At 48.0% G+C, this 137,706-nt stretch overlaps 2 protein-coding genes across 3 annotated transcripts; one reads left to right on the plus strand and one right to left on the minus strand.

Annotated features, from left to right (window-relative positions):
- Nucleotides 1-422: 422 nt before the first annotated feature.
- Nucleotides 423-46,843, minus strand: CIAO1 (cytosolic iron-sulfur assembly component 1). Of its 2 annotated transcripts, none has more exons than XM_063932026.1 (8): nucleotides 46,736-46,843; nucleotides 43,908-44,058; nucleotides 12,270-12,418; nucleotides 12,026-12,137; nucleotides 11,622-11,710; nucleotides 1,234-1,435; nucleotides 1,029-1,110; nucleotides 423-928 (listed from the first exon to the last, which is right to left on the minus strand). In XM_063932026.1, the coding sequence occupies exons 2-8, from the start codon at nucleotides 44,044-44,046 to the stop codon at nucleotides 694-696; spliced, it is 1,008 nt and encodes a 335-aa protein (XP_063788096.1). In that variant the 5' UTR covers nucleotides 44,047-44,058; nucleotides 46,736-46,843; the 3' UTR covers nucleotides 423-693. The 2 variants fall into 2 exon arrangements, with proteins under 2 accessions (XP_063788096.1, XP_063788095.1); XM_063932025.1 differs by lacking the exon at nucleotides 46,736-46,843 and adding an exon at nucleotides 44,171-44,246.
- Nucleotides 46,844-46,977: 134 nt separating this feature from the next.
- On the plus strand, nucleotides 46,978-65,084 carry TMEM127 (transmembrane protein 127). The gene is made up of 4 exons (XM_063932027.1): nucleotides 46,978-47,086; nucleotides 54,336-54,605; nucleotides 56,321-56,485; nucleotides 63,014-65,084. The coding sequence occupies exons 2-4, from the start codon at nucleotides 54,362-54,364 to the stop codon at nucleotides 63,316-63,318; spliced, it is 714 nt and encodes a 237-aa protein (XP_063788097.1). The 5' UTR covers nucleotides 46,978-47,086; nucleotides 54,336-54,361; the 3' UTR covers nucleotides 63,319-65,084.
- The last annotated feature ends 72,622 nt before the right edge of the window (nucleotides 65,085-137,706 follow it).

Below are 137,706 nucleotides of genomic sequence, written 5' to 3' on the forward strand. Positions count from 1 at the left end.
CTCTCCTATTGTACAATACAAAGCAAGTAACTAACAAGTTGGTCGTTCCCCAGATATGGCCATCATATGTGGGAGAGAGTAAAGGACAATAGGATGTCTGAGTAGAGCAAGCCCAAGTAGTACTCTTAGAGAACCATGTTTGGGGCCCATCTAATGAAGTTCACCTAGATTGGGTAGATGGGCCTACATATTTGGCCAAATTTGTTCTAAGAATTTTACTTATGCTCCTTCTTAGTGCTTAGAGTGTGCACCAGCATTTTTCTTATTCCTATGTGTTAATAGTAGCCTCAGCATGACAACTCTTATGTTTAAATATAGGGTATGCAGTCCTGAGAAGCAGGCTCCTTGTTTGGGATATACTGCTTACACAAGTCGCTTTCTTAAGTCAACAGCTACATATACACCATATAAAAAAGTGACAATTAGTCAAACAATTCCCATTTATTCCCATCAGAACAGAGCATATAATTTTGCAAATTCTCAGAGCACATTTATCAATTATATATTTTCAGAACATAAATACAGTGCTACAGACACATTGCTAATGTCTGCTACATTTTATGTTATTTTTGTCAGCACTACTCCTTAACGCACTTTATGGTGTGCAGAAGTGAGCTGGACTCTATAATTTTGTCTTAGAATACCCCAATAAGTCACAGTGTGAATTATAATGAAAATAGGTTATCTAATGAATTATTCTGGGCGCTGGTATTGCCAGAAAGCCATCTCTCCATCATCACTACAAGACGCCAACAGACCAGGCTCCTTGGGGTGCCATGCCACACAGTTGACGTCCTGGGAGTGAGCCCGTGGCATGTGGGCCGTTAACGAGAATGTCGACTGCATAGGGTCCGAGCATGGGTCTTCTTCAAATATCCTGATGGCATCGTCTCCACAGGCCGTAGCAATGGAGCCTGTCAGATGGCTCCTACATTGAACAGGGAAAGAAATGTAGTCAGTGACCAGGTTAGAGTTAAAATCTGATCAAAACTACTGAACGACATAAGAGAAAATGCTGTAAAGCTTACCAGTTAACATCATAGATGGTCCTAGTGTGGTATCCTGTCAGGGTGCATACACATGTCCAGTTGGGGTCTTTTTTACTTACCCCTAAAGACAGTTAAGTTGTTTTTAAAGGTCAGCTCTGAAAATGCTAACAATGAACGTATAAATTTAATGAAACAACTGAACTGCTTTAAAATATCTTAGCGTGCGATTTGACCCCCTGCTTACCTTGCTCTTTTCCAGAGCTAATCTCTTTCCAGATGCGCACCGTCCTATCATCACTGCAGGTAGCTAACTGGTCCCCACTCTGATTAAAAGACAGACTCCATACCGTAGATGTGTGTCCTTCCAAGGTAGCGCAGCACACCCAGTCATCCTCCTCCTCGCGGTACAACTTCACTGTGTCATCATAGCTGGCTGAGGCCAACAGCTGGATGAGTAGAGGAAATTACTGGGAATCATTGTAATGTAGGGATAATGCGGTATTGTTAGGGTGACAAATATATGTTCTGACATTGTATCACTGATATCTACAGAATTGAATGCTTCTTTGCCCACTAAGTTGATTTTTAATCCCAGATTGATATATATCAGAAATATCCAATTCTGAGTGTTACGAACCAACATGACATTACCACTGGCACAAAAAACTATTCGTGTTCCCTAAAGCACACTGAGTGAATAATAATACTACATAATAATCAGATAATACGGAGATATTAGTTGCGTATATCTGCAGATATAGGGTTAAGCCCCCAGGCCGATCGGCATGGCTTCTCCGTCACTGGGGGTCCCTAATACTAGGTATGGGTCCGGGGTGCAGGACCCCATCACGTCGGCACACAGGTGAAAATGAATAAGGGTTAATAAGAAGCACAGAAGTGCTATGTAAGTGAAGTGTGATTAAAATAATACAAAAATATATACAAAGTGATAGGGTGTGCCAACCTGAAGCCGCCCAGCCATACCGACACAGGGGCCACCGCACCCCACACCCACCCCATAAATAATTACACATATGTCTGGGGTGGGGTTGCCCCTGTGTCGGTATAGCTTGGCGGCTTCAGGTCGGCACACCCTAACACTTATGATTTTCCCTATCACTTTGTACACTACTCAAAAAAATAAAGGGAACACTTCAACAACACAATGTAACTCCAAGTCAATCACACTTCTGTGAAATCAAACTGTCCACTCAGGAAGCAACACTGATTGACAATCAATTTCACATGCTGTTGTGCAAATGGAATAGACAACAGGTGGAAATTATAGGCAATTAGCAAGACACCCCCAATAAAGGAGTTGTTCTGCAGGTGGTGACCACAGACCACTTCTCAGCTCCTATGCTTTCTGGCTGATGTTTTGGACACTTTTGAAAGCTGGCAGTGCTTTCACTCTAGTGGTAGCATGAGACAGAGTCTATAACCCACACAAGTGGCTCAGGTAGTGTAGCTCATCCAGGATGGCACATCAATGCGAGCTGTGTCTGTCAGCGTAGTGTCCAGAGCATGGAGGCGCTACCAGGAGACAGGCCAGTACATCAGGAGATGTGGAGGAGGCCGTAGGAGGGCAACAACCCAGCAGCAAGACCGCTACCTCCGCCTTTGTGCAAGGAGGAACACTGCCAGAGCCCTGCAAAATGACCTCCAGCAAGCCACAAATGTGCATGTGTCTACTCAAACGATCAGAAACAGACTCCATGAGGGTGGTATGAGGGCCAGACGTCCACAGGTGGGGGTTGTGCTTGCAGCCCAACACCGTGCAGGACGTTTGGCATTTGCCAGAGAACACCAAGATTGGCAAATTTGCCACTGGCGCCCTGTGCTCTTCACAGATGAAAGCAGGTTCTCACTGAGCACGTGACAGAGTCTGGAGATGCCAAGGAGAACGTTCTGCTGCCTGCAACATCCTTCAGCATGACCGGTTTGGCAGTGGGTCAGTTATGGTGTGGGGTGGCATTTCTTTGGGGGGGCCGCACAGCCCTCCGTGTGCTCGCCAGAGGTAGCCTGGCTGCCATTAGGTACCGAGATGAGATCCTCAGACCCCTTGTGAGACCATATGCTGGTGCGGTTGGACCTGGGTTCCTCCTAATGCAAGACAATGCTAGACCTCATGTGGCTGGAGTGTGTCAGTAGTTCCTGCAAGACGAAGGCATTGATGCTATGGACAGGCCCGCCCGTTCCCCAGACCTGAATCCAATTGAGCACATCTGGGACATCATGTCTCGCTACATCTACCAACGCCACGTTGCACCACAGACTGTCCAGGAGTTGGCGGATGCTTTAGCCAAGGTCTGGGAGGAGATCCCTCAGGAGACCATCCGCCACCTCATCAGGAGCATGCCCAGGCATTGTAGGGAGGTCCTACAGGCACGTGGAGGCCACACACACTACTGAGCCTCATTTTGACTTGTTTTAAGGACATTACATCAAAGTTGGATCAGCCTGTAGTTTGTTTTTTCAATTTAATTTTGAGTGCGACTCCAAATCCAGACCTCCATGGGTTAATAAATTTGATTTCCATGGATCATTTTTGTGTGATTTTGTTGTCAGCACATTCAACTATGTGAAGAACAAAGTATTTAATAAGAATATTTCATTCATTCAGATCTAGGATGTGTTATTTTAGTGTTCCCTTTATTTTTTTGAGCAGTGTATATATTTTTGTATTATTTGAATCACACATCACTTACATAGCACTTCTGTGCTTCTTATTAACCCTTATTAATTTTCACCTGTGTGCTGACCTGGGGTAGCCGACGTGATGGTGCCTGCACCCCGGACCCATACCTAGTATTAGGGACCCCCAGTGACGGAGAAGCCTTGCCGATCGGCCTGGGGGATTAACCCTATATCTGCAGATATACGCAACTGATATCTCCGTATTATCTGATTATTATGTAGTATTATTATTCACTCAATGTGCATTAGGGAACACATTGTTTTTTCTTACACAGAATTACCCCTCCCTTTTAGCACCTGAGTGACATCACAATCTGATTGAGCAGCTTACCACAAAAATTAAAGGTAGTCAACGCATCGGTTAGAACACAGGTTCTCAAACTCGGTCCTCAGGACCCCACACAGTGCATGTTTTGCAGGTAACCTAGCAGGTGCGCAGATGTACTTATTACTCACTGACACATTTTGAAAAGTCCACAGGTGAAGTCAATTATTTCACTTGCAATTCTGTGAGGAGACCTGCAAAACATAATCTGTGTGGGGTCCTGAGGATCGAGTTTGAGAACCTATGGGTTAGAACAATATTACTTTATGAATCAGAATCATGGACCATCCTTAAAAGCGACCTAACAAGGCTGGAACGTTTTCAAATTGAGGCGTTTATGAAAACTAACAGACCGCTGGTGAAATGAAAACATCTGAAACCTCTGTCAAGAGCAATCCTATATTAAAAACACATTGTTTAAAGTGGTTCGGACATGTCTGGAGAATGGAGCCTAAAAGAATACCATACCAGTGCCTAAACAACACACGCCCTTATGGATAGAAAATCGCACGTGATGCACTTAAGAAAACATGGCTTAAGCAGATTGCCCAAGACCTTCAACCATTGCACTTCCCCATTGATGATGCCAAGCAAGCCACCCTAAACTGATCCCAGTGGCGTGCGATTATTAGAGCTTTCCTGACAAATAACGAGTTTTATGGTAAGAACTTACCTTTATTAAAACTCTTTCTGCGAGGTACACTGGGCTCCACAAGGATTGGACAATGGGGTGTAGAGTAGGATCTTGATCCGAGGCACCAATAGGCTCAAAGCTTTGACTGTTCCCAGAATGCACAGCGCCACCTCCTATATCACCCCGCCTCCCAGCACAGGAGCTCAGTTTTTAGTTAACCAGCCCAATGCAGTAACAAGAAAAGAGACGACAACAGTTAGTAGCCACATACACCACACTCACGACCAGAGAAGTGTCAGCGGCTAATGCCATACCAACCCAAAGAAGCTAAGTGCGTCAGGGTGGGCGCCTTGTGGAGCCCAGTGTACCTCGCAGAAAGTTTTAACAAAGGTAAGTTCTTACCATAAAACTCATTTTCTGCTGCAGGGTACACTGGGCTCCACAAGGATTGGACAATGGGGATGTCCTAAAGCAGTTCCTTATGGGAGGGGACGCACTGTAGCGGGCACAAGAACCTGGCGTCCAAAGGAAGCATCCTGGGAAGCGGCAGTATCGAAGGCATAGAACCTTATGAACGTTTTCCTGGAAGACCACGTAGCCGCCGTGCACAATTGTTCAAGGGTCGCACCACGTTGGGCCGCCCAAGAAGGTCCAACAGACCGAGTAGAATGGGCCTTAATGTGAACAGGAGCAGAGAGACCAGCTTTCGCATAAGCATGTGCAATCACCATTCTAATCCATCTGGCCAGGGTCTGCTTGTGAGCAGGCCAGCCACGTTTGTGAAATCCAAACAAAACAAAGAGAGAATCAGATTTTCGGATAGAAGCAGTTCTCTTCACATAGATACGGAGAGCCTGTACCACATCCAAAGACCGCTCTTTGGGAGACAAATCAGGAGAGACAAAGGCCGGAACCACAATCTCCTGATTAAGGTGAAACGAAGAAACCACCTTAGGTAAATATATCCGGGACGAGTCCGAAGAACCACCCGATCACGGTGAAAAATCAGATATGGGGAACTACAAGACAAGGCACCCAGATCCGACACTCTTCTAGCAGAGGCAATAGCCAGCAAGAACACCACCTTAAGGGAAAGCCACTTAAGGTCAGCTGAACCAAGGGGTTCAAACGGAGGCTCCTGCAACGCCTCCAAAACCACCGACAAGTCCCGAGGAGCCACAGGCGGGACATAGGGAGGTTGGATACGCAACACACCCTGAGTGAAAGTATGAACATCAGGCAAAGTCGCAATTTTTCTCTGAAACCACACCGACAAGGCAGAAATATGAACCTTTAGGGAAGCCAGACGCAGGCCCAACTCTAGGCCTTGCTGCAGAAAAGCCAAAAGCTTTGCTGTACTAAACTTGGAAGCGTCATAATTGTCAGATGCGCACCAAACAAAGTAGGAATGCCAGACCCTATGGTAAATCCGAGTAGAAGCCGGTTTCCGGGCCCGCAACATAGTTTTAATGACCTCTTCAGAAAAACCCTTAGCCCTTAAGACGGAAGATTCAAGAGCCACGCCGTCAAAGACAGCCGGGCTAGGTCCTGGTAGACACAGGGGCCCTAAACGAGGAGGTCTGGGCGTTGTGGAAGTAGAATTGGACGCTCTGACGATAGGCCCTGCAGGTCTGAGAACCAGACCGTCTGGGCCACGCTGGAGCTATGAGAAGCAGATTTCCTTTTTCTTGCTTGAACTTCCGAATTACCCTGGGCAGGAGTGACACCGGAGGCAACACATACGGCAGCCGAAACCTCCACGGTACCGCCAGCGCATCCACGAATGCTGCTTGAGGATCCCTTGTCCTTGCTCCGAAGACCGGAACCTTGTGATTGTGTCGAGACGCCATCAGATCCACGTCTGGAAGACCCCACTTTTCTACGAGGAGTTGAAACACTTCTGGACGGAAGCCCCACTCGCCGGCATGCACGTCCTGACGACTGAGAAAGTCCCTTTCCCAATTTAGGACTCCCGGAATGAATATTGCCGATATAGCCGGTAGATGGCGTTCCGCCCAACGTAGAATCCGTGAGATTTCCTTCATTGCCAAACAGCTTCGAGTGCCGCCTTGATGATTTATGTAAGCCACTGTGGTGGCGTTGTCCGACTGTACTTGAACAGGACGGTTCTGAATTAAATGCTGGGCCAGGTTCAACGCATTGAAGACCGCCCGCAATTCCAGAATGTTGATCGAGAGGAGAGATTCCTCCTTGGTCCACCGACCCTGAAGGGAGTGTTGCTCCAGCACCGCACCCCAACCTCTTAGACTGGCATCTGTCGTCAACAGGACCCAGTTGTATATCCAGAAGGGACGAACCCTGCACAATTGTTGGTCCCGGAGCCACCAGTGTAGCGACAGACGGACCTCCGGAGTCAAGGAGATCATTTGAGATCTGATCCGGTGAGGCAGGCCGTCCCACCTGGCAAGAATCAGCCTCTGGAGGGGGCGAGAATGGAATTGAGCATACTCCACCATGTCGAATGCTGATACCATTAGGCCCAGCACCTGCATTGCCGAATGTATCGACACTTGCGGACGAGAAAGGAAGCAACGAATCCGGTCCTGAATCTTCAGGACTTTCTCCTGAGACAAGAACAACCTCTGGTTGTGAGTGTCCAACAATGCTCCCAGGTGCACCATGCTCTGAGCAGGGACCAGGGAGGATTTCTTCCAGTTGATGAGCCACCCGTGGGCTTGTAGAAACCGGACCGTCATATCCAGATGACGCAGGAGAAGATCTGGGGAATTTGCCAGGATTAACAAGTCGTCCAGATACGGCAGTATCCTGACCCCTTGACGGCGGAGTACCACCGTCATCACAGCCATAACTTTGGTGAAGACTCCCGGAGCCGTTGTTAAACCAAAAGGTAACGCCCGAAACTGGTAATGTAGGTTGCCAATAGCGAACCTCAGGTATTGTTGATGTGACACTGCTATAGGAATATGCAGGTAAGCATCCTGTATGTCCAGGGAGACCATGTAGTCCCCAGGTTCCAAGGCCAGTACTATAGAGCGAAGGGTTTCCATACGGAACTTGGAAACCTTCACAAACCTGTTCAATGCCTTGAGGTTGAGAATGGGCCGGGAGGACCCATTCGGTTTCGGGACTAGAAACAGCGGAGAATAGTACCCCCGGCCCCTCTGAGCAAGAGGCACCTGTACGACGACTCCTGTATCCAGGAGGGTCTGTACCACCGAGTGTAGAGTTTTTGCCTTTGTCTGGTCCATAGGGACGTCTGCCTGGCAAAATCGATGAGGGGGTCGGTTTTTGAAGGCTATGGCGTAACCTCGAGTGACGACTTCCTCTACCCAGGCATCTGAAGTGATCCCCCAGGGGGAGGCCCGCCCCGTCATGCGGCTGGCTTATCGGTTTTGGCAGCTGGCTGACGGGCAGCCCAGGCTCTTTTGGGCTTCGGCTTACCAGGCTTGGAAGTGCGGGCCTGCTTATGGTACGCCTGACCTTTCGCTTTACCTGAAGGACGAAAGGGGCGAAAGGACATACCTTTAGCCTTCGACACAGAAGGAGCGGTATTAGGCAGACAGGCAGTTTTGGCAGTAGCCAAGTCAGCCACAATCTTATTTAAGTCCTCCCCAAACAGAATATCTCCCTTGAAAGGGAGCACCTCCAGGGTTTTTCTAGAGTCCAGATCCACAGACCAGGATCTTAGCCACAATATCCGGTGAGCCAGGACTGACGTAGTAGAGGCCTTGGCTGCTAGGATACCGGCATCAGAAGCCGCCTCTTTAATATATCGAGAAGCTGTGACAATATATGACAAGCATTGTCTAGCATGGTCAGAAGAGATTTCAGCTTCTAACTCCAAGGCCCATGCTTCAATAGCCTCTGCAGCCCATGTAGCTGCAATAGTGGGCCTTTGTGCAGCACCCGTGAGGGTGTAAATCGCTTTCAGACAACCCTCCACACGTTTATCCGTAGACTCTTTTAGAGACGTGACGGTAGTGACAGGTAGAGCTGAGGAAACCACCATCCTAGCCACATGTGAGTCCACTGGAGGAGGCGTTTCCCATTTTTTAGACAGCTCTGGCGTGAGGGGATAGCGAGCCAGCATCTTCTTTTCAGGCACAAACTTCGTACCCGGGTTTTCCCAGGGTTCCTGACGTATATCCACTAGGTGGTCAGAGTGAGGTAAAACTTGCTTAACCACCTTCTGACGCTTGAACCTATCTGTTTTTTTTAGGAGGGACGGATGGCTCGGGATCATCCGTAATCTGCAGAATTAACTTTATAGCCTCCAAAAGATCAGGAACATCCACATGTGAACTACCCTCCCCATCAGCCGTATCTGAGTCAGAACCTGAGGGGTCAGTATATGTGCCGTCTTCATCAGACGAGGTGTCAGTGACAGCAGTGGATTGTGAGGAGATAAGCGCTCGCTTAGAGGACCACCTTGGACTTAGGCGAGCGTTGGTCAGGCTTTTTAGTAGTCAAGGACTGGTTCAGCTTCTTTAATTGAGCAGATAAATCGTCCGCCCACGGCGGGTTAGCTGCAGGGACCACATACGGTTGTACCAGCATTGGGGGTCCCATAGGGGGAGTCAGTTTATGAACTAGCGTACGCAGAAGCGTGGAAAAAGCGGCCCACGGTGGGTCAGTATGTGCCTCCGTTGCCACAGTCCCACTGTGGGGCAAGGAGCCCTCAGAACCAGAGCCCACAGCTGTTATATTCTCCTTAAATGGCTCCGTGGCGTCAGCAACACCGGCAGTGTGTTCAGCCCCAGAACCGTTACCCTCTGAAGCAGACATGATATAACGTGCAGTAGGAGGTTAACACAGTGCAATTATCAGCAGCACTATACCTCTAAACCCAAACCCCTGCGCAGTGTAGTCAGCACTAGCAGAGATAAAGGAGAGATATGGTGACTAAATCACAGAGAAAAATACGTAATACAGTATATCTTTGTGAAAATCCTATATTAGATAACACCTGACGCACCAAGCCCCCTCAGGTTATAGAATATAGGGATAGCAGGTTGAGTGAAGACACGAAATGGACACCACTCAGCTATCAAATGCACACACAGAAAGTCACAGTTTGTACAATGCAGAGGTTATTACTGACAATAATACTGCACTGGACTAGCTTACACAGCTATATAACAATAGATATAACAGTACACAGTAAGAACTGGATGTATATCACAGGGTAATTGTACTATAAAACCCTGACTAAGTGCACTCTTTCTTAACTATCGCTGTCTAAAAAGGCAGGTAGAATACTTAAGTGTCATGTAAAGGCACAGCGCTGACAACCAGGTGGCTTTACATAGGAGGATTTGCCCAAGCAGTCCCAGGAACAGTGAGCTGAGGGATAATGGCGCCGCAGACACTGACAGGGAGTGAGGAAAAGACAGATATGCAGCTCCAGGGCGGGAACACTTGCTAGAAATGGCGCCCTGGGGCTGGGGGAGGGGCTTCAGGTCTAAGCCTTATCCCCTCTGCTGGCAAAACCACCGGGTACTGTGGGCGATATAAGAATTGGTTTGGAGAGAAAACCTGACCTGCGCCCATGCCCTGGTGATCTAGTGGGATCGCCTGTACTGCCACAGTGTCCACCGCCAGCGCGCGCGGCCCGCCTCCCACTGACCGAGCCGGATTGCGATAAAGACCGGGTCCCGCAAGCGGGACCCACTTACCACCTCCCGAAGCACGGCCACACGATCCTGGAGAGCCCCAGCCGTGTGTGTCTAACGTGCAGAAAACCGGAGCCTCCGCTGTAGGTACCCGGCAACCAGGGCTCGGGAGTGTACAGCGCCGCTGGGGAGAGCTGGAGCTGCAGCAGTGAATGTCACAAGACATTTACCACCGCTGCTGCCCTTGAAGTCTTCACTTTTTACCTCATAAAAAGCTTTTCTTAGGGCTGCTTGGAGCAGCCCCTCTGTTCAGTGCCTGCTTACTGCAGCACCAACTTACAAAACTGAGCTCCTGTGCTGGGAGGCGGGGTGATATAGGAGGCGGTGTTGTGCATTCTGGGAACAGTCAAAGCTTTGAGCCTGTTGGTGCCTCGGATCAAGATCCTACTCTACACCCCATTGTCCAATCCTTGTGGAGCCCAGTGTACCCCGCAGCAGAAAAGTCTATGTAATACCGCTTTCAGACTGCCAGCTTTGAACATGGGTTATTGGCACACAAGCGCGCATAACCTGTGTTCCTGTGCGGTCTGAAGAGTGCCAGGGGAAATATACCGGGTCGAGCGACGTGGTATTAAAACCCTAGTAGTGACCAGAGTTGAACTCGTGTTCAACCCGGGTCGCTGTGCGGTGTGAACAGGAGCTGGGTCGTTGCTAAACATTTCCCATTCACACTGTGTGAATAGGCGGTGCTTGGAGATCATGTGATCGTCAAGCGCTACATCATCGCTGACGTCACCAACCTGGCAGACAGCGGTGGCAGGGCGCCTGAGGTGGGTCGCACCCTGGGAGCTCCCATGTGAGGCTCCCAGGTGCGACACGCCTCAGGCGGTCTGAAAGGGGTGTAAATCTATATAATGCAAATGCATTTCTGGATGCCCGCTGACAGCAGATTGTGTATGGTATGATATGCTAATGCAACTATACGCCTGTATTCCGAGTCACACTCATCTTTGAGAATGTACCATTCCCACTGCTCAATTTGCAAATACCAGCTGTCATCACCTATCAACGGCACTTACACCTTCCCAGCGTGCAGGGGGACAGTCTGAATTTGGCATCCAGTGTGTACGCATGACTCAGACTAGTGCATAAGCCTGGCAGCACGCCCATAACATGCCCGCAAACAGTTCTTTGCATTGCTATCACCCAGAAACCCATTTAGCGTCTATAGAGAAATGCTTGCAATCCATTTGCAAAGATGGGTGTACAGTGTGTTATTAAAAAAAAAGTTCCACAGTTCTATGAGACTCAGAATCCTGTCCACAGCGTGCAGTGGCAACTTGTAAAAGATTAGAGTAAGTTTGGATTTGCTCATCGCTCACCTCCTGGTTAGGGTGCCAGGCGACATGCTTCACATCCTGTGTGTGCGAGTTCAGTACACTGACACATTCATACTCTTCTTCTTCATCCACTGGGGCAAAAACACACAAAGTTGACTTACATTTTACCAAATGAATTACCCTAACGTCTTGGCAGCTAATTTGTAAACTGAACCAGTATTCACAATTACATAGCCTTTCAAACCACAACTGATTGCAATTAGACTTACATCTGTCTAGTGCAAGTTACCCAATGAATGGCTGTTACTTAATAAATAATGCTCAGTGACGTGACTGAGGGTCTTCATGGCTGTATTATCATGAAACTATGTTCAGCTGTACTGGCTGCCTCCATAGTTCTGTCCACAGGAGCTGTACGTAGGGCAGCTGTCGGTTAGCAACCTCACCTTCCCATACCCAGACACTCTTGTCACGACTGCACGTGGCCAGGAGATTTCCAGACGGTGCCCAGGCCACAGATTTCACCTCATTCTCATGTCCCTCAAGGGTGGTGACACACTGAAACAAGAAAATAAAACCAAACTAAATTAAAAAAAAAAAAAAAAAAAACCACAGCACCTGTGCACCAGATTTAGAGTTATTGGTTGTCCATTATTTTAAATATAAATTCCTAACTCCTAACAGTTCTACCTCAAATTCCTCCTTCTTTTTCATCCAGATACAAGTGGTGGCATCAAAGCTGACAGAGGCTAAGTAGTTACCACAAGGTGACCATGCAACTTTTCGGACGGTTCGCTGGTGCCCTTCGCCAAGCACTGACTTGCATACCCAGGTATCATCTGCAGGAAGGGAGATACTTAATCAGGCAGGCAGCAGACAAAACACAGCTTCATGTAAAATGACATTTATGTTCTGTACAACAAGTTTCATTAAATAGAAAATTAAATAGAAAAAACTAAGAAGGTAAAAAAAAGTCAAGTGTAACTCTGTACATCATCCATGCATTTGTCTACCAGGGTCATAGAGATGGATCCAGTAAGTACAGGAGCAGCAGTCTTTGCCTGTTCTCCTTACACAAAAACAGGTTAAACTCATTAAACACCCGCTTTGTCGGTTTAATGCAGGAACACTGTTCAAACTGAAATCTAATGAAGGAAAAAACAGGATTTTAATAACCTACCGGTAAATCCTTTTCTCGTAGTCCGTAGAGGATGTTGGTGTGCATCAAAGAACCATGGGGTATAGACGGGTCCTGTGGAGCATGGGCACTATAAAATTTGAATAGTGTGGGTTGGCTCCTCCCTCTATGCCCCTCGTCCAGACCTCAGCTTAGGAACTGTGCCCAAGGAGACGGACAACCTCGAAAGAGGATACTACATTTTTGTGTGGTGAGATTCACACCAACTCACACTGAACTTATAACATGTAACCACATGCAACTCAACGAAAACATGTCAATATACATGAACCAAAAAGTGGCAGCAACAGCTGCCATTACTTAACAAGTAATAACTGTGCAGGGAACAGAAGCACTGGGTGCTTCTTTTTAGGCCTTTTAGTGCCAAGAGGTTTGTCAGATTTGGATATACTTGAATTGGATGGTTTATCTCCAGTGACCCTTACGCTAGAACTAGCTCCAGGATCACTCCCACTATTCGTGGGAATAACCACTTGGAATAACGTATCCCAACCATTATCATTCGGCAAAGGTGCCTTACGACTCTTTGAAGAAGCAATTAAAGGTCTTTTACATTTCTGTGAACCAATCGAAGTGGACACCTTCTTTTGAGATGTAGTCTCAGGCTGCACTTTCTCAGCCACCATATGAGGAGAAAACATTTTTTTCTTTTACAATCTTCCTTGGAAGCTTGTCACATTTCTGATGTCCTTCAGCGGAAGAGGATCCTGGTCTGATTCTTGCACCTGTGTCCCTGTAGTAAAGGAGGTTTTCTCTTCGTAAGAAACAACCTCTTTTTGAACGGATATCAATTTAATTCCTATTTCTTCAGAAGATTCTTCTGGAAGATTATTTTGTGGAACAGTCAGTTCCGTCGGCATAATCCTGCTAGTCCTACAGATTGCCTTTTGGATTCTCTGTAATTGTACGTGACAATTTTTCCAGGAGGGAGTTTTTAACTTCATACGGCAATCCAACTCAGTGGTTGATCTTATTTTCCCTCCTGACTGGACTCCCACGTGGAAGCCCCAACGTCATTGTGGGTTAGCTGGTGGAACAGAAGTTGCCTTCTGATCCTGAACCCCTGCTGCTGCAGGTTTCCCACCTCGTCCCTGACCCCTTCCTCTACCAAAGAATGGTGTGGAACCTCTGGGTTTCCCTGCTTTACCACCTCGGAAAGGTTGGTGCGGATGGACCAAAATATGGTTTCTTCGCAGGAGGAGGTGCGGAAGGAAGAAAAGCTGACTTACCCGCTGTAGTTTTAGATATCCATGCTATTAAAAATAAGAATTTACTCACCGGTAATTCTATTTCTCGTAGTCCGTAGTGGATGCTGGGGACTCCGTAAGGACCATGGGGAATAGACGGCTCCGCAGGAGACTGGGCACACTAAAAGAAAGATTTGGTACTACCTGGTGTGCACTGGCTCCTCCCTCTATGCCCCTCCTCCAGACCTCAGTTAGGATACTGTGCCCGGAAGAGCTGACACAATAAGGAAGGATTTTGAATCCCGGGTAAGACTCATACCAGCCACACCAATCACACCGTATAACTCGTGATATTTAACCCAGTTAACAGTATGAAATACAACTGAGCCTCTCAACAGATGGCTCAACAATAACCCTTTAGTTAGGCAATAACTATATACAAGTATTGCAGACAATCCGCACTTGGGATGGGCGCCCAGCATCCACTACGGACTACGAGAAATAGAATTACCGGTGAGTAAATTCTTATTTTCTCTGACGTCCTAGTGGATGCTGGGGACTCCGTAAGGACCATGGGGATTATACCAAAGCTCCCAAACGGGCGGGAGAGTGCGGATGACTCTGCAGCACCGAATGAGAGAACTCAAGGTCCTCCTCAGCCAGGGTATCAAATTTGTAAAATTTAGCAAACGTGTTTGCCCCTGACCAAGTAGCAGCTCGGCAAAGTTGTAAAGCCGAGACCCCTCGGGCAGCCGCCCAAGATGAGCCCACCTTCCTCGTGGAATGGGCTTTTACTGATTTAGGATGCGGCAATCCAGCCGCAGAATGCGCCAGCTGAATTGTGCTACAAATCCAGCGAGCAATAGTCTGCTTAGAAGCAGGAGCACCTATTTTGTTGGGTGCATACAGGATAAAAAGCGAGTCAGTTTTCCTGACTCCAGCCGTCCTGGAAACATAAATTTTCAAGGCCCTGACTACGTCCAGTAACTTGGAATCCTCCAAGTCCTTAGTAGCCGCAGGCACCACAATAGGTTGGTTCAAGTGAAAAGCTGATACCACCTTAGGGAGAAATTGGGGACGAGTCCTCAATTCTGCCCTATCCATATGGAAAATCAGATAAGGGCTTTTACATGACAAAGCCGCCAATTCTGACACACGCCTGGCCGAAGCCAAGGCCAATAACATGACCACTTTCCACGTGAGATATTTGAGATCCACGGTTTTAAGTGGTTCAAACCAATGTGATTTTAGGAAACTCAACACCACATTGAGATCCCAAGGTGCCACAGAAGGCACAAAAGGGGGCTGAATATGAAGCACTCCCTTTACAAAAGTCTGAACTTCAGGTAGTGAAGCCAGTTCTTTCTGGAAGAAAATCGACAGAGCCGAAATCTGGACCTTAATGGAACCCAATTTTAGGCCCATACTCACTCCCGACTGTAGGAAGTGCAGAAAACGACCCAGCTGAAATTCCTCTGTAGGGGCCTTCCTGGCCTCACACCACGCAACATATTTTCGCCAAATGCGGTGATAATGGTTTGCGGTTACTTCTTTCCTGGCTTTTATCAGCGTAGGAATGACTTCCTCCGGAATGCCCTTTTCCTTTAGGATCCGGAATTCAACCGCCATGCCGTCAAACGCAGCCGCGGTAAGTCTTGGAACAGACAGGGTCCCTGCTGTAGCAGATCCTGTCTGAGCGGTAGAGGCCATGGGTCCTCTGATAACATTTCTTGAAGTTCCGGGTACCAAGCTCTTCTTGGCCAATCCGGAACCACGAGTATCGTTCTTACTGCTCGCCTTCTTATTATTCTCAGTACCTTTGGTATGAGGGGCAGAGGAGGGAACACATAGACCGACTGGTACACCCACGGTGTCACTAGAGCGTCCACAGCTATCGCCTGAGGGTCCCTTGACCTGGCGCAATATCTAGTTTTTTCTTTAGGCGGGACGCCATCATGTCCACCTGTGGCCTTTCCCAACGGTTTACCAACAGTTGGAAGACTTCTGGATGAAGTCCCCACTCTCCCGGGTGTCGGTCGTGTCTGCCGAGGAAGTCTGCTTCCCAGTTGTCCACTCCCGGAATGAACACTGCTGACAGTGCTAAGACGTGATTTTCCGCCCATCGGAGAATCCTTGTGGCTTCTGCCATCGCCATCCTGCTTCTTGTGCCGCCCTGTCGGTTTACATGGGCGACTGCCGTGATGTCGGATTGGATCAGTACCGGCTGGTTTTGAAGCAGAGGCCTTGCCAGACTTAGGGCATTGTAAATGGCCCTCAGTTCCAGAATATTTATGTGTAGGGACGACTCCTGACTTGACCAAAGTCCTTGGAAATTTCTTCCCTGTGTGACTGCCCCCCAGCCTCGAAGGCTGGCATCCGTGGTTACCAGGACCCAGTCCTGTATGCCGAATCTGCGGCCCTCTTGAAGATGAGCACTCTGCAGCCACCACAGTAGAGATACCCTGGTCCTCGGAGACAGGGTTATCAGCCGATGCATCTGAAAATGCGATTCCGACCACTTGTCCAAGAGGTCCCACTGAAAGGTTCTTGCATGGAACCTGCCGAATGGAATTTTGCTTCGTAAGAAGCTACCAATTTTCCCAGGACTCGTGTGCAGTGATGCACCGATACCTGTTTTGGTTTCAGGAGGTCTCTGACTAGAGATGACAGCTCCTTGGCTTTCTCCTGCGGGAGAAACACTTTTTTCTGTTCTGTGTCCAGAACCATCCCCAGGAACAGCAGGCGTGTGGTAGGAACCAGCGGTGACTTTGGAATGTATAGAATCCATCCGTGCTGTTGTAGCACTTCCCGAGATAGTGCTACTCCGACCAACAACTGCTCCATGGACCTCGCCTTTATAAGGAGATCGTCCAAATACGGGATAATTAAAAACTCCCTTTTTTCGAAGGAGTATCATCATTTCTGCCATTACCTTGGTAAAGACCCTCGGTGCCGTGGACAGTCCAAACGGCAGTGTTTGGAATTGGTAATGGCAATCCTATACCACAAATCTGAGGTACACCTGGTGAGGATGGTAAATGGGGACATGTAGGTAAGCATCCTTGATGTCCAGGGATACCATGTAATCCCCCTCCTCCAGGCTTGCAATAACCGCCCTGAGCGATTCCATGTTGAACCTGAATTTTTTTATGTATGTGTTCAAGGACTTCAAATTTAAAATGAGTCTCACCGAACCGTCCGGTTTCGGTACCACAAACAGTGTGGAATAGTAACCCCGTCCTTGTTGAAGTAGGGGCACCTTGACTATCACCTGCTGGGAATACAGCTTGTGAATTGCCTCTAGCACAGCCTCCCTGCCTGAGGGAGTTGTTGGCAAGGCAGATTTGAGGAAACGGCGGGGGGGAGACGCCTCGAATTCCAGCTTGTACCCCTGAGATACTACTTGAAGGATCCAGGGATCCACCTGTGAGCGAGCCCCACTGATCGCTGAAATTTTGAGGCGGCCCCCCACCGGTACGCCTGTGGAGCCCCCGCGTCATGCGGTGGACTCAGAGGAAGCGGGGGAAGAATTTTGATTCTGGGAACTGGCTGACTGGTGCAGCTTTTCCCCTCTTCCCTCGTCTCTGTGCAGAAAGGAAGCGCCTTTCTGAAGCCGAAAGGACTGTACCTGATAATACAGTGCTTTCTTAGGCTGTGAGGAAACCTGAGGTAAACATTTTTCTTCCCAGCTGTTGCTGTGGATACGAGGTCCCAGAGACCATACCCAAACAATTCCTCACCCTTATAAGGCTCTATGTGCCTTTTAAAGTCAGCATCACCTGTCCAGTGTCGGGTCTCTAATACCCTCCTGACAAAATGGACATTGCATTAATTCAGGATGCCAGCCGGCAAAATATCCCTCTGTGCATCCCTCATATATAAGACGACGTCTTATGTTCGCAAAATAGTATCCCTGTTTGACAGGGTTACAGACCACGCTGCAGCAGCACTATCTGCAGGTCTCAGTCTAGTACCTGAGTGTGTAAATACAGACTTCAGGATAGCCTCCTGCTTTTTATCAGCAGGTACCTTCAAAGTGGCCGTATCCTAAGACGGCAGTGCCACCTTTTTTGACAAACGTGTGAGCGCCTTATCCACCCTAGGGGATATCTCCCAGCGTAACTTATCCTCTGGCGGGAAAAGGTACGCCATCAGTAACTTTTTAGAAATTATCAGTTTCTTATCGGGGGAACCCACGCTTTTTCACACTTCATTCACTCATTGGATAGGGGAACAAAACACTGCCTGCTTTTTCTCCCCAAACATAAAACCCTTTTTTAGTGGTACTTGGGTTAATGTCAGAAATGTGTAACACATTTTTTATTGCCGGGATCATGTAACGGATGTTCCTAGTGGATTGTGTATATGTCTCCACCTCGTCGACACTGGAGTCAGACTCCGTGTCGACATCTGTGTCTGCCATCTGAGGGAGCGGGCGTTTTTGAGCCCCTGATGGCCTTTGAGACGCCTGGGCAGGCGCGGGCTGAGAAGCCGGCTGTCCCATAGCTGTTACGTCATCCAGCCTTTTATGTAAGGAGTTGACACTGTCGGTTAATACCTTCCACCTATCCATCCACTCTGGTGTCGGCCCACAGGGGGCGACATCCCATTTATCGGCAACTGCTCCGCCTCCACATAAGCCTCCTCATCAAACATGTCGACGCAGCCGTACCGACACACCGCACACACACAGGGAATGCTCTGACTGAGGACAGGACCCCACACAGCCCTTTGGGGAGACAGAGAGAGAGTATGCCAGCACACACCAGAGCGCTATATAATGTAGGGATAAACACTATGAGTGAATTTTCCCCAATAGCTGCTTGTATAAACAATATTGCGCCTAAATTTAGTGCCCCCCCTCTCTTTTTAACCTTTTGAGCCTGAAAACTACAGGGGAGAGCCTGGGGAGCTGTCTTCCAGCTACACTGTGAAGAGAAAATGGCGCCAGTGTGCCGAGGGAGATAGCTCCGCCCCTTTTTCGCTGACTTTTCTCCCGCTTTTTTATGGATTCTGTCAGGGTTAATTATCACATATATAGCCTCTGGGGCTATATATTGTGATTATTTTGCCAGCCAAGGTGTTTTTATTGCTGCTCAGGGCGGGCCGCCCCCCCTCAGCGCCCTGCACCCTCAGTGACCGGAGTGTGAAGTGTGTATGAGGAGCAATGGCGCACAGCTGCAGTGCTGTGCGCTACCTTGGTGAAGACTGAAGTCTTCTGACGCCGATTTTCCGGACCATCTTCATGCTTCTGGCTCTGTAAGGGGGACGGCGGCGCGGCTCCGGGAACGAACACCAAGGACGGGTCCTGCGGTCGATCCCTCTGGAGCTAATGGTGTCCAGTAGCCTAAGAAGCCCAAGCTAGCTGCAAGCAGGTAGGTTCGCTTCTTCTCCCCTTAGTCCCTCGTTGCAGTGAGCCTGTTGCCAGCAGGTCTCACTGTAAAATAAAAAACCTAACATATACTTTCTTTCTAGGAGCTCAGGAGAGCCCCTAGTGTGCATCCAGCTCGGCCGGGCACAGAAATCTAACTGAGGTCTGGAGGAGGGGCATAGAGGGAGGAGCCAGTGCACACCAGGTAGTACCAAATCTTTCTTTTAGTGTGCCCAGTCTCCTGCGGAGCCGTCTATTCCCCATGGTCCTTACGGAGTCCCCAGCATCCACTAGGACGTCAGAGAAATAATGTTTTACTAATTGGCCTTGGGCCTCTTGTTTGGGTGACTATTTGGTGAGGGGTGTCTGTTACAGGTCCCCAGATATAAACATTCTCCAGTATACAATCTATACCTATAAAAAAAACACTGGAAGAACTTTCGTAAAATACGCCATTATCTAGCGCACCTGGGAATTATATATATATCTTATAGGTCTTTATAATCAACCAATGTGCTCCCCCCCCCCTTTCTATAACACCCTGGTACCACCGAGAGTTAGAAGGAGGTCAGCGTCGTCTGCAGCGTGCGGGTCGATGCAGCTTGTCAAAATGGCGCTGGTGGGCTGGAGCTGAAAGAAAAGAAGTCTGCCCCTAAAATGGCTCGGAATATCCCGCGTTACAGGGATTTGTAAACAGGGAGGTCGGCCCCGCCGGTTTACCCGTGACCAGTCTTTTAGGGACAATATTACCAGCTCAGAGCGCCCCCCCCCTTGCGCTCTGTACCCAGCAGAGTACCTCAGTGAGCGAGCGGTGCCGCCACTGAACGCCAGTTATCCCTTATGGATACCTGGCATTTTTCTACTCACCACTCAACGTCTTCTGGCTGATTTCAGGGGGTGGCGGCTGGCGCTGTGGGAGTGAGCGTTCGCCATCTGGGGCTATGCGTTCAACACCCGCAAGATCTAATGGTGTCCTGTCAGCGGGAGCAGGAGCTATGAAGTCTTCAGGTACTTGGTTCCTGCTCCCCTCCCTGAGTCCCATGAAGCAGGGAAGCAATTGCCAGCAGCTTCCCTGTAAGCAAAACTTAAAATATCTATTCCTTTTTCACTCCTCTCAGGAGCTCACTGGAAGTGCTGCCGGCTCTCTCGGGCACAATTTCTAAACTGAGGTCTGGAGGAGGGGCATAGAGGGAGGAGCCAACCCACACTATTCAAATTTTATAGTGCCCAAGGCTCCACAGGACCCATCTATACCCCATGGTTCTTTGATGCACCCCAACATCCTCTAGGACGTAAGAGAAATGTCCTTAGTTATAATCATGCAGCTTCTCTGCGATACCTGGTGGACTGGCCACAGGGCCATGACAGTTCTGCTAATAAATCTCTAGAAGAACAATTTTTGCTTAACATGAATATATTTTTACATATATATGATCCCCTTTGAAATCGGAGACCTCCATCTTTTATGGATATCCATTACACTGTGGAATATCCTCCACCATAAGGCTGGATTAAACATAAATCTACTGATCTGCCTTTTATACAAAATCAGGAATTCTGAGGTGGCATTGCTTCCTATTGCTTTACACTATGGAAGAAGGGTGTGTTACAGTCTGTCCATCATTTCGTTAAGCTCCCAACAAAAAAGCCCGACTCTTGGAGGTCCAGGAGTGATTTGTAAGTAGACATGCATTTCCGTTAGCCTTACAGACATTACATTAGCTAACTGGTGAGAGTGTCTTTTGCTGATTGCCAAATGCAACAGGTCACAGTAATAAGCATAAAAAGGGGGCTACTTAGCAGCAATAGGAGATTGTGTAAGGAATAGTGAACAAAGCAGTAAGCCACAAAAGAGGGCAGTATATTATCAAATAAGAGCTGAGTGCAGCGGGAAGAAATATATTGGATGGAACAATAACTGTAGATAGCAGAGAGTAATAAAATGGTCAGACTTGCATGTATATTAGTGTGGATGTGCTCTGTATGCCTTTGCAGCTGGGTAGTCTATGACGTCATTGATTCTGTGCACTGTTGAGATAAGGGTCTTGTATACAGACAGAGGTGCTGATATTGATTTGGGCATACACCCATTTACATAGCGTAAATCTGTACTACTCATGCTCACCCCAAAAACACATGCATACATCCATAAGCAAATCTAGTACTTGCGCCCCCTTATGCTTAAAGACTGGGTACATTAAGAAGATATATGCCTGTTAATAACTATAACAATTGTGGGATCCTCACAGCTAGTGTAAATACACAAGAATGATGAGGATGGATTTAAGCATCTGCTTCGGATTGGCTGCTTGCGGATTCCGCACTAAAGCAGATTGCACTTTATTGATTGTACCTATATATACATTTCTGAGCATATTTTAACATTCATTTTCTGCAACCATCATTTGTACATGAGAAGAGTCTGCTATGTGGAGGGAATACATATGATTCCTCGGCAGACGGGATGCCGGCTGTCACGATCCCGACAGCGGAATCCCGTCCGCAAGCGGGGCGAGCGCTAGAAAAGCCCCTTGCTCGCCACGCTGCAGGCACGGTGGCTCGCTGCGCTCACCACAGGTTAAAGTACTCCCTCTGTGGTGTCATGGACACACACAGAGGGAGAACAGTCTGTGTCGCCGGTATTCCGGTGGCAGCATTTCACCGCCTGTCGGGTTTCCACTGTCGGTACTCTAACCGGTGGGATATCGACTGGCTGTATTTTAACCGCTTCTTACGTGGAGTCTTCTTTTTAATTTACACCAAACCCAATAGTGAATCCTTTTTTTTATTTAATTTTTTTTATATTGCATTGAAACTGTTAGGGTCTCCTGCCCTGTGCTGCCACGTCGTCATGGCAACCGGGAGACAAGTGCTAGCGGAGTAACCTGAGCGCAGCTGATACTCCGGTTCGGGTCTTTTGCTGTGCAGTGGTTACAGGCAGGGGATCCGGTGCTGGTTTTTGTGCTCACAGTCTGTGAGGTCTGAGGGGGGCGTGGACAGCACCTGCTTTATAAGGCCTCTTCTCAGGTTAAGCAGATGCTGCTGAATCTTTGTTGGTTGGTTAGTTAGTTCCTGAAAGTTAGCCAGTACTGTGTAGCTTTGTATTTGTTGTTGCTTACTGCAAATAGGCCTGGGGATTTGGTACTACACTCTGCCAATCCAGACCTAGCAGTAAGACTGGAGTCAGTCGTTTAGCCTGCTGAGGTTCTTTTGCTATTCTGTGAACCCAGCAGGTTTGTGGCTGTACTTTCAGATCTGCCTGCTTAATCCTCTCTCACTGTGCAGGGCGTCCATGTGTCAGTTTAGTGGCAGTAAACTGAACCTGGGCCCTGCAAGTGAGAATTAGGATTGTGGAGACTCTCCTTGTGTCTATTATTCCATCTCTGACCAAGGAGTTTACTGCCACACCCGTTGGTAACCCTTTAGGGTTTTGCTGTTGCCCTTAGCAACAGCATTTCGGGTTCTCTACGTATTAAAACACAACATCTTGCTTTTTCCATCTGAGCATTTCTAATACTAGGGAGACACCCAGTTTCTTAGCCTCTGGGCTTCTCTGTTCACTTTGTGTTGGTTTTGTTACCCTATCACCTTCTGTGTACGTAATGTCATATTTCCCAGTCTGTCTGTGAGTTCATTTGTTTTGCATCCCTCTCTGTTCAGACACCAGTACATTCCTGCAGGCACTGGTGTGCATAACAGTTCAAACACCAGTACATTCCTGCAGGCACTGGTGTGCATAACATATTCAGCAGCCCAATACTCCTGTTGAAATTTTGTGGGAATATGGAGCATACCCCTCAAAATACGTTGCAACAGGTGGTCGATCAGGTGCAGGTCCTGACTCGTCAATTTAATGATTTGTCCATTAAAATGCACACCTCCCAGGCCGCTGGCGGAGTTCCCGCAGCAGCAGCACCTTCAGGGGTTAAGGAGCCGAAAGTAAATCTTCTGGATCGTTTTTCTGGAGATCGCTCGCAGTTCTTTTGTTTCAAGGAGAGCTGCAAGTTATATTTCCAGCTTAGGCCTCAGTCTTCTGGGTCAGAGATTCAGCGGGTGGGCATAGTGATTTCCTTGCTACAAGGAGACCCACAGGTCTGGGCATATGGGTTGCAGCCTGACTGTCCGTCGCTTAAAAGTGTTGATGCTTTTTTTAAGGCACTGGGCATGTTGTATGATGACCCTGACAAGACGGCCTCAGCCGAGGCTCAGATTTCGATCCTTAAGCAAGGGCGAAGGCCAGTTGAGGTTTACTGTACGGAGTTTCGGAGGTTGGCCCATGATACCCAGTGGAATGACCCAGCCCTGAGACACCAGTACCGAAGAGGTCTTTCTAACCACATAAAAGACCAACTGGTACAATATCCCTTGCCTGATAGCTTGGATCAGCTCATGCAGTTATCCATCCGGGTGGATAGACGGCTGAGAGAGCGTAGGCTTGAAAGGGAGACCGAGGTTTCCTTCTTTCCCAAGGGAACCTCAGACTCTGAGGAATTTTCCGAGGAGCCTATGCAGATTGGGGCTACCCGCCTCTCCTCGCGTGAGAAGACGCGGAGGAGACAGCAGGGGTTGTGTTTGTACTGTGGGAATAAGGGTCATGTGGTAGTATCATGCCCAGAAAAGCCGGAAAACTTCAGGGCTTAAGGGTGATGGGAAATATCCTGTCAGGCCAGAAGTCAGAATTTCCCAAGAAGACTTTTATCATTCCGGTGACCTTGAAGATCCTCGGTCAAACTGTCAAGACTGAGGCCTTTGTGGACAGTGGGGCCGACGGGGTTTTTATGGACCGCCAATTCGCCCTGAAACACTCTGTTCCCTTAGTACCCTTGGCGTCGGAAATTGAGATTTGTGGGTTAAACGGGGAACCATTATCCCAGGGTAAAATTACCTCTTGCACTAGCCAGATTTCTTTGTTTATTGGAGCCACACACTCTGAAAAATTGTCCTTTTATGTGACTGTCTGTACTTTTGCCCCATTGGTGTTGGGGTTACCCTGGTTAAGGGCCCACAATCCTCAATTTGACTGGGTCTCTGGGGAGATTCTTAGTTGGGGTACTGATTGTTTCAGGAGTTGCTTGAGCCTTCCAGTCAGGCTCTCGCAGCTAAGTTTGCCAGGATTGCCAGGGTGTTATGCAGATTTTGCGGACGTGTTCTCCAAAAAAGTTGCAGAGGTACTACCTCCCCATCGCCCCTATGACTGTGCCATTGATTTGTTGCCGAATGCTAAGCTTCCCAAGAGCAGGTTGTACTCCCTGTCACGTCCTGAGACTCAGGCTATGGCAGAGTACATTCAGGAGAACTTGGCTAAAGGATTTATCAGACCTTCACAGTCTCCAGTTGGGTCGGGGTTCTTCTTTGTGGGTAAAAAGGACGGTTCATTGCGACCCTGCATCGACTTCAGGGAATTGAACCGTATCACGATTAAAAACTCAAACCCACTGCCTCTCATTTCGGTCTTGTTTGACCAGCTTCGTACTGCCACCATTTTTTCTAAGATTGACCTACGCGGTGCGTACAATCTAATCCGAATAAGAGAGGGGGATGAATGGAAGACTGCCTTTAATACCCACTCAGGGCATTATGAATATTTGGTGATGCCTTTTGGGCTCTGTAATGCCCCGGCAGTCTTCCAGGATTTCATGAACGATGTGCTCAGGGAATATTTGGATAGATTCTTAGTTGTATACTTAGATGACATCCTAATCTTCTCCCATTCCCTGGAGGAACATCGGAAGCATGTACGCTTAGTCCTCCAGAAACTCAGAGACCACCGGCTTGGGGCGAAGTTGGAGAAGTGCGAATTTGAAGTTCAGCAAATCGCATTTCTAGGATATATTATCTCCCCAGAAGGTTTCCAAATGGAGGGTTCCAAGGTACAGGCAGTCCTGGATTGGGTGCAGCCCACTAGTTTGAAGGCGCTTCAGCGTTTCCTGGGCTTTGCAAATTTTTATAGACGATTTATCGCTGGATTTTCGCCTATAGTGGCGCCCTTGGCGGCACTCACTAAGAAAGGGGCGGATGTTGCTCACTGGTCTCGTGAGGCCAAAGCGGCTTTTGCCCGTCTCAAAAGGGCATTTGTCTCGGCCAAGGTGCTGCGACACCCAGATCCAGAGCGTCCTTTTGTGGTGGAGGTGGATGCCTCTGAGATGGGTATTGGGGCAGTGCTCTCTCAGATGGGAGTGTCTGATAATCGCCTTCATCCCTGTGCTTACTTTTCCCGTAAATTTTCGCCTGCCGAGATGAATTATGACGTGGGTAACCGGGAATTGTTGGCTATTAAGGATGCACTCGAGGAGTGGAGACACTGGCTTGAGGGGGCTAAGTTTGTGGTCTCAATTCTCACCGACCATAAGAATTTGGCATATTTAGAGTCAGCGAAGCGTCTCAATGCCAGGCAGGCACGATGGGCTTTGTTTTTTGCTCGCTTTAATTTTTTGATAACATATCGCCCTGGGTCAAAAAACATCAAGGCTGATGCACTCTCGCGGAGTTTTGCTCCAATCCAGGAGACCACCGAGGAGCCGTTGCCCATTGTGTCCCCATCATGTATTAAAGTGGGCATTACCCAGGACCTCTTGTCATTAGTCCTTAGAGCACAGGAGCAGGCTCCTCCAGACCTTCCGGTAGGTCTTTTGTTTGTGCCTCCTAGGTTAAGACAGCGAGTGTTCCTGGAATTCCATGCCAAGAAGTCGGCAGGTCACCCGGGTATTGCCAGAACTCGGGAGTTGCTATCTAGGGCGGTGTGGTGGCCCTCGGTGGCTAAGGATGTGGATCAGTGGGTTCGGGCATGTGACATCTGTGCCCGAAATAAGACTCCTAGAGGGGTTCCTGTTGGCCCATTACATCCACTCTCTATTCCATCTAAGCCATGGACCCACATTTCAATGGATTTTGTTGTGGACTTGCCCAAATCCTCGGGGATGACAGCCATCTGGGTTGTCGTTGACAGGTTTTCGAAGATGGCGCACTTCGTTCCACTGGTTGGGCTGCCATCGGCCAGACGCCTGTCTGAATTATTTATGCTGCATGTTGTGCGTCTCCACGGGTTGCCACTTGATGTGGTCTCTGACCGCGGATCCCAGTTTGTGGCCAAATTCTGGAGGGCATTTTGTTCCGATCTCCAGATTTCTGTCAGCTTGTCGTCAGGCTACCATCCGCAGTCTAATGGGCAGACTGAAAGGGTGAACCAGTCCTTGGAGCAGTTCCTCAGGTGTTATGTCTCCAAGTGTCAGACTGACTGGGTTGCTCATCTGTCAATGGCGGAGTTTGCCTATAACAACGCGGCTCACTCTGCTACAGGAATCTCTCCCTTCCTTTGTGTGTATGGGCATCATCCTAAGGCCAATTCTTTTGACCCCCTGGACTCCACGCCTGGTGGTTCCTCTGTCGTTTCGGTCCTTAGAGGTATTTGGAGGAAAGTGAAGAAAGCCCTTGTGTCTGTGTCATTAGTGACCAAAAGGGTTTTTGATAAGCGGAAAAGACCCTGCAGCTTCAAATTAGGAGACTTCGTCTGGTTGTCTACCAAGAATTTGAAGTTGAGACAGCCATCTCATAAGTTAGGCCCCCGGTTCATCGGCCCTTATAAGATCACCAGGGTTATCAATCCGGTGGCATTTCAGTTAGATCTGCCCGTTCTTTGGGTATCAATAAAACATTTCATTGTTCCCTTTTAAAACGGGCGATTAGTAATCCTTCTTCCAGAGGAAGACCTTCCCCTCTTCTGATACGTGGCCAGAGTGAGTTTGTTGTTGAAAGGATTCTTGACTCCAAGATGGTTCGGGGTCGGCTGTCATTTTTGGTGCACTGGAAGGGGTATGGCCCGGAGGAGCGGTCGTGGGTGCGCAGTTGTGATCTTCATGCCCCCAGACTGATACGCTCTTTCTTCTCGCAGTTCCCCGATAAACCCGGTGGTAGGGGTTCTTTGACCCCTCGTCAGAGGGGGGGTACTGTTAGGGTCTCCTGCCCTGTGCTGCCACGTCGTCATGGCAACCGGGAGACAAGTGCTAGCGGAGTAACCTGAGCGCAGCTGATACTCCGGTTCGGGTCTTTTGCTGTGCAGTGGTTACAGGCAGGGGATCCGGTGCTGGTTTTTGTGCTCACAGTCTGTGAGGTCTGAGGGGGGCGTGGACAGCACCTGCTTTATAAGGCCTCTTCTCAGGTTAAGCAGATGCTGCTGAATCTTTGTTGGTTAGTTAGTTCCTGAAAGTTAGCCAGTACTGTGTAGCTTTGTATTTGTTGTTGCTTACTGCAAATAGGCCTGGGGATTTGGTACTACACTCTGCCAATCCAGACCTAGCAGTAAGACTGGAGTCAGTCGTTTAGCCTGCGGAGGTTCTTTTGCTATTCTGTGAACCCAGCAGGTTTGTGGCTGTACTTTCAGATCTGCCTGCTTAATCCTCTCTCACTGTGCAGGGCGTCCATGTGTCAGTTTAGTGGCAGTAAACTGAACCTGGGCCCTGCAAGTGAGAATTAGGATTGTGGAGACTCTCCTTGTGTCTATTATTCCATCTCTGACCAAGGAGTTTACTGCCACACCCGTTGGTAACCCTTTAGGGTTTTGCTGTTGCCCTTAGCAACAGCATTTCGGGTTCTCTACGTTTTAAAACACAACATCTTGCTTTTTCCATCTGAGCATTTCTAATACTAGGGAGACACCCAGTTTCTTAGCCTCTGGGCTTCTCTGTTCACTTTGTGTTGGTTTTGTTACCCTATCACCTTCTGTGTACGTAATGTCATATTTCCCAGTCTGTCTGTGAGTTCATTTGTTTTGCATCCCTCTCTGTTCAGACACCAGTACATTCCTGCAGGCACTGGTGTGCATAACAGAAACAAGTGTTAGCAAATGTTTCTTGTGCTTACGACTTGGATGACAGTGTACCTGGGTGTAAGTACACCTGGATTCATGTTGTAGAGGTGCCGAGCTGTACGTAGCGTGCAATGCTTCTTACATCACTAGGGAATAAATGCACTATTACACAGCTTTTTAAAGTTTTCCAATGCCCATGTGTCAAACTATCATCAGACCCAATGAGTACGTGACCAGGTAAGATCATACTTCCTGTGAATATCCTTTAAAAAGAATGACTTATCCTACGGGCAAAGCCCCAAGCCACGACGGCTTTATTAATGATTTTTATGCCACTTTTCAGGGGTATCCGTTCACATGGTCGACCATGTTATGATCGACAGTCATTAGGTTGACCACTATTGGTCGACATTGACATGGTCGACATGGACACATGGTCGACACATGAAAATGGTCGACACATGAAAGGCCGACACATGAAAAGGTCGACATGAGTTTAACTTTTTTTTCTTTTGGGGAACTTTTCCATACTTTACGATCCACGTGGACTACGATTGGAACGGTAATCTGTGCCGAGCGAAGCGGTAGCGGAGCGAAGGCACCATGCCCGAAGCATGGCGAGCGAAGCGAGCCATGCGAGGGGACGCGGTGCACTAATTGGGGTTCCCAGTCACTTTACGCAAAAAACGACACCAAAAAAAAGTTAAAAAACTCATGTCGACCTTTTCATGTGTCGACCTTTCATGTGTCGACCATGTGTCCATGTCGACCAATAGTGGTCGACCTAATGACTGTCGACCATAACATGGTCGACCATTCATACCGGAACCCTTTTCAGGACCTTCTAACTCCCCCTGTAGTGACGGTCTTTAATGATATAACTGCTTGTGGTACTCTTCTGGCAGAAATGCTGGAGGCCCAGATTGTCTCAATCCCTAAACCCGATAAGGATTCAGCTCTTTCTCAGAGCTACCGTCCTATTGCGCTATTAAGTGGTGATATTAAAATGTATGCTAAATTAATAGCGACCAGTTTAAACGCTTTTCTCCCTACCTTGGTTCACCCGGATCAGGTCGGGTTTGTGCCTAGCAGGCAAGCGTCTGATAATACACGCAGAGTGTTTAATCTGGTAGACACTTTGCCTGAAGGTAAAGGCCTTCTTTTGCTCTCCCTAGATGCAGAGAAGGCATTTGACCGTCTAAACTGGCTATATATGTGTGAAGTTTTAGTGAAATTCGGTTTTTGGGACCAAATTTTATCGTCTATTTTGGCTTTATACAGCTCCCAGTCGGCCTAAGTTCTCAGTAATGGCTTCTTGTCTGAGTCCTTCTCTATCTCTAACGGTACTCGTCAGGGTTGTCCTGTCTCTCCCTTCATGTTTGTTTTAGCTATAGAGCCACTAGCACCTACGATCCGTGCTGACCCCCTTTTTCCAGGATTACAAGTTGGCCCATCTTCTCACAAATTCTGCTTATTTGCAGATGTTTTATTGTTTGTAACTAAATATCCCTGCACCACCCTTCCCCATTTACATAATATTCTAGATAAATTCTCTGCAGTGTCTATTATAAATTAAATACCACCAAAACAGATACCCTTCCTATCAATCTCTCTCACTATGTTGCTTCTCTTCGTACTCTTTACCCTTATAACTGGCAGACTCCCTCAATACGCTATCTAGGCATTCACATTCCCTCTTTATTGTCTTCTGTTTTTGAGGTTAATCTTCCCAAACTAATGTATCTTTTCAGAACTAGTCCCTACACTTTTCCAAAAAAAATATCTAGATAAATTTAATTCTATATTGGTTCACTACGTATGGTGATCTCGTCCGCCCAAATTACAGTAGCTCGCTCACGAATGTGCCTGCCAAAACGTAAGGGTGGTCTGAATATGCTCGGTTTAGTAATTTATCGGGAAGCCTGCCTCTTGGCCCATATTAAAGCCTTCTGCAGTGTACATGTGAGATTAGAGTGGACGTGTCTGGAGGACTGAGCTTGCCCACGTTTCCCCTTAAGAGACTTGTTCTGGTTACCTAAACATCTCCGCCCAAAGTCTTTAAATCTCGTCCTCTCCACTCGTGCCACCTTACAGACATGGGATAGGTTGACCTCTAAATTGTCCCCTACTTTTCATAACTTGCCACTGATCTCCCTACGTACAGTGGCCAACCTTATTCCCAACCTTAATCTTGCAAAGTGGCATTCCAGGGGGATTACTCTGTTAGGAGACCTGTTAGATGGGTTTAACTTAGTTCCTTTTCAAGTCTCCAAGAAGCTTTCTTTTTGCCTAGATCGGAGAGTCTACAGTACTATCAAATTCAACATTGATAGAATAGCATTCCCTTCAAGACTTCTTCCTCAAATCCCCTTATCGCCTCCGTGCTAGGCTGACTTTTTACTAATGACAGTAGAGGGGACATTTCCTTTTGGTACAAAATAGAAGGCTTCATTACTTCCCTGTAACGTTCCTGCTCCACCACAGCTTACAAACAAACAAGCAAGGAGAACACAAAAGGAGGAGAGTAGAATAGAGACCTTGTATTCACGGGTAGCTTGACCTGCTTCCCCCTACAGCTTAGGAGAAATAAGTCTAACAGTAAGCACAAAAATCCCCTCGTCTCCTTCAGGAGTAAGGGGACATACAGGGCCTGATTCAGAGATGTACACAACCCTGATTATTACTCAGCTGAGCGTCCCACTGTGCATGTGCCGCAATGGTCTTGCAATGGCATTTGCACAGGGGATTTATTCACAAACTGATTGACAGTCAAGGACCGCTTGGGGGCAGTTACTGGGAGTGGCAGCAAAAACAAAGGCTTGTTGCGATTATTCTCAGGATGTTTCTCAGCCTGCAACTGCGATCCTGTACGCAACTGCAATAGTTACAGATTTACAGTTGGATAACTGAGTGATCTGCGACCAACGCTGCCTCTTTGTACACAGCCACTGGGACTCACAAATGTGTCTCCATATAAATCCAGACAGTATTTTCATATTTTCGTATAGTCACTGTGTACACATTCCCAGCTGCGGTGGCATTAGTGCACATTGTTGAATCACGCCCAAAGTTGGGATGTACAAAAGCCGCCAACAGGAAAGATGAATGAAAAATTGGATGGAGTACTCTCCTACCACAGTTAGTCTCCACAGGGACAGTAATGTCTATGTTGCATAATTTTCAAAAAGTATATGGAATGATAAGGTGGGCATTGTGCGCGTACCTGGCTCAAAGTCCAATAACATATGAGGGGCGTGCGACAAGTTTCCAGATGTGCAGTGCATAGGTAGACACAATCTGACTGTCTGGTTGTGAACTGTAATCTCTGACTAAAGTTGTTGTGAAATGCCAAGGCACAGAACTGTAAATAAGCAACACTGCACACTGTAGAAGTCAGCATGTTCACTTCCTTCACAAACTCATTATAAAGCTCAACAGAAACCACTAGATAGCCATTATCTTCTAAGACTATAAGAGTGGTCTGCAACAGAAGGAGGGTACTGACTGACTGCAAGCTGCTTTTGGGGAGAAAGCACTCTCCAAACCACTGTGGTTGAGTGGTTTACAGAATTTCGGCACAGGAAACAGTCCTTGGAAAATGAGGAGCGCTGCAGCCAACCTGTGTCCAAGGACAATGTTGCTGCCCTGCATGCCATAGTTAAGGTGAAAGCCAGGGTGACCGTGGCCCAGTTAGAGAAGGAGATAGGCATCTCATCAGGATCCATCATCCACTTGATACTCCATGAAAAGCTTGGATTGAGCAAGGTTTACACACGCTGGGTGCCCCATCAGCTGACTCAAGAGAAGGAGGCTCTGGTGACTTGATGCTGCAACATGTTGACCAGGTTTGATGGCGGTTGCTCAATTGTCTAGAAGATCAATCACCAATGGCGACGAATCCTTAATATACAGTTTTGACCCCGAGACCTTAAAACAGTCTGCCAGTGGACCTCAGTTGGAAGTGCACAGCAACAGAAGTTCCGATGTGAGCGCAGCGTGGCCAAGCTAAAGGTGGCTGTTTTTTTGGCCAAGTCTGGTCATGTAGCTACTTTACCACTCGTACAGAAGTGTACTGTCACTAGGGACTAGTGCGTTAACCTATTCCTGCCGCAAGTGCTGAAAGCCATTTTCAGACACCATCCAAAAACTTGCTCTCTTAGTGCCCTTCTCCATTACGACAATGCACCTGCCCACAAGTCCAGGAAAGTGGTGGATTTTCTGGCCCATGACCGTATCCAGGAGCTTGGTCATCAGTCGTACAGTCCAGACCTGCTGTCACGATCCAGGTAATTCCCTATCAGTATTTACCTTCCAAATGCCTCCTGAGACTGTCCCGGTGTTCCAAGCCTGGATTCCATCTGCACTGTCTGCACGCAGCATCTCATTGTCTCAATTCTCTTTACTGTGATTCTGGCAGCTTCATGGTTAAAGCTCACATTCAAGTTGCAAACAATCTTTCCCTCCAAAAGCTAACATGGGCGCAGCCATGTTTTCCTAGTCACAGGTTACCTTTCAGCCTATCAGCTGCACTCTGGTTTCTACCTAATTATCCAGCAGCTGCACTCTAGACTCTGCTTAATCAGCCAGCCAATCCCTGCTTCCCAGCAGGTATAAATATCCTGTTCCTGGGGTGGAAAGATGTCAGTGCTTCAATTGTCTTCAGTGATTCCAGTGTGCTGTTCTCCCATAGACTTTCTCTGCAGTACAGCCTGACTCTGCAGTGTCTCATCATTGCACCCTGTGACTGGCAGTTACCCGACACCGGCTTCCAGCTTCCAGTGGTGCTCTGCCCTGCCAGTAACCATCGGTGTTCCGCCATCGATCCCAAGTCACCATCGGTGTTCCGCCATCGATCCCAACTCACCATCGGTGCTCCGTCATCGATCCCAACTCACCATCGGTTTCCTATCATAAGTATTCCTCTGAACTGTGTTTCCTATTACCAATACCAAGTCATCAGTATTCCTCTGAACTGTGTTTAATAAACTCTTTATACTTTTTACAAAGTTGTCTTGGTCACGCCTTCGGGCATTTGTTCTAAAGGTTCCCTGCATGTCCAAGAACCCTGTACTGCCTCCCAGGTACACATATACCTCAGCCCCTACAACTGAGGCTTCCCCCTGGTCAGCACCAGCCCTCAGTTGTGACAATAAGCACTGACCAAATGGATCCGGCCGGAGACCGGGTCCAAGCGACCAGGCCGATACAAGAAATTGCTGCCCGCCTTGAACGTCAGGAGGCTGCACAGGGCCATGTGATTCGCTGTCTCCAGGACCTCTCCTCTCGGCTGGATGGAACCCTCCGTGGTTCAGGGGCGTCTGTGTCTACAGCCCAAGGAGGGGCGTCTGTGTCTACAGCCCAAGGAGGGGCGTCTGTGTCTACAGCCCAAGGAGGCCAATCCCGGGCCGTTTTTTCAATCCCGGAAATCGGGATTGAAAAACGGTCAATCCCGGGATTACAGTAGGGACCAGTGAAGGTTGTAGGGAGCAGTGCTGGAGGGAGGGTGTAGGTAGTGGTGCGGGAGGTAGGGAGGGTGTAGGTAGTGGTGCGGGAGGTAGGGAGGGTGTAGGTAGCGGTGCGGGAGGTAGGGAGGGTGTAGGTAGCAGTGCGGGTGGGTGTAGGTAGCGGTGCGGGAGGGAGGATGTAGGTAGCGGCGCGGAAGGGTTGGTAGCGGCGCGAGAGGGAGGGTGGGTGTAAGTAATGACACTTACTATTAGGCAGGGGCGGCCGCGGCAGCCATGGACTCACTGAACGCGGGAGCATTTCAAATGAAGCGCCGGTCGCCAGCCAACCAGAGCTGGCGGACCGGCAGCCAATCAGGGAAGCAGTCGCAGCAGTGGCTCCTGATTGGCTGCCGAGCCGCCAGCTCTGATTGGCTGGCGGCCGGCGCTACATTTGAAGTGCTGCCGCGTTCAGCTTGTCCATGGCTGCCGCGGCCGCCCGCCTGATAGTAAGTTTCATTACGTACACCCACCCTCCCGCACATGCGCACTGTAATCCCTTGAATCCCGGGATTGGAAGCTCTAATCCCGGGATTCAAATCCTGGCATTTTTGGGCCCAAATCCCGGGATCCCGCCGATCCCGATCCCGGGATTGGCCTCCCTATCTACAGCCCAAGCAGGGGCGTCTGTGTCTACAGCCCAAGGAGGGGTATCCAATGTTCAAGCTCTAGTAGGGGCATACGAGTCTTCTCAAAAAGGAGTTTCTGATCCGTCAACCCCAGGAGGGGTGCTGGAGAAAACAACCCTGAGAGAGGTGTCTGATTCGTCAACCCCAGGAGGGGTCACCAAAGTTTCAGCCCCAAGGGAAGTATCCAGAGCCAAGTTCCCAGATGGAAATTTTTGTGCTACAGATGCAGTTATGAACTCCTGTTTGCCGTTTTCAGAGAGCACCACCCTGTTGGCATCCAGCATGGACCAGGTTCAGGATGGTCTAACTGAACACTCGGATACCACTCATTCCGGTTCTAACCGGATTCTGACTCCTTCAGTTCCAGCTGATTCAACTGTCTCCAGACTCAATCCGGTTCCATCCGTCTGTCTGAAGATTCCTTCGGTTCCAGCCGATTCCAATATCTCTGGACCCAATCCGGTTCCATCCGTAGGTCCAAAGACTCCTTCAGTTCCAGCTGATTCAACTGTCTCCAGACTCAATCCGGTTCCATCCGGCTGTCTGAAAATTCCTTCGGTTCCAGCCGATTCCAATATCTCTGGACCCAATCCGGTTCCATCCGTAGGTCCAAAGACTCCTTCAGTTCCAGCTGATTCGAATGTCAGTCCAAAGACTCCTCTGGTCCCAGCCAGTTCAAGCTTTTCCGGACCCAATCCGGTCCCAACCGTCTGTCCGGATCAGCCTCCTTCGGTTCCAGCCGATTCCAGCACCTTCGGATCTAATCCTGTCCTATCCGTCGGTCTAAAGACTCCGCCGGTCTCAGCCGGTTCAAGTTTGTCTGGGCTCAATTTGGTCTCGTCCATAGGTCCGGTACAGTCTCCTCTGGTTCCAGCCAGTTCAAGTTCATCAGGATTCAATCTAGATCCTTCCGTTTGTTCAGGTAAAGAACTTATAAGAAGTGTCCTGGGGCCACTCCTAAAGGAGGGGGTGCTGTCACGATCCAGGAAATTCCTTATCAGTATTTACCTTCCAAATGCCTCCTGAGACTGTTCCGGTGTTCCAAGCCTGGATTCCATCTGCACTGTCTGCACGCAGCACGCGGCATCTCATTGTCTCAAATCTCTTTACTGTGATTCTGGCAGCTTCATGATTAAAGCTCACATTCAAGTTACAAACAATCTTTCCCTCCAAAAGCTAACATGGGTGCAGCCATGTTTTCCTAGTCACATGTTACCTTTCAGCCTATCAGCTGCACTCTGGTTTCTACCCAATTATCCAGCAGCTGCACTCTAGACTCTGCTTAATCAGCCAGCCAATCCCTGCTTCCCAGCAGGTATAAATATCCTGTTCCTGGGGTGGAAAGATGTCAGTGCTTCAATTGTGTTCAGTGATTCCAGTGTGTAGTTCTCCCATGGACTTTCTCTGCAGTACAGCCTGACTCTGCAGTGTCTCATCATTGCACCCTGTGACTGGCAGTTACCCGACACCGGCTTCTAGCTTCCAGTGGTGCTCTGCCCTGCCAGTAACCATCGGTGTTCCGCCATCGATCCCAAGTAACCATTGGTGTTCCGCCATCGATCCCAAGTCACCATCCGTGCTCCGCCATCGATCCCAAGTCACCATCCGTGCTCCGTCATCGATCCCAAGTCACCATCCGTGCTCCGTCATCGATCCCAAGTCACCATCCGTGCTTCGTCATCGATCCCAAGTCACCATCCGTGCTTCGTCATCGATCCCAAGTCACCATCCGTGCTCCGTCATCGATCCCAAGTCACCATCCGTGCTCCGTCATCGATCCCAAGTCACCATCGGTTTCCTATCATCAGTATTCCTCTGAACTGTGTTTCCTATTACCAATACCAAGCCATCAGTATTCCTCTGAACTGTGTTTAATAAACTCTTTATATTTTTTACAAAGTTGTCTTGGTCACGCCTTCGGGCATTTGTTCTAAAGGTTCCCTGCATGTCCAAGAACCCTGTACTGCCTCCCAGGTACACATATACCTCAGCCCCTACAACTGAGGCTTCCCCCTGGTCAGTACCAGCCCTCAGTTGTGACACCTGCCCCCTGTGACTTCTTCATGTTCCTACAAATCAAGCGCAAATATGTGGGATTCATTTTGAGTCACCGGAAGCTGCAGAGGAAACCTTTACCCAGCATGTAGAAGAGATACCTGCTCCGGACTGGTCCAGCTGTTTCACCAAGTGGTTTGAGTGCATGCAACTTTGCATAGATTCCTCTGGCGAATAAATATTCCTCAAAAGGCGAATTGGTAGAGAGAGAGGATGCTTGCACCTTGGGGAATGACAAGTCTGCAGGCACTCAACATTCACCAATGGGTACTGATGGGCCCTGCATATTTTCATTAATTTATACACAATGGACATTGCCACCTTTGATAAAATGGTCCTCTAGGTGCTTGCTCATTGTATGGCCTTCCTCCTCTACTGTGAAGGGTAGCTTTGGGACACCTACAAGCTGTGCTCCCCTTCCACTGAATAAAAGGGTATTTTTATGCTCCCTATTTAACTCCCTTTCTCTGATTCTGTAGAGACACAAGATAACTCACCCAGGAATTTGAGGTCTCTATTCTACGGTCATACTTTTCTTGCTCAGGTAACTGTAAACAGACTTTGAACAGGGGTGTTACAGGTGGTGGTACATTCTGTTTTTGCTCATTTGTTTGCTCCGGAGGGTGAACAACAACCTGTTTGTCAACCCAATAGTCCATTGTGATGAAGACTTAGAATCCTGTTGAGACGGTCAAGGAATGGAATGTTATGTTAGGGTTTTAAACTCACGCTTGGACACTAGAACGTGCCCCATTTCATATTGTTCAAAGTGTTTTTTTATTACAGTAACCTGGGCAGAATTGATTAACTGATTTCTAACAGCGTGCAGTGACATTATAGAGGCTTAAAATCTGGAAGCTTGATGTGCATAGGAAAAATAAGATTTTACTCACCGGTAAATCTATTTCTCGTAGTCCGTAGTGGATGCTGGGACTCCGTAAGGACCATGGGGAATAGCAGCTCCGCAGGAGACTGGGCACAACTAAAGAAAGCTTTAGGACTACCTGGTGTGCACTGGCTCCTCCCTCTATGACCCTCCTCCAGACCTCAGTTAGGATACTGTGCCCGGAAGAGCTGACACAATAAGGAAGGATTTTGAATCCCGGGTAAGACTCATACCAGCCACACCGTATAACTCGTGATACTATACCCAGTTAACAGTATGAAATATAACTGAGCCTCTCAACGGATGGCTCAACAATAACCCTTTAGTTAACAACAACAACAACAACAACAACAACTATATGCAAGTATTGCAGACAATCCGCACTTGGGATGGGCGCCCAGCATCCACTACGGACTACGAGAAATAGAATTACCAGCGAGTAAATTCTTATTTTCTCTGACGTCCTAAGTGGATGCTGGGACTCCGTAAGGACCATGGGGATTACACCAAAGCTCCCAAACGGGTGGGAGAGTGCGGATGACTCTGCAGCACCGAATGAGCAAACTCTAGGTCCTCCTCAGCCAGGGTATCAAACTTGTAAAATTTAGCAATGTGATTGACCCCGGCCAAGTAGCTGCTCGGCAAAGTTGTAAAGCCGAGAACCCTCGGGCAGCCGCCCAAGAAGAGCCCACCTTCCTCGTGGAATGGGCTTTCACTGATCTAGGATGCGGCAGTCCAGCCGCAGAATGTGCAAGCTGAATCGTACTACAAATCCAGCGAGCAATAGTCTGCTTTGAAGCAGGAGCACCCAGCTTGTTGGGTGCATACAGGATAAATAGCGAGTCAGTTTTCCTGACACTAGCTGTCCTGGAAACATACATTTTCAGGGCCCTGACTACGTCCAACAACTTAGAATCCTCCAAGTCCTTAGTAGCCGCAGGCACTACAATAGGTTGGTTCAAATGAAAAGCTGATACCACCTTAGGGAGAAACTGGGGACGAGTCCTCAATTCTGCCCTATCCATGTGGAAAATCAGATAAGGGCTTTTATATGACAAAGCCGCCAATTCTGACACACGCCTGGCCGAAGCCAAGGCCAACAGCATGACCACTTTCCACGTGAGATATTTCAAATCCACGGTTTTTAGTGGCTCAAACCAATGTGACTTTAGGAAATCCAACACCACGTTGTGATCCCAAGGTGCCACTGGAGGCACAAAAGGGGGCTGAATATGCAGCACTCCCTTAACAAATGTCTGAACATCAGGCAGTGAAGCCAGTTCTTTCTGGAAGAAAATCGACAGAGCCGAAATCTGGACCTTAATGGAACCCAATTTTAGGCCCATAGTCACCCCTGACTGTAGGAAGTGCAGAAAACGGCCCAACTGAAATTCCTCCGTTGGGCCTTCCTGGCCTCACACCACGCAACATATTTCCGGCATATGCGGTGATAATGGTTTGCGGTCACTTCTTTCCTAGCTTTAATCAGCGTAGGGATGACTTCCTCCGGAATGCCCTTTTCCTTCAGGATCCGGCGTTCAACCGCCATGCCGTCAAACGCAGCCGCGGTAAGTCTTGGAACAGACAGGGCCCCTGCTGCAGCAGGTCCTGTCTGAGCGGCAGAGGCCATGGGTCCTCTGAGATCATTTTTTGAAGTTCTGGGTACCAAGCTCTTCTTGGCCAATCCGGAACCACGAGTATAGTTCTTACTCCTCTCCTTCTTATTATTCTCAGTACCTTGGGTATGAGAGGCAGAGGAGGGAACACATACACCGACTGGTACCCCCACGGTGTTACCAGAGCGTCCACAGCTATCGCCTGAGGGTCCCTTGACCTGGCGCAATATCTTTTTAGCTTTTTGTTGAGGCGGGATGCCATCATGTCCACCTGTGGCCTTTCCCAATGGTGTACAATCATTTGGAAGACTTCTGGATGAAGTCCCCACTCTCCCGGGTGGAGGTCGTGCCTGCTGAGAAAGTCTGCTTCCCAGTTGTCCACTCCGGGAATGAACACTGCTGACAGTGCTAACACATGATTTTCCGCCCATCGGAAAATCCTTGTGGCTTCTGCCATCGCCATCCTGCTTCTTGTGCTGCCCTGTTGGTTTACATGGGCGACCGCCGTGATGTTGTCTGACTGGATCAGCACCGGCTGGTGTTGAAGCAGGGGTCTAGCCTGACTTAGGGTATTGTGAATGGCCCTTAGTTCCAGAATATTTATGTGTAGGGAAGTCTCCTGACTTGACCATAGTCCTTGGAAGTTTCTTCCCTGTGTGACTGCCCCCCCAGCCACGGAGGCTGGCATCCGTGGTCACCAGGACCCAGTCCTGTATGCCGAATCTGCGGCCCTCTAGAAGATGAGCACTCTGCAGCCACCACAACAGCGACACCCTGGCCCTTGGAGACAGGGTTATCAGCCGATGCATCTGAAGATGCGACCCGGACCACTTGTCCAACAGATCCCACTGGAAGATCCTTGCATGGAACCTGCCGAATGGAATTTCTTCGTAAGAAGCTACCATCTTTCCCAGGACTCGCGTGCATTGATGCACCGACACCTGTATTTGTTTTAGGAGGTCTCTGACTAGAGATGACAACTCCTTGGCCTTCTCCTCCGGGAGAAACACTTTTTCCTGTTCTGTGTCCAGAACCATACCCAGGAACAGTAGACGCGTCGTAGGAACCAGCTGCGACTTTGGAATATTCAGAATCCAGCCGTGCTGTTGTAGCACTTCACGAGATAGTGCTACTCCGACCAACAACTGCTCCCTGGACCTCGCCTTTATAAGGAGATCGTCCAAGTACGGGATAATTATAACTCCCTTTTTTCGAAAGGAGTATCATCATTTCGGCCATTACCTTGGTAAATACCCTCGGTGCCGGGGACAGACCGACGGCAACGTCTGGAATTGGTAATGACAGTCCTGTACCACAAGTTTGAGGTACTCCTGGTGAGGAGGGTAAATGGGGACATGCAGGTAAGTATCCTTGATGTCCAGTGATACCATGTAATCCCCTTCGTCCAGGCTTGCAATAACCGCCCTGAGAGATTCCACTTTGAACTTGAACCTTCGTATATAAGTGTTCAAGGATTTCAATTTTAGAATGGGTCTCACCGAACCGTCTGGTTTCGGTACCACAACCATTGTGGAATAGTAACCCCGGCCTTGTTGAAGGAGGGGTACCTTGATTATCACCTGCTGGAGTACAGCTTGTGAATTGCCGCCAGTACTACCTCCCCTCGAGGGCAGCAGGCAAGGCTGATTTGAGGTAACGGCGAGGGGGAGTCGCCTCGAACTCCAGCTTGTATCCCAGTGATACTACTTGCAGAACCCAGGGATCCACCTGTGAGCGAGCCCACTGGTCGCTGAAGTTCCCGAGACACGCCCCCACCGCAGCGGAAGCGGGGGAAGATTTTTGATCCTGGGAACTGGCTGTCTGGTGCAGCTTTTTCCCTCTTCCCTTGTCTCTGTGCAGAAAGGAAGCGCCTTTGACCCGCTTGCTTTTCTGAAGCCGAAAGGACTGTACCTGATAATACGGTGCTTTCTTAGTCTGTGAGGAAACCTGAGGTAAAAAAATTTCTTTCCCAGCTGTTGCTGTGGATACGAGGTCCCAGAGACCATCCCCAAACAATTCCTCACCCTTATAAGGCAGAATCTTCATGTGCCTTCTAAAGTCAGCATCGCCTGTCCACTGCCGGGTCCCTAATACCCTCCTGGCAGAATGGACATTGCATTAATTCTGGATGCCAGCCGACAAATATCCCTCTGTGCATCCCTCATATATAAGACGACGTCTTTAATATGCTCTATGGTTAGCAAAATAGTATCCCTGTCCTGACAGGGTAATAGACCACGCTGTAGCAGCACTATCCATGCTGAGGCAATTGCAGGTCTCAATATAGTACCCGAGTGTGTATATACAGACTTCAGGATAGCCTCCTGCTTTTTATCAGCAGGCTCCTTCAAAGTGGCCGTATCCTAAGACGGCAGTGCCACCTTTTTTGACAAACGTGTGAGCGCCTTATCCATCCTAGGGGATATCTCCCAACGTGACCTATCCTCTGACGGGAAAGGGTACGCCATCAGTAACTTTTTAGAAATTACCAGTTTCTTATCGGGGGAACCCACGCTTCTTCACACACTTCATTCACTCATCTGATGGGGGAACAAAACACTGCCTGCTTTTTCTCCCCAAACATAAAACCCCTTTTTTGTGGTACTTGGGTTAATGTCAGAAATGTGTAACACATTTTTCATTGCCGAGATCATGCAACGGATGTACCTAGTGGATTGTGTATATGTCTCAACCTCGTCGACACTGGAGTCAGACTCCGTGTCGACATCTGTATCTGCCATCTGAGGTAGCGGGCGTTTTTGAGCCCCTGATGGCCTTTGAGACGCCTGGGCAGGCGCGGGCTGAGAAGCCGGCTGTCCCACAGCTGTTACGTCATCCAGCCTTTTATGTAAGGAGTTGACACTGTCGGTTAATTCCTTCCACCTATCCATCCACTCAGGTGTCGGCCCCGCAGGGGGTGACATCACATTTATCGGCATCTGCTCCGCCTCCACATAAGCCTCCTCATCAAACATGTCGACACAGCCGTACCGACACACCGCACACACACAGGGAATGCTCTGACAGAGGACAGGACCCCACAAAGCCCTTTGGGGAGACAGAGAGAGAGTATGCCAGCACACCAGAGCGCTATATATACACAGGGATTAACACTGTAACTGAGTGATTTTCCCAATAGCTGCTTGTATACACAATATTGCGCCTAAATTTAGTGCCCCCCCTCTCTTTTTTACCCTATGTAGTCTGGAAACTGCAGGGGAGAGCCTGGGAGCGATCCTTCCAGCGGAGCTGTGAGGGAAAATGGCGCCAGTGTGCTGAGGGAGATAGCCCCGCCCCTTTTTCGGCTGACTTCTCCCGCTTTTTTGTAGGTATATCTGGCAGGGGATTTTACACATATATAGTCTCTATGACTATATTATGTGTAGTTTTGCCAGCCAAGGTACTTAATATTGCAGCCCAGGGCGCCCCCCCCCCCAGCGCCCTGCACCCATCAGTGACCGGAGTGTGAGGTGTGCATGGGAAGCAATGGCGCACAGCTGCAGTGCTGTGCGCTACCTTGATGAAGACCGAAGTCTTCTGCCGCCGATTTCCAGGACAGTCTTCTTGCTTCTGGCTCTGTAAGGGGGACGGCGCCGCGGCTCCGGGACCGGACGATCGAGGTCGGGCCCTGTGTTCGATCCCTCTGGAGCTAATGGTGTCCAGTAGCCTAAGAAGCCCAAGCTAGCTGCAAGCAGGTAGGTTCGCTTCTTCTCCCCTTAGTCCCTCGTAGCAGTGAGTCTGTTGCCAGCAGATCTCACTGAAAATAAAAAACCTAAATTAAACTTTCTTTTTCTAGGAGCTCAGGAGAGCCCCTAGTGTGCATCCAGCTCAGCCGGGCACAAGATTCTAACTGAGGTCTGGAGGAGGGTCATAGAGGGAGGAGCCAGTGCACACCAGGTAGTCCTAAAGCTTTCTTTAGTTGTGCCCAGTCTCCTGCGGAGCCGCTATTCCCCATGGTCCTTACGGAGTCCCAGCATCCACTTAGGACGTCAGAGAAACCAATGTTTCCCATGATCACAACTTAGGTGGTCATTCCGAGTTGTTCGTTAGCTGTTTTCGCACGCAGCTCAGCGATTAGGTAAAAAAGCGTCACTTATGCGTATGGTGCAATGCGCACGCGCGACGTACTTTCACAAAAGCCATTGCAGTTTCACACAAGGTCTAGCGACGCTTTTCAGTCGCACTGCTGGCCGCAGAGTGATTGACAGGAAGTGGGTGTTTCTGGGAGGTAACTGACCGTTTTCAGGGAGTATGTGTAAAAACGCAGGCGTGTCGGATAAAAACGCAGGAGTGGCTGGGGAAACGTTGGCGTGGCTGGCCAAACGCAGGGCGTGTTTGTGACGTCAAAACAGGAACTAAACAGTCTGAAGTGATTGCTAGCTAGGAATAAGTCTCGAGCTGCTCAGAAACTGCACAATCTTTTTTTTGTAGCAGCGATGCGATCCTTTCGTTCGCACTTCTGCTAAGATACACTCCTAGAGGGCGGCGGCTTAGCGTTTGCACTGCTGCTAAAAGCAGCTAGCGAGCGAATAACTCAGAATGAGGGCCTTAACCTTCAGGTAAATTGAGCTGTTTTAGACCCTGATTCTGAGTCAGACGCATAACAGCAGCAAGTGCAGACAGCTGCAAATGACAGATTTACAACCTTAGCCTAATGCCGTTATCTTTAAGGCTTCATGCATAGAGCCGCTCCAGCCACCGTTTTCTCTTTCAAGCCACCATTATTAGTTTCTGCACTTGCACCTTCCCCATGCTGAGTGCAAAAGATCCATCACAAACAGGAGTCCCTTCAAGAAACATATGCCTCAGGGTAGAACGGCTACGCACCCACAACACTCCCAGAAAATGGATCTCTTGCATGCATTCGCAAGGCAGCCGCCCATTTCACGGACATAAAAATTCCAACAGCACATGAACCCACATCACGGTTCATATGCATAATGCAGTACTGGCGCAGTTTGCTAGAAATCACTAGATGCGTCTGACTGTTAAATGATTTTTAGAATGATTTACACACTTGTATACATAGACAAATGCGTCATATGCACCATTACTTATACAAGACAGCACCAGTGAACGCACCCTCCTTGCCCCAAATTCGGATGGTCTTATCCCCTCCACAGGAAGCCAAGAGTGTTCCAGAGGGATTCCAAGCTAGGAACCAGCAATGGGAGTCAGGGTGGGCGCTAAGTCGTGTCAGCAAGGTCAGTGTGTCCTTCATACTGGATGTAATCTGTGAAGCAAGGTAGAGGGAAATGTACATTAGCCATGTCAAACACATATGTAACGTCCTCTGTCATTTCAGTTGAACTTTAATGGTCTATATTCCCTATGGCCAGACTCACAATTTCCACCTCAGAATCTTCACAGCCTAGTTTATTCTCCATTTCACCCTCTTCATACCCCAAATTTACACTCCCCAACAGTCAATCCTTAACTACTCAATTACTTCCCCCCCCCCCCCATCATCCTTTTCTTAGGTCCTTCATTTACTCTCCGTGGTACCTTTCCTCTGAGACCCCCATCTCCCATTATCTGTCACCCTCTCCTTAACCCCTCCGTTTCCTCTCCTCAGTCTCATGTACTCACCCCTGTCCACCCTCTCCTCAGCCCCATTGTACTCTCGCTGTCCCCCTCTCCTCAGCCCCCTGTGTACTCTCACTGTCCCCCTGTCCTCGGCCATCCCTAAGGGAGAGTACATGAGGAGGCTATCGACCATCGATGATTCAAAATCATCAATGGTTTATGGCCGATGTAGAATACTTTTGCCATCGATGTAGAACCAGATGATTTCCCTCCATCGATGGAAAAGTACAACCAAATACTTTTCTTTTCTTTTTGTGCGGTGCCAGGACACAGGGCAAAGCTCCGTCCCCCGACAACCGCTAAGCCCCACCCCCGGTATTTTATTGGTCCGCGGACCAGCCAGCACCTTTCAGTGGTGCAAACCATCGATGGTTCACCATCGATGGTTATCGTCGATGGCAACCATCGATGGACACCCCACCGATGGCCATCCCTTCTCTCTCTGTCACCCTTTCCTCAGCGCGCCCCCCCATGTACTCTCCCAGTTCCCCTCTCCTCAGCCCCCCATGTACTCCCCGTCACCCTCTCCTCAGCCCCCCATTTACTCTCCCTGTCACCCTCTCCTCAGCCCTCCCATGTAATCCCCCTGTCATCCTCTCCTCAGACCCCCCCCATGTAATCTCCCTGTCACCCTCTCCTCAGCTATCCCCCCCCCCCCCGTACTCTCCCTGTCACCCTCTCCTCAGCCCCCCCATGTAATCTCCCTGTCACCCTCTCCTCAGCTGTCCCCCCTCTACTCTCCCCGTCACCCTCTCCTCAGCCCCCCATGTAATCTCCCTGTCACCCTCTCCTCAGCCCCCCCCACCCATATAATCTCCGTCACCCTCTCCTCAGCTATCCCCCCCTGTACTCTCCCTGTCACCCTCTCCTCAGCTCCCCCTGTACTCTCCCTGTCACCCTCTCCTCAGCCCCCCCCCCCATGTAATCTCCGTCACCCTCTCCTCAGCTATCCCCCCCCCCGTACTCTCCCTGTCACCCTCTCCTCAGCCCCTCCATGTAATCTCCCTGTCACCCTCTCCTCAGCTGTCCCCCCCTCTACTCTCCCTGTCACCCTCTCCTCAGCCCCCATGTAATCTCCCTGTCACCCTCTCCTCAGCCCCCACCCACCCACCCATGTAATCTCCGTCACCCTCTCCTCAGCTATCCCCCCCCCTGTACTCTCCCTGTCACCCTCTCCTCAGCCCCCCCCCCCCGTACTCTCCCTGTCACCCTCTCCTCAGCCCCCCCCCCCATGTAATCTCCGTCACCCTCTCCTCAGCTATCCCCCCCCCCCCCGTACTCTCCCTGTCACCCTCTCCTCAGCCCCTCCATGTAATCTCCCTGTCACCCTCTCCTCAGCTGTCCCCCCCTCTACTCTCCCTGTCACCCTCTCCTCAGCCCCCATGTAATCTCCCTGTCACCCTCTCCTCAGCCCCCACCCACCCACCCATGTAATCTCCGTCACCCTCTCCTCAGCTATCCCCCCCCCTGTACTCTCCCTGTCACCCTCTCCTCAGCCCCCCCCCCCGTACTCTCCCTGTCACCCTCTCCTCAGCTATCCCCCCCCGTACTCTCCCTGTCACCCTCTCCTCAGCCCCCCCATGTAATCTCCATCACCCTCTCCTCAGCCACCACCCCCTGTACTCTCCCTGTTACCCTCTCCTCAGCCCCCCATGTAATCTCCCTGTCACTCTCTCCTCAGCCCCCCCCACCCATGTAATCTCCCTGTCACCCTCTCCTCAGCTATCCCCCCCCCTGTACTCTCCCTGTCACCCTCTCTTCAGCCTCCCCCCTGTACTCTCAGTCACCCTCTCCTCAGCCCCCCCCCCCCCGTGTAATCTCCCTGTCACCCTCTCCTCAGCCCCCCCTGTACTCTCCCTGTCACCCTCTCCTCAGCACCCCCCATGTAATCTCCATCACCCTCTCCTCAGCCCCCCATGTAATCTCCATCACCCTCTCCTCAGCCCCCCATGTAATCTCCCTGTCACCCTCTCCTCAGCCCCCCCCCCTGTTCCTGGACTTTCCTGGTAATGTATGACTTAACATGTGGTGAAACACCTTTCTTATCAATTAACTAGCTCACCACAGGTGATGGCAATCATACATTACCAGGAAAGTCCAGGAACAGAGCATTTTCTCCCTCATGGAGAGGGTCAGGTAGGCAAGTATGCCCTGTACTCTCTCTGTCACCCTCTCCTCAGCCCCACCATGTACTCTCCCTGTCACCCTCTCCTCAGCCCCCCCATGTAATCTCCCTGTCACCCTCTCCTCAGCACCTCCATGTACTCTCCCTGTCCACCTCTCCTCAACCTCCCCATACACTCTCCCCCTGTTTCTCACGTTACCTGCACACACTAGTTTCGCACCCGCAGTGCATGCCGGCCAGGTCCCTCCCCGCCTGCAGACGACGTCCATACAATTTATCTATGTAACCACTAGAGCCCCAGCAGCCGGTTACACCGCGATGTTCGTGAGGAAGCCATGTTGGATAAGCCAATCACTCTTCCCTGCATAGCATGTGGGCTTCGTAAAAATGTCTCTTCCTGTTACACTCAGATTACTGTACCAGCAATAATAATTATTTTCATTCTGTATTCTGCCTGTGCCCAGCTCGGCTAGAGGGGGCGATGCGAAGGCGGAAGTCAGCTGTGGGGAGGAGAAGCCCAGACACGGGAAGCTGAGGGCCGGGAGTCGCGGTCAGTAACATCGGGCTGGGGCGCTATAGATGGGGCAGTAACACACAGTGAGGGTAAAGGGGTGCTGTGGATGGTAGGGGCAACGGGAGTAGGATGGGGGGAGGGCATAGCTGGGGGAGACCTTATTATCTGTCTGAGCTGTCTTTTATAATGCACCTACAGTCCTACTCACCGCTGTGGCCTATTTTTGCACATTATCATGATTTATTTTTTTATTATTATTATTATTATTATTATTATCATCATCATTACATGGTTACTTCCTCTTCCCTACCAGGCAGAATGGTGTACAGGAGCTGCACCTCTCCTGCTATGTCTGCCTTTATTATAGTCCTACATACATCCTCATTTATCTCATTAAAATGATAGTGAGCTGAGACCTGAAAAGAGGCACCCTGGCTTCAAAATGACAATTATTCTTCAACAATTGTGGTATTATTATCATTTACAAATATGGCACCACAAGGGATCTACAGCTCCTAACAAAGTACCCAAACAAATGAACAAAACAAGAAAACAATGACTTACAGTACAAAACAATGTAGGTCAAATCGATACCTCCCAACTGTCCCGATTTTCGCGGGACAGTCACCTTTTTTGGGACTGTCCCACCCGCAGACCGTAGTGTCCCACGGGGGGGAGTTGGGAGGCTCCTGTCACCAGAGCAGAGGTGACTAGACGCAGTGCGCATGCACATTTGTTAAAATATGGACATTTGTAATGAATTTGCATAAAATGGTTATGTATTAATTATTGTCCAGTTTAGGCAGTACTAATACCTTAAGCAAAATTTTAGCCTTCTACCCCTCCTCATCTCTCACCTCCCTGACTGACTGGCAAGGTGACAATCTAGGGGCGATATTCAATTGATATATCATGCCCGATCTCCCGTCTAAAGTGACGGGAGATCGATATTCAATTGTCCCGTTATTGTGCCTATAGCAGTTGAGTTTAGCTGCATCAAGCGGCTAAACCCGACTAAAGTAATGGGCGCGATCTTGAAAAGTCCTGTTTGGGCGCCCAAATGGGTCACTTTTTGCGCATTTCAGCTCGCCACCCACAGGGGTAGCGAGCTGAGATCTCGCGCCCATGTGCAGAAACATTTGAATAATTGCAGACGGGTGCGATAGTGGGTGGCAACAATTGAATTCCGCGCCAGGAGTCAATTCAGTTAGATACGCGTTTGTGTAAGTGGAAAAATAATAGCCAGCAATTGTTACTCAGCAAGTGAAAGTCTTTACAGGACTTTGGTTTATGGAAAAATGTGTTTCATGTGATTTTCCAGTGTTTTTATACAAGTTTGTTTTAAAGTGGAAAAAATAGGATTTTAATTATCTACCGATAAATCCTTTTCTTGTAGTCCGTAGAGAATACTGAGGTTCCATTTAGTACCATGGGGTATAGATGGGTCCACTAGGAGCCATGGGAACTTTAAGAATTTGATAGTGTGGGCCCTCTATGATCGGTTGATTCTATTTCGGAGTGGGAGAAGGGACCTTATGACGTATCTAGGGGAGGAGACACGTCACCAGGGGGAGGAGCTATGGGCGAACAGGGTACCCGAAAAGTACCCTCGCGGGCTCGCTTCGCTCGCCACGCTTCGGGCTCGGTGGCTCGCTCCGCTCGCCACCTGATTACTAAAGGTAATAGTTGGGGGCGTGGATAGTAGAGGAACTATCCCGCTGGCCTAGCTCCTCCCCCTTGTGTTGTAACTCCTCCCCCAGACGGAAAAGGTCCCTTAGCCCACTTAATTCTAGCATCTACCCTCTATGATCCTCCTACCAGACTCCGTCTAGGAAACTGTGCCCGAGGAGATTGACATACTTTGAGAGAAGGATAGATAAAGATAGTGGTGAGATCCCAAACCATCACACACAAACAGAGGAAAGCTAAGCAAACCCAACTTTAAACAGGAACAGCAACAGCTGAACCAACAATACTTAACCAAGTAACAGTGCAGGAAGAACGAAGCACTGGGCGGGCGCCCAGTATCCTCTACGTATTCCGAGAAAAGGATTTACCGGTAGATAATTCAAATCCTATTTTCTCTTACGTTTTAGAGGATACTGGGGTTCCATTTAGCACCATGGGGATGTACCAAAGCTTCCGAACGGGGTGGGAGAGTGCTGAGGTTCCTGCAGAACTGATTTACCAAACTGAAGGTCCTCAGAGGCCAAAGTATCGAACTTGTAGAACTTAGCAAACATGTTCAAACCTGACCAAGTAGCTGCTCGGCAGAACTGTAAAGCCAAGACACCCCGGGCAGCTGCCCAGGAAGAACCCAAAGACCTAGTAGAGTGGGCCTGTACAGATTTTGGAACCAGCAAACTTGCCGTGGAATAAGCATGCTCGATAGTGAGCCTGATCCAGCGTGCAATTGTCTGCTTCGAAGCAGGACACCCAGCTTTATTGGGATCATATAGGACGCACAGCGAGTCGGATTTCCTGTGACGAGCTGTCCTCTTTACGTATACCTTCAAAGTCCTCACAACATCCAAAGACTTTGAAGTAGTGGAAGTGTCGGTGATAACTGGAACCACAATAGGTTGGTTGATGTAAAATGCAGACACCACTTTTGGAAGAAATTGCTGACGAGTTCTGAGTTCAGCTCTGTCCTCATGGAAAATTAAATAGGGGCTATTGTGAGACAAAGCCCCCAGCTCCGACATACGTCTTGCTGAAGCCAAGGCCAACAGTGTGACGGTCTTCTACGTAAGATATTTTACATCCACCTCCTGTAATGGTTCAAACCAGTCCCATTGGAGGAACTGCAGCACCAAATTGAGATCCCAAGGTGCCGTGGGAGGCACAAAGAGAGGTTGGATGCGCAGAACGCTTTTCAAAAATGTCTGGACCTCAGGGAGATAAGCTAATTGTTTTTGAATGAAAATGGACAAGGCCGAAATCTGGACTTCCAGACGTAGGCCCACATCCACACCTGCCTGCAGAAAAACAGGAAACGTCCCAGGTGAAATTCCACCGCTGAATAAGTTCTGCACTCACACCAAGAGATGTATTTCTTCCAAATATGGTGCTAATGTTTAGACGTTACCCCCATCCTGGCTTGGATCATAGTCGGGATAACTTTATTAGGGATCCCTCTCCTGGCTAGAATCAACCGTTCAACTTCCATGCCGTCAAACGTACCCGTGGTAAGTCCTGATAGGCGAACGGGCCCTGTTGCAGAAGATCCTCGCAAAGAGGTAGAGGCCACGGATCCTCGCGGAGCATCTCCAGAAGGTCCGCATACCACGCCCTTCTTGGCCAGTCCGGAGCAATGAGTATTGCTTGAACCTTTTCCCTTTTTATTCTTTTGAGAATTCTTGGGATCAGAGGAAGTGGAGGAAACACGTACACCATCTGATAGACCCATGGAGTCATCAGAGCGTCTACCGCCACTGCCTGTGGGCCTCTCAACCTGGAACAATACTGCTTGAGCTTCTTGTTGAGATGAGAGGCCATCATGTCGATTTGTGGATATTCCCATCGACGTGTCAAGCAGCTGAACACTTCCGGGTGAAGGCTCCACTCCCCTGGGTGCAGGTAGTATCTACTGAGGAAGTCTGCTTCCCAGTTGTCTACTCCCGGAACGAAGCCCGCTGACAACGCCACAGCATTTTTTTCTGCCCAGAGAAGAATTCTTGACACCTCTGACATTGCTGCCCTACTTTTCGTCCCGCCCTGTTGGTTTATGTACGTCACTGCCGTCACATTGTCCGACTGGACTTGAATGGCCTGATCCTAAAGAAGATAAGAGGCCTGCAGAAGGGCGTTGTATATGGCCCGGAGTTCCAGAATGTTGATTGGAAGGATGACTTCCTGACTTGACCATCTTCCTTGAAATGGCACCCCCTGGGTGACTGCTCCCCATCCTCGGAGGCTTGCGTCCATGGTTAACAGGATCCAGTCCTAAATTCCAAACCTCTGACCCTCGACGAGGTGAGAGGTCTGTAGCCACCACAGAAGGGAGAGCCTGGCTTTTGACGACAGACGAATTCTCTGGTGCATGTGAAGATGCGATCTGGACCATTTGTCCAACAGATCGAGCTGGAAGGGTCTTGCGTGAAACCTTCCATATTGAAGCGCCTCGTAAGAGGCCACAATTTTCCCCAGAAGGCGAATGCATAGATGCACCGATGTCCGGGTTGGCTTCAGGACATCCCGAACCATCGACTGGATTACCAATGCCTTTTCCAACGGAAGGAACACTTTCTGCGACTCCGTGTTCAGTATCATTCCCAGGAATGGGAGCCTCCGTGTTGGCTCTAGGTGAGATTGCAGAAGGTTTAGAATCCACCCGTGATCCCGGTGAAGTCTGGTTGAGAGGCCAATGCTGTCCAGCAACCTCTCCCTGGACTGCGCCTTATCAGAAGATCATCCAGGTACGGAATTATGTTCACTCCCTGCGTGGAGAGACCAAATGGCAGGGCCTGGAACTGGTAGTGACAGTCCTGCAGTGCAAACCGTAGATAAGCCCGTGAGGCGGCCACATCGGAATGTGAAGGTACGCATCCTTGGTATCCAGAGACACTAGGAATTCCCCTTCCTCCAGACCTGAGATCACCGCTCTCAGAGACTCCATCTTGAACTTGAACACTCTTAAGAACGGGTTCAAGGACTTGAGGTTCAGAATTGGTCGCACCGAACCGTCCGGTTTCGGTACTACAAACAAAGTTGGAATAGCACCCCTTGTTGTGTAGATGAAGTGGAACTGGAACAATGACTTGAGTCTGTACCAGTTTTTGGATGGCCTGCTGTAAAGTTATACTTGCCTCTTGTGAAACTGGTAAGCCTGATTTGAAGAATCTGTGAGGTGGGAGCTCTTGGAACTCCAGTCTGTAGCCCTGGGAAATAAGATCTATCACCCAGGGATCCCAGCACGAACTTGACCAGATGTGACTGAAGAATTTTAGTCGGGCTCCCACCTGACAGTGCTCCAGGCCTCGCGGTCCACCGTCATGCTGAAGGCTTTGAGGAAGCAGAGCCTGAGCTCTGTTCCTGAGCACCTGCAGTTGCTGGTTTGTGTGGTTTACCTCTTGTGCCTCTAGAGGCCGTAGAAGCACCTCTGGATTTTCCCTTAAACTTGGCTGTCAGAAAGGACTGTAAATTTGAAGCTGAATAAGCTTTCCTGGCTGGGGGATCTGCTGAAGGAAGATACGTAGACTTACCCGCAGTAGCTTTGGATATCCATTTGTCTAGTTTGTCTCCAAACAAGGCCTCTCGTTGAGAATGTTAGGCCTTCCACGCCTTTCCTGGAGTACACATCAGCAGTCCACTGGCGTAGCCACAAGCCCCTGCTTGCCGACACAGCCATAGCGGTGGTGTTTGCGTTAAGCAAACCAATCTCTTATGGCTTCCACCATAAAGTTCGCAGAGTCCTGTATATGCTGCAGGAGTAAAACAATATCCCCCCTAGACAAGGAATCCAACCCCTCAATTAGGTTACCTGACCATTTAGCAATGGCTTTTGTGATCCACGCACATGCAATAGTGGGTCACTGGGCCACCCCAGCAGCTGTGTACAATGATTTTAGTGTAGTCTCTATTTTACGATCAGCCATATCTTTTATTGAGGCTGCAACAGGGACAGGCAATACAAATTTTCTTGACAGCCTAGAGACTGATGCGTCCTCTATCGGTGGATTTTCCCATTTTTTCCTATCCTCCAGAGGAAAAGGAAAAGATGAGAGCAACCTTTTAGGGATTTGGAATTTCTTATCAGGATTAACCCACGGTTCTCCAAACAGGGTATTCAATTCCTTTGATGTAGGAAAAGTGACGGACTTCTTTTTTTACATTAAAATAACATTCCTCACACTCCTTTGACACCTTATCAGGAATTTGTAGAACATCTCTGATAGCCTCTATAAGAGCCTCTAATCCCTGTGACAGAGTAGCATCCCCCCCCTCCAAATCCACCTCATCCTCCTCCATGTCTGACCCGTCAGAGTCAGACTGCAGCATATGGGCCAGAGATCGTTTTTGCGGGCAAATGGGAGAGGACTGAGATGCTGTTTTGGGGACTGAGTTTCTATTCATAAACTCATCCACAGTCTGTCTTAAGTATTGCGTCTCTTTCTCATTGCGGGATAGTTTTTAGAAATATTTGAGATCATTTCCTTAATGGAATTAACCCATTCCGGTTCAGCCCGCTATTCTGGGAAGGTGCACTGCCATGAGTACCCAGTAGTGAGCCCCCTGGTGAAGAGGAACACTCCGCTGTACAAGAAACACAAATCTTTGCCTGACATAATGTAAATGTGACAGCACACACACAGGAAAAGGTTAAGCACAAGTAACCCACAAAGAGCCCTTCAGGGAGACAGTCATTTGGACCCAGCCCCCACCACGCCCTCATCGCTAATGCCAAGCTTAGCCGGGTCATAGATTATGTACCCTAACAGGGAACTTAGTACACTAATAATCGCTCCCCCCCCCCCCCCCACCTTGCTATGACCCCCTGGTACCGCTGAGGTAATCTGGAGTTACTCCAGAGGAGCTGCGCATCCCTGTCAGTCAGCTTCTGTGTCCACTGCAGAGGGAAAATGGCGCTGGTGAGCTGCTGAATCCTTGCTTCCCAAACTCTTTAGAATCACGGCGCCGTAGAGTATCAGATTTTTTTTCACAGCACCCCTAGGCCAAAAGTTTGTTATTGTGAAATAAAAAAAAACACATTAAATTACGTAAATTGTGTTTATCTGTCATCCTTAGGTTCAGTTGTGTGGTGAGGTACAGGATTCACTTCTGTTTGTCCACATATGTTATGACTGGCAGCCGCCAGCACTGGTTTTGCCTATTACATTGACCATAAATAATTTGAATTGGTCCTGGACCACCAATCCATAGCTCCCCTGCAAGTGTCCTGAGGCACCCCACTGCACTAGATTATTAAATGTATCTTACAGTAAGTAGAAGACCATTTTTCTAGGACTACTGAATTTATTATGTAGCCATTTATGACACTGTATGATTCCCCTAATGACATACACAAAAAATACATTTAAGATGCTGTTGCCGGGATTGTTTATGTCATCAATATTGTGTGACTGTAAATGAGATGTAGATGTACTGTAGACATCCATATTTTAAAAACTGCATTTTCTATACGTCAGGAAAGTTTAGGAGTTAAGTGCTCCAGTTCCATTAAGTTATTAATATAAAATAATGTGTATATAAGTTGTGGAGTATTTGTGACTAATGCCAGATGCTAAACCCCTCTCTCTGTATAATTGTTCTTTCCGGTCTGTAGAGTGAAACCTCTCCTCAGCACCTGAGATGTTTGCTCCCGGCGGGTCCGGTGGCTCTTCCATTCCTAGGAGAAGAGGCCATGGGGCCCATGCCCTTCCTAAACAGCCAGAAAGAAGCCTGGCATCTGCTCTGCCCGGTGCTTTGTCCATAACGGCTCTGTGTACCGCCCTGGCAGAGCCAGCATGGCTACATATCCATGGAGGAACGTGCAAGCGCCAGGAGTTGGGGGTGGCGGATGTGCTTGGGGCGGAGGATCCTGAGCTGCTGATCAGTGAGTGTTCTCCTGTACTGTCTCTGTTCCATGGAAGTTGTATCATTTATATATTTGTGACGTGTATAGAAATGCAGCACTAGTATAAAGTTGCTAGCCATGTTGTATGGCCAATTTTGCTCAAAGCCTAAATGTTCTTTGTTATTCTTCTATGGTGACTTCTGCTTTTACTCAATATTGGGAGACTCCTACTGTGCGGTCTGCCTTAGCAAAAACACTAATAAACAGAATTATAGGTCTGTCCAATCATTGTGGTGTCAGCATTGTCATTGTTGGACCTTTTGACGACATCCTGGTTAGCCAGTAACTAGAAGGGCAAGAAAAACATTGGATTTCTTGCACGCCCCAATTTTAACCAATTAACCTAAAATATGAATTCACTGCAACAACATTCAGACCTGCGTCCTTCTCATACAGCCCCGCCAGTAGCTGAATACAGTAGCCTTCTCAGCCACGTGACAAGTCATTCATAGATAGAACAACTGAACTTGTATGTGAGACTTGATGCTGCTACTGTAACCTCACAGGTTAATGTGGCTCTCTTGTAGAAGCAAGAGCCAATTGTGAAGCCCCTGAATGACAGATTGCTCACCACTGCTGTAGACATGCATTTTCTTGTCCAACTCTGGAGTTAATATTTTTTATCATTGATCTACTGCTAAAACCACCATGTAGCGGATGTTATGCCATATTGCTGTTTTACTGATAACCAGACCAAGGTGAAATATTAACAGTTTATGTTCCGTCCCTTGGATCGTTCTACATTATGATGCTTTGGGGGAGATTCATCAGTGCTTGGAGGGAGAGATGAAGTACCAACCAATCAGCTTCTGTCATGTTACATGAAAAATGACAGCAGCTGTTTAGTTTATACTTTCTCTCTCCCCATGCTTTGACAGATCTCCTCTCCCCCCCCCCCATCCGCCCTTATCTCCTCCCACTATTCCCAGACTTAGGGGTATATTCAATTGAAGTCAAAAACTGCCGTCTGTCGAAAAGATGGCAGTTTTTGACTTTTTTATAGGTCGGAAGGGGTCCCAACCTATTCAATATTTTCGACAAGTTGAAAAATTCGACTTGTCGAAAAGCACATGGATCGGCGGTATAGCTGCCGATCCGCATGCTTGTGTCGAAAACGTTTTGGCCCCCTTTTCGACCATCTCAGTCCGACATCAAAAGATGTAGGACTGAGATGCGGACCCAGAGGAGGAGAGGGGGGAGAGCCGCAGGGAGACGGGGGACTGCCGCGGGCAGCCAGAGGAGATCAGCGCTACAGCACAGCGCTGCAGCAGGATGTCACACAGCCGGGCCGCTCACGGCAGCGTCCTTCCGGCTCCAGCAAGCTTAGTGGAGCCGGGTGGACACTGCCGTGAGGTCGGGCGGCTGTGTGACATCCTTCTGCAACGCTACTGTAGCGCTGATCTCCTCTGGCTGCCGGCGGCTGTCCCCCCGCTGGTCTCCTCTGGGTCACTCATCTCAGTTCAACTTGAAAAACTTCTAAACTGGTCCTTTTCTCCACTGTTTTCACTGCTTCATTATAGACACCTTTAGTTCTTATTGTGTTACAGAAATTTGGAATTAACTGTTCATGATCATCTGTGTACACCAAGTGTCTCTTCATTGCCCAGCTTTCTATGGTAATGTTATACTATTATTATGTACACAAAGATCGTTTACACTGAATATCAAATTCTTTTTTCCCGTATACTTTGCAGAGTTCTGTATGAACCGTCAGACTATCCTTCTCCTTCGCGTCATTGCTGGCTTCTGCTTCCTGGGCATTGCCTGCAGTATGACTGCCTTCTTGCTTGATGTCTTTGGGCCCAAACACCCAGCGCTGAAGATTACACGGCGCTACGCCTTCGCACACATCCTGACAGGTAGGTTTACTGGATCACAACAATAAAACTTTGAAACCTGTTGCGTGAGGCAGGGCTGAAAGCTTCCAGAAGTGAAGCAAAGGAACTCTAGGGTAAACCATGGAAGTATTTGAGACTTCCATAGTCGTTACCGTGCAGTAATGACTGTAGCATTTGTATAACACCGATGCTGCTTACAAAGTGTAATAAATGAAATCAGGTTGCATATTTTATAAATTATGTTTATTATTTACCTCAGAAGGGAAATGAATGTGGGAGCTCCCTCTCATAGAAATGTACTTCTGTACAATCAGTTATGTTCTCTATAGAACCAAGTAATATATAATTAATAATAGTAATAAATCCTAACTACATATAACTAATGGGCCCTACAGACTGGGCGACCCGCCGCCGAGCTGCCCAACCACCGATACGGCAGACGGGCGACTCGGCAGCGGGGGGAGTGAAGTTTCTTCACTCCCACCGGTTCCTTAGCAATGCATGCAAATATGGACGAGATCGTCCATATTGGCCTGCATGCACAAGCGACGGGGGGGCATCGTTCATCGTTGGTGCCTCCACACTGAAAAATATGAACGGTATCTCGTTCATTAATGAACGAGATCGTTCATATCTTTTACTGGTATCGACCAGTGTGTAGGGCCCTTAAGACATTTCTCAAAAAGAATAGTGGGACTTTAAGAAACCAATCTGATTGTATCATTTTTTGAGTTTAGACATTGAATACAAACAGAAGTGCTGCTATGTGCTACTGCACCCTTTTCTCTAACGTCCTAGTGGATGCTGGGGACTCCGTAAGGACCATGGGGAATAGACGGGCTCCGCAGGAGACAGGGCACTTTAAGAAAGAATTTGGATACTGGTGTGCTCTGGCTCCTCCCTCTGTGTCCCTCCTCCAGTTTGAATCTGTGCCCGGACGAGCTGGGTGCTACTTAGTGAGCTCTCCTGAGCTTGCTATAAGAAAGTATTTTGTTAGGTTTTTTTATTTTCAGAGAGATCTGCTGGCAACAGACTCTCTGCAGCGTGGGACTGAGGGGAGAGAAGCAGCCCTACTTACTGAAGATAGGTCCTGCTTCTTAGGCTACTGGACACCATTAGTACACAGGATCTCGCCCTTTGTCATCCGATCCCGGAGCCGCGCCGCCGTCCCCCTCGCAGAGCCGGAAGACAGAAGCCGGGTGAAAGAAGCAAGAAGACTTCAAAATCGGCGGCAGAAGACTCCAGTCTTCAAACTGAGGTAGCGCACAGCACTGCAGCTGTGCGCCATTGCTCCCACATTAAACCCACATACTCCGGTCACTGTAGGGTGCAGGGCGCAGGGGGGGGGGCGCCCTGGGCAGCAATTAGGACCTCTTGGCAAAAGTTGGGCATATATACAGTTGGGCACTGTATATATGCATGAGCCCCCGCCATAATTTTACACAGAAACGCGGGACAGAAGCCCGCCGCTGAGGGGGCGGGGCTTCTTCCTCAGCACTCACCAGCGCCATTTTCTCTCCACAGCTCCGCTGAGAGGAAGCTCCCCAGGCTCTCCCCTGCAGATTCACGGTAGAAGAGGGTAAAAAGAGAGGGGGGGCACATAAATTAGGCGCAAAAACATTATATACAGCAGCTACTGGGTTAACACTAAGTTACTGTGTGATTCCTGGGACATATAGCGCTGGGGTGTGTGCTGGCATACTCTCTCTCTCTCTGTCTCTCCAAAAGGCCTTGTGGGGGAACGGTCTTCAAAAAGAGCATCCCCTGTGTGTGTGTGTGTGTGGTGTCGGTACGCTTGTGTCGACATGTTTGACGAGGAAGGCTATGTGGAAGCAGAGCGGGAGCAAATGAATGTGGGGACGGCGTCGACACCTGATTGGATGGATATGTGGAAGGTTTTAAATGATAATGTTAATTCCTTGCATAAAAGGTTGGATAAAGCTGAAACCTTAGGACAGTCGGGGTCTCAGCCCATGCCTGATCCTATGTCGCAGAGGCCGTCAGGGTCTCAGAAGCGCCCACTATCCCAAATTGTTGACACAGATATCGACACGGATTCTGACTCCAGTGTCGATGGCGATGATGCAAAGTTACAGCCTAAATTGGCTGAAGCTATCCGTTATATGATTATAGCAATGAAGGAGGTGTTGCACATCACAGAGGGAACCCCAGTCCCTGACAAGAGGGTTCATATATATGGGGAAAAAAGGCAGGTGGTGACCTTTCCCCCTTCACATGAGCTAAATGAGTTATGTGAAAAGGCTTGGGAATCTCCAGATAAAAAACTGCAGATTTCCAAACGGATGCTTATGGCGTATCCTTTCCCGCCAACGGACAGGTTACGCTGGGAATCCTCCCCTAGGGTGGACAAAGCTCTCACACGCTTATCCAAGAGGGTAGCCCTGCCGTCACAGGATACGGCCACCCTAAAAGATGCTGCGGATAGAAAGCAAGAGGGTACCCTGAAGTCCATTTATATACATTCAGGTACCTTACTAAGGCCGGCAATTGCATCGGCCTGGATGTGTAGTGCTGTAGCAGCATGGACGGATACCTTATCTGAGGAACTTGATACCTTGGACAAGGATACTATACTAATGACCCTGGGGCATATAAAAGACGCTGTTCTATATATGAGAGATGCTCAAAGAGACATTAGCCTTCTGGGCTCTAGAATAAATGCAATGTCGATTTCTGCCAGAAGGGTCCTGTGGACTCGGCAATGGACAGGCGATGCCGACTCAAAAAGGCACATGGAGGTTTTACCTTACAAGGGTGAGGAGTTGTTTGGGGAGGGTCTCTCGGACCTGGTCTCCACAGCTACTGCTGGAAAGTCAAATTTTTTGCCATATGTTCCCTCACAACCTAAGAAAGCACCGTATTACCAAATGCAGTCCTTTCGATCACAAAAAGGCAAGAAAGTCCGAGGTGTGTCCTTTCTTGCCAGAGGCAGGGGCAGAGGAAAGAAGCTGCACAACACAGCTAGTTCCCAGGAACAGAAGTCCTCCCCGGCTTCCACTAAATCCACCGCATGACGCTGGGGCTCCACAGGCGGAGCTAGGCCCGGTGGGGGCGCGTCTCCGAAATTTCAGCCACAAGTGGGTTCACTCCCAGGTGGATCCCTGGGCACTAGAGATTGTGTCTCAGGGATACAAGCTGGAATTCGAAGAGATGCCCCCTCACCGATACCTCAAATCGGCCCTGCCAGCTTCCCCCTTAGAGAGGGAAATAGTGTTAGCTGCAATTCACAAATTGTATCTTCAGCAGGTGGTGGTCAAGGTTCCCCTCCTTCAACAGGGAAAGGGTTATTATTCGACCATGTTTGTGGTACCGAAACCGAACGGTTCGGTCAGACCCATATTGAATTTAAAATCCCTGAACATATACCTGAAAAGGTTCAAGTTCAAGATGGAATCGCTCAGAGCGGTCATCGCAAGCCTGGAAGGGGGGGATTTTATGGTGTCTCTGGACATAAAGCATGCATACCTTCATGTCCCCATTTATCCACCTCATCAGGCGTACCTCAGATTTGTGGTACAGGATTGTCATTACCAATTCCAGACGTTGCCGTTTGGTCTCTCCACGGCACCGAGAATATTTACCAAGGTAATGGCGGAAATGATGGTGCTCCTGCGAAAGCAAGGGGTCACAATTATCCCATACTTGGACGATCTCTTCATAAAGGCGAGGTCCAGAGAGCAGTTGCTGATCAGCGTAGCACGTTCTCGGGAAGTGTTACAACAGCACGGCTGGATTCTAAATATTCCAAAGTCGCAGTTGATTCCTACGACTCGTCTGCCCTTCCTGGGCATGATTCTGGACACAGACCAGAAGAGGGTTTATCTCCCGATGGAGAAGGCTCAGGAGCTCATGAGACTGGTCAGAGACCTATTAAAACCAAAACAGGTGTCGGTGCATCACTGCACGCGAGTCCTGGGAAAGATGGTGGCATCATACGAGGCCATTCCCTTCGGCAGGTTCCATGCGAGGACCTTTCAATGGGATCTGTTGGACAAGTGGTCCGGATCACATCTACAGATACATCGGCTGATCACCCTATCCCCCAGGGCCAGGGTGTCTCTCCTGTGGTGGCTGCAGAGTGCTCACCTTCTCGAGGGCCGCAGATTTGGCATTCAGGACTGGGTCCTGGTGACCACGGATGCAAGCCTCCGAGGGTGGGGGGCAGTCACACAGGGAAGAAATTTCCAAGGGCTGTGGTCAAGTCAGGAGACTTGCCTTCACATCAATATCCTGGAGCTAAGGGCCATATACAACGCCCTAAGTCAAGCGGAGACCCTGCTTCACGACCAATCGGTGCTGATTCAGTCAGACAACATCACCGCAGTGGCTCATGTAAACCGCCAAGGCGGCGCAAGGAGCAGGGTGGCGATGGCGGAAGCCACCAGAATTCTTCGCTGGGCGGAGAATCACGTAAGAGCACTGTCAGCAGTGTTCTTTCCGGGAGTGGACAACTGGGAAGCAGACTTCCTCAGCAGGCACGACCTCCACCCGGGAGAGTGGGGACTTCGTCAAGAAGTCTTCACGCAGATTGCAAGTCGGTGGGAACTGCCACAGGTGGACATGATGGCATCCCGCCTCAACAAAAAGCTACAGAGGTATTGCGCCAGGTCAAGAGACCCTCAGGCGATAACTGTAGACGCACTAGTCACACCGTGGGTGTTCCAGTCGGTTTATGTATTTCCTCCTCTTCCTCTCATACCCAAGGTGCTGAGAATCATAAGAAAAAGAGGAGTGAGAACAATACTCATTGTTCCGGATTGGCCGAGAAGGACTTGGTATCCAGATCTGCAAGAAATGCTCACAGAGGACCCATGGCCTCTGCCTCTAAGACAGGACTTGTTGCAACAGGGGCCCTGTCTGTTCCAAGACTTACCGCGGCTGCGTTTGATGGCATGGCGGTTGAACGCCGGATCCTAACAGAAAAAGGCATTCCGGATGAGGTTATTCCTACGCTGATAAAGGCTAGGAAGGACGTGACGGCTAAACATTATCACCGTATATGGCAAAAATATGTTGCGTGGTGTGAGGCCAGGAATGCCCCTACGTAGGAATTCCAGCTGGGCCATTTCCTTCACTTCCTACAGTCGGGAGTGACTTTGGGCCTGAAATTGGGTTCCATTAAGGTCCAGATTTCAGCCCTATCCATTTTCTTTCAAAAAGAACTGGCTTCTCTACCTGAAGTTTAGACGTTTGTAAAGGGAGTGCTGCATATTCAGCCCCCTTTTGTGCCTCCAGTGGCACCTTGGGATCTTAACGTGGTGTTGAGTTTCCTGAAGTCACACTGGTTTGAGCCACTCAAAACCGTGGAGTTAAAATTTCTCACGTGGAAGGTGGTCATGCCATTAGCCTTGGCTTCAGCTAGGCGTGTGTCAGAATTAGCGGCTTTGTCACATAAAAGCCCCTATCTGGTTTTCCATATGGACAGGGCAGAATTGCGGACCCATCCACAATTTCTGCCAAAAGTGGTGTCATCTTTTCATATGAACCAACCTATTGTGGTGCCTGTGGCTACTCGTGACTTGGAGGATTCCGAGTTACTAGATGTGGTCAGGGCTTTGAAGGTTTATGTAGCCAGAACGGCTAGAGTCAGGAAAACTGAGTTGCTGTTTATCCTGTATGCATCCAACAAGCTGGGTGCTCCTGCTTTAAAGCAAACTATTGCTCGCTGGATCTGTAACACGATTCAGCAGGCTCATTCTGCGGCTGGATTGCCGCTTCCAAAATCAGTAAAAGCCCACTCCACAAGGAAGGTGGGCTCTTCTTGGGCGGCTGCCCGAGGGGTCTCTGCATTACAGCTTTGCCGAGCAGCTACTTGGTCAGGTTCGAACACTTTTGCAAAGTTTTACAAGTTTGATACCCTGGCTGAGGAGGACCTTCTGTTTGCTTATTCGGTGCTGCAGAGTCATCCGCACTCTCCCGCCCGTTTGGGAGCTTTGGTATAATCACCATGGTCCTTACGGAGTCCCCAGCATCCACTAGGACGTTAGAGAAAATAAGATTTTACCTACCGGTAAATCTATTTCTCGTAGTCCGTAGTGGATGCTGGGCGCCCGTCCCAAGTGCGGACTTCTTCTGCAATACTTGTATATAGTTATTGCTTAAATAAGGGTTATGTTGTGGTTGCATCAGGGTTGATCTGATGCTCCGTTGTGGTTCATACTGTTAACTGGGTAAGTTTATCACAAGTTATACGGTGTGATTGGTGTGACTGGTATGAGTCTTGCCCTGGATTCCAAAATCCTTTCCTTGTACTGTCAGCTCTTCCGGGCACAGTTTCTCTAACTGAGGTCTGGAGGAGGGACATAGAGGGAGGAGCCAGAGCACACCAGTATCCAAATTCTTTCTTAAAGTGCCCTGTCTCCTGCGGAGCCCGTCTATTTCCCATGGTCCTTACGGAGTCCCCAGCATCCACTACGGACTGCGAGAAATAGATTTACCGGTAAGTAAAATCTTATTTTCCTGATGCCAGTTTATTTATATTGTAACAATGTGTTTTAACCCCATCCTCGTCTTTCTTTGGCTTTACAGTTTTGCAGTGTGCTACAGTTATTGGTTTCTGCTACTGGGCCTCAGAGCTCATACTTGCTCTCCAGCAGCAGCACAAACAGTACCATGGCTCTCAAGTCTACGTCACCTTTGCTGTGAGTTTCTACTTAGTGGCCGGAGCAGGTGGAGCATCCATACTGGCCACCGCAGCCAACCTCCTGCGTCATTATCCCACAGAAGAGGAGGAGCAAGCTCTGGAATTGCTTTCAGAGATGGAAACTGACTCTTACCCTTCCGAGTATGACGTCATGAACCCCTTTCAGCCACCTCCTGCTTACACTCCGTAACAAGGCTCTCGGGGAGGGAGCCGACATCACTCATGAGACTATCTGCCTACACCACGTAGAGCACCTGCATCCAAGGGAGAACATTCTGGCCAATCTGGCCTAGATATGGAAACCGGCAGCCATGTTGTCCAGGCAGATGTCACACTTTTGCTTCCCTTGCTCTTTGTTTGGTATATAATGTTATATTTTTGTGAATGTTCACAACTTAGAGATGCTTCTAATCTAATACCGCTTTCACTCCTGATATACAGTTTAATCCAAGATACAAAATTGAATTGGCTGACCCTCTTCACAAAAGGCTAATATCTGCTGCCAGTGTTTGGTTCCTGAAGACAGAGGGTCTTTCTGTAATTGTACTAAGAATTGAGGCATTACATTTCCAATCATTTCATGAAACATAGTGAAAGGTTTGAGGCTTAGGGTACGGAAGAGTGTCAGCTGTAGAAGATAGGCAAATGTAGAAAGGTCTAGGTAGGATTAGTTAGGACTGATAGTCTGTTGAATGATGTGTTTGAAACTCATCTACTCTTGGTAAAAGGGTAACCAGAGACCAGACCTGTTTGTCTGAACCCAGTGGTTTGCAATATTTTAGTGTGATTGGCAAAATCTACTCTTCTTTTCTAGGGGTTTTTGGTTTATTTGGGGTTTGTTTTTGTTTTTTTAGCACCCAGACTTACAGTGTACCTGTGACCTATACAAAGTAGAGACAGCTATTTCAATCATCTGACACCACCACAACATGAGGCATAAAGTGCTTCAACCCTCAGCAGTGTCACTATTTTTTTATTGAATTTATAGGCTGCATACTTCTGGCTATTGGTTCAGTCCACAAGATGGCTGCCTCCAGTTTGAGTAGCTGGCTCACGCACTTTAATGTATGGGTGATATTTATATACCTGTGGTGTATATAGTCTTTAGTTTTTAAGTGATTCCAAAGTGGATATTTTCTTCTGGCCTCCAGGAGCACAATAGGCAGTTACCAGGCAGGCTCTTGGCAAAAGGAGGAAAAAAGAATACCAGAGCATTATTTAACAACCCTGAATCTTCGCCCCAGAAACTATATTTAATTTACGTATTTATAACGTACAAAATGGAAGATCATTCCATTGCCTCCTTAACAGCAGAATAATTTTAAACAAATATTTTGACAAGAAGGGTACATTTTAAATAAATTATTATATTTTAAATGGTTTTACTTAAATAATTGATAATGGGGATAAAGAAGGACATTAACAGAAACCGTTCCCCTGGTAAATGTAGAAACTGTTTTTGCCTATAGCAGCCAAACTTTGGCTTTCTAAACTTTATTTAAAAAAAAAAAAAAGTATAACAGAACCTGATCTACACAGTATCCTGTAGAATATTTTTCAGATATGTCCTCCAGTGTATCATAGGAACCTTTGGTAGGGTGTGGAAATGGGGAAATAGACTTTGCTAAAACAATGTTTGTCTTTGGTTTTGATTATAATTTTCTGTTGGTTTGTGCCATTGTCCCAACGGACATTGGTACTGAAAAGCCTTAACGTAACTTGTTTGATTTGATTGCAGTCCCTGATTTAAAAAAAAGCAATTAACATTGTAATAATTTTATGTTTCTGAGCATGAATATAAATAACCTCCAGTTCATTTCTGATACACAAGGTGGGAGTAGACATATTGAAAACCTGTGGTCTTCTGTATAAATTTATATTCCTCTTAATTTATTCCGTTACAGCATCACCTTTTATATTAAATGTAACTGTTTCACAATAAAACGTACAAAAATAGTTTTTCGTTTTATGTTTGTGTGATTAGATACAGTGTGTGTTGATGTTACAGGATGCTACATTCCAAAATTAGTAAAATACACAGCAACTTCATAGGGCCCCCATCCACTAGTGCGATATGACCAATTTTCATCATTCCGAGCTTTCTGTTTGATGAATCGGATGAAAAGTGTCACATCGCATGTCGTTTTCCTCCAATCCGAGGTGCGTTCCCGTGCTCCTCGGATAGGAGTCGCAGATTGGCATGGCTGCCATGAATATTTATCGCAATCGGAGGAGAAGGTGCACATCAGAATGCATTTGTACACAATCGGATGTGATTCATCAGATGTAAAGAAAACAAACCACTAAGTTGCAAATCGTAATCACAGGACTCCCGGGAAGGTCGGGGGAAAATCGCATCCGATTTTCAGTTCAGATATGTCTCACTAGTGGATGGGGGCCTATAGCGTAACCCAGTGATTCCCTAACCTGGTCCTCAAGGCACCTTAACAGTCCAGGTTTTAAGGCTATCCATGCTTGTGCAAAGATGGTATAATCAAACTGACTGAGGCACTAATTAATTCACCTCTGCTTAAGCATGGATATCCTTAACACCTGTACTGTTAGGGTGCCTTGAGGACCGAGCTTGGGAACCACTGGCCTAACCAATATTAATGAGAAGTCTTTCACGTGACATGAAACTAGTCATATCATAGTTACTAGTGAACTTATAAAGTGCCCTGTCATTAATATTGGTTTCACCCACAAAATGGCTGCCCCCACTGTTCTGAGTGGGTGACTGGTACACTTCTAACAGGATTTTTGAATTGTTATCTTGTTTACATCTGCGTGAGACATGCATTTTCCATAGCTCTGCAGTGCCTGTATAATCGCGTGGGAGGCACTCCTTAAAGTACATGGTGCAAATGCTTGAAAATGTTTTTGATGCAGAAAAGCTTTCATTTTAAATTTAGATTATATTTATGATGATTATACTAGAAAAAAACAAACATTTTGGATCCTGGTTTGAAGAAAATTCCGTATTGCTGTGTGAGTAATGGCCCGTACACACTGGCTGATATATCGCCCCTTCTATTGAACAGCCGATATATCGCGGGGCCGGTGGTCGTTCACAGACATATTGCGTCGGCCCTGTAGCACAGCCGACGGCCAATATATTGGCGCATCGCTGTGTGTGTACGGGCGATCATCCAACCACCCGCACACATGCTGCGACAGCCGGCGGTAATTGACAGCTGAACTGGCACGCCCGCCCAGTTCATGACGTCGATCCCCTATGGATCGGGCAGTGTATATGCACAGCACACTGCCCAATCCATCCATAGATGTATCCGCAGATCAATTGATCTGGAGATATATCTATCAGTGTGTACCCACCTTAAATCCAGACCGTTTTGTATATTCAAATTATTATTATTATTATTATTTATAAAGAAAAATCTGATATTCGTCACTTTGTATTAATTAATCAAGGGGGCATAGGACATGAGCACAAAGAGACAAGTCATCTACATATCCTGACTAAACTGTAACCACAGATCAGAACAAGACAGGTGTATAGGGCTTCCTAGATCAGTCTATTGGTATTTCAGTGTGCAGCTGGAAGTTTATTTTCACATAGCAACTGTTCAGTATATATAGTATCTTAAATATAGGCAATCTCTGCTCCATAGTTGTTGTGGGCATACACCTTCAATCATATTGCTGGCTGCAAATGCTGGGACTTGCTGTTCCCCAGCTTTGGAGCCACTGATAGCATATGTCTATAATTTTCCGTTGCTCAGAATACTTCTGGTTCGACGTCTGATAAAGGCTTACATTTTTCCCCTGCTATTCAGCGTGTTGTTCAAGTGCCATACAAGCTATAGTGCTGTCATGGCTTCCACCATAGAAAGTAATGACAAATACATGGCATCACTGCCAAGATAAGTTAAAAAAAAAAAAAAAAAATCACTCAGGAACTTTAGAGATGCGTTTTTGCAGGTGATGTATGGATTGCACTTGAATACATTTCTAATTTTACATATCCTGCCAGTGCAAGGCTCGTCCTCATTAATGCACCAATCTGTGTTTAATAAGGTGCTGCACGCTATGGTGTCACTGCTGATAGCTTTCAGGTAGAAAAATCCTGACGGTATAAATTGCTACGTATTAATAGTATACTATTTTCTAACTATGGGCCATTAACATCCATGTTCTGTTATGCATCAAATGAAATTGGGCATACATATTCACATGCTTTATATCAAGAAATGTTTCATACTTCCCATGCTCTTTGTTTAGGGCTTACAAAGGCATTCATTCCTCTTTCTTTCCATCTGGGGGACACTGCAGACTGGGTTTATAGGGGAGGCTGAGGAGTAGGCACTAAATAGTTTAGACTATTAGAGCTGAAACTCTGCACCAACCCCTCGCGCCCCCTCGTGCCTGAGGAGAGGCGGGAAGATTGTTAATGTAGGAGTATTTTCTCTTTCTAATTATTCTTTTTGTTTTGCAGGTTGCCCGAATCCCCTTCTGGGATTAGGCTTTTAGGAAACTGCATTATCACAGACACTGGCAGCAGGCGTCTGTCTCTTAATAGCTGCAGCCCGTTCTCTGCCACGGAAAGGGGGCTGTCAGGCACCTGCGAATGCTCCTCAGCATTATATGTTCAGTGAGGAGTTCCTTGCGAGCTGGACTTTGAACGCTGCAGCAGCTTACTCAGAATGGCCAGCTCCTGCCCACTTGCAAGGCCAGTAAGTCTGCATTGGAAGGCTCAGATGCTGACCTCGTCACTTCAAAAAATGGGCTAACACCTCCCCCCCGTCCCCCATCTTCTGGTTACGCAGGCAGCCCTGCCCCCAAACAGCCACAACATGTTGATCATGCCGTGACTTGTTGATCATATAGGACTTAATCTGCACATGTGCAGTCCCACAAACATCGGAGATGTAAGTAATCCAATTGGGATTAAGTACATCTCTGAAGCAGGCCTCTAGTCCTCTTTTTATAAAATATCTTAGAAGTTAATTAACATTCCATTATTAAATATATTTGGCTGGGATACTGGTGAATGTTGTTTCTATACATGAAACCTCTGTAATAATTTCCATGTCTGCTTTATTCCGCCCTGATCCATCTTGATACTGGCCAGTCCAGTGAGAGCTGTAATACCCATATCAACCAACACTCTCACTGTTGCCTAGGCACCACTGTTGTGTCCGCTCCCACGGTGACTGCTTCTGGGTATCCCATTTAGCTTCCAAGATTGGTGGCTATTATGTCCCGGGGATAGGATATGGATCAAGGTTCTCTGATACCTGGCGACAAATGGTGCACAAAATAGGCCTGGTACAAAGGTATTGGTATTCAGAGTTGGTCACATATTCAATTATGCAGCTATAGTTTCCTCCTCTTTATGTACCTGGGTCAGATGCAGCTGGAATACGACAGGAGGCATAGTTTCACTGTAAGTACTAAAAAGACTTGGCTCAGTGTTTCCCCCTAGGTCAAAGGCTGATGGGCTATGGATTTAAGCCAGGAGATCAGAACTTCAGTGTGTGGAAAATGGGTTATTATAATGCTACAGATACTAGCGATCCATCGAAAGTCATGGTAATCGATTAACATCACAAAGAAATGTTTGCTGAAATTTACCATACTAACAAACAGATGCACCAAACGCCCTACATACTGTACAGCAATACATGCGCCATGTTATCAGTAATTGTTAGTGAATAGTGATTATTGCATGTAACGGAAAGGGTTAAAGTCCAGAAATATGTATTGCATTTTTGGAAATAAAACCGATGCTGTTATATGAAGATCAGACATATAGCTGCACAGCTGTTGTACTGTAATGCTTTGCAATGGTGATACGGCAGCATAGGAACAATGATATAGCTGCAAATGCAGTGCTCATATCTTGCGGCCTGTCAGTCTTTGGTCCAGCTTCACCTGTCACAAAGGGACAATGTGGGAGATACAGGGATACAACATTGCCTTCTGCATCCAGAGCAGCACAGCTTCCCACTAACACTGTCATAGCCAATTGTTGCACTATGCCTATACCCGAGCCGATCTCAGCTGCACCCACCGCTGCAGTCATATTTGAACATCTATAGGCTAACAGCAGCATATGTAATTCTTCCTCTGGTGTTGGCTCACAATGTCTACCGTCATAGGCATCCCCTTCTAGGCAGAGAAGACTGCTTCGTCGGTTGCCCGACTCTGGCTTTTACCAGCAAAAGAATTGCACTGCTTGCAGCTGGTACAAAATTTAGCTGCCAGGTTGTTCAGTAATCAGCCTTGTTCTAGCCACATAATTCCCATTCTCTACTCCCTTCATGGCTGCCTGTAAAATGGCCAATCTATTTCAAGATTGGCTTACTAACATTCAAAGCTCTACATAACCAGGGCCCATGGCACCTGACAGGCCAGAAAGGGCATCGTGCCTCCTGCCATCACAATTTTTTGCAAAAACGACATAAGGTGTGTGCATGAGAAAGGGGTATGGCCTTGTGGAACGCCCCTCATATAATTACTCTGGGAGTTTTCAATAATCACACTATGTAATGTTTTGTGGTTAGTCCCATCCATAAACAGTATGCCATGTGCAGTAGTGAAATCTCTGGGAAAATGGATGCCACACCATTTCTCCAGAGTATTGCGCATGCACAATAGGGTCTGTGCCCACGGGCCTCCTCTTCTGTTAATAGTTGTAGGGGACAGTCTCATGATGCCAGGGCTGGCAGTGTACCCACTCTGGCTGCTCCACCTCCTCCCTCCCCACAGCCCCTTCTAAGCCTGCTTTCTCCCACCGCACAGCCCTTCTAAGCCTGCTTTCTCCCACCGCACAGCCCTTCTAAGCCTGCCTTCTCCCTCTCCACAGCCCTACTAAGCCTGCCTTCTCCCTCCCCACAGCCCTTCTAAGCCTGCCTTCTCCCTCCCCATACCCCTACTAAGCCTGCCTTCTCCCTCCCCACAGCTTTTCTAAGCCTGCCTTCTCCCTCCCCATAGCCCTACTAAGCCTGCCTTCTCCCTCCCCACAGCCCTACTAAGCCTGCCTTCTCCCTCCCCACAGCCCTTCTAAGCCTGCCTTCTCCCTCCCCACAGCTTTTCTAAGCCTGCCTTCTCCCTCCCCACAGCACTTCTAAGCCTGCCTTCTCCCTCCCCACAGCCATACTAAGCCTGCCTTCTCCCTCCCCACAGCCCTACTAAGCCTGCCTTCTCCCTCCCACAGCCCTACTAAGCCTGCCTTCTCCCTCCCCACAGCCCTACTAAGCCTGCCTTCTCCCTTCCCACAGCCCTTCTAAGCCTGCCTTCTCCCTTCCCACAGCCCTTATAAGCCTGCCTTCTCCCTCCCCACAGCCCTACTAAGTCTGCCTTCTCCCTCCCCACAGCCCTTCTAAGCCTGCCTTCTCCCTCCCCACAGCCCTTCTAAGCCTGCCTTCTCCCTCCCCACAGCCCTTCTAAGCCTGCCTTCTCCCACCGCACAGCCCTTCTAAGCCTGCCTTCTCCCTCCCCACAGCCCTTCTAAGCCTGCCTTCTCCCTCCCCACAGCCCTTCTAAGCCTGCCTTCTCCCTCCCCACAGCCCTTCTAAGGCTGCCTTCTCCCACCGCACAGCCCTTCTAAGCCTGCCTTCTCCCTCCCCACAGCCCTTCTAAGCCTGCCTTCTCCCTCCCCACAGCCCTTCTAAGCCTGCCTTCTCCCACCGCACAGCCCTTCTAAGCCTGCCTTCTCCCTCCTCACAGCCCTTCTAAGCCTGCCTTCTCCCTCCCCACAGCCCTTCTAAGCCTGCCTTCTCCCTCCCCACAGCCCTTCTAAGGATAGGGCCACACATTGCGGCCAAGCGGGTCCCGTTCAGTGGGACCAGCTTGGCGGAAGGAGACTGCACATGGGCGCCGCCGCCGAATCCAGTTGGGATTTCAGTATAAACACATACATTTCAATGTATGTGTTCACACAGTGGGGCTGTGCCGCACTGTGTTCTATGAAATCCCGCGTGTCACTGGCCATATCCTGCTCTGCGGCATCCCGCAGAACAGGATCCGTGTTCACACAGAACCCTCCTCCTGGCCAAGCGTGTCCCGTTCAGCGGGACCCGCTTGGCCGCTATGTGTGGCCCCAGCCTAAGCCTGCCTTCTCCCTCCCCACTGCCCTTCTAAGCCTGCCTTCTCCCTCCCAACGGCCATTCTAAGCTTGCCTTCTCCCTCCCCATAGCCCTACTAAGCCTGCCTTCTCCCTCCCCACAGCCCTTCTAAGCCTGCCTTCTCGCTCCCCACAGCCCTTCTAAGCCTGCCTTCTCCCTCCCCACAGCCCTTCTAAGCCTGCCTTCTCCCTCCCCACAGCCCTACTAAGCCTGCCTTCTCCCTCCCCACAGCCCTACTAAGCCTGCCTTCTCCCTCCCCACAGCCCTTCTAAGCCTGCCTTCTCCCTCCCCACAGCCCTACTAAGCCTGCCTTCTCCCTCCCTACAGCCCTACTAAGCCTGCCTTCTCCCTCCCCACAGCCCTACTAAGCCTGCCTTCTCCCTTCCCACAGCCCTTCTAAGCCTGCCTTCTCCCTCCCCACAGCCCTACTAAGCCTGCCTTCTCCCTCCCCACAGCCCTACTAAGCCTGCCTTCTCCCTCCCCACAGCCCTACTAAGCCTCCCTTCTCCCTCCCCACAGCCCTTCTAAGCCTGCCTTCTCGCTCCCCACAGCCCTTCTAAGCCTGCCTTCTCCCTCCCCACAGCCCTTCTAAGCCTGCCTTCTCCCTCCCCACCATCCTTCTAAGCCTGCCTTCTCCCTCCCCACAGCCCTACTAAGCCTGCCTTCTCCCTCCCCACAGCCCTACTAAGCCTGCCTTCTCCCTCCCCACAGCCCTACTAAGCCTGCCTTCTCCCTCCCCACAGCCCTACTAAGCCTGCCTTCTCCCTCCCCACAGCCCTTCTAAGCCTGCCTTCTCCCTCCCCACAGCCCACAGCCCTACTAAGCCTGCCTTCTCCCTCCTCACAGCCCTTCTAAGCCTGCCTTCTCCCTCCCCACAGCCCTACTAAGCCTGCCTTCTCCCTCCTCACAGCCCTTCTAAGCCTGCCTTCTCCCTCCCCACAGCCCTACTAAGCCTGCCTTCTCCCTCCTCACAGCCCTTCTAAGCCTGCCTTCTCCCTCCCCACAGCCCTACTAAGCCTGCCTTCTCCCTTCCCACAGCCCTTCTAAGAGCCCTCCTTCTAACACCCCACAGCACTTCTAAAATTGCCTTTTCTAGCCCCACATCAGAGTTTCAAATACAATCAGTAGCGGATCTTGCCACGGGCAAGCAGGACTTTTGCCCGGGGCGCCGGCGCCATCCGGAGGGCGCCGCACCATGGCAAGATCCGCTGCTGCTGTGGTGCCCCCCCGCTGTCCGTTGTGAAGGGAAACTAGACGCTACGTGTCTAGTTTCCCTTCGTGGGCTGCCCGCTGTGAAGGGAAACTAGACGCTACGCGTCTAATTTCCCTTCTTGGAGAGGACCTTCACTGTAATGATGTGCGGTGCGCAATGACGTCATCGCGCACCACACATCCTACAACAGTACAGGGGGCGTAACTGACCACGCCCCCTGTATGAAGCCACGCCCCCTAATGCCGCCCGGGGCGCCAGAAGCCCCGGAACCGGCCCTGAATACAATATAAACTAAATCAGTCTTGATGAATGGCACTGTCTGCATGAGTTAAACTTGAAGGATGATTCTATACAGCGGTGTATAATAACTTTTCAGCATTAATTTCTAAACGTTTTAGGTGGTTCAGACAGTGTCCCTAACTATACGCTAACTCTCCTCTACAGGGATTTTATATGCAGACTCTCTCCAGTCTCTTACTTATGTGTTTTTGCTCCACTCGCGAGTCTTTCACACCTAGAGCATACAGGAGCTGGGTTGAGGATGCCCGGCAATAGGGATTGCGACAGCAGGTAAGCATGGTGGCTTTCACCCCCAGGGCATCCTGCCCAATGCAATGGCATCGGCCACACTACTTGAAGCCCTTGTACCTGATACAACTTCTTGTTCTACACTGCCCCTTACTTGCTCTGTAGGCAAACTCGCATCATTAAACCTACACACTTCATGGAGTGGAATCGTAAGCTAGATAGAAAACAATGACCGCCGGCTGAGATTCCCTTCAATAAGGACGTGGCCAGCCAGCCGACGGCATAAGCGGGCAGCAAGGTGTCCATATACAAGCGGCTCCAGCGTAGCTTGGTATCATCAGGCACAGCGGTCAAGCACAGGTGAGCTGGGAGCTAAGGACAACTGGCGGGACTCCGCACAATTGAACCGCCGGCGGGTCTCCTTCAGTGGAGATGCGGGCAGCCAGCTGACGGCAGGAGTCATATGTGCATACGTCCATATACAAGTGGCTCCAGTTCATGGCACCCTGGGACATTCAGATACAACTGAAAAAAACGGGTGAGAGGTTGTTATCAATCACTGTTGTGCTTAGTGGAAATATACATCAATATTGTCCGGATAAACTAAGCTGGGACGGTAACTTGCTTTTATATGCTAATTGAGCAAACATTGGAATTATGAGACATAGGGGGTCATTCCGAGTTGTTCGCTCGTTGCCGATTTTCGCAACGGATCGATTAAGGCGAACATGCGCATGCGCATGGTACGCAGTGCGCATGCGCTAAGTATTTTAGCTCAAAACTTAGTAGATTTACTCACGTCCAACCGAAGAATTTCCATCGTTGAAGTGATCGGAGTGTTATTGACAGGAAGTGGGTGTTTCTGGGCGGAAACTGGCCATTTTCTGGGAGTGTGCGGAAAAACGCAGGCGTGCCTGGATAAAATGCGGGAGTGTCTGGAGAAACGGGGGAGTGGCTGGCCGAATGCAGGGCGTGTTTGTGACGTCAAACCAGGAACTAAACGGGCTGAGCTGATCGCAGTGTAGGAGTAAGTCTCGAGCTACTCAGAAACTGCTAAGAATTATTTAATTGCAATTCTGCTAATCTTTCGTTCGCAATTCTGCTATGCTAAGATACACTCCCAGAGGGCGGCGGCCTAGCGTGTGCAATGCTGCTAAAATCTGCTAACGAGCGAACAACTCGGAATGACCCCCCTTGTTTCTGAATATCCACGTGTGACTTTTTATAAGAGACTGTGTTACAATTAATAGAACAGCATCATAGAGCTGACTGACAGCATTTTATTCAATTCATTTCTTGCACTGCAGGTTAATATATAAGATTTTCTCAATACCTGTATAGCATTAAGATATATTTCAATAAAGTATATTTTTGGGAGATATTTATGTGCACAAAGTGTATACAATTTATAGATAAGGAATTAAGTGAGCTCACTTGAAAGCTACTCAGCAGAATTTGCTATCCTTTTGCTCGCATGCTGGGGGCCGCCCATCGCTGGGCAAGGCCGCCCAGCATACTGACCGGCGCCTCCCCCCCCTTCAACAAGCAGAAATTGCGATCGCTTCGCAATTTCTGCTTGTCAGCAGAAACTAAAGACAACTCCTGCTGCCACAGCATAGCTGAGGCTGCAGGAGTCCCGATGCCATTTTAACTGCCGCGGCGGCTGCATGTGACATCACGCAGCCGCCACAACCACGTCCCCAACACGCCTCCATTCGTCCGCCTCCACCCACCGTTCGGTTTGCCCCGCCCCCGCAATGCTCCGTCTCCTCCTTGGAAATGGAGCGTTGCACACCTTCCCCCCCCCCCCCATCCCCGCGACCGCCTCTGCCTGATTGACAGGCAGAGGCGATCCCATTTTCTGCAGCCCCCTGCAGAAAGTGCGGGCGCATGCGCAGTACGGGCCCACCACAAAAATTCTGGTTGGATCGCGATTTGCGATCCAACCTGAATTAGCCCCTTAGTACTGATTAGTGATCCCAGTAGGTTAAAAAATTCTGGTATTTCAATTCTTCTCAATTTAAATAAAAATAACTTAAGTCATTTGTTAAAATCTTTGTTTTCTTCACATTAAGGCACAAGCCCATTTTCAGACTACATTCTATGATCTTAATTAATAGCTGTTTTAGATCTTCTTCATTTTCCACTAGCAATGGGGTATCATCAGCATAATGTAGATGATTGGTAAGACTTCCACCAATTCTTACACCCCGCTTTCCTTCATATAGCCCTGAATCTCTGATGATCTGTTCTGCATACAGGCTGAACAGATCTGGTGAAAGGATGAGCCTTGTTGTACACCTTTGCTGATTTTAAACCAATCTATTTCTCCTTGATCTATTCGAACTAAAGCTTCTTGATCTATGTAAACATTCTGCATGATGTTCTGGTATGACCATATTTCTTAATGTTTTCCTGAGATTTCATGATTGACACAGTCAAAGGCCTTACTGTAGTCAATGAAATAGATGTACTGTAGATGTCTTTATTATATAACTTGTATTGATGTGAACAAGACCTATGTGTGAAACGTGTAATCCACCTATGTAGTGCCAATGTGCGCACAGGGCACTATAGGCCCACTCTCTCAGTGCTCTCTCCATTTCATCCACTGTCCATGAATGGAGGAAACTTTTATTTTTAAGCCCTCTCTCATCCCTGATTGCTGCTTATCTCCTTGCAATGTCCAGGTGATATCAAAGCGGGTACCATCCTTAACAGCACAAACCTCACCCCTCTTGCAGCTGTCTTGGATATATGAGGTGACGGACACTGCCCCTAATAATTGCTCTTTCCAGGCATTGGTGGCATTGGAGAGCCAGGCCTTTTGTCTACCTCTGCTCCGCCTCGCTAAGATGACCCCAGCTTTCTCTCACAGGATGGTGAGGGTGCTTCCTCCTCACTCTGGCCGCCGGTGTTACACCCGGATCAGGACACAGGCTCTGTTGGATACCACTTTTCTCTTACGTCCTAGAGGATGCTGGGGTCCATTTTAGTACCATGGGGTATAGACGGTTCTGCAGGAGCCTTTGGCACTTTAAGACTTTTCAACAGTGTGAACTGGCTCCTCCCTGTATGCACCTCCTCCAGACCTCAGTTTAGAAAATGTGCCCAGGAGACTGGATGCACACTAGTGGAGCTCTACAGAGCTTTGCTGGAAAAAAACTTTCTTAGGTTTTTTATTTTACAGGGAAGCTGCTGGCAATAGCTTCCCTGCTTCGTGGGACTTAGGGGGTGTTTTGTTCATAGGTTTGTAAATCCAGTCATCAGGACACAGAGACATGTGAGTTCACTGCTGTGCTGTTTTTATTCCATCACCAACTCCAGACACACTGCACACTGGACCACCCACTTCCCAGCATCCCCCTGGTCCCAGGGACCATCACTGAAGATTCAGGCTTACACATATTAGTAAGGGAGTGTCTACAAATATTAAGCATTCTAATACACTAACATCACATCCTCTTTTCTTTAAAGATAAGCCCTGTACGCTTCAATGCAACAATTAACAACGTCATATTAAGAACATCATCTAACACATTTCAATGAGTCTCTCAGGTCTGCGTATTTCCCTTTTGGGTCTTTCATACACAGTCTGTGTTTCATCGACCATGTTGGACCTTTCTAGAATCGTGGTTTGTTCACTATTATGAGGATCATCATACATGTCAGATGAAGGGTATTCTTCAGTCATGTTGTCTTCATTATGGTTAGTTTGAGATCTTAAATCCACCCGATTTCTTCTTACTTCCGTTCCACGCTCTGTACGTATAGTATAAGATCTTGGTGCTACTTGTGCTTGCACAATACCTTTCTGCACCCAAATACCTTTCTCGTGATCTCTGAGACAGACTTGGTCACCCGATTTTAGATCAGATGAGCTTTTTGCTCGCCTGTCCTGGAACAGTTTCTGTTTCGCCTGTTGACGTTTCTTACTCAGTCTGAACAACGCTGAGTTATGTGTATTAAGCAGTTCATCATGTATCGGGAGATTTGCTCTAATCCTCTTTCCCATCAGCATTTGTGCAGGAGAAAGTCCATTCTGTAAAGGTGTACTGCGGTAGATTAAAAGACTTTTGTAGAAATCTTCTTTACCTTCTTGAACTTTTTTCATGAGACTCTTTACAGTTTTTACTGAACTTTCCACCAACCCATTTGAGCGTGGATAGTGGGGACTTGACGTAGTATGGACAAATTCCCACTCATCAGCAAATTGTCTAAATTCAGCACTGGAAAACTGAGGACCATTGTCAGTGAACACTTCCATAGGAACACCATGCCTTGCAAAGATTGACTTCATGCAATTGATTACGGCTTTACTAGTAGTTGTATGTAGTGTCTTCACCTCAGGGTAGTTAGAGTAATAATCAGTCACGACAATGTACGTTTTCCCATTACAATCAAACAAATCTGCGCCAACTTTCTTCTTGTTCATGTGACCACATCCACACGTTATCTTTGTCCAACAACCATCTAAGAGAGGCTGTTCGTTCAGAGAGTTGAGAAATAAACTTTCCTAAGTAAGTAATCATTCCTAGGAATCTTCTGACGTCATCTTTGTTGTTAGGACGTTCCATGTTCACTATGGCTGATATTTTCCTTGGGTCTGGTTTTACACCTTGATCCGAGACCACGTCGCCCATAAAGGTAAGTGTATTCACTCCAAATTCACATTTGTCCTTGTTTAGCTTTAGATTCACTTTCTTGACAAGTTCCATTACTTGTCTCAATCTAGAATCATGTTCTTCCTTTGTAGATCCCCAGACAATAATGTCATCCATCATTGTTTCAACACCTGGAATATGTTCAAATATCATGTGTATCTTTTTGTGATATACTTCTGGAGCAGACAATATTCCATATGGTAGTCGAAGAAATCTGTATCGTCCTTCTAGTGTATTAAATGTAAAAAGCTTTGAGCTGGCCTCATCTAGCTTCATTTTTCAGAATCCTGAAGATGCGTCCAATTTACTGAACCATTTTGCTCCCGCAAATTGCAAGATGATTTCATCTCTGGTTGGTAGTTTGAAATGTTCTCGTTTAATAGCTTTGTTTAAATCTCTGCGGTCTAGACATATTCTGAGTTGTCCATTTTCCCTTTCAACAATTACTAAGGAGCTTACCCATTCAGTAGGCTCATCAACTTTCTGTATCACACCCAAGGCTTCTATGCGATTTAACTCTTGTTTCAGTTTTTTTCTCAGCGCAAACGGCACTTTTCTACAGGGGTGTATCACTGAAGAAACTTGCGTGTCTATATTTATTTTATGCTCTCCAGGCAAACAACCTAGACCTTCAAACAAGTCTCTGTATTCTGTAAACATCAATTTGCAGTCATCTTCTACTTGTGATGTCACCATAAAAACTTTCTTTAGCAAGCTTAGTTTCTCACAGGAACTTAATCCTAGAATCGGTTGCACATTTTTATCCACAATCAATAGAGATGTTTTAAACTGTTGTCCCTTATATTTCAGTGTCACTAAGCATGTACCTTTCACAGGAATTTCCTCTCCAGTGTACCCTGTAACTTTCACTTTGGCTGGATGAATTTTAGGTTTTACTCTAAAAGTCTTATAGTCTTGAAACGATATTAAATTCACCTGCGCGCCAGTATCAAGCTTAAAGGGAATGACAATCTCGTTCACAGTTAAAGGGACAATCCATTCTTTCTTATCTCTACTGCAAAGTTCAATGCAATCCACAAAGAATTCCTCTGTTTAACAGCATGCACATTGGTTGTTTCACTTTTCATTGTACAGCATTTGGCAAAGTGATTAAGTCTACCACATTTCATGCAGGTTTTACCATAAGCCAGGCACATTTTAGGATTGTGAGCATTTCCACATCTACTACACATTTCCTTATTAGACTGTGGCTTAGACTGCTTCATTCTTGAGAATGGAGGTTTGCTTGGCTCTGTTTTCTGCACTACATGTACATCAGCTTCCTTGTGTAACATTTTGGCTTGAAATCTAGTTATTTCTGCAGATCTACACATAGTCACTGCCTTGTCTAGTGTTAGGTCTTGCTCTCTCAGCAGTCTCTCTCTGAGTCCATTATCAGGTATTCCACACTCAAAATTCGATCTCTAATCGGTGAATCCTTTAAATCACCAAACTCACAGGTTTTACTGAGTGATTGCAGCTCTGTAACATACTGATCAAATCCATCCACAGACTTCTGATCACATGTGAAAAACTTATATCTTTCATATGTCACATTTTTCCTTGGCACAAAGTAATCTTCAAACTTTTGCATTATAGAAGATAGCACCATATTCTGCCCTTCAGGAAACTTAAAACTATAATAAATGTCCAGCACATCCTCTCCTATCACATTTTGGAAAATGGATGCCTTAGTTTTGTCAGCCTCTGTATCAGCTCCACATGCAGCAAGATATATATTAAACCTTTGCTTAAATCTTTTCCAGTTTTCAGACAAGTTACCAGACATCAGCATGCCGGTGGGAGGAGCTAGTTTATCCATGGTTACTCACTGTTTGAAGAGAGGAGCACACGGCAGGCTTTGCAGACACTGAGTATTGTCAAAGTCGAAAATATCATGATGCATACCCCTTGTACTAACCCCTCATGCACATGCACGCTGCTCGTGCACCTGTTCCCCCGTGCAGGCACATACCCGCAAGTTGCGTAAGATCGCTCCGGCGATCGTGCGCATGAGATGTGTAATTACGGCGGAGTTTGTGAGCGTGTAGCGTGCGACTCGATCGTAGCATATTTAACCCAAATAGTGCATTTTGTAGTTAATATTCCCCTAGACCATGTCAGCGAGTATGATTAGTTTAAACTGTTCCTGGACAGAGAGATTTCTCTTTGCATGATAGGAAGGGTCAGATAAAGGTTGGAAGGTGGTGTCTAGTATCCAGCTGTAGGGTATTTTAAGAGTAACATTCCGGTGTTAGTTAGGAAAGGATCGCTTGCTCCTGCGTATAGTTATGTACAGAAGTAGATTATGAACATTAACTGTATTTGCTGTAAATTACACATGCGGCGGGAATCCTGAGGATACCTCCCACCAGAGCAGTTGGGGAAAGACACAGCCCACCTGTTCAAATCCACCTATGACCTTTGCTGTAATGTAGAGACACATCCCTGTGTCCAATGAACAATGAGATTACAGGTACCATTGTATTGTGAATGTATGTTGTGTATATAAAGACCACTGTTGCCTGGCCAGCCTCATGTCTCTGAAGGCTTTCTATCTGAATAGCTGAGGACTGGATTCCAGGTCGCGCATGCGAAAGATTCCCCCACATATGTATATTCTCTGTAGCCATTGTTCGTCTTATTCTCTGTTATTTCTGTTAGATTTCTGTGTTAGCTTGTAGTGTATAACTTGTATTGTTTTCCCCTTTTTCTCTGAATAATCCACGGCAGTGTTAGAGCTGTTGTGGTTTTAACCAAACCCGGTGTTGTGTTTTCACTTTCCTGCAAAGGGCTCTCTTAGCGTCTCAATCGCTCAAACAGCATACACATTGTTAAGGTTTTTAAGCGTTACATCATTACAGTATTTGACTACTAAGGTTTAGAGTATAAGTATATTCTTACTGTGTTTTATTAACAAGGTTTAAAGGTTATCTACTGTGTGTGCGCCCGCTGTGTGTATTCCGTACACTCAGCGCAGCGTGGTCTGGCGGCCATAGCGGCTCCACGGTAATAGTGTATAGCTTTATGTTTTAAAATAATAATTGACATTATCAGTATTACAGCCTTACAGACTTCTGCAAGATTCTTTCACACTCTGAGAGCACTAGCAGTCCAAGTTAAACTTCTTTTGACACCATGTTTTGTTCATATGTTTGTAAATCCAGTCATCAGGACACAGAGACATGTGAGTTCACTGCTGTTCTGTTTTTATTCCATCACCAACTCCAGGCACACTGCACACTGGACCACCCACTTCCCAGCATCCCCCTGGTCCCAGGGACCATCACTGAAGATTCCGGCTTACACATATTAGTAAGGGAGTGTCTACAAATATTAAGCATTCTAATACACTAACATCACAGGGGGGGAAGTAGGAACCAACTTCTCAATTAGTTAATGGTTCTGCTTCCGCTGACAGGACACCATTAGCTCCTGAAGGGTACTGAACACAGCCCAAGCCTGGCCAGCGATCACTCCCACAGCACTGCCGCCACCCCCTAACTGAGCCAGAAGTCTGAAGGCTGGTGAGTATATTACCGGAGTCCTGCAGAGAGGGGCTCCTCCGGTCATCATTGGTGGCATACAGGTACACGCGCACGCTGCGCGCCATGTCTCTCAGCACAAAGGTGCAGTGTGCGGGGGGGCGCGCTCTGAGGGCATGTTTTAAAACCTTACTCTCACTGGCAAAAAGGGTACATACATTTACAGCCACCGATGTGCCATCCCCAGCCAGTATAAATATATAATTGCTGAGGTTGAAGGGCGGGGCTTCTCCTCAGACTTGCCAGAACACTCACTGGGTGCCATTTTCTCCTGCAGAAACTCCAGTGTGAAGCTCCTGAACGCTGTTTCTCCTCATGACAACGCTGATACATGTACAGGGTGTTATAGAAGGGGCAGAGAGTGTTCATTATAATTAGGTCTGTGGGCCTTTTATTGGTATATGCGCTGTGTAAGTGGGTAATATTTCCACAATTCACAATAAGGCGCAGTGTGTGGACTGGGGGGGGGGTGTGTGTGTTGTGTGTGTGTGTGTGTGTGTGTGTGTGTGTGTGTGTGTGTGTGTGTGTGTGATATGTCAGACATTGGGGAGGGTTCCAGGAAGAACCCATTTTAGATACACAAGAGGGTAATGTGGTGGTCCTTCCCTCTCAGAAGGAGCCAGAGTGGGTGAGAATGTTGCAAAAGAATATGTCAATTCTTGCAAAGTTATTCTCTGAGTCTGAACAAAAGACTAAATATTGGAGGCATATACAAAAAGCAACACATAAAGCGCTTAGTGGTTACGCATGAAATGAGTAGGTCAATACAATCAGCATCCCGCAGAGTAGCAGTCCCTTGATGTATATTGTGGAGAAATTATCACGGTTTTATGGCGATCCCTCCAGCACAGTCCAAAGGGTAGTAAAATGTGGGGACTTGATCCAGGTCTTTGTTTCTTCTCAGTGTAGATCCAAGGGAGCAGAGGCACACAGGAATAGACAGCAGCCTTCACCTCTACTCTGCGGGACGCTGAACCGCTTAAACACCTTGAATACATCAGTGGTAACTATTCACGGTTGTCTATTATGTAGGTCCATATGGGATCAAAAGGGACTATTTAAAGGAACAGGCCATTTGAACTCTTTCTGATTCATAATACCATTTCAATTTGGGAGCAGGACTACAAGCAGCAATTTTATTGCAATTATAATTTCATTTTAAATGTTATAGTATTATGTCTTATTAATTTTTTGTCTTATTAAATTCTATTCATTTGATATGTGGATTGTATTGACCTACTCATTTCATGCGTAACCACTAAGCGCTTTATGTGTTGCTTTTTGTATATTCTTACCTTGAGGTCTGACCAACCTCTATTTGTTTAGCTGCTGTGCTGAATCTCCCTACCTAGCGCCAAGATTTAATTACCCTAGGGTAATTTCCATTTCTGTTTAAATATTGGAGGCAGTCTGTGGAGGATGCACTGTTTACTGACCCCTCCATATCATCCACTCGGGTCCCATCCAGTTCCCAGAAAAGGTCTCTGGCCCAGATAATGCAAGGGGACACAGATACAGATTCTGACTCTGACGTCGACACTGGGAATTTGAGAGGGGTAGAACCCAAATTAGCCAAAAGCATACAATGTGTGATAGTTGCTATAAAGGAAGTGTTGGAGTTTCCTGAAACAACACTGGTCCCAGAGGAAAAGGATTATTTTAAATTAAATAAAGGTTGTGACTTTTCCACCTTCAAAGGATTTGAATGCGTTCTTTGAAGAATCCTGGGCTAGCCCTGAGAAGAAATTTACCCTCCCCAGAAAGATACGTGTAGAGTACCCTTTCCCTGAGGAAGACAGGCACAAATGGGAGACACCCCCAATGATAGACACCTCAGTTTCTCTGCTGTCTAAGAAAATAATTTTGCCTGCCCCTGGTTCAGTCCCTTTAAAAGATCCAGCTGACCATAAATTAGAAACAACCCTAAAATCCATATATACGGCTAACGGAATGGTGCTCAGGCCCACCATTCCTTGTGCGTGGGTAGGTAACGCTGTGGAAAAAGGGTCTGACAACTTGCTTTTTAACATAGACACAGTTGACAGGGATGACATAGTCCTAACTCTCGGACATATCAAACATGCTGCAGGTTACTTAGTTGAAGCTATGAAGGATATTGGGTTGCTGAGTTCAAGATCCTCCGCTATGGCGAATTCAGCCCGCAGGGCACTGTGGATCCGCCAATGGAATACTGATGCGGAATCAAAAAAGAATATTGAGGCGTTTCCTTACAATGGAGAAGCCCTCTTTGGAGACAAGCTGGATGCCATGATTTCTACAACTATATCAGGCAAGTCAGCATTTCTGCCTTCCGCAGCTGCTCCACCTAGGAAAGGATTTCATTCTCATACAATGCAATCCTTTCGACCCAAAAAGGCAAAGGGTACCCCCTTCTTCGCAGGAAGAGGTCGAGGAAGAGGTAAAAAATCTACAACACCATCACGCTCGCAGGAGCAGAAGTCAACAGCTACTTATGCTAAAACCTCGGAATGACGCTGGGGATCCCCTGTGGGAGTACGATCGGGTGGGGGCACGTCTACAGTCTTTCAGCCAGGTCTGTGTTCACTCAGATCTGGATCCTTGGGTATTGCAGATAGTATCCCAAGGGTACAAATTGGAATTTCAGGACCTTCCCCCATGCCGATTTTTCAAATCAGCCTTACCAGCTTCTGTTCAGGACAGAGCAAAAGTGCTGAACGTAATACAGAAATTATGTCAAGACAACGTAATTTCCTTAGTTCCTGTGTCACAACAAGAAAAAGGGTTTTATTCAAGCCTGTTTGTAGTGCTGAAACGGGATGGCTCGGTCAGACCAATTTTAAACCTAAAGACTCTGAACCTTTATTTGAAAAGGTTCAAATTCAAGATTGAATCCCTGAGAGCGGTGATCTCCAGCTTGGAGGAAAAGGAATTTCTGGTATCGATGGACATCAAAGATGCTTATTTACATGTCCCTGTTATGATTCCCGTACTCCAGACCAGAGGAGATCTAATGGCAGAGGTCTGAGTACTGGGAAGATTTGCTGGTTGTGGGAGCAGGAGAGCCTAGTAACCCCTGGCGCCCTAACTCCGTTGTCTCGCCCGTGTTATCAGAAATCCCCTGCGAGACTATGGTTGCTTGAGCCCATGGCAGCCGCGTTCGAAGGGCGGATTATGTCTGCCCAACCCCGATGCCCCCTCAGGTCTTAATGGGAGACAAAGGGAAATCCGAGACAGGGTGATAACAAGGGGCCCTCTGACTAAGCAACCAGGCCAGGGGTTACAAGCTAACTAACTTAAACCAAGGTATGTGCGGACTAGCCGCCAGGGAAAAGGACAACCAAAGATCCACTGATCCGTTACTCCTATCCAGCACCGCTGGATACCAGAGTGGATCTGTGGGAGTGGAATCCTCCGCAAAAGCTCCAGAACACAAATAAACTAAATAATAAACAGTAAGCGGACAAGCCGCAACACACGGCTGCGCCGCGACTCACGAACACCACAGGATGTTAAAGGTGCTCGGTCAGACTCCAGGAATAGATGACAAATATCCGAGTACAGGACCACTGAGGACAGGAACAACCGGATAGAGCAGGACTGGAAACTCTCTGCAACTGACAAAGGCAAACAGGAAGCTATCACCGGCGTCTGTGAGAAGTCCAAAGGGTGCTTATAAGTGTGAGCTCCCCAATCAGGAGCCAGACTGGGTCATCACAATTAATGCCGTGCAGCTTGCATGCTGCACGGCCAGCACACCATGATACAATCAGCACATCATGATACAATAAGAACAGACCCAGCAACGGGGAACGCGGCCCGAACGTGGCGTCCCCGTTGCTAGGGTCAGAGCGGCTCCGTGCGCCCGGCGTCTAGCGTTGCCAGGGAGCCGGCGGCTGTACGCGCACGGCGTCCCTGGTTGCTAGGCGCCGGGCCGCACCGACGAGCGGACCCCGGCGCCTAACAGTACCCCCCCCTTGAGGAGGGGTCAAGGAACCCCTAAAGCCAGGTTTCTGAGGAAATTCTCGAAAAAATGCCCTTTTGAGCCTCGGGGCATGAAGATCCTCATCCAGGACCCAAGACCTTTCCTCTGGCCCATAACCTCTCCAATGTACCAAAAAATAAAGCCGACCCCGGGACAACTTGGAATCGAGAACCTTCTCCACCAAGAACTCCTGCTGACCCTGTACATTTATAGGTGATCTCCCCTGAGATATTTTACGAGGAAATCTACTGGACGAAACATATGGTTTCAGCAATGAGCAATGGAAGGTATTTCCGATCCGTAAAGTTTTTGGTAAACGTAACCGGAAAGCAACTGGATTGACTTTTTTGATAATGTGAAATGGTCCAATAAATCTAGGACCCAATCTGGCTGAGGTTTGTCGAAGTTTAATGTTGCGAGTCGACAACCACACCTTATCTCCTACTTTAAAAGTGCACGGCCGCCGGAGCCTGTCAGAAAATCTTTTTTCCCGGAATGCCGCTTTCCTGAGAGCCAGGTGCACTTTTCTCCAAATAAGTTTAAGATGAGAGGTCAGGGCCAGTGAGGAGACAGAGGAATGTTGAAAAAATGAATTAGCTCTGGGGTGAAAACCAAAAACTGCAAAAAATGGAGACACATTGGTGGAAGAATGACAGGCATTATTATAAGCAAACTCCGCCAATGGAAGAAACTCCGACCAGTCATTTTGGAGTTTGGCCGAGTACAAACGCAAATATTGTTTTAGAGATTGATTAACTCGCTCAGTCTGCCCATTGGATTGGGGATGATAGCCGGACGTTAAAGATAACTTCATCTTTAATGAAGCACAAAAAGACTTCCAAAATTGTGCAATGAATTGTGGACCCCGATCAGAAACAATATCAGTGGGCAAGCCATGGAGTCTGAAAACATGGCGGAGGAACAAGACTGCCAATCCCTGGGCAGATGGCAATCGGGGAAGAGCAATGAAATGGGCCATTTTGCTAAAACGGTCCACTACCACCCATATGACTCGGCATCCGGCTGACAGAGGGAGGTCCACCACAAAATCCATGGAGATATGCGACCATGGCCTAAGAGGAACATTCAAGGGCATAAGTTGACCGATGGGTAAAGAACGGGGAACTTTATGCTGTGCACAGACCTGACACGAAAAAACAAACTCTTTAATGTCTTTGGAAAGACCAGGCCACCATACTGAGCGGGAGACTAATTCCAAAGTCTTAGCGATTCCCGGATGCCCGGCAACTTTGCTATCATGAAACTCCGTCAAAACAGTTGCTCTCAAAAACTCAGGGACAAAAAGACGACCAGCAGGAGTATTTCCAGGAGCTTGATGTTGAAGCAGCTTTAACTGGGTAAATACATCCTGTGTGAGGCCTGCCCGAATGGTTGAGGACGGCAGTATGGGAGTAACAGGACTGTTGTCTTGAACTGGAAGAAAACTGCGTGACAGGGCATCTGCCTTAGTATTCTTGGAACCTGGCCTGAAGGTGATAATGAATTTTAAACGAGTAAAAAATAAAGCCCAACGAGCCTGCCGGGCATTCAGTCGCTTAGCTGATTCAATGTATTGAAGATTTTTGTGATCAGTCAAAACTGAAATAGTATGAGTCGCTCCTTCAAGCCAATGTCTCCACTCCTCGAAAGCCCATTTAATAGCCAGCAATTCCCGGTTACCAACATCGTAGTTGGATTCTGCAGATGAGAATTTCCTGGACATAAAGGCACAAGGATGTAATTCAAGGGAATCCGGATCCTTCTGAGATAGGATAGCCCCCACTCCAACCTCCGAGGCATCAACCTCAACAATGAAAGGCAATTCTGGGTTGGGATGTCTGAGGACAGGGGCTGAGACAAAGGCTTGTTTCAAGGCCTGAAAAGATAACTCAGCTTCACGTGACCAATTGGTAGGATCTGCTCCCTTCTTAGTTAGTGCCACAATGGGAGCAACTAGGTCAGAGAAAGAGTGAATAAATCTTCTATAGTAGTTCGCAAACCCTAAAAAGCGCTGAATTGCTTTTAAGTTGGTGGGTTGCGCCCAACTAAGGATGGCTTGGAGCTTCTTTGGTTCCATACAGAATCCCCGAGGGGAAATAATGTACCCTAAAAAGGATACCTCCGTAACATGAAATTCACACTTCTCCAGCTTGGCATACAGGTGATTTTCACGTAATTTTTTTAGAACTTGACGCACCTGGGTAACATGTTGTTCTACAGAATCAGAATATATCAAAATATCGTCTAAGTAGACTACAACGAACCTTCCAAGAAATTCACGGAGCACATCGTTAATGAGATCCTGGAAGACTGCCGGAGCGTTAGACAGGCCAAATGGCATGACCAGATACTCATAGTGGCCTGACTGAGTACTGAATGCCGTTTTCCACTCATCCCCTGACTTGATTCTGATGAGGTTATATGCTCCTCTCAGGTCAATCTTAGAAAAAATCACAGCCGAAACGTAGCTGATCAAAGAGGACAGAGATCAGCGGCAGAGGGTAAGTATTCTTTACTGAGATTTTATTCAAAGCTCTAAAATCAATGCAGGGTCTGAGAGAACCATCCTTCTTCTCTACGAAGAAGAAACCTGCACTTAAAGGGGATTTGGATGGCCTGATAAATCCTTTCCCAAGGCTTTCTTTCACATACTCATTCATGGCCACAGTTTCAGGACCAGACAATGCATATAACCTTCCTTTAGGCAACGTGGCACCAGGAATTAGCTCAATGGCACAATCATAAGGCCTATGGGGAGGCAGAATATCCGCATTGCCCTTGGAAAATACATCAACAAAATCCTGGTATTCCACAGGAATGGGTGCGGGAACGGCGGCAGCTACTCGGATAGGAAGCGTAATACATTCTTTATTACAGATGGTACCCCATTGTAAGATCTCCCCCGACTGCCAATCAATGATGGGATTATGAAAGGCCAGCCAAGGGTGACCCAGAACCACAGGAACTGCTGGACAATGGGTAAGGAAAAACTCAATCTTTTCAGAATGTAGAGCTCCTACCGAAAGTAAAACAGGAGGTGTACAGAGAGAAATAACCCCATTGGACAAGGGACTCCCATCTAAACCATGCATGGTGACACACCTACCCAAGGTTAACTGAGGAATACCTAAGGCCTTGGCCCATGTTAAATCCATAAAGTTCCCTGCAGCTCCACTGTCCACAAAAGCAGAGACCGAGGAACAGAGGCTGCCAAAGGAAACTTTAGCAGGAACTAACAGTGAATTATTTGAGGAGATAAGCTGCAGACCAAAGTGAACCCCCTCACAACTCACTTGGTCGGGAAGTTTCCCGACTTGTTCGGACAACTACGGGCAAAATGTCCCTTACCTCCACAGTATAAACAAAGACCAGAATTTTGCCTCCTGGTTCTTTCTTCAGGAGACAATTTGGAGAGACCTATCTGCATAGGCTCCTCCATGTCCACAGGGATGGAAAAAACACAAGGAGTAGACCCGACAGACGCTCCTTTTTCAGCCCTCCGCTCTCTGAGCCGACGATCTATCTTAATAGAGAGCTCCATGAGTTTATCGAGAGTCTCAGGAGCGGGATACTGAAGGAGACTGTCTTTAATAGATTCAGATAAGCCGAGGCGAAACTGACTGCGCAGGGCTGGGTCATTCCATCCACAGTCGTTCGACCAACGGCGAAACTCCGTACAATAAATCTCTGCGGGATTCCTACCCTGTCTGAGAGCACGCAACTGACTCTCAGCGGACGCCTCTCTATCAGGGTCGTCATACAGTAGCCCTAACGATTTTAAAAAGGCGTCTACAGACAATAAGGCTGGATCGTCTGTCTTTAAACCAAAAGCCCAGGTCTGAGGATCCCCCTGAAGCAGAGAAATAATAATTCCAACCCGCTGAGCCTCCGTACCTGAGGAGACTGGTCTTAAACGAAAATAAAGTTTACAAGACTCTTTAAAATTAAAAAACTGTTTTCTATCCCCAGAAAAACGGTCAGGCAGATGCATCTTTGGTTCAGGAATGACCCTCGGGGAAGTCCGTAACAGATCTTCCTGTGACCTCACCCGGAGGGACAGATCCTGAACCATCTGAGTAAGTTCTTGAATCTGACTAACTAGAAGCTGGCCAGGATTTGGCCCAACACCGGTGGGATTCATGAGGCCGACAAAAATCTCCCAACTGAATAAGTAAAAAAAAATCAACTCCTGTTAATTTTAATTTTTTTTTTTTTTTGTCTGGCCGGTGATAATGTTATGATTCCCGTACTCCAGACCAGAGGAGATCTAATGGCAGAGGTCTGAGTACTGGGAAGATTTGCTGGTTGTGGGAGCAGGAGAGCCTAGTAACCCCTGGCGCCCTAACTCCGTTGTCTCGCCCGTGTTATCAGAAATCCCCTGCGAGACTATGGTTGCTTGAGCCCATGGCAGCCGCGTTCGAAGGGCGGATTATGTCTGCCCAACCCCGATGCCCCCTCAGGTCTTAATGGGAGACAAAGGGAAATCCGAGACAGGGTGATAACAAGGGGCCCTCTGACTAAGCAACCAGGCCAGGGGTTACAAGCTAACTAACTTAAACCAAGGTATGTGCGGACTAGCCGCCAGGGAAAAGGACAACCAAAGATCCACTGATCCGTTACTCCTATCCAGCACCGCTGGATACCAGAGTGGATCTGTGGGAGCGGAATCCTCCGCAAAAGCTCCAGAACACAAATAAACTAAATAATAAACAGTAAGCGGACAAGCCGCAACACACGGCTGCGCCGCGACTCACGAACACCACAGGATGTTAAAGGTGCTCGGTCAGACTCCAGGAATAGATGACAAATATCCGAGTACAGGACCACTGAGGACAGGAACAACCGGATAGAGCAGGACTGGAAACTCTCTGCAACTGACAAAGGCAAACAGGAAGCTATCACCGGCGTCTGTGAGAAGTCCAAAGGGTGCTTATAAGTGTGAGCTCCCCAATCAGGAGCCAGACTGGGTCATCACAATTAATGCCGTGCAGCTTGCATGCTGCACGGCCAGCACACCATGATACAATCAGCACATCATGATACAATAAGAACAGACCCAGCAACGGGGAACGCGGCCCGAACGTGGCGTCCCCGTTGCTAGGGTCAGAGCGGCTCCGTGCGCCCGGCGTCTAGCGTTGCCAGGGAGCCGGCGGCTGTACGCGCACGGCGTCCCTGGTTGCTAGGCGCCGGGCCGCACCGACGAGCGGACCCCGGCGCCTAACAGTCCCATCTACCAGCCGCATCAGGCATACCTGAGGTTTGCGGTGCAGGACTGCCACTACCAGTTCCAAACATTGCCTTTCGGGCTCTCCACGGCTCCGAGAATATTCACCAAGGTGATGGCGGAGATGATGGTTCTTCTTCGCAAGAAAGGAGTCAAAGTCATCCCATACTTGGACAATCTCCTCATAAAAGCGAGATCCAGGGAAAACTAGTGCAGAACATTGAACTTTCCCTGACGGTTCTTTAACAGCACGGTTGAATCATAAACCTTCTAAAATCACAATTGGAACCCACAATGAGGTTATCATTTCTGGGAATGATATTGGATACGGAAGCACAGAAAGTATTCCTACCAGTGGAAAAGGCTCTGGAGATCCAGAGGATGGTCAAACAAGTTTTAAAACCAGCACGTGCATAGATTCATCAGTGCATCCGCCTGCTGGGGAAGATGGTAGCAGCCTACGAGGCTCTACAATTTGGCTGATTCCACGCCAGGGTGTTCCAATGGGACCTACTGGACAAGTGGTCCAGATCGCACCTACACATGCACCAGAGGATAATCCTGTCAACAAAAGCCAGTATTTCACTCTTGTGGTGGCTTCAAAGTTCTCACCTCCTGGAGGGACGCAGGTTCGGGATTCAGACTTGGATCCTGGTGACCACAGATGCAAGCCTCCGAGGTTGGGGAGAAGTCACGAAAGGGGAAAGCTTCCAAGGACGATGGTCAAGTCAAGAAGTACTCCTTCACATAAACATTCTGGAATTGAGAGCTGTGTACAACAGCCTTCATCAAGCGGCACACCTTCTTCAAGGTCGTCCCATACAGATCCAGTCAGACAATGTAACGGCAGTAGCTTACATAAACCGCCAGGGCGGAAAAAAAGCAGAGCGGCAATGGCAGAGGTGACGAAGATACTCCTCTGGGCAGAAAGACATGCAAAAGCTCTGTCGGCAATTTTCATTCCGGGAGTGGACAACTGGGAAGCAGACTTCCTCAGCAGACACGATCTCCACCCAGGAGAATGGGGCCTCCACCCAGAAGTCTTTGCAGAGGTAGCATATCATTGGGGCGTTCCTCATTAGATATGATGGCATCACGTCTTAACAGAAGCTTCAGAAATATTGTTCCAGGTCGAGAGACCCACAAGCAATAGCAATGAATGCACTGGTGACCCAATGGGTGTTTCAGTCGGTGTATCTGTTCCCTCCACTTCCACTAATACCAAAAGTTCTCAAGATCATCAGAAGAACAAGGGTTCAAGCAATTCTCATTGCTCCAGACTGGCCAAGGAGGGCTTGGTATCCAGATCTTCAGGAGTTATTACTGGAAGATCCTCAGCCTCTTCCTCTTCCTCTTCACGAGGACCTGCTTCAGCAGGGGCCCTTTGTTTATCAAGACTTACCGCGGCTGCGTTTGACGGCATGGCTGTTGAGTGCCAGATCCTAGCCCGTAAGGGTATTCCCAATGAAGTCATTCCCACACTTATTCTGGCCAGGAAAGGGGTAACGTCCAAACATTACCATCGTATTTGGAGAAAATATGTATCTTGGTGTGAATCCAAGAAGTCTCCTGCGGTGAAGTTTAAATTAGGACGTCTTCTCCTATTTCTACAGGCGGGTGTGGATGCTGGCTTGAGATTAGGGTCTATCAAGGTCCAAATTTCAGCCTTGTCCATTTTCTTTCAGAAACAGTTGGCTTCCCTTCCTGAGGTCCAGACATTCGTGAAGGGGGTTCTGCGCATCCAACCTCCCTTTGTGCCTCCTGCGGCGCCATGGGATCTTAATGTGGTGTTGCAGTTCCTTAAATCGGACTGGTTTGAGCCTCTACAAGAGGTAGAGTTGAAGTTTCTCACTTGGAAAGTGGTCATGCTGTTGGCCTTGGCCTCAGGCAGACGAGTGTCTGAATTATTGGCTCTGTCTCAGAAGAGTCCTCTTTTGATTTTTCATGAAGATAAAGCTGAACTGCGGACGCGTCAGCATTTTCTTCCAAAGGTTGTGTCTTATTTCCATATCAACCAACCTGTGGTGGTGCCAGTGGCTTATGACACCTCAGCCGTTTCAAAGTCCTTGGATGTCGTCAGAGCGTTGAGGACTTATGTTGCAAGAACGGCTCGGATAAGGAAAACAGAATCTTTGTTTGTCCTCTATGACCCCAACAATATTGGGGGTCCTGCTTCTAAGCAGACTATTGTGCGCTGGATCAGAGGTACCATTCAGCACACTTATTCCACGGCAGGATTGCCGTTACCGAGTTCGGTAAAGGCCCACTCTACAAGGAAAGTGTGTTCTTCCTGGGCGGCTGCCCGGGGTATCTCAGCATTGCAAATTTGCCGAGCAGCTACTTGGCCAGGGGCAAACCCGTTTGCTAAGTTTTACAGGTTTGACACCTTGGCTGCTGACAGTCCTGCAGGAACATTAGCACTTCCCCGCCCGTACTGGGAGCTTTGGTACATCCCCATGGTACTAAAATGGACCCCAGCATCCTCTAGGACGTAAGAGAAAATAGGATTTTAATTACCTCTAAATCCTTTTCTCGTAGTCCGTAGAGGATGCTTGGCGCCCGCCCAGTGCTCATTTTTCCTGCTAATTACGTTTTGTCTTTTTACACAGGTTCTCATGTGTTAAGATGTTTTACAGCAGTTGCTGTTATGTTATGCATGCACGTTAGCATGGGTTATGTTAAACGCCATGTTAGGCAACATGTTTTTGGTATGGTGTGAGCTGGTGTGAATCTCGCCACTAGTTTAATGTATATTCTTCTCTCGAAGTTGTCCATCTCCTCGGGCACAGTTCCTATACTGATGTCTGGAGGAGGGGCATAGAGGGAGGAGCCAGTTCACACTGTTGAAAAGTCTTAAAGTGCTGAAGGCTCCTGCGGAACCGTCTATACCCCATGGTACTAAAATGGACCCCCAGCATCCTCTACGGACTACGAGAAAAGGATTTATCGGTAGGTAATTAAAATCCTATTTAACACCTTTCAGCGGAGATTGCCAGTACACACTGGCACGATGTTAATGAAGAACGGAACAACCATATTCAGTCCTTCTTTGGCATAAACAAGGACGGTAGCGACAGACGCTAGGTTTTTTATGTGCAACACATCAAACCTGGCATCCATCGCTAGCGACCGCGGGAGCGCGCAATCCTTGGTACACACTGAGCAATGTAAGTGATGTGTCATTTCAAAGCAGCATTTTGGAACGACATCGCTTCAGTGTATACCCATCTTTAGACTTGATGATTACATGCATACTAGGTGATTCATCGCGCCCTACGGGCGCTCTTCACACCGTCGTTAGGGGCTACGCCCCGTTAACCTCTGCACGCCTTTGAACATACGCAGGGTGGTAGATAACAGAATCAGAAACACAGGGCAGTATAGAGGGGATACAGAAATGGTGTCCGGTTGAGATAAGATAGAGAGGCGTAGGGGGGAGAAAGGGAATGTACAGAAACGCTGTGCGATCGGTAAAGGATAGGGAGAGTCAGGGTGGTAGGGAGAGGATAAAGAGAGGCAAGGGGTTAGAGAGAAAATACAGTTGCAAGAGGCTACGACCCATTATCCCCTGCACGGGCTTCAGCTGTGCTATAATTGTTATTAGATGGAGTATTACCTGATTTTTTTTTATGGCAGTGGGTTAATATTGTAAGGGGGGAGGGCGTGCGAGGGGGCGTAGGCCTTTGTGAGGGCGTGCAGAGTGGCCGCAGGGCACAATGAATAACATAGTGTATTATATACTGCTAGTGTCTGCATTATTATCACAACTGAGGGCCTGAGCTGATGGGAGGCAGCCTCAGTTGTAGGGGCTGAGATGTAACGGAACCTGGGAGGTTGCATCAGACCCCTAGACATGTAAGTAACATGTAGAATAACTGCCCGAAGGCGTGACCACGACAACCAGGATAAAAGTCAATGATGTTTATTATGACATACTCCGTAACACAGCAGCAAATAAGAAAACATAAAACTCAGCAGGGAAATAATACAGTTCCTGGGTACTACAGGGTGGCAAGGGCCACAGGGCTCTGGTAGTATGAGATAGTTCTTATAATCTTCTAGTTGGAAAGTCCTTACCAGGCCCGACTGTAGCAATGGAGATAGCCCAGGATCGTACCAGCTGGTGTACCAGGAAGAGCTGGGCTGCTGTGGATAAAACGGCTGCTGTGGATACTGGCTGGAACCAGACTGATGTTGGCACGGAGTGGATACTGGCTGGAACCAGTTAAATAATAAATGTAGCTTGAGAGCGATGAAATATGAAATGATATATGGAGCTTGAGAGCGGTGAAATAATAATACCGGTGATAAATGGTAATCTGTAGAAAAGGGTACCGGCACTTTAAGAAGAGCTGATCTCTGCTGGAAGCTGATTGCTGTAAGCAGGTGGATCTATAGCTGGAAGCAGATGAATCCAAATGGATAGGAGAGTCAGGCTACACCGCAGGTGGAAATGCTGGTGCGGGTCTCTTTAGTGGAAGTGTGGAGATAGGAGCTGGAACCTGGAAAACAACCACAGGAGAGAGACAAACTGGAACTAGGTTTGACAACCAAAGCACTGACGCCTTCCTTGCTCAGGCACAGATTACTTATACCTGCAGCAAGGAAGGTATTGGCTAGGCAATTATGCAGATTAACATTGCAAACAGCAGATTGGTGGAAATGAACAGATGACAGAATCCAAGATGGCTGCGCCCATGCAGACACTTGGAGGGAAGTTTGGTTTGTAATCCATGTGGGAATTAAAACAGTAATGGCGGCGCCGGCCACAGGAGACAGGAGACGCCAGACTGATAAGTACACATTTAACCACTCGGGCACAGCGGAGGCCGCGGCTGACGTAATCACCACTCTGACATTCTGCATGTAGAAACTCAGGAACAGCGGCGGAGGCCGCGGGAGATGCCATTCCGGATGTAACAGGCGTTGCGGTGACCGCGTCTCAGAGTGACAGGAGAGGAGGCAGGAATGTGGACATCAGTATAACAGATGGGATCCGGTCCTGGAACGCTGAGCCAGCCTTAGGAGGCATCTGAAGGGTAAGTAATGGCGTCCAGATACCCGGATCGTGACAGCACCCCCCCCCCCTTTTGGAGTGGCCCCAGGACACTTCTTTGGCTTTTGAGGAAACTTGGAATGGAATCTCCGGACCAAGGCAGGAGCATGGACATCAGAAGCATTGGTCCATGAACGTTCCTCAGGGCCATAACCCTTCCAGTCAATAAGATACTGTAGTTGACCGTAACGGTGACGTGAGTCCAGGATCTTGGCCACTTCATACTCAACGCCTCGTTGAGTTTGGACTTTCGGAGTTGGAGGAAGTGAGGAATGAAACCGATTCAGGATCAGCGGTTTCAACAGGGAAACATGGAATGTCCTGGGTATTTTTAAGAAGGGAGGTAACTGAAGTCTGTAAGCAACAGGATTGATGACTTGCTCAATTTTGAAAGGACAAATGTAGCGAGGTGCAAACTTCATACTGGGAACTCTTAACCTCAAATTCTTTGTGGATAACCATACCCGATCACCCACCTTGAGAGCAGGAACCGCTCTACGCTTCTTGTCCGCAAACTTCTTATACCTGAACGATGCCTTGAGCAGAGCTGCTCGTACACTCTTCCAGTTGTTTGCAAACTGATGCAAGGTGATATCCACTGCTGGAACAGAAGTTGCTGGGAGCGGTTGGAATTCAGGGACTTTAGGGTGGAATCCAAAGTTGGTGAAGAATGGTGTTGAAGAAGATGAGGAATGATACTGATTGTTATGACAGAACTCGGCCCAGGGAAGTAATTGAACCCAGTCATCTTGAGAGGAAGACACATAGATGCGGAGGAAGGCCTCCAAGTCCTGATTCACCCTCTCAGTTTGACCATTGGTCTGAGGATGGTAAGCCGTGGAAAACTTTAGTTTGACTTGGAGGACTTGACATAAACTTCGCCAGAATTTGGCTGTGAATTGAACTCCTCGATCTGAGATAATTTCTTCAGGCAGACCGTGGAGTCGGAAGATCTCTTGTATGAACACTTGAGCCAACTTGGAAGCTGACGGAAGACCGGTGAGAGGAATGAAGTGTGCCATCTTGGTGAACCGGTCAACTACCACCCAGATGGTATTGAACTTGTTGCACATGGGTAAGTCTGAAATTAAATCCATCGACAGATGGGTCCATGGTCGACGGGGAACGGATAGTGGAACCAGTTGCCCCGCAGGCGACTGGCGGGATACTTTATGTTGGGCACATTTTGGGCAAGATGCAATAAACTCCATGACGTCCTTTCTCAGAGTTGGCCACCAATAGGACCTAGAGATAAACTCCAGGGTTTTTTGGATACCTGTATGTCCGGCAAAACGGGAAGCATGGGCCCAATGCATGAGCTTCTTCCTCAGTACCGGCTTCACAAAACTTTTCCCTAGTGGGGGCGTAGAGTCCATCCCTACCGTGGAGAACGCCAACGGATTGATAATAGGATGCTTGTCTGAAGACTCTGAGTCATTTTCTTGCTCCCATGAGCGGGAAAGGGCATCGGCCTTGCGATTCTGAGAGCCCGGACAGAACTGGAGTTTAAAGTCGAACCTGGAAAAGAAAAGTGCCCATCTGGCCTGACGAGGGTTGAGACATTGGGGTAAATTTACTAAGCTCCCGATTTTGACCGAGATGCCGTTTTTTCATCAAAGTGTCATCTCGGTAATTTACTAAGCAATAATCACGGCAGTGATGAGGGCATTCGTAATTTTTTGCAAGTCCAAGAAAAAAATTACGAATGAATACACCATCGGTCAAAACACGGCTGTTTAAGTATGAATCTCGGTAATTTACTAAGAAGTGCAAAGCAAAAAACAAACAAACACTGCCGTGAAAAATTACAACTCGTAAAAAAGTGCTACAAAAAAACAGACCTGCTTTTTTTTCCCGTGATTGGATAGGCATGCAGGGATCCATGAGATCCGTGCATGTATATCAGTGGGAAGGGGTGGGAAAGTTGTTATTTTATTAAAAAAAATTGCGTGGGGTCCCCCCTCCTAAGCATAACCAGCCTCGGGCTCTTTGAGCCGATCCTGGTTGCAGAAATATGGGGAAAAAATTGACAGGGGTTCCCCCATATTTAAGCAACCAGCATCGGGCTCTGCGCCTGGTCCTGGTTCCAAAAATACGGGGGACAAAAAGAGTAGGGGGTCCCCCGTATTTTTAAAACCAGCACCGGGCTCCACTAGCTGGACAGATAATGCCACAGCCGGGGGTCACTTTGATATAGTGCCCTGCGGCCGTGGCATCAAAAATCCAACTAGTCACCCCTGGCCGGGGTACCCTGGGGGAGTGGGGACCCCTTCAATCAAGGGGTCCCCCCCCCAGCCACCCAAGGGCCAGGGGTGAAGCCCGAGGCTGTCCCCCCCCATCCAATGGGCTGCGGATGGGGAGGCTGATAGCCTTTTGTGATAATGAAAAGATATTGTTTTTAGTAGCAGTACTACAAGGCCCAGCAAGCCTCCCCCGCATGCTGGTACTTGGAGAACCACAAGTACCAGCATGCGACGGAAAAACGGGCCCGCTGGTACCTGTAGTACTACTACTAAAAAAATACCCAAAAAAAGACAACACACACACACCGTGAAAGTAAAGATTTATTACATACATGCACACAAACATACATACATACTTACCTTATGTTCACACGCAGGTCGGTCCTCTTCTCCAGTAGAATCCAAGGGGTACCTGTTGAATAAATTCTACTCACCAGATCGCGGGTCCCAGGGTCCTCGGGGCATCCATTTGTAATCCACGTACTTGCATAAAATAAGAAAACGGAAAGCCGAGCCACGAACTGAAAGGGGACCCATGTTTGCACATGGGCCCCCTTTCCCCGAATGCCAGAAACCCACTCTGACTGATGTCTAAGTGGGTTTCTTCTGCCAATCAGGGAGTGCCACGTTGTAGCACCCTCCTGATCGGCTGTGTGCTCCTGTACTGAGTGACAGGCAGCACACGGCAGTGTTACAATGTAGCGCCTATGCGCTCCATTGTAACCAATGGTGGGAACTTTCTGCCCTGCGGTTGACCTAAAGTGACGTCACCGCTGAGCAGAAAGTTCCCACCATTGGTTACAATGGAGCGCATAGGCGCTACATTGTAACACTGCCGTGTGCCGCCTGTCAGACAGTACAGGAGCACACAGCCGATCAGGAGGGTGCTACAACGTGGCACTCCCTGATTGGCAGAAGAAACCCACTTAGACATCAGTCAGAGTGGGTTTCTGGCATTCGGGGAAAGGGGGCCCATGTGCAAACATGGGTCCCCTTTCAGTTCGTGGCTCGGCTTTCCGTTTTCTTATTTTATGCAAGTACGTGGATTACAAATGGATGCCCCGAGGACCATGGGACCCGCGATCTGGTGAGTAGAATTTATTCAACAGGTACCCCTTGGATTCTACTGGAGAAGAGGACCGACCTGCGTGTGAACATAAGGTAAGTATGTATGTATGTATGTTTGTGTGCATGTATGTAATAAATCTTTACTTTCACGGTGTGTGTGTGTGTTGTCTTTTTTTGGGTATTTTTTAGTAGTAGTACTACAGGTACCAGCGGGCCCGTTTTTCCGTCGCATGCTGGTACTTGTGGTTCTCCAAGTACCAGCATGTGGGGGAGGCTTGCTGGGCCTTGTAGTACTGCTACTAAAAACAATATCTTTTCATTATCACAAAAGGCTATCAGCCTCCCCATCCGCAGCCCATTGGATGGGGGGGGGGGGGACAGCCTCGGGCTTCACCCCTGGCCCTTGGGTGGCTGGGGGGGGGGGACCCCTTGATTGAAGGGGTCCCCACTCCCCCAGGGTACCCCGGCCAGGGGTGACTAGTTGGATTTTTGATGCCACGGCCGCAGGGCACTATATCAAAGTGACCCCCGGCTGTGGCATTATCTGTCCAGCTAGTGGAGCCCGGTGCTGGTTTTAAAAATACGGGGGACCCCTACTCTTTTTGTCCCCCGTATTTTTGGAACCAGGACCAGGCGCAGAGCCCGATGCTGGTTGCTTAAATATGGGGGAACCCCTGTCAATTTTTTCCCCAGATTTCTGCAACCAGGATCGGCTCAAAGAGCCCGAGGCTGGTTATGCTTAGGAGGGGGGACCCCACGCAATTTTTTTTTTGGATTTTACAGTGTTTAATTTAAAAAAAATAAAATAAATGAACCCCAGCACGGATCACACAGATCCGGCCGAGATTCATTGTAAAAAAGTCGGCAGTGTTTTGCTAATCACTGCCGTAAAAAAAAAAAAAAAAAAAAACACGAATGACATCGACATCGGAACAAAAGAAAAACCCGAATACGGCAGCTTAGTAAATCCGTCGTAACAAATTCAAAAAGTTGCAGTTTTACACTTTCGATGTCATTCGTGATTGAACTTTGACCTGAAACGGGAAAATACGAATGTTAGTAAATTTACCCCATTGTGCGCCTTTCAGATATAAAAGGTTCTTGTGGTCTGTAAGTATGGTGATTGAATGAGAAGCTCCCTCCAACAGATATCTCCACTCCTCTAGAGCGAGCTTGATGGCTAGCAACTCCTGGTCGCCAATGGCATAGTTGCGCTCCGCTGGGGAGAACTTCCGGGAGAAGAAACTGCAAGGATGTAAATGGCCATCTTTAGCCCTCTGAGATAACACCGCTCCTACTCCAACGGAGGAGGCATCCACCTCTAAGATGAAAGGAGAGTCGATGTCGGGCTGTTTCAGAACTGGTGCAGAGATGAACCGTTGTTTTAAGAGATGAAAAGCTTGCGTAGCTTCTTCAGACCACTTGGACGGGTTAGCACCCTTCTTAGTTAAAGCAGTAATAGGCGCCACAATGGTGGAAAAGTCTCGTTATAAACTTTCTGTAATAATTGGCGAACCCTAAGAACCTCTGGACCCCTTTGAGGGTTAAGGGTATCGGCCAATTCTGGATTGCTTGTAGTTTCTCAGGATCCATCTCTAGTCCGGAACCGGACACAATGTAACCTAGAAACGGAATGGACTTGACTTCAAAGACGCATTTCTCTAATTTGCAATAGAGATGATTGACACGGAGACGGGACAGAACCTCTTTTACCCAAAAACGATGTTCCTCTAAATTGTTGGCAAAAATGAGGATATCATCTAGATAGACCACGACATGACGGTATAAAATGTCTCTGAAGATCTCATTGACAAAATGCTGGAAGACAGCTGGAGCATTGCTCAATCCGAAGGGCATGACGAGGTACTCATAATGTCCGTCACGGGTGTTAAAGGCGGTCTTCCACTCGTCACCCTCACGGATCCGGATGAGATTGTATGCACCTCTCAAGTCCAGCTTTGTGAAGATGGTAGCTCCGCTAACTCTATCAAAGAGCTCAGTAATCAGGGGTAGTGGATAGCGGTTCTTGATGGTAATGTCGTTCAGACCTCTGTAGTCGATGCACGGACGCAGACCACCATCTTTTTTCTTTACGAAAAAGAAGCCTGCGCCGGCTGGAGAAGAGGAAGGTCGAATGAACCCTTTTGCTAGGTTCTCTTTAATGTATTCCTCCATAGAATGCGTCTCAGGCAGAGACAACGGGTAAGTTCGGCCTCGAGGTGGAACCTTCCCTGGAACGAGATCAATCGGGCAGTCCCATTCTCTATGAGGAGGAAGGATATCAGCAGAAGCCTTACTGAACACATCCGTGAAATCTTGATATGGAGGAGGTGGAACATCAGACGACCTGGGGGAGGAAGAACAGACAGGCAATACTTTAAACAAACATGTCTCAGCACAGGAGGGACCCCATGCCAGAATCTGCGTAGTCGTCCAATCAATAGATGGATTGTGAAGACGGAGCCATGGAAGGCCCAGTACCACAGGATGTGTGGCTCTTGGAATCACTAAAAAAGAAATGAATTCGGAATGAAGAACTCCCACTCTCAGACGAACTGGTAGAGTCCTTAGAGAAATAACTGCATCAAAAATCTTGCTGCCATCCACGGCAGTTAAGGAGATGGACGAAGGAAGTCTCTCGGTGGGTAGGGACCACCGTTTAACATAGGCTTCGGTAATAAAGTTCCCAGCTGCTCCGGAATCAAGGAGGGCAATGACGTTCCGATAACGTTGAGCAACTTGAAGCGAGACTGGGAGATTACAATCGTGAGGAGATGGAGAGGAGATCATTACTCCTAGCCGGCCCTCTCCTTGGCGAGCTAGGATTTGGAATTTTCCCGGACGGTTGGGACAGGCATTGATGGTGTGAGACGGAGCTGCACAATAAAGACAAAGAGACTCAGAGAGACGTCTTCGGCGCTCAGCAGGAGTTAGACGAGAACGGCCAAGTTGCATGGGCTCATCTTTAGATGGTGACAGTTGGCGAGGAGGAGGAGCAGAAGATTTTGGAGCAGATGATCTTCCACGCTCAGTTGCTCTTTCTCTGAAACGTAAATCAACTTTCGTGCAGAGTGAGATTAGCTCATCTAACTTGGAAGGTAAGTCTCTGGTAGCTAACTCATCTTTAATACGCTCAGATAAGCCATGCCAGAATGCAGCATACAGGGCCTCGTCGTTCCATGCCAGTTCGGATGCCAGGATCTGGAACTGTATAAGATATTGTCCTACAGTACGTGATCCCTGGCGTAAACGGAGAATCTCAGATGAGGCTGAAGTTACCCGGCCGGGCTCGTCGAAGATACGCCTGAATGTTGACACAAATGCAGTGTAGGAGGATAGCAGGGTGTCGGACCTCTCCCATAACGGTGATGCCCAATCAAGGGCTGAGCCACTGAGAAGAGAGATAATGTAGGCAATTTTTATACGGTCACTGGGAAAATTGCCAGGTTGTAGCTCAAACTGAATCTCACACTGGTTGAGAAATCCCCTGCAGAATCTTTGAGATCCGTCAAATTTTGCTGGCGTTGGAAGATGAAGACGTGGAGCAGAAATGGGTAAGGTGGGTGGGGTCATAGCTGGAGTCACTGTGGTTGACGCACCGGACGCGTCTGATCCACGGAGGGTTGTCTGAATCCCATCCAGCCGAGTAGAGAGATCCTGGAGACAGCGGATGATGTGGCCCTGTGCAGCCTCCTGATGTTCAAGTCGGGCTGCCAGTTCTTGCATCGGCCTGGCCGCTTGATCCTGGTCTCCGGCTGGATTCATATGGTCAACTGAGGGCCTGAGCTGACGGGAGGCAGCTTCAGTTGTAGGGGCTGAGATGTAACGGAACCTGGGAGGTTGTATCAGACCCCTAGACATGTAAGTAACATGTAGAATAACTGCCCGAAGGCGTGACCACGACAACCAGGATAAAAGTCAATGATGTTTATTATGACATACTCCGTAACACAGCAGCAAATAAGAAAACATAAAACTCAGCAGGGAAATAATACAGTTCCTGGGTACTACAGGGTGGCAAGGGCCACAGGGCTCTGGTAGTATGAGATAGTTCTTATAATCTTCTAGTTGGAAAGTCCTTACCAGGCCCGACTGTAGCAATGGAGATAGCCCAGGATCATACCAGCTGGTGTACCAGGAAGAGCTGGGCTGCTGTGGATAAAACGGCTGCTGTGGATACTGGCTGGAACCAGACTGATGTTGGCACGGAGTGGATACTGGCTGGAACCAGTTAAATAATAAATGTAGCTTGAGAGCGATGAAATATGAAATGATATATGGAGCTTGAGAGCGGTGAAATAATAATACCGGTGATAAATGGTAATCTGTAGAAAAGGGTACCGGCACTTTAAGAAGAGCTGATCTCTGCTGGAAGCTGATTGCTGTAAGCAGGTGGATCTATAGCTGGAAGCAGATGAATCCAAATGGATAGGAGAGTCAGGCTACACCGCAGGTGGAAATGCTGGTGCGGGTCTCTTTAGTGGAAGTGTGGAGATAGGAGCTGGAACCTGGAAAACAACCACAGGAGAGAGACAAACTGGAACTAGGTTTGACAACCAAAGCACTGACGCCTTCCTTGCTCAGGCACAGATTACTTATACCTGCAGCAAGGAAGGGATTGGCTAGGCAATTATGCAGATTAACATTGCAAACAGCAGATTGGTGGAAATGAACAGATGACAGAATCCAAGATGGCTGCGCCCATGCAGACACTTGGAGGGAAGTTTGGTTTGTAATCCATGTGGGAATTAAAACAGTAATGGCGGCGCCGGCCACAGGAGACAGGAGACGCCAGACTGATAAGTACACATTTAACCACGCGGGCACAGCGGAGGCCGCGGCTGACGTAATCACCACTCTGACATTCTGCATGTAGAAACTCAGGAACAGCGGCGGAGGCCGCGGGAGACGCCATTCCGGATGTAACAGGCGTTGCGGTGACCGCGTCTCAGAGTGACAGGAGAGGAGGCAGGAATGTGGACATCAGTATAACAGATGGGATCCGGTCCTGGAACGCTGAGCCAGCCTTAGGAGGCATCTGAAGGGTAAGTAATGGCGTCCAGATACCCGGATCGTGACAATTATGAAGTACCAGATGAGTAACAGCAATGCACTGTAGATAAGATACCAAGGTGCTGTGCCCACAGGTAGCAGAGGGGCTTATACACACAATGGGCACAGGTAGCAGAGCCACATGTACACACATTACCCACAGGTAGCAGAGGTGCTTATACACACAATGGGCACAGGTAGCAGAGACACGTGTACACACAATACCCACAGGTAGCAGAGCGGCGTATACACACAATACCCACAGGTAGCAAAGCCGCTTATACACACAGTGCCCACAGGTAGCAGAGCCGCTTATACACACAGTGTGCACAGTTAGCAGCGCCACTTATACACAATGCTCACCGGTAGCAGTGTTGCTTATACACATAATGGCCACAGTATTAGTGTTTCTAAATAATCCAATGTCCATTGGTAGCAACTATACTCACAAAAGTTTGGGGGGTTTGGAAAGGGGGTGGGTTCAGTGAGGTTCCTATCCGTGCGGCTGATCAGCCCGATTCAGGGAATCACTTGTAGCGGCTGTGGATGGTGTCCGAGGTGCTACGTGTGGTGGAGGGGTGGGTGTGGGAGGGGGACCAGAGGTGTTGTGGGTGGCGGAGGGGTGGGTGCAGGGGCACGGATGGCGGAAAGGGTGCAGAAGTGCTGTGGGTGGGGGAGGGGGAGGTGTAGAGGGGGCGTGGATGGGGAGTGTAGTTGCTGTTGGTGGGGGAGGGGTGGGGGAGGGGGACTGTGGATGTAGGAGGGGGTATGGAGGTGATGTGTGTGTGGGAGGGGCGATGTAGGGGTGTGCGTTTGGAGGTGCAGGGGGGGTGAGCTTAGGTGATGGGTTTCAGAAGTGCTGTGGGTGGGGGAGGTGTGGGATGGCACGGATGGGGGATGTAGATGTTGTGGATGGGGGAGGGGTGGATGCGGGGGAGCTGTGGATGGGGGAGAGAGTCCGGAGGTGGTTCGGGTGGTGGTCCAGAGGTGAGGCGGGTGGGGGAGGGGCAGGTGTGGGAGCGTGTCTGTAGATAATGCGGGTGGGTAGGTGCTGTGGTTGTGGGAGTGGCGGGGATGTTGCGGGTGGGGTAGGTGATCTGGATGGGGTAGGTGATGTGGATGTGCGGTAGCCAGGGAAGGGGCGGGTGCGGGGTTGGCACAGATGGGGGAGGGGGTCCGTGGGCGCTGTGGATGAGTGAGGGGTGGGTGCGGAGTTACGGCGGTTGTGGGGGTTGTGGTGGGCCAGGTGTGCTGCTGCGGTGGGTGGGGGAGGGTGCCGGTGCAGGGATACTGCGGTTGGGGTAGGTGCGGCGGGTAGGGGAGGGGCAGGGGAGGGGGTGCAGCGGTGGGGATGGGGCGGGTGTGGGGATGCTGCGGGTGGGGTGCCAGGGGTGGGGGGGGGGGGCGTGAGGGTGTGTGGATGGGGTCTGTAGATGCTGCTGGCGGTGGAGGGGCAGGTGCAGGAGGCTGTGGATGAAGGAGGGGGTCTGGAGATGCTGTGTGTGGGGGAGGGGCGATGTAGGGGGAGGTGGGGTTGCAGAGGGGGAGGTTGGGTGATGGTTTGTAGAAGTGCTGGGGGTGGGGGAGGTGTCTATAGATGATGGGGGTGGGGGAGGGGCCGGAGGTGCTGTGGGTGGGGGAGTGGTGGCTGTGGGGGTGTGGTAGGGGTCCGGATGCGCCGCGGGCAGGGGAGAGGCGGGTGCGGGGATGGGGCGGATGGGGGAGGGGATCAGAGGGCGCTGTGGATGGGTGAGGGGCTGGTGCGGGGTTAACGCAGTTGGGGAGGGCCGGCTGTGGTTGGGTTGCGGGTGGTGGAGGGGCAGGTGCGTGGGTGTTGGGGGGGGTGCAGGGATGCTGTGGGTGGGGGAGGGGGCCATTTGGCGGGGTGGTGCGGTTGGGTGGGAGGTGGGTGTGAGGGTGCCACGGTTGCGGGGGCGGGTGGTGCTGCAGGTAGGGGAGGGGTGGGGGTGCGGGAGCAGGGGTCCTGTGTGTAGGGGAGGGGCGGGGTGCCATGGGTGGAGGGTTGGGAGCAGGGGTGATATGGGTGTGGGAGGGGTTGTGGGAGAAGCTGGTGTGGGAGTGTCGTGGGTGGGGGAGGGGGGGGCTGCGGGTGGGAGTGTGGTGTCATGCGTGTGGGGACAGGTGCGGGGGGCAGGGACGGGTGCAGTAGTGCTGTGGTTGGGGTGTGGGAGGCGGCCACGGGGGTTTCCGAGGGTTGGCGCGGGTGGGGGAGGGGGTGCGGGAGCAGGGGTGTTGCGGATGGGGGAGGGGCGGGTGCAGGAGGGGCAGATGCGGTGGTGGTGCAGGTGGGGTGGAGGGGTGTAGCGGGGGAGAGGTGGGTATGGGTGTGGAGTGGGGGAGGGGCGGGGGAGCCGCGGGTGGGGGAGGGGGCAGTTTGCTGGGGTGGTGCGGTTGGGGGTGGGTGGGCGTGAGGGTGCTATGGTTTCAGGGGCAGGTGGGGTGCTGCTGCAGGTAGGGGAGGGGTGGGGGTGCGGGAGCAGGGGTGCTGTGCGTAGTGGAGGGGCGGGGTGCCATGGGTGGGGAGTTGGGAGCAGGGGTGATGTGGGTTTGGGAGGGTTGGGGGGGCTGTGGGAGAAGCTGGTGTAGAAATGCCGTGGGTGGGGGAGGGGGGTTTCTGGGCATGGGGGCGTTGTGCCATGGGTGGCGGACAGGTGTGGGGGGGCAGTGGCGGGTGCAGTGGTGGTGCGGATGGGGGTGGAAGGTGGCTGCGGGGGTTCCGAGGGTTGGGGGGGTGACGTAGGTGGGGGAGGGGGTGCAGGAGCAGGGGTGTTGCGGATGGGGGAGGGGTGGGTGCAGGAGGGGCAGATGCGGTGGTGGTGCGGGTGGAGTGGAGGATGCAGGGGTGTAGCGGGGGGAGAGGTGGGTATGGGGGTGGAGTGGGGGGGTGCCACGGGTGGGGGAGGAGGCGGTTTGCCGGTGTGGTGCATTTGGGGGGGGGGGGTTTTGAGGGTGCCACGGTTGCAGGGGCGGGTGCTACAGGTAGGGGAGGGGTGGGGGTGCGGGAGCAGGGGTGCTGTGCGTAGGGGAGGGGCGGGGGTGCCATGGGTGGGGGGTTGGGAGCAGGGGTGATGTGGGTGTGGGAGGGCTGTGGGAGAAGCTGGTGTGGGAGTGCCGTGGATGGGGGAGGGGGGGTGCTGGGGGTTGGGGCGTGGTGCCATGGGTGGGGGGACAGGTGCGGAGGGGGGGCAGGGGCTGGAGCAGTGGTGGTGCAGTTGGGAGGAGGGAGGAAGCTGCGGGGGTTCAGAGGGTTGGGGGGGGTGCGGGTGGGGGAGGGGTGGGTGCAGGAGGGGCAGATGCGGTGGTGGTGGGGGTGCAGCGGGGGGGGTAGGGTGGTTATGGGGGAGGGGCAGGGTTGCAGCGGGTGGGGGAGGGGCGGGGGGTGCTGCAGGTGTGGGAGCTACGGGTGGGGGCGGGAGTGCCGCGGGTTGGAGCGGATGTGGGGGATGCGTTGGGTGCCGCAGGGGGGGGCAGCGGGTGTTGGTGCTGTGGGTGGGGGAGGGGGCAGAGTGTCACGGGTGGTGGGTGTGTGCCGCGGGTGTGTGGTGCGGGTGTTGGTGCTGCAGGTGGGGGAGGGGGTGGAGTGCCACGGGTGGTGGGTAGATCCGGTGGGTGGCGCGGGTGTTGGTGCTGCGGGTGGGGGAGAGGGTTGGAGTGCCGCGGGTGGGAGGCGAATGCGGTTGGTTGCCGCGGGTGTTAGTGCTACGGGTGGGGGAGGGGGCGGGAGTTCCCGGGTGGGTGGCGCGGGTGTTTGTGCTCTGGGTGGGGGAGGGGGCGGGAGTGCCGCGGGTGGTGGGTGGATGCGACGGGTGTTTGTGCTACGGGTGGGGGTGGGGGCGGGAGTGCCGCGGGTGGATGCCGCGGATGTTGGTTCTGCGGGAGGGGGAGAGGGCGGGAGTGCCGCGGGTGGGGGCAGTTGCGGGTGGTTGCCGCGGGTGGGAGGGGGGGGCGAGTGCGGCTGTCAGTGTTCAGCATGTCCCCCTGACTCAGCGGCAGCCGCAAGACTGTGAGGCGGGTAGTGTGAGTTCCGCTTACAGTCAGCGGCTGCGGTGTCACCAGAGAGTGTACGGGGAGAAGGGAGACAGGGGACTGGGCGGAGATGGGGAGGGGACTGGGCGGACCGAGGGAGGGGACTGTTCCTGGCCAGATCTGTGCCTGTGACTCCGCCCAGCGTTACGGCCAGGCACAGAATCCCAGACTTGGGCTAATATATAGGCGATGGTTATGAGAGACAATTTATTATTATTGGGTTTGGGAGCAGTTTTGATATTTGTACATTTGAATTGTAGCAAAAACACCACAACCAATTGAGATTTCTATGAATATAAGTTTATTTTGGGCATGAATGGAAACTGGTACTAATTATATAAGACAAGTTCTTGCCATGTGATAGGCTCCAGTCATTGGCGTTTCTATAATGGGTGCAGTGTGTGCGAGGCACACGGGCCCCTAGGTCCAGGGGGTCCCACCCCGCACACACTGCACCCATTTGCTTAATACTTACCTCTCTGAAGTCCCCCGTCGAAGCCATCCCTTTTTCGGCAGCGCAATAGAGTTTGAATACTAGGGGGAACAAACTCTATTGCGCCTGCTGAAAACCCCAGAAAGATGGCATGGCGGCTGTTCATCCGGAGTTTTGCGCATACGCAGTAGCAAAATCTTCGGAAAAATGGCCGCCGTGCCGTGTTCCCGGAGGTTTGCGCATGCGAAATAGAGTCTGGTCTCAGGCTCTATTGCCGCTGTGGGAAGGATGGCACCGCCGGGGGACCCAGGAGAGGTAAGTATTAAATGCTGTGCCTCGGTCAGAGAGGAGGGGGCCCCTGAAGCAGAAGGATGCACACGGGCCTCCTCCTCTCTTAAAACGCCCCTGGCTCCAGTGGCGGAAGTACCGAAGACAATGGAGTCGGTTGCCTCAGGGCTCCAGCCTGAGGGGGAATCTCCTCCATTGCGCTGGTGCCAGGGCCGCCACTGAGTCCAGATTATCTGCCTAGTATGCATAGTTGCCTACCCTCCCATATTCTGCAGGAGACTCCCTGAAATAGTATCTATCTCCCTGACTCCCTGAATAGTCCAGCAATCTCCCTGATTGCACCTTACCCCCATTATGTAGCTATTACATTCTTGGGAAATAAAAATAAATCAGATACATACTTCTAAATGGGACCATTTCGCTGCATTAGATAAGGCACGATGATCCCTATGGCTACATGCATTTTAAATAAGGTTTCTGGTGGCCACTTACAGTATATGGGTCCTCTTGTAAAACACAATACACAAACAAATCCTGCAAAATATTAGTGCATTTTCTTCAACAATTAGATCTTACTAACTTTGGGGCTCATTTACATTTGGATGTAAGTCATTTTTATGAAACGCCTCTCAGATGTAGCAGTGCACGTCCGAGCTGATAGGTATTACTTTCACAATCTCCATGAAATTATTTTTTAAAAGTAGCCAACTATGTGTTACTGAAGTACTGTCTAGCTGCCTGCAGTGAATGCATTGTGATGTCACATAGGTGGTGGTACTGTCTAGCTGCCAGTGTATAAATGCATTGTGATCTCCCAGAGATGTTCTATAGTTGCCTGTAGCTGAATGCATTATGATGTCACAGAGGTACTGTCTAGCCGCTAGCAGCTGAATACAGTGTGATGTCACAGAGGTACTCTATAGTTGCCTGCAGCTGAATGCATTGTGATGTTACAGAAGCACTGGCTAGCTGCCCGCAACTGAAGGCATTGGGATGTCACATAGGTACTGTCTAGCTGCCTGCTGCCGAATGAATGTGATGTCATAAAGCTACTGTCAATAAGCCTGCAGCTAAATAAATTGTGATGTCATAGAGGTATTAGCTGCCTGCAGCTGTATGCATTGTGATGTCACAGAGGCAATGTCTAGCTGCCCGCAGCTGAAGGCACTGTGATGTCACAGAGGTACTGTGTAGCTTGCAGCTGAATACATTATAATATTTCACAGGTACTGTATAGCTGCCTACAGCTGAATGCATTGTGATGTCACATAGGTACTGTCAAGATGCCTGCAGCTGAATGCATTGTGATGTCACAAATGGGTGGTCTTCAGCATTCCGCCATCCGGGATCCGGCGACCAGCATAATGGCGCCGGGATCCCGACCGCCGGAATGCTGACATATAATCTCCCTCTTGGGGGTCGTGGACCCCCCTGGAGGGAGAATAAATAGCGTGGCGCGCTACCGTGTCCGCAGTGTGGCGAACGCAGCGAGCCTGCAAGGGGCTCATTAGCGCTTGCCCAGCTGTTGGTATGCCAGCAGTCGGGATCCCGGCGCCGGTATGCTGGCTCCCGGGATCCCTAGGTACTGTCTATGTGTATGCTGCTGAATGCATTGTGATGTCACAGAGGTAACTATAAGCTGCCTGCAGCTGAATGCATTGTGGTGTCACAGAGGTACTATCTAGCTGCTGGAAGCTGAATGCATTGTGATGTCACAGAGGTAACTATAAGCTGCCTGCAGCTGAATGCATTGTGGTGTCACAGAGGTACTATCTATATCTAGCTGCTGGAAGCTGAATGCATTGTGATGTCACAGAGGTAACTATAAGCTGCCTGCAGCTGAATGCATTGTGGTGTCACAGAGGTACTATCTAGCTGCTGGAAGCTGAATGCATTGTTATGTCACAGAGGTAACTATAAGCTGCCTGCAGCTGAATGCATTGTGGTGTCACAGAGGTACTATCTATATCTAGCTGCTGGAAGCTGAATGCATTGTGATGTCACAGAGGTAACTATAAGCTGCCTGCAGCTGAATGCATTGTGGTGTCACAGAGGTAGTATCTAGCTGCTGGAAGCTGAATGCATTGTGATGTTACAGCATAGTTGCCTACCCTCCCGCTTTCTGCAGGAGACTCCCTGAAAGTGGCGTAAGTTCGCCCCAGTCGCCCGGAGGCATGATAAGTGTTGGTGCCCCCCCCCTACATACTGTATACACACACACCCTTCATATGTAGCTATCCGGCACTCATGTTGAACAGTAGTAGCGTGCTCAGGTGCCTTTCCCAATAGTAATATAGATACACATACAAAGTGGACGCACTCCAAGTCAGTCATCACAATAAAATAGACACCAGCATACCTTTATAGCAAACCTACAGTACTCCCTCACCCACCAGCGTGTCACAATGTAGATGCTTTGGCGCAGTATATATATATTAAAAACACACAAACGCCACTTTCAAGAACAATACAGCAGGGGATTAAGTCCGACTGCCCTGGCTCAGTTAATCCTATTATAGGGATTGATGAGGAGGGCTCCATGTGTAGGCTACACAACAGCGCTTCTTCCTATTTTAACACCTTAAGTACCTGTGTAGCAGCATATAAAGTGGGTGACCCCCGCATCAACAGTGTGTGGATGGGCTCCGCAGCAGAATGACAGAAGACGCAGAAATAACTCTGACATCCCGCTCAGTATAGGGGACACAACGTCCAGTGACTGCTCTCTACACTCTCACATACAGCAGGCAGGGTGTCATGCAGGGTGGCGGACATGGAGAATTAAGCAGATGTTCATCACAAGGCTTTCTCTCCTAGCGTTAGTCCTGATCACAGTTCAGGGACAAATCATAGGGAAGTGTGGAGGTGGCAGGTCACACTGGAGAAGGAGGAGGTGGATAGCAGCTCCCAGGACTCTAGTCTGCACTCCTTCTCCCCGGCCGGAGGTGAGAACCAGACAGCTGTACTATTGCGAGACCTGTCACATAGAATTTGATGGCAGATAAGAAATACTTGGCCTATGTAGTCTGCCCCTGTACACTCATGCACTAGGGTTAATTTTTGTTGGGAGCCAAATAACCTACCTATCCAGAGTACTTGGTGGAAATCCACGCCAGCAATGGGAGAATATACAAACTCTACACCGTTAGGGCCATGGTGGGAACAGAACCCATGACCTCAGTGCTGTGATGCATAATGATAACCATCACACCGTCCACACTAAAGGGAGTATGCAAGTCACTTTATTCCATGGACAGTAACATACTGCGCACTGATACAGTTAATGATAATATAATACTATATATATATATATATATATATATAATTATTTTTTTCCCCCATCTTGTGGTTCAGTACTCACTATTGTAAATGCAGTTGCCTGGGTGCCCTTGCTGATAATGATGTATATAAGTGTGGCATCCTTTCCTTAGATGCTCCCAACACCAGGTGAGAGATACTGCATGGCACTCCAGGACTTCTTTAAATCAATAAACTTTTACCACAATATATCAACGATTCTGGGTTACTAGAGACCCGTCATCAGGATCTGATCAACAGAAACATTTATATATTGCAGTAAAATGTAATTGATTCAAAGTCCTGGAGTGCCATGCAGTATCTCTTACCTGGTGCTGGGAGCATCTAGGGATGTCACACTTTGCCTATATATATACAGCATCTGTGTCTTCTTTACGAGTCTCCATGAGTGCCAGCTTCTTTGTGATTGTATATATATATATATATATATATATATATATTTTATAGGACTGTGAGCCTGGCACTCCTTTGAGGGTACAATGAATTCTTGCTGTGGTGCCCTCCTTAGGTCAAAGCAATGGTCTCATATAGATGTGGAATTCAGTGGCACTCCACAGACTTGTATATAGTTAATACTCCATACTTTATTTAATTCATGGATTAATTATTATTAATATATTCAAGTCTGTGGAGTGCCACTGAATTCCACATCTCTCTCTCTCTATATATACACATTTACCGTATTTGCCGGCGTATAAGACGACTTTTTTGCCCTGCAAAACATGCCTCCAAGTGGGGGGGTCGTCTTATACGCCGGGGGTCGTCTTATACGCCGGGGGTCATCTTATACGTCGCAGTGCCTCCCGATGCACTGCGGCCGCGGCGGGTCATCAGCGTGGCTGCGGCGAGCATCAGCAGCGATACAGGGGTGCCAGCCTTTTCGGCGTGACCGGCCCGTTCTGCTCGGGAAGCAGCGGCGCTCCGGCCCGCCCCTTGCACATGCGGTCATAATATACAGTGAGATAGGGAGACAGGGAGGGCAGACAGGGAGCAGGGACCAATCCAATCAGGCTTTGTATACAGCCAACAGCCAACCACAGTACTGCACCATTGTACAGTACAATACAGCATAGAAAATGTCCAGCAGTCAAACCCCTATCAACCCTATCATGGCAACAGCAAAAAGAAAGAAATATTATGCAAGTTTTAAACTTAAAGTTGTAAACTTTGCCATGGAACATAATAATTGTGCTGCTGCAAGACAATATGGAGTAACAGAAAAGATGGTTCGGGACTGGAAATCAAATTAAAAAGCATTAAAGAGTATGCCAAGGGGTAAGTGTGCATTAAGTTTTACATTTTATTTGGTGTGTGGAAGGTGTGCGGAAGAGGGGGTAGTCTTATACGGCGAGTATATAACAAACTCTATATTTTGAGTGGAAATGTTGGGGGTCGTCTTATACGCCCAGTCGTCTTATACGCCGGCATATACGGTACTTATTCTTGTGCCCCCACAAGAAGTTCTAATATATTGCTGGGAGGTGCTGCACTTAGGATCCCTTCAATAAGGACACACAGCAGCACCATTATATAATCAATATTTCAATCTGGTACTATAGATTGTCATCAGGTATGGTATCCTGTTGACAATCTATACCAGATTGAAATATTGTTTATATAATGGTGCTGTTGTGTGTCATTATTGAAGGGATCCTAAGTGCAGCACCTCCCAGCAATGTATACAATGAGACCCCCCGCGCGCGCGCGCCCAATCACCGGCATTCGGCACGATAATGTGACCGTCACAAGGATGGGTAAGTGTGGCTGCCCTGGACCTCTACTTATCCGCAGAGCCGGAGCACACAGCGGCTGGCCGGTGGGATTTCCCTCGGAACGCTGAGCGTGCGCATGCTGCTACGAGCTCCTCCTCCTCCGGTGACAGGCTCCAGGCTGCGAGTAGCTCCTTCAGTCCTCCTCCTGATCTGTGGGCTCCCCCTGACACTGACACGAAAGCTCCTCTTCAGGAGTCAGGCAGCGGGAGACAGTGTGGAGGAGATGTGCCCCCTTGAGGTCAGGAGCCCGGCGGCAGCCGACTCCACTGCCTCCCAGAGTTCCGCCCCTGCCCTGAAATAGCAGCAATCTCCCTGACACCCTGAATAGTCCAGCAATCTCCCTGATTGCACCTTACTCCCATTATGTAGCTGTTACATTCTTTGGGGGAAAAAAGAAATCAGAGATACATACATTCAAATGGGATCATCATTGCAATTTTGCGGCATTGGTTATAAGGCACAGATCCCTATGGCTGCATGCATTTTAAATAAGGTGTCTCGTGGCCACTTACAGTATATGGATCCTCTTGTAAAACACAATACACAAACAAATCCTGCAAAATATCAGTGGGGGTCATTCCGACCCGATCGTACGCTGCGCTTCTAAGCAGCCGTGCGATCGGGTCAGAACTGCGCATGCGCGGCGGCCGCATTGCGCAGGCACGTTGTTGCCCGGTGACAGCCGTCGCCGGGCAGCGACGCCCCCAACAAGGAAAGCGGTCGCAGCGGTGACTGCAAGAAGATTGACAGGAAGAAGGCGGATCTGGGCATCAGCTCACCGTTTTTGGGGCGTGGAGATCCGAACGCAGGCGTGTCGAGGCGTTTGGAGGGCGGATGTCTGACGTCAATTCTGGGGCCTGCAACGCTGAAGTGATCGCACAGGGTAAGTAAGTCTTACTCTAGTCTAGTTCTGCACAAAACTTTTTTTGCATAGCAGGGCTACACAAGCGATCGCAGCCTTGCTATGCAAAAATACACTCCCCCATAGGCGACGTCTAGCTGATCGCATGGGCTGCAAAAAGTGGTAGTGTGCGATCAACTCGGAATGAGGGCCAGTGTCTTTTCTTCAACAATTAGATGTAACTAACTTTGGGGCTCATTTACATTTGGATGTAAGTCATTTTTATGACACGCCTCTCAGATGTAGCAGTACACGTCCGTGCTGATAGGTGTTAAGATGGCCATACAATTATGCGACCTTTCAGAGGGGAGAAGTCCTTGAACCACCTGGCAGGATCGCAGTCCTTTTGCATACGATGTATCGTATGCGACCCCTGCCAAGGCTGCCGGTACGATATATCTGTAGTGCAGTACTTACGATCTAGGAGCTCCGATCTGATGCTCACGGGACCGCGCATCGGATCAGAGGTAAAATACATGCGATTTGCCAGTTTTCATCCGATTTATCGGCCCGAAACATTTGGAGTCACATGAAATAGGGCAAAATCGCACTAGTGTATGGGCATCTTCACTTTCACAATCCCCCTGAAATGCTTTTTTTTTTCCACAAATGTTTTTATTACTATTTCTCACAATACAGAGATGAAGATAAAGCAATTTGAGACAAAGAATATTGAGATAGTGTTGTATAACATAACAATCTGAGTCTATGGTCAACCTGTCAGTAGGTTGCATAATATGAAATATGCAATCTCGTATTAGAATGATGAGAAATCAAAACACATTTTCAAAATTTTCCACAAATGAAATATCTAAACATTCCAACAAAAAGAACATATGTGTAATGTGTAATGGTGGAGTATTGAAGAATCCAGTCAAAGGTTGAGGAGAACAAGAATATATAAAGTAATGATTCTCCACCGGTATAGACACATCTTATCAATTTCTCCAGATGCAGACACAACAAAAATAAAAATTAAAATATTAATAAAAATTAGAAAAAGGCTTGAAAGAGAAAAAAATAATAATGTATGTATGTAATGCCTGCTAGAAGTCATGGGCCGTCGACCCATCCACAGAAAAATCCCTCAAATCCAGAAAACCAATCAACCAATCGACCCGGCAGACAGTAGAGCATATAAAGGAGTGGAAAGAAAGTTAAGAGAAGAAATGGAAAGGTATAGTAATTAAAGGCCTAAAGGGTTTGGATGGTCTATAGTGTGGAGTAAATACCATGAAGTGGACTGGAAGCATTTTTGAATTGCCTGTTTAGTATTTATGGGAAGTGTCTGAATATATTTATCCCAGCATTGGAATAAAGCCGGAGTTAATTTTTCCTTGTGGATAGATGCCTCCAGCCAGTCCATGGTAAATAGAAAAAATAATCTAGAGGTCACCATTGAGATAGTGGGAGCTGAGTTATGAATCCACTGTTGTAAAATAGCTTTCCTACTGACCGCTGACAATATTACAAGAAGTTTTTTATTGGTTCTAGGGATATCTGTCTGGTCTGCTAAATAGCCAAATCGTGCCCAGGATATAGTGCAATGGAAAGATATGCCTAGAGTCATAGGCCCTCATTCCGAGTTGTTCGCTCGCTAGCTGCTTTTAGCAGCATTGCACACGCTAAGCCGCCGCCCTCTGGGAGTGTATCTTAGCATAGCAGAATTGCGAACGAAAGATTAGCAGAATTCTTAGCAGTTTCTGAGTAGCTCGAGACTTACTCTGCCATTGCGATCAGTTCAGTCAGTTTCGTTCCTGGTTTGACGTCACAAACACACCCAGCGTTCGCCCAGACACTCCCCCGTTTCTTCAGACACTCCAGCGTTTTTCCCAGAAACGCCAGCGTTTTTTCGCACACTCCCAGAAAACGGCCAGTTTCCGCCCAGAAACACCCACTTCCTGTCTATCACAGTACGATCACCAGAACGATGAAAAATCCTTGTTATGCCGTGAGTAAAATACCTAACTTTTGTGTAAAATAACTAACCGCATGCGCTCTGCGAACCTTGCGCATGCGCAGTAAGCGACTAATCGCAATATAGCGAAAATCGGCAACGAGCGAACAACTCGGAATGAGGGCCATAGTACCGTATCGATGTACCTCATGCCAAAACGTTTTGGCAGAACTACAATCCCAAAAACAGTGCATAAGATCCGCTCCATCTATTAGACATTTAGTACAGCTCGCCTCTTCAGAAATGCCCATTAAATATCAGTGTTTAGGTGAAATATAAGCTCTATGGAGCATTTTGTAGGCCATTTCTTGGTACGTAAACAAATACACCAATTTTTTGGAAGGTATACCACCCTGGGCGCTTGTGATCAAAATGAAGAAAAAGACAATGCAGTGCAGTCACTTATTCAAAAGGTTTCAATGTCGTCCCATCAATCAGCTGTATGCTCGGTTTCAATTCAAGAAGATATGGTGCATGAAACAAAGAAAAAACATATATAGTGTAACACAGTTTTAAGTGAACAAAAAAAAGAAAAATAAATAATATCCTCGTGATTTTATGACACAATGAGACTCTGTGGGGTAAATTTACTAAGGTGGGAGATTTTTAGAACTCGTGATGTTGCCCATAGCAACCAATCAGATTATATCTATTATCTGCTCGAAGCAGCTAGATAAATGGTAATTAGAATCTGATTGGTTGCCATGGGCAACATCACCAGTTCTAAAAATCTCCCACCTTAGTAAATTTACCCCTGTGTGTGATATTTTATCCAATGTTAGCCAAGTCATACCCCACTCACTATATGAATGATGTGGAGTAAACACATAAAGGTATCTTTAGTCAATGTAGGATGGCATACCCCACTCACAGTGTAATGGATGATATGAAGCTCATCAAGGTATCTTTCTTGTGGGATTAGGGACTTGTTTTACGACCCAGATTATTTGGATCCACGTGTACCCACTTTCTCATTCTTTATGTGTGAGATACCAGAATTAATAGTCTTTAGTATTGAAACTTATGAAAGTGCTGAGGTGAGCATGTGTGGTCATTAGAATGCATAGTTGTGTATCCTAAACAGGATGACCCAGGAGTTGAAATCAGGTTAATATCTGACTGTCACAATGTTGACCAAATGCCCCAGTCTGCTGGAAGGCATACCTCCTAGTGGTCTAATGACCACACATGCTCACCTCAGCACTTTCATAAGTTTTGTCAAAGTCGAAAAATATTGTAATGCATATACCCTGTACTAACCCCATGCATATGCCCGCTGTGCGTGCACTCAGTCCGCCGTGCGTGCACATATCCGCAATTTGCGTAGGATCGCTCCTGCGATCATGCGCATGGTATGGGTATTTACAGCGGAGTTTGTGAGCGCATAGAGGGTTATTAGAACATTACATATTTAACCCAAATAGTGTACATTTTAGATATAGCTCCCTTGCACCACATCAGCGAGTATCAACAGTTTAAACAGTTCCAGGACTAAGGGATTCGCCTTTGCATGATAGGAAGGGTCAGATAAAGGTTGGAAGGTGATGTCTAGTATCCAGCTGTAGGGTATTTTAAGGGTAACATTCCAGTATTGGTTAGAGAAAGATCGCATGTTCCAGCGTATAGTTATGTGCAAAAGTAGAATATAGATATTAACTGTATTTACTGTATATTATGTATGCGGCGGGAATCCAGTGGATACCACCCACCAGAGCAGTTGGGGAAAGACATCGCCCATCTTTTCAAATCAACCTATGACCTCACCTGTAATGAAAAGACACATCTCAGTGTCCAATGGACAATGAGATTACAGTGACCATTGTATTGTGTATGTAAGTTGTGTATAAAAAGCCCATTGTTGCCTGGCCGGTCAGAAGACTCTGAACGCTATGTGACGAGCGGAGGACCGGCCGGGTTGCGCTGCGAACATTCTCACGTATATGTACATTCTCTGTAGCCATTATTCTGTTTAGATTTATCTTGTTAGCCTGTAGTGTATGATTTGTACTGTTTTACCTTTTGAAATAATCCACGGTGGCCTTAGAACCCTGTGGTTTCAACTACAAATCGGTGTTGTGTCCTCATTATCCTGCAAGGGTTTTAAGTGCATTTTAACTGTATAAGGTTTATAAACATTGATGAGGTGTACGCACTGCGGGTACTTTATACCGTCAGCGCTACTTAAGGTTTAAGGTACAACATCGTTGCAGTACATTGCTGCTAAGGGTTTAAAGTGTAATCATATCATTGCATTGTAACACTAACAAGGTTTAAAGGTTATCAATTGTGTGTGCGCACGCTGTGCGTACTCTGTACACTCAGCGTGGCGTGTATACGCCAAGTACGTACCACGTACGGGACTCTGTACGCAAATAGCATACAAAGTGCGTAGCGCGTGTATTTAGTCTAGCGGCCATAGCGGCTCCACGGTAAAAGTGTATCTAGAGGTACAGCTTTACGGTCCAAGATAAAATCGACATTAACAATTGGGAGCTCGTCCGGTTTTTCCTCATACCCGCAGCCTAGCAGGTTTACACAGACTTTATCTATCAGCAAAGGGCGGAAAGGTATCCCCCGTAAGCCTTCTCTTGGTCGGTGGATACACTAGTGGATACACTAGCGTCTGCCCTGCATGGTTTGTAGGGATGTTGGAGGGATCCGTAAGGCAAGAACGCAAAGCTATTTTTAAAGTCTATAAATTTCTGTCTGGCGCCAAATGCGCACACAACACACACATACACCTGTATGTGCCATAAGTAGCCATAAGTAGCGATTATTAGATTAATTTTGACCTGTACTGAGAAAATTTGTTGCTATTTAGTTAAAATATAGAGTTAATATTTAAGGAAGTAAGTGTAAGACGCACACGCAGCCTGGCCTAGTTGTAAAGGTTGATACAGAAGAAACTGTGTGTTGTGTTAAGTGAGCGATTATAGTTAAATATCGCTTACATTTATAGAAGTGTGGGATTTGTAGTACTGCGGACGTACGGCCTTTGTACACGTGTCTCGGACAAAGTACGGGACTGCGTACGCAACGTAAAGGTATACACACGTGGCGTGTTTACGCAACGTGCGTAAAAGTACGACCGCTAAGTACAAATCACACAATAGCATTGTTTTAGTTTAGGCGCGAGACGGTAGCCACGCGATTATAGCACAAATTGTTCAGTTTCCAATATTTAGTTTAATTTTTTTTTTTTTTACTGTATTACCTCTGGCACTAAGGCTGTTTTATCTGAATGAAAGTTAATTTTCTGTACAGAAAAATCAAAGTGTATATGAGTGAACGAGCGTGAGTGTGCAAACGATAAAGGTTTTGTGGACCCAGGGAATTCGGGATCCCGTAGGAGACCACACCAGGTGAGTGGAAATTGGTTGCGTGAGAGTGGCTTGCTCACGTTAACATTAATTAAAGTACAAAGGAGCAAAGTAGTAGATATCGCAGACCAAAGGTCAGCGAAGATATAGAGTACCGCAGACCAAAGGTCAGCGAGGTTTTTGTTTAGAGAGCGCAGCCCAGGTGGTTGGCGTAGAACCCATATAGGCCCGTTCAGATACGCTCCGGCTGAGGTTTCGCAGCCTGAAAAACGATTCCATTGGTCGTACGGCGGATAATTAACAGTTACCTATACGATGTGCGATTGGACCGCACATTCGTGGGTGCAATACTTAGCGCAACGTGATACCCGGTTTACGAGCTTTTGCGTAAAATCGTGGGATCATAAGCGCTAGGTGTAGCACACGCAACGTGATTTGTGTAACATTTTTTTTATTTTAAGGGAGTTTCTCTGGTCACTCGGAAAATCTCCAACGATCAATATTTACTGGGAAGGGTAAGTCACTCCCATATATTTCCAGTAAATAGAGGTTACACAGGGGCCCTAGGTTGGGTACGTACCGGTGCTGACGACAATGTTTAGGTGTATTGGCCAACGTGGGCGTGAGTGGGTGAGAGCACTCGTTAAACTTTCACCGTTGCCTTATTTTGAGTATTTTGTTTTTTTGTAGGAATTAGCTGAGAAGGCAATACCTGCAAAAGATGGGGGCCAGTTGCTCAAGTAAGGGACGATCAACCAGGGTTCAGGTTGATATTCCGCGGCCCAAGGGGTCGGCGAGGTACATAATGTGTGAGAAATATGGATCACACGCAGAGGTTTTATGCAATGAATGGGAACTTATGACTGCGGAGGATAGGGAACCATTCCCTAAGGTAGGCAGTTTTAGTCCAGAGGTGTTGCAGAATTTAACGATTAGGATATGTCTGTTAAAATCCCGAAAACAAAGGATCAGACACGCAAACGGTTTACATTTATGGCAACAAGAGGGTGATATGCAGAGGGAACTAGCTCATGCAGCTGGTTCCAACCCTAGCAGGAAACTGATAGCAACTGCACCACCACCACCGTATATTACAGGGGAGAAAGTGGCTACAGACAATGGCATACTAATATATGATAAGAGTAAAGTTGATAAATGTATTAATGCTAACCCGTGCAAGTTGTATCTCATCTTAAACTTCCCTCAGGACTGCGACCAAGAAGATGAGCCCAGCACGATATCGGCACTTTCTCTAGCAGCCACCGTACAAGACACACAAGTGGGCATGGCCCAACCAGTAAGAACAGTAGCAAAGGCCCCTAGCGGAGGGACAGGTGAGGTCGTGTCCACAGGTAAGTACGGTACAGTACATTATGCAGAGACAATTGCACCTCACATTGTAGAAGCAACTCAGAATTATGTAATCGAACTAAATCCTGTCAGGGTGATCGCAGTCCCCAATGGGAAGACTGACGCTCAGGGAATCACTTCTGTCAGGAACATTGCTATGCATTGTCCTTGGTCCCGGACAGAATTGAGGACAATTATGTCTGAATTTCCCGATCCCAGAAAGGATCTAGCCGCATGTCAGAGGTTTATTAGAGAATTAGGTAACGCCACCGAACCTACAAACAAAGATTGGCGGACAGTGCTACGGGCATGTTTGCCCTCCAATATTGACCCTGTGAAATTCGTTGCTGATTGTAAATTAGACATAGAAGTACCTCTCACTGATGAATACACTCAGGAGAATGTACGACAGATCAATCTACAATTAGGAGTATATTTCCCTACTGTTGTCAAATGGAATAAAATCTTTTCCATAAGACAAAAAGAAGGTGAAACTGCTTCTGAATATTTCCATCGAGCACTGCAGGAAATGGCTAGATACACTGGGGTCGAGGACATTAAGGAAAATGTACATCATAGAGAGGTAGCTGTGTCCGTATTAATGGACGGCTTAAAAGAAACGTTGAGAACAAGGTTACAAACCACTCAACCTAACTGGAGAGGTATCTCGGTGGCTGCATTAAGAGAGTCTGCTATCGAGCACGATCGGAACATCATTAAGCACAGGGAGTCACAGGGGGATAAGCTTATGACAGTAAGTATAAAAGCCCTGACAACGAAGCCACATCAGCCAAAACCCCAGACCCCTGATGGTAAGTTATATGTAGTAAAATGTTATAACTGCCAGAGGGAAGGACATTACACACGGAACTGTAATTATAAAGGCACACATAACGTATATCGACCCCGTAGACCAGAACATGACTCACGTAATTGGGATCAGGGATCGCATAGGAGGAATTATGAGCCACATGCAGGGGAAACAAGGAGGTACCCACCTAGGAGGGACTGGCAGACCTCTGGAAATTCCCAGCTAACCCCCTCACATATTGTAGCTGCCAGCGCGCTGCGGGAGGGTCACAACATACAATAGGGGTTAGGCCACACCTGTAGTCTGCAGCCAGTGAAGTTGATTGCCAGCCTTGGAAATGAACCCGAGGTTACAATTGATGTAGCTGGTAGATCACTACCTTTCCTTGTAGATACAGGGGCGGCCAGGTCAGTGTTAAATTCAACGGTAGGTATGAAAACCACGGGTAAAACAATTTCAGCAATGGGGGTAACAGGAGTAGTGCAACACTACCCTTTAAGTAGACCAGCGGAGATTACGATAGGGCCTTTGCAGACCAAGCACTCCTTTTTGCTGGCTGCATCGGCTCCGACTAATCTACTTGGGAGAGATTCATTGTGCAAAATGAGGTGTGTCATATATTGTACTCCTGAGGGTGTCTTCTTAGATATACCCGAGAATCACGTTCAGGAACTGCAGGATATGTTAAACACCCCCCAAAGGTTAATGTCACACTCTGCTGTTATAGACAGGTGTCCATCCAAGGTAGAGGAAATGATCTCCCAGATACCGGAATCCCTCTGGACCAAAGATGGACAAGACACTGGATTGATGGCAAATGTAGCTCCTGTAGTAGTGCAAGTAAAAGATGGTAGGATAGCTCCAAAAATCCCACAGTATCCTCTGAAGCCAGAGGTGGAATTAGGAGTATACCCAGTCATAGAGCGCTTGCTACAACAGGGCATCCTAGTTAGGACGTCCAGCACTGCCAATAGTCCCATCTTCCCTGTGAAAAAGAGTGGGGGGAGGGGTTACAGGCTAGTGCAGGATCTAAGGGGGATAAACAAGATAGTTGAGAGCCAATTCCCCGTAGTGCCAAATCCAGCTGTCATCCTCATGCAAATTCCCCCTACTGCGAAATTTTTCACTGTCATTGACCTCTGTTCTGCTTTCTTTTCGGTCCCTCTGCACCCTGACAGCCAATATTTGTTTGCATTCACATACAGAGGAGTACAGTACACCTGGACTCGCTTACCACAAGGTTTCATAGACAGCCCAAGCATTTTCTCAAAGGCTTTGCATGACTGTTTACAATCCTTTCAACCTGAGAGCGGATCAGTATTAATACAGTATGTAGATGACTTACTGCTGTGTTCAGATTCACTCGAGTCGTCCTTGAAAGACACGAAACAACTTCAAGGTTTCAAAGGATAAGTTACAGTTGTGCCAGACCAAGGTAAAATATTTGGGACATTGCTTGACACAAGGACTTAGACACCTCACCGCTGATAGGATACAGGCGATTCGCGACATGACTCTGCCACAAATCCAGCAGCAGATCCGTACTTTCCTTGGAATGTGTGGGTACTGCCGAAACTGGATCCCAGGGTTCTCTATACTGGCTTTACCTTTACAGGAAATGGTCTCCTCGAACAAACCAGATCGGATCTCTCACACAGATGAGTCCGAACTGGCATTTGAGAGACTTAAACAATGCCTATCACAGGCACCTGCATTAGGCATGCCAGATTATGGGAAACCTTTTGAGTTGTACGGTACGGAAAGTGCTGGGTGTGCGGCAGGTGTCCTAACCCAGAGACATGGTGATGCCAACAGGCCGGTAGCTTACTACAGTGCACAGTTGGACACCGTAGCACGGTCTCTCCCCACATGCTTGCGAAGTGTTGCAGCGATAGCTTTGCTAGTGAGTAAAAGCGAAGACGTAGTGTTGGGACACAACCTGACCATCCATACACCTCATGCAGTGTCAGCCTTACTTAACTCTGCCCAAACCAGACATGTCTCATCAGCGCGGTTTACAAGGTGGGAATTAGCACTAATGGCCCCTGTAAACATCACCATAAAGAGATGCAGCGCACTAAATCCTGCAACTTATCTGCCGGGTGTGCCTGGACAGGCACAAAAGGTGGAGGATGAGAATGATGGTGAAGGAGGATTTAGTATAGACACTGACACACATGATTGTATGGAATATCTGAACCAATGTTTCACTGCAAGACCCGACATTAGTGACAACCCACTGGAAGGCGTAGATTTTACTTTTTACACTGACGGTAGTTGCCACAGACAGACGGACTCGGGAGACTTGTGTACTGGATACGCAGTCATAGATGACAACGGTATCATAGAAGCTGAACCCCTGGGCCCACCGCACTCAGCACAAGTTGCTGAGCTGGTCGCCCTAACCAGAGCATGTGAATTAGCTAAGGGTAAGTCAGCCAATATATATACAGATTCTAGGTATGCCTTTGGAGTAGTGCATGATTTCGGGGCCCTATGGCGCCTCAGAAATTTCATGACGGCAGCTGGCACACCTGTAGCGCATGCATCCCATATAAAAAGGCTTCTAACAGCGATACAGGAACCTGTCAGAGTGGCTGTTATCAAGTGCAAAGCCCACACTTACAGTCAAGACCCAGTGTCACTTGGTAACAGCCGGGCAGACGAAGCTGCTAAATCAGCAGCCAGCACCCCCATACAGACAGATATCACACAACTGATGGTATTCAATACCGTCAACACACAAAAATTAAGTGAAAGGCAAAATTTGTGTTCTCCACAGGAAAAGGCAGTCTGGAGGTCAAAAGGATATGGCCAGGAGTCCTCAGGACTCTGGACAGATGGACAAGGTAAGCCAGTAGCCCCCAGAGCATATCTTCCAAGCTTAGCTGAGGCGGCACACGGTCTGACTCATCTGGGCAAAGAGGGCATGTGTAAGTTGGTGAGAGCCTACTGGTGTGCGCCAGGATTCTCTTCTCATGCGGGTAAGAGAGCAATGACATGTCTTATCTGCTTGAGGAAGAATATTGGAAAGTCAATACCAACAGAACCATCCCATATCCCGCCGACAGATGGCCCTTTTCAGGTAATACAAATTGATTTCATACAGTTACCACCCTGCAGAAATTTAAAGTATGTGTTAGTTTGTATTGATGTGTTTTCAAATTGGGTAGAAGCGTTCCCCGCTGCCACAAATACTGCTACGTTCACTGCAAAGAAAATTGTGCAGGAATTTGTGTGCAGATATGGTATCCCTAGGATAATTGAAAGCGATAGGGGTACCCATTTTACTGGTGAAGTCTTTCAGGTAATGTGCAAACTGATGAGAATTAATAGTAAGCTGCATACTCCGTACCGCCCACAGGCGAGTGCGAAAGTGGAAAGAGTAAACAGCACTATTAAGAACAAGCTGAGCAAAGTAATGGCTGAAACTGGATTGTTATGGCCAGAAGCTTTTCCACTTGTATTGTACAGCATCAGAACCACTCCCAGGTCCCCCCTTAACCTATCACCCTTTGAGATTCTTTTTGGTCGACAACCCCATGTAATGATTGACCCCCAGGATGATTTGAAATGCAATAATGAGGTGACTGTAAAATATATGGTTAAGATGAGCCAGCAGTTGAGGAATCAAAACAGAAATCTAAAGCTGGTGATTCCTGACCTACCAAACAGTAATTGTCATGACATTGAACCTGGGGATTATGTAATGATTCGAAATTTTCTACGCTCAGGTTGCCTCATTGACAGGTGGAAAGGACCGTACCAAGTCTTACTAACCAGCAAGACAGCATTAAAGGTTGCCGAAAGAGAGACTTGGGTCCACTCGTCCCACTGTAAGAAGGTCGCTGCCCAGAGAGAACCCGTGACAAAGAGCAGAGTGTAGAGGAAATCGTATCACTGGAGTGTCTGTTCCGGGAAGGTTGAGAGGCAGGACTGTTGTCACGGCACCTGAGCACGGAGACTACAAGACCAGAGGTGGTTGTCGCACCAAATTTCTTTTTCCTTTTTATTATTTTCTCCATCTCCCATTACCCTCCTCTCCTCCCCCTCCTTGTTTCCTTTCTCTCCCCTTGACAAGATGGACTTACCCCAAAAGACTGCGTTCCGAGTTTTCCTGTTGACCCTGTTGTTGACCAGAGCAGTCTGTTTCGGTGAGAGTAACAGAGAGGTCGAGAAAGGATCTGGAATGGGTTCTGATGACAAGGACGGATTTGTAGAATTCCAAGAGCAACACATCCACCGAGCAAAGGCGAGTATCAGAAAACGATCTGGTAGTCAAGAAACTAGGAGGCACTGTGAAGGGTTATTAGCTGAGGAAAATTGTATTTGTAGAAACTGTGAAAACATAGTTGAGGACGGGTGCATCCAGAGATGTCAGTCCAGCCTTAATATCAACATGCACAAAGAAATATCTCGGCGCTACTTGCTGGGTAGATAAGTACACATTAATTCAAATCTACATAAAGGAACACACTAATTAATAGCAGCTGTTAAAAGGGAGAGTACTCCACCCTAAATTAAAAAACTAAAAAATACACAGATCACAGCGCTTATTAAAAAGATATGTGCCTTTATTAATACAATGTAAAAATTCAACAGTTAATAATACCAACAATCCCGTCCTGCGTATCGGCCGATCCTGCTAAGCATCAAACACAGTTATAGTTGTAGCTCCTTATTAGTATGGTTAGTAAGTCAGTTTTCCACAGTCAGCTGATTAGTTAGTATCCTGACTTAAATTAATTAAGAGCACGTAACGATGCAGTAGTTAGTATCACTGATATTGATTAGTTGCAACAATTTGTTATTTTGATTAATACAGCATGCTGTTCTCTTATGGCTTAGAGACAATAGCAGTGATCCACATAAGAAAATTAGTATTGAACCTGTTTTGGATTCTGGTCCCATTCATTGGTAACTTCTCTGAGGAAGCCGCTGAACGTAATAGAGGCGGAGAAACGCGTAAGAGACCCCCAGCACTCGTCCGGTACCGGTCGGATTCTATAAATTACCTGCAGGCACTTTCCAAACTATTGGACACTCCAGATATGGCACCGCTGATGGGATAATAAAGCACCAGGAGCCGGGAGATACCAATGAATGGGACCAGAATCCAAAACAGGTTCAATACTAATTTTCTTATGTGGATCACTGCTATTGTCTCTAAGCCATAAGAGAACAGCATGCTGTATTAATCAAAATAACAAATTGTTGCAACTAATCAATATCAGTGATACTAACTACTGCATCGTTACGTGCTCTTAATTAATTTAAGTCAGGATACTAACTAATCAGCTGACTGTGGAAAACTGACTTACTAACCATACTAATAAGGAGCTACAACTATAACTGTGATGCTTAGCAGGATCGGCTGATACGCAGGACGGGATTGTTGGTATTATAAACTGTTGAATTTTTACATTGTATTAATAAAGGCACATATCTTTTTAATAAGCGCTGTGATCTGTGTATTTTTTAATATCAACATGGACCGTCATCCATTGAGTGATTATCACTCATTAGTGGGTAAGGTTTTAAACCAAACAGAATGCTGGGTGTGCTCACAAGTACCTCAAGGTCAGAGCAAGTCAGGACTAGTACCGTATCCTTTAACAATAGATGAGGTACTTGAATTACGGGGTGGGAGACCGTGGACAAGAAATTTATTATTTCTAGGCCCCCTAGTTTGAAGCTCCACCAATATCATGTGGATAGATCCTTAGTATGTTTCAACATTTCCAATTCCCGAAAGCCGGGAAAATTGGGAAGTGACATGGAATAACCAAACCATGGCATTTTCACACAGAGCTGACAGAATGCCCGTAGACTCTGAACTTATACGCCAAATAGCCGACGGTGGAAGGTATTTTCGGTATAGGTATACTCTAGGAAGTAGGACCATGCGGGTTGGAGAAGTATCACCAGGGTACTGTGCTCATATCATACAGCCTGATACGTGTACTGAACAGATGAGAGAGTTAGGGATAGGAATTTTCACCTGGAAGGTTTGCAATATGATAATGTCATATTCTGTCCCATATGTTCTCCCCGATGATGCATATTTCATATGCGGGAGGAAGACATATAAGTGGCTTGCCCCAAACTCAGAGGGATTGTGTTACATTGGAAGAGTGTTGCCAGAAGTTATGACCATAACCCATGATAAGATGAAAGACGTTCACCGCAATGCTCAAGCTCCTTACACTCATACTCACTATAAACACATCGTTAAGAGACACCTTATAGATAGGACAGAGCACGCAGCCTCTGATTTGATCCACAAATCCACCGGGATTCAATTCCTACTCGCGTTAGACATCACCCGTACCGCCAGAGGAATTATAAATTATAGGTATATCCATGCGCTAGCGAACCTGATAGATAATATCACCGAGATGTATGATGACACCTTCAGGTATACAGGGAGGAAGTTGCAAGCTTACAAAACGGAACTGATCCAGCACAGGATGGTCCTCAATTATATCACAGCGGTGACAGGCGGGTACTGTGTCACTTTGGCAACTCAGTATGGTGTGAAGTGCTGCACAGACATTACAAACAGCACTGATGACCCAACCGAGGTCATAGATCAAAAGATGGACGATATCTTGCAGTTGAAGTGGGAGTTCCGGAGGAGACACAACCTTACCCTTACTGCTGTGAGTAATGAACTGACCGGCTGGGTCTCATGGTTGAACCCACACAATTGGTTCTCAGGTCTAGGAGAATGGGCTCAAAATGTTATCGTGAGTGTAGGAAAGTTTCTCCTTTGTATCCTGGGAGTTGTCATAATGATTGGCTTGATATTTAGGTGTGTTCGAATTTTAACGCGGCGCAAGCGCGGTACCAAAGTGATGAGTTTGAGGAGCGGGGGCATTGGTACAGCCGCAGATTTAATTTATGACCCATCAATAGAGACAATGTTGTGCTAAAACGTGATTCCACGGTCCGTGTCTTTCACCCGTTTCTCCTTTGTTTTCCCTCAGCGAAAATACACCCATCCGGAGAAGACTTCAATCAACACCCAAGAATGATTACGCAAATGTTATGTGAATGTATTTTGATATGTTTCTTATCTTCATCTCTACAACCTTCAGGTAGTGACACACATAGTCGACAGGCGATATCCACATATTAACATTCACATGTGTTCCCCCTCCATGTATCATCAACTAAATGTGCACCCCATTTGTTGGAACAAGAAGCCAAAAAGAGCTCGGTAGTGTTTGTTGGCCCACTTACAGATCCTTAATACGGGATAAGAAGGATTTAGTGTATACTTCGCAATACTTCGAAGTTTATCTAGAACATATACGGCACGATGATACATGCCCCTCAGACATGGATTTCATACATACATGCTTTTACTATGCCACTAGGTCATACATTTCCTGCCTACACCTCTCCTCCTACCATCCAACCATCTATGGATAATGTATTGTATATTTTTATCCAATCATCTGTAGATATTGTATTGTATATTTTTCTGTTTAATGTTTAGATAGTGGCAGTTATTGTTGACTGCCAAAGGGTGGACTGTCAAAGTCGAAAAATATTGTAATGCATATACCCTGTACTAACCCCATGCACATGCCCGCTGCGCATGCACTCACTCCGCCGTGCGTGCACATATCCGCAATTTGCGTAGGATCGCTCCTGCGATAATGCGCGTGGTATGGGTATTTACGGCGGAGTTTGTGAGCGCATAGTGGGTTATTAGAACATTACATATTTAACCAAAATAGTGTACATTTTAGATATAGCTCCCTTGCACCACATCAGCGAGTATCAACAGTTTAAACAGTTCCAGGACTAAGGGATTCGCCTTTGCATGATAGGAAGGGTCAGATAAAGGTTGGAAGGTGATGTCTAGTATCCAGCTGTAGGGTATTTTAAGGGTAACATTCCGGTATTGGTTAGAGAAAGATCGCATGTTCCAGCGTATAGTTATGTGCAAAAGTAAAATATAGATATTAACTGTATTTACTGTATATTATGTATGCGGCGAGAATCCAGTGGATACCACCCACCAGAGCAGTTGGGGAAAGACATCGCCCATCTTTTCAAATCAACCTATGACCTCACCTGTAATGAAAAGACACATCTCAGTGTCCAATGGACAATGAGATTACAGTGACCATTGTATTGTGTATGTAAGTTGTGTATAAAAAGCCCATTGTTGCCTGGCCGGTCAGAAGACTCTGAACGCTATCTATGTGACGAGCGGAGGACCGGCCGGGTTGCGCTGCGAACATTCTCACGTATATGTACATTCTCTGTAGCCATTATTCTGTTTAGATTTATCTTGTTAGCCTGTAGTGTATGATTTGTACTGTTTTACCTTTTGAAATAATCCACGGTGGCCTTAGAACCCTGTGGTTTCAACTACAAATCGGTGTTGTGTCCTCATTTTCCTGCAAGGGTTTTAAGTGCATTTTAACTGTATAAGGTTTATAAACATTGATAAGGTGTACGCACTGCGGGTACTTTATACCGTCAGCGCTACTTAAGGTTTAAGGTACAACATCGTTGCAGTACATTGCTGCTAAGGGTTTAAAGTGTAATCATATCATTGCATTGTAACACTAACAAGGTTTAAAGGTTATCAATTGTGTGTGCGCACGCTGTGCGTACTCTGTACACTCAGCGTGGCGTGTATACGCCAAGTACGTACCACGTACGGGACTCTGTACGCAAATAGCGTACAAAGTGCGTAGCGAGTATATTCAGTCTAGCGGCCATAGCGGCTCCACGGTAAAAGTGTATCTAGAGGTATAGCTTTACGGTCTAAGATAAAATCAACATTATCAGTTTCAATACTAAAGACTATTAATTCTGGTATCTCACACATAAAGAATGAGAAAGTGGGTACACATGGATCCAAATAATCTGGGTCGGAAGACAAGTCCCTAATCCCACAAGAAAGATACCTTGATGAGCTTCATACCATCCATTACACTGTGAGTGGGGTACGCCATCCTTCATTGACTAAAGATACCTTTATGTGTTTACTCCACATAATTCATATAGTGAGTGGGGTACGCCTTGGCTAACATTGGATAAAATATCACACACAGAGTCTCATTGTGTCATAAAATCACGAGGATATTATTTCTTTTTCTTTTCTTTTTTTGTTCACTTAAAACTGTGTTACACTATATATATTTTTTCTTTGTTTCATGCACCATATCTTCTTGAATTGTCTTTTTCTTCATTTTGAACACAAGCGCCCAGGGTGGTATACCTTCCAAAAAATTGGTGTATTTGTTTATGTATTTAAGATGTTTGGTGAATCTAGGGTGGTAAACTATCTAGGGCAGCTCTGACCTTTTTAGCGCCAGCATAGTAGGGACTCTCTGCTTTTCTTGTTTCATTTCTTGGTACGAGCTAGCTGGAATAAGTTTCAAAGTTAGTTGGAAATGGTCCAGAAGGGAGTCAGGGGTGATCGTAGAAATACGGGAGGGAGAGTTCTGGAAGATCCGTGTCTGGGTCTATTTCTATACGGATACGCACATAGATAATCGAGATAGAGTAAAAATCAGAGTGGAGAAGTGCGTCAAGGGGATTAAGAAAATCATAATTTGTTAATTTGGACAAAATTGTTTTAAGATAGTGGACACCTTGGAAGTAGGAAACTCATCCTGGGGGTGTAAGCCGTATTTATCCTTCGCTTCCGCAAAGGATAGTGGGAGGTAAGAGGTATTAAGTAAATTACGTAGGTTACGGATACCAGAAGAATGCCAGGCAGTGAAGGGCCTTAAGGGCTGTAACACACTGGCCGGTTTCTCCCGGATGGCAAAAAGCCGGACAAACTTTGTCCGGCTTTTTGCCATCCGGGAGAAACCGTCAGAGTCTCGCACACAGGACGGCTTTGAGCCGTGTGTGATGCTGTGCGCATGCGCAGCATCAGACACGGCTTCCGAAAAAACCGCTGTGTGTGAAAGCTCCCCTTCACACACACGGTTCACTGGCTGCAAAGACGGCCAGGCGCCCGCCCGGCCGCCGGACCTTCCAGTGGTGAGACCCGGCTGCAACCCGGCAGCCGGGCCGGGGCCGTGCAGTGTGAAGGGACCCTAGCCCTCACACTGTTAACTACAATGCCGGCACAGGAAAAAGACGTCCGGCTTTTTCCCGGCCGGCAAAAGCCGGGTAGTGTGTTTTAGCCCTAAAGCCCTCCCATCCTGAAACTCCAGGTTACCGACCAAAGGTAGCGATAGTGAATAAAAATGTTGACGTTTAAGAGGTTTCCTCGCCAATCTCCACACCTGTATGGTAGGGAATAATAATAAATTATTAGATATACTCGGGGTCAATTTGGAAGGTCTGGCATGGAGGAGATAGCTGGGGACAAAGGAGCGCAGAATTGAGAATCCAGAGTGGTATCCGTATAATAATTATTATTCCCAAGCCAATCCATAGCAATTTGGAGAAGACAGGCAAGATTATATTGTTTGATATTGGGCAGGTTGACTCCACCTCTATGTACCGTTTGAGATAATATTTTCATACTGATCCAGGGTCGTTTTCCGGACCAGATAAACTTGGAGATAGAGGTATTGAGTGAGGATAGATCCAACCTGGATATTAATAAAGGAGTCATCTGTAAAATATAGAGAAGTTTTGGGAAACTGGCCATTTTGAACAGGTTACAGCGTCCCAACAGATTGAGAGGTAAGTTCTGCCAAAGATCAAGCTCAATTTTTATCTTGCGCAAAACCGGGGTAATATTGTACCTATATAAATGGCAAGGATGGGGAGGAAGTGCAATACCCAGATAAGTTATATAAGTAGTTGCCCATTTAAAGGGAAAAGCTCCCCCCCATCTCATTCTCGCCTGTCCATACATGGCCAATGCCTCCGACTTTCCATAGCTAATAGAAAACCCTGCGAAAGAAGAAAAGCGATCAATTGCAGCAATCAACTGTGGAATCGAATGGTGAGGGTCAGACATAAAAAGTAGATCATCAGCGAATGCCACTACCCTTAATTCTTGAGTGCCCACAGCAATACCCTTGTAACCCCTATGTAGCAGAATATATCATATAAGGGGCTCTAGTGCTAGATTAAAAAGAAGGGGAGATAAAGGGCACCCCTGTCTAGTGCCTCTTTCCAACGTGAAGGAAGGGGATGCCACATTGTTAACGAATACTGTTGCGCTACAGGGTTGGTGTATATGGTTTGCACCAAATTACAAAACAATGTGCCAAAACGTTGGTGGGCAAGTACTCTAGACAGATGAGGCCAGGCGATCTTGTCAAATGCCTTTTCTGCATCCAAATTTATAAGAATACTATTTTTGGCCTGACATAAATGAGTGTGAGATATTGCAGCTAAGGCCGCCCTTATTCCCCATGTGGACTGTCTACCTTTAACAAATCCCATCTGTGCAGGCGAGATCAGGCGTGGTAAGCAAGTCTGCAATCTATTAGCCATTATTTTAGTCAAGATCTTAAAATCCTATTTGAGGAGTGATATAGGGCGATATGACCCTACCAGGGTGGGATCCTTTCTGGGTTTCGCAAGTACAATTAGTTTTGCTTCATTAAAACGAAGGGGAGTCTCCCCTGTCGTAAGAATGTGATTATAGAACTTCGTTAGAATGGGGAGTATATCAGTATCCAGCATCTTATAGAATTCGACACTAAAGCCATCAGGATCAGGGCTCTTTCCATTAGGGAGAGACTTAATAGTGGCTCGGACTTCATCATCGGTGATAGGGTCATCTAATCATCCCTTTCCTCTGACGTGAGTTCCGGTAACTGTGTTTCGTTCAAAAAGGATTGTCCATCCATTTCATTGTCAGTGCCCACAGTATATAAAGTTTTTTAAAAGTGCATGAAAGCAGAGCAGATATCATTAGGATTAGAAAGAATAGTTCCAGAATGGTGTAATGCATCGACCCATGTTTTGTTCCGAGGCCCTCTGACAAGATTAGCCAGAAGTTTCCCTGACTTATTCCCCCATCTATGAAACTTATTCCTACCATAGTCATAGCTGGTTTGGGCTTGTTCGGTAAGAAATGTATCATAAATTTGTTTTGCCATGAGGTACGTTTCTTTATGGATAGGACTATTGCATTGTTTATAGGTACGATAAGCAAGCGTGAGTGCCGCACTCAGTTCCTGTAATTTAGAGTTACATTTCTTGCGTTTAGAGTTGACATAGGAAATACTGTGTCCTCTAAGGACAGCTTTAGAGGCGCCCCAAAAAAGTGGAACATTAGATTCTTGTTCAAAATTGTCAGTGACGTAGTTAAGCCAGGTATGTTTAAGATGTAATAAAAAATCCTCAGAATGAAGAAGATACGCTGGGAATCTCCAACATTTGGAGATACATTGAGGTAAAGCTAAATGTAGGGACAAAATTATGGGGGCATGGTCTGATATAATTATATCTTTAATGGAGGTTTGAGAAACTTTAAAGTAAAGATGCTTAGACAAGAAAAGATAATCGATGCGAGAGTGAGTGGAGTGTGGATGTGAGTAAAAAGAGTAGTCTCTATGGAGAGGGTGATGTATGCGCCAAGGGTCTAGTAAAGCAGGTTGAGAACAACAAGAGAAAAGAAAATTAGGAGATGGTCCGGGTCTTTTGGTACTCACCCCAGACCTGTCCATGGATGGATCGACGACCGCGTTGAAGTCACCCCTAAAACTAAATTCTGACCACCCCAGGATAAAACTCTCTGTAGAATATCTGCAAAAAAAGAGTTGTTAGATCCAGTGGGTGCATAAAAGTTCAAAAAAGTATATATCGTATTATCAATAGAAACATCTAATAAGATAAATCTACCCTCAGGGTCAACACATTTTTTAACGATTGAATATTGAAGATTCCTATGTAATAGAATAGCAAAACCCCTGGTTTTGTTGGTATAGGGAGCAGAGATACAATCTCCAATCCAGGAGGCTTTTAAGGAAATAGAGGATTCATATACCCAATGCGTCTCCTGTAAAAATACAATGTGAGGGGTCATACGAGAAAGATGTGCGAGTACTTTTTTACGTTTAACGGGGCTATTAAGACCCTCCACATTCCAGGATATTATATTGAAATCAAAAGTGGAGCAACTACCGGGCCAGGAGGTTGGGAGGGAGCATGGTTTGTCATACTACCCTATCCCCACAGATAGAGAGTAGAGTAAAAAAATGATATAGGTAAAATGGTGTCCCTCCTTGTCCCAGCGAGCAAAGAGGGGGTAACCTATGGAGGATCGAGACACATCATCCCAGCAGGCAGAAAAAACAAACAAACAATAACATCAACCTAACAAACATGTGACAAGTAAAGGCATAACCTCTGGCATACATACATATATTGTATGCCAACATTTTTCCCTTAACACCGTGTGACCCATAGGTGATAACAATTGAAATGGAGAGCAAACTTTATGAATTACTTAGCAGTCAAGTATCAGGATGAGCAAAATGAGCCTTCGCCGCCAATGGATCATCGAAGAAAAGTGGTTTTCCATTTACAAAAACTCGAAGGCGAGCTGGATATAGCAACGAGAACTTGACTTTGTCTTCAAACAACTGTTTGCATAGTGGAGCGAACTGTCTGCGTTTATTAGCGACGTAGTTGGAAAAGTCCTGGAATATGAGTAGTCTCTCTCCCTTGTAGGATAGACTATCCGACTTCCGGTAATGGTCTAAGAGCTTGGTTTTGTCCGCGTAGTTGAGGATTCTCATAATAACAGGGCGGGGGCGTCCAGTGGAATCTCTGCGCTTAGGTCCTATTCTATGAGCCCTTTCAATGGCCAAGGGTGATCCTTTGAGGCCCATGGATAATTGTTCTGGTATCCAGTTAGAAAGAAGGTCTAGCAGCTCATATCCCATCACCGATTTCGGAATGCCCACCACCCTCAGGTTGTTTCGACGGCTCCGATTCTCCATAACATCAAGCTTATCAGTGAGGCCTTTAATATCCTTATTTTGGGCCTCTATAGTGGTCTGTGTAGATTGTAGGTCATCCTCCAACGTTGAAACCCTCTGCTCGACTTCATCTAAGCGACCATTATGGTGGGTTAGTTGGGTCAAAGTGGAGTCTATGGCCTCTTTAATGCCCGCAAGCTTCTCATCTAGGAGAGGCCCCAGCACCACTGCAATGTCTGTAGGTTTCATTTTAGGCTGTTTAGTAGCTGTAGTGTTTGTACGTTTTTCGTTGAGATCTAGATCGAGTGGTGGAGCAGTCAGAATTGGAAGAATTTCTGTGAAGGGTGTCCTCACGAGTGCCTAGGGTAGGACCAGAGGAGGACATTGGTGTGGAACGTTTGTGCAGCCGAGCTCTGCAAAAACAGTTTGTGCAGTTTCAGAGTAGCTCTGAACCTACTCGGCGCTTACGATCACTTCAGCCTATTCGTGCTCGGATTTGACGTCATACACCCACCCAGCGAACGTCCAGCCACGCCTGCGTTTTTTCAGACACGCCTGCGTTTTTGCAAACACTCCCTGAAAACGGTCAGTTGACACCCAGAAACGCCCCCTTCCTGTTAATCTTCTTGCGGCCGTCAGTGCGAAGAAAAACTTCGCTAGAACCTGAGCACAACCACAACGGGCTTTGTACCCGTACGTCGCATGTGCGCATTGTGGGGCATACGCATGCGCATAAATGCCGTTTTTTTCACCTGATCGCTGCGCTGCGAAAATCGGCTACGAGCGATCAACTAGGAATGACCCCCATTGTGTCTTATAACCAATGTATGCATCTGTGATTTGTTTCCCCCCTCCAAGAATGTAACAGCTGCATAATGGGGTTAAGGTGCAATCAGGGAGATTGCTGGACTATTCAGGGAGTCAGGGAGATTGCTTCTATTTCAGGGAGTCTCCTGCAGAATGAGGGATCATAGGCAAGTATGGTGTATGGTGTGTAGAGCAGCGCTTGCAGCTCCCACCATATCCATACGATGCTGTCAGCATAGAGTCACCGATTGCTGTATGGTTGTGCGTCATTCTCGGAAGGTGATGCGCTCCCGCGGCCAGCTGAAATTAGTCAGGACAGACCAGAGTAAAGCGCAGAGGAGGTGTGCTGTGTTTGTGCGTGGGTGCAGCGCAGGGCATGTGTCTAGGGGGAGGGCAGCTGTGTCATAGGGAAGAGAACTGATTTTGTGTGTGTGTGTGTGTGTGTGCAGAGCCGGCCCTAAGCAATATGATGCCCTAGGCAAGATTTCGGCTAGTGCCCCCTAGCACCACTGCTAGTTCCGCCTCTGACACTGCACCCCTTTCCCAGCACCAACTCCCCTCACCTATAGCAGTCCTTTTTTTGGTGTTCCTACCCCCTGTACTTTAAATAGGACCAGTGCGCACATTCGGCGCACAGCCCAAAAAGAGGCATGTTCTTGCTGGGAAGGGGTATGGCCACACAATAGTACCCCCAATTCAAATTAGGACACACAGTAGTGAAACTTTATTAACATTTTATCATGCGATAGTGTCCCTTATTCATGTTACATCACACATTAGTACCACTTTACCTTATAAATGTTACTCCTCACAGTAGTGCCCCTTATTCACAGTCTACCACACCATAGACCACACAGTAGTGCACTTTTTATACATTATGCCACACAGTAGTGCCCTTTTTCACAATACATGACACTGAATTGCTCCTTATTCACATTACATCACACCATATTGCTCTTTATTCACATAAGACCACACAGTAGTGCCCTTCTATACATAACGCCACACAGTAGAGCACCTTATACACATAATGCCACACATTAGTAATGTATT

The sequence above is a fragment of the Pseudophryne corroboree genome, chromosome 6, assembly GCF_028390025.1.
Source record: "Pseudophryne corroboree isolate aPseCor3 chromosome 6, aPseCor3.hap2, whole genome shotgun sequence".
NCBI classification, from domain to species: domain Eukaryota; kingdom Metazoa; phylum Chordata; class Amphibia; order Anura; family Myobatrachidae; genus Pseudophryne; species Pseudophryne corroboree.

Bases quoted from the DNA above. Each gene is read 5' to 3' on its own strand.
- TMEM127 (XM_063932027.1), top strand. From the start codon at position 54,362: ATGTTTGCTCCCGGCGGGTCCGGTGGCTCTTCCATTCCTAGGAGAAGA. The intron at 54,606-56,320 runs GTGAGTGTTCTC...TATACTTTGCAG, and splicing joins GGATCCTGAGCTGCTGATCA to AGTTCTGTATGAACCGTCAG. The intron at 56,486-63,013 runs GTAGGTTTACTG...TTGGCTTTACAG, and splicing joins CTTCGCACACATCCTGACAG to TTTTGCAGTGTGCTACAGTT.
- CIAO1 (XM_063932025.1), bottom strand. From the start codon at position 44,212: ATGGAGAATAAACTAGGCTGTGAAGATTCTGAGGTGGAAATT. The intron at 44,059-44,170 runs GTGAGTCTGGCC...CTTGCTTCACAG, and splicing joins AAGATTCTGAGGTGGAAATT to ATTACATCCAGTATGAAGGA. The intron at 11,711-12,025 runs GTGAGGTTGCTA...TTTTTGCCCCAG, and splicing joins GAGTGTCTGGGTATGGGAAG to TGGATGAAGAAGAAGAGTAT.